Here is a 101197-nt window from a genome sequence, read left to right as displayed (position 1 = left end):
GTGAGGAGATGAGTGTCAGTCCTAAAAACTGAACTTGTAAAGACCAGAACAGCAAACTGCAACCTAGGAACCACAAAAACTATTTGGTAGTTGTTCATACAAGGTTTATCTTTGCTTAGGATATCTAAAAAAAAATCATATGTTAGCTCTTGTGAATGTATTAACTCCTTATACCAGGATAGTAGGACGAAGGGTAGCTTGAAATGTGGATATTTCAAAAATGCATTAAATTCTCCTGAAACCCAACCACAATCAGGACCTACAGTTCCATACCAGATTCTCACTGTGATATTTTTCTATATCCAAGGTTCCTCAACAGCATTTTCCTTCTCAGACTTATGTAGTTTGACTGGCAGCATAGTAGGACAAGGTAAAAGAGCTGCACCTCACGGGGTACCTAGAAAATACAACAAAAGCTGTGTGTGTCCAGTTAATGTTATCTGGAAGAATCATACCTACTTATGTGATGTCCAGACAAGATGAGGTAATTAGCACATTGGTGCTTTTACCCTGGAAACACTTTACCTGTACCATGTGCCAGAGCAGTCAAGAAGATAGATGCTTACTAGAGAAGTGAACCTGGTAGACACAGAAAACTTCATGTCACAAATACAACAAAGCTGTTGTCTCTCATTTCCATCTCAACCTGACTACAGCAGGATAACCATTTTTGGGGGGTGTATTGCCTGTCCAGGATTACGCCAAAGAGAATCTCTAGGGAAAGCTTGTCACATTCATCCCATAGATTTCCTCTTTATCTCCATGCAGCTGTTCCCATCCTGACCTACTAGCCCAATTTATTGTTAACTTTTTACTGAGGATGCTTCTGCAGCGATTCCAGATGTGGTTGAGCTGCAGCCTTCACTCCTTCCTCTCCAAGTGGACTGAGCGGAGAGCTCCAAGTCTCATTAATGGAGAAAATGGCATTGGTCTTTGACAAACCAAAAGACCTACATCTATTTTCTTTGAACAGTTTCCACTCAGAGTATTCCCAGAGACTTGCCATATTTAGTACAATCTCAAAAACGGGGAAGAACCAGTGTTAGAAAAAAGTAGGGATACCCCTGGTGCCTTCTACTGCTGTTAAACTGTTGCCTATCTCCAGTGCCATATTTTGTGCTCAGCATAGCTCAAGGTTTCACTTCGCAGCTCTTGAAGCTTCTCCAACTGTTTGTCATCCAAAATCTCCTTTCCTTTAGTCAGTCATCTCTTATGCCTTCCTTCCTGAGAAAGACTCGATACTTTGTTTTCTTGTTTGCTGTCTTTTACTAATCAATTTGCCTTATACAGCAGTGATTTACACGCAAAGGAACAACTCAAAACCACAAGGTTTCTGAAGCCCAAGACAGCCTAAGTTTTGAGGTAAATGGGAGGAAAAAGAGATTTTAGATTCAACACAGCTGAGAGGAATAATCTCCCTGCGTATTTCCAGCTCCATCAGAATCAAGGGAACCCGAGTTTGATTTCTCATCCAAAAGGATGCCAGCTATAGCCGAAGAGCTGTGCTTTGGAGTAGAGCAGGGAGGAGCTGAAGCAGCACTTGAGTACATAGATGCCTGGTCTGCTCAACAGCAGGAGAGCTCAGTGCTCCAATGGAAGACTGCTGTGCACCACTGGAGCACAGCACCTTCCCTCAACGAAGGAGGTTATCAGTGAAAAGCTGCCTGACCTGAGCCAAGCTGAATGATGCCTGGTACCTATTTTCTTCCCTCCTGGCTGCCAGACTGTTGAGCTGCTTGTTTGAACCTGGGATGGCAACTGATGGGAGAACTGCTTTCAAACTGTTTAATAACAGTGATGGTAACCTCTGACCTTGCTGAATAGCAGCGCTTTTGACCTTTCATTTGTTAAATAATACAACCACTTACTTCCCGATGCTTATCAGTGTTTAGTAATTGGGGTCAAGACAAAGCAAGGGAGAATACAGTTACCTGCCAGACTTTACTGAACCAGGAAGAATTTCCTTAAGCTAAAGATTTCCTTTTTGATAATCTTCAGTCAGGACAGGCCAAGACTGGAGACTGGGTGGCTTAGAAGGTCCATAACAAGCTAAAGAGCCTCTCAGCTACTAGCATCTGGTTTGAATCCAGTTGTGGTTGACAGGGCAGAAATTCATTATGGTCTCAGTTTGCCTCTCTGACATGTATGAAATGAGTTTGGCTTGCAGTTGTAGTGGTTACTGGCCAGCCAGCCAGCCATATAAAAAATATTAGTGTAACAAATGGTTCTAGAGACATTTGTGATTAAATGATTGAAAATGTCTGTTCCCATAGGGAAAATCAGGCTAAGGCATGGTGGTAGGCGACAGCATGGACAAAAAGTTTGTGGTCACTCCTGCATGCTCTGCATGATTCACGTTAAAGAGAGGTGGTTAACCTTCAGGAATGCAAGTTGCTTTTTCTGAGACCTAAGTAAAACAAATGGGTCGGATTGCATGCTGGTAGGTCATTAAACATCGCACTTGACAGACAAGCAGGTGACAACTGTTCCAGAAAGCAGTCCCAAGAGCTGTGCTTTCCTTAGATGTGAGCAGGAAATGAATGAAAAACAAATCCAAGAATTTACGATGTGACAATGGATTTAAATATTTGTGTCTATACATGTATTTATATAATGTGCATATAAAATTTTAAACTTTCTTAAGACATCAAACAAATTTTATTTGTCTAAGCTGCTGCATGATCTCATTATTTATTTACTGCAGTTTGTATTAAGCTGGTCTGCACGATTTGCATGGCAGGAGCTATTTCTTGAATGTCTGTCTGGGTGTGATTCAGCAAAAGAGGCCCCCACACAGCGATACGAGCACTGTCATCTATAAATGAGAGAATAAGCCATTGACTTACAGATGTACATGAGCTCAATAAGGAGGTCAGTAAAAATGATGCTATGTAGTGAGATGCAGATATATTTTCTGCTAATGTTCCCAAAAGTACTGAGGGTATGGTGGTATCCTAGCTAAGGTGCAATGCAACTAAAACATCCTCCAGTTTTCTGATGTACCTTTGTGTTCTGGCCTCTCGAAATGGAGGAACGACACACCACTAAAGCAATCCTGCCCACCCCTGCCTGCATTCTTAATGCGCTGCTTGTCAGGATCCCCAGGTTGTGAACACGGTTATGGTTACACGGGACTGGCACAGCCGGGACTGGCACCGTAGCCACGCCTGCCTTCTTGCCAAGACCAGGCCAGTCTCCTAGACCCCACTTTCTCTCCGGTCGCGGCCTGCTCACTAAGGTTTCCCAGTATCCGCCGCCATTTTGCACCCGCGCCCGCCACGCCGTTTCCATGGCAGCGGGGAGGCGGGCCCTGCAGTAGCTCAGGCTTCGTCTTTGATTGACGTTCACCGCCAGCGGAAGTCCCGCCCGAACGACGGTCGCCCGGCAACGGCGACGCGTTGGCAATGGAGGCGGCCGCGCTGCCCGCCGCGCTGCAGCTGGCGGCCAGCGGGGACACGGGGCTGAGCCTGGAGAAGCGGGCGGCGCTGGGGGCCTCTCTGCTGCTCCTGCAGCGCGACTACCGCTTCGAGAGGGTCTGGTTCTGGGGCTGCATCCAGGGCGTGCGCGGCACCTACTACATCGCGCAGGGGCTGGGCCCCGACCTCGCTGCGCCTCGCAGCCGCCTCTACAGGTGCTCTGCAGGTGCTCGGAGGGGAGCGCGGGGAACGGGGAGGTCTGCGAGGCCCCGGGAGGCGGGATGGCGGCGCGGGGGACGAGGAGGCTCGGAATAAGGGGGCTGGGGTTGGGGAGCCTGGCCGTGCTCCGAGGGCTGCGGTCCGTATCTCACGGGTCCGTGGCTGACAGCTTGAACTGCGCGGAGTGGAGCCTCCTGCCGCCGGCGACCGAGGAGATGGTGGAACAGGCCGAGCTGCTGAAGGGCCGCTTCCAGGGGGATCCGTCTTTTGAGTACGAGTATGCCGAGGTAAACACAGAAGATGACGAAAATTTCCTGGATGATGGTAAGGAGGTAAATACAGCAAAACGCTTCCCAGCTCTCTTTGCTGCAGTTGTACCCTTTGCACCAAACAGACTGCTCCTCATTTGTCATGAATGGCTGGTGGGTGACAGAAACGGCCTGATTCCACTCATTTGATAATTGGCATTTGTGTCCAGCTGACAAAATCTCCCACTGAGGGGCAGCTCTTTCCTCAGATCCTGTGTGCTTTCAGCTGGACACTGACTGCTACCCTAAAACTTAGGAAAATGAGGATCTGTGGGGCTCTGTAGCTCCTATTTGACATCTGTTTAGAGAGGCTGTTTCTGAGGCTTGTTCTTAGTTCTCAGAATGTTCCTTACAAGATACATACCCTCAACAATCTCCCTGTTCACATCAGGTGGAACATACAGTTTCCTGTCTTCTATCATTGCAACAGATTCTTGATTGAACTCTTCCTTCAGTTATTCCTTTAGATGAGTCTGAGAAATACTATTTCTCCTTTATGCTTTATGCTTTATTATGTGCAATTGGTACAGATCCTGAAAGCGTTATACAGGAACTGCAGGTACCCATTCATACTAAGTATAATAAATAAGCTACTCAAGTAGTTTATTTGAGAGGGAGGAATGGATGAATGAAGGGAGGGACAGTTAATTTTCTGGTGAGTCTAGACTGTTCCTAGCTAGCAAGATATCTTGTCATATCTTATGAAAATAATGTCTGATTGTGATCATCCTTGTGGTGCTGTTGGGCTCCAAGCTGAATCTGTTTTGGTTATATTGTCACATCAACTTTAATTTCAGAAACATCATCAAGGAAAGCCCTGCCTTTAAAATTTGCCTTTTTTTTTTTTTTTTTTTTAAAGCTCACAATCAAGGAGGAGAACCGCCTTGTAGCTACGATAGAACAGATAGACAGAGCAGTTGGTATCATCCCCCGACGTGCACTTATGAAGACTCCTCTTGGGTCTGTGCGTGAAAACAGAAGCTTTGGAGGTAAATTCTCATTGTCTGTATCAGGATCAACTGTACTTTGATCATAAGGGCTGTAGAAGAAGATCAATTTCTCTCTGTATCTAGCTGATGTTTTGATTTCAGCTTTATTTTTTTCCTTGGGTAAGATGAATAGGGAAGAGACAGACCAATGCTACCCCTGCAATTGTGATTCATCCCTTAGAGCTGTGAAGAAAATCATTAATGTTCAGGTGTGCAGTTCAACTGGAAGATGGGAGTAGAATCTGAGTCAATAAACCTGTACTTCCATTTGTCCGTGTATAGTTTATGTGGGTGCTTAGCAATTATACCTGCGCTGAATTCTCCATCTGCATAATGGGATGTAACAGATAGGCACAGAGTTGGTCATGACTCAGAGCCCATTACTTATCTGAGACCACAATTAACATGGTTTGCAATGCACTAGGGAGTCAACTGGAGAAAGCCTATGACTGTCCTGTGCTGCAGACATTAGAGAAACATCATGACAGTCTGTGATGCAATGTACTTCAGCCCCGCACGCTGTATTAATGGTGAGGAATGGCTGTTTGCAGGTCTTTCCTTGATGGAGGCAAAAAAATTAAGTTCGTATTTCCATTTTACTGAGCCTGTTAACTTGAAGAATAAAACCCTGCTGGAAAAGGCTGACCTGGACCCATCCACTGACTTTCTGGACTCTCTGGAACATGATGTCCCACAAGGTAAAGACTTTTTATTTTTTTCATTGTATCAGGAGATACAATGAAAGGGAAGGTTGTCTGCATAGTCTGAGAAATACGATGGAGACGAGGTGTGAGTTACAGTACAGTTGGTATGCTTAGAGGAAGCTCCTGTAATCTGTAAAGGAACTTTATCTTTCCTAAATATTGTACTTAGTTCCTTTTTCAGGCAATTATAAACACCTGAAATAGTAAGAGTACCAGGGCTGTCACATCCTCACTAAAGGTCTTCTTGACCAGAACTTCCCTGCTCTTGGTTTAGCCCTATGTTACCTCCTGGCTTCAGTAAAGCCTGTGACAGAGGTATCTCTATGGGCAGAGATAGCTCCACCTCTGACAGGGAATTCACATGGTGTGAAGTATTTCACACCTCCTGTCCCACCCAATATTGCTCTTCTTTACTTAAGTGGGCTTTCATTAACACTAAGTTTATATCCTTGAGAGACTGGATTGAAAGTTTATTTTGATAAACTGTTAGAAATGCTGTACTAGGGAATAATCTGTCCTCTAGCAGGATTACAGAGTTTAGAAGGAAAAAGAAAGATGTGCATAGTTCACATCACATCTCTACTCTTCTGGACAGCTGTTAAATATAAATATGCTGAAAACCTCATTCAGACATTCCTCCGGTGGGATATTTCTCCAAAGAAATGTTACCAGTTTGGATTTCTGTTACTGTTTTGCTTCTGGAGCAATGAATAGGACCTAGTTTCTCATTCAGAGTGAGAGTAAGTCTTCATATATCCCATGTGGTCTGCAGTTACATTCTTTATTATTGTACTACATTTTTAAGTACAAGTAATTCTCCAGAACTGCTGAACGTCTGTAAACTGGGAGTGACTTGTTATTTGTTTCTAACTGCTTTTTGCTGATGTGATGCCTTTTTGGGTTGGGACAAGTACTTCTACATCCTCTGTCTAGAAAAAAGGTTTGAGTCACAGTCAGACATTGTTTGCTATTTTATTTCTATCCCAGAGCAGCAGAATAGGATAATAACTGTCCTGTGCCAGACTGAATTGGCTGTAAGGAGTGGCAATATATACATAATATACAATATATACATATATTTGTCCAATCTTTCCTTCTCCAAAAAAAGAATGGAGAATGAAACTAGTGAGCTCCAGCCTGAATTCTGAACATTTTTTGACTGTTCAGACTATAAACAGTGTTGAAATGAGAACTGTCCAACTTACTGGTAACGTCCTTGCTGAGTGTCATTTTTTGGAGGTGTGATCCTGAGATACTGTATGTTTTACATATATACTGGCTCACTGAGTTGCCCCTTTTAGACTCAAAAAAGAACACTGCAAGTGGAGTTAGCTATTAGATACTTACTAAGAAAATCTTAACTGCAGTTTCATATAGTAGTTCAGGCGCTGCTACTATTTACATTTTCCCCTCTTTTTTTTTCCTGGGATTTGTGATAGGGGAACTCCTTACTTTTGTGAGATTTGCAGGCACAAGGCCACTGCAGCAGTAGATGAATCTGTAGTGCTTTCTGTCCACTGGAAAATGGGCATTGAGGGTTAAGATCCAGAAGGCTAATTTGCATCAGAGAGCTGGGTTTAACTTCAGCTGTGATGAAGAATGGCAGCTTCTAAAGATCAGAGATCTCATACTGCAGTTTCCCATCTAGTTAAAAGGACAAGGCAACTGGCATGTCATGAAGACATGGAAAGGGTGGTTTCGTGGAAGTCTTTAAATCAAATCTGACTTGTAGCTTTATCTTCCCAGTAGCAGATGGAAAGTAAGGCTCAGCCATGTCATTGTCATGTTTGTCTTCTTGGTTTTACTCCTGAGGTTTGTATAAGCATGAACCTTTGCCCTCTTCCTGGGAGGCTGTCACTGTTAATGTGGTTCTCAGTCTCCTCAAAAAAGGTTACCTGTGAAAGACTACCTGAGCTCAAATTTAGCTGAGTGCTTCTTAATGGAAGAGTAGGAGATTCATCATGGTGCCTCTGCAGCTCTGGCTGTATTGTCCTGCTCTTTTTAGATTGAACCTGGGAATTGATGGGATGAGCTTGTCAGACTAAGGAAATAAAAACTGATTACAGGATCAGCAAAGCATATAGCTTCTCTAATTGCACTCTGTCATATGCAGATAGGAGCTCTGACGTTAACGAAAGATTAACCCACCTTTTTAACAACCGTTCAGGTTGCCTGAAGTATTGGTTGCTTGCAAAAATGTAATGGAAAAGAAAAAGAACATGGGACAGTCACAAGCTTTGCACTGATTTTTATCAGCACAGCTCTGCCAAGGTCTCTCATTCTTGGTTGCAATGCAAGCCTTTTGAACTTTGGTTCTTGGATCACTTTCTTCCAACTCTGCCAGTGCATATTAGTCCTGGCTTAGAGCAGACAATGCTTTTTCTATTTCTTGACATGTTGTTTGCAGCTCTGGCAAATCCCCACATTTTGACCTGAAGGTTTTTCCTGCCTTTTTTGGTGGGATTCATTTCTTGAACAGTTGTTATCAGAATCAAAGCAGGAGTTCCCAAATATATCGCATCCAGAATAGACTGTGACCTGAAACCAGAATTGTTTTTGCCCTCAGCGTATATATCTAAAAAGTAGACTAGTTGGTGAGTGACATCTTGGTGGTGTTCCCAACCTTTATTTGCTAGAATTCCAGTAGTCTCTTAAAACACCAAAAGAACAGGACTGAGGGATGAAAGGCTGATTTTCCCTGTCTAAAAGTAACAACTCTGTTGGAACAGTTTTCTTTATTAATTGGAGACTGAGCATCTGTGACAGATGTCAAGGAGGTAACTGTCATAAAATGTATGGCATGTCATTATTGGAGAGCAGAGGTGTCTTACAGAATGGAAAGTTGGAGGCAGAGAGAAGATTTTATATGACAGCTGAGAGGTGGGAAGAAAGGAAGTTAAACCCAGATTGAATAAAGGATGCAATGATAAAAGCAAAGAGTTTAGTGCAAGACTGCAACAACTGGAGTTTTATAACAAAACTGTCCGCCACCCTTATCTTTAATGGTAATATCGCTGGTGATTGCAGGTTCCAGATTCTGTCTGTCTATCTACGTGGTTATCAGTGTACTTTAAGAGTTCAGAATATGTTGCTGGTCCTCTCCTGATCATACTGTGAGTCTGTCTGGTTTTCATGGTATCCCAGCTCCCTCAGGCAAGTGACTGTGTGACTTAGTTTTTATTTTAAAAAAATAATTAAATAATTATATATATATATAAGTGGGGAAAAAAGTGGGAGAATGTGAACACTACTGTCTTAAAAGCAAATTCAGTCTGCTTCCCCCTTTAAGATTTCCTGTTCTCTAAGCAAAAATCATGAATTCGAGTGGCCTGACTCAGGATTTTTGAACATGGAGGGAATGTGATACTGATCTTCTGTCATCGCAGTATCAGATCATGCAATTCTTCATTCTGATCCAAATGGCCAGCTGGCCAAAATGTTGCATGCCGGGATCTGTAGGTTTTGCTAGCCATATGTCTGCATTAAAGATAAGCTTGTTTGCTCTAGTCTAAGCAGAGAATTTGCTTAAATTTATGCACAATTGGATGTAGCCTTTGAGCTGCTGGCAGATTGCCAGCATGGTCTTTTCTATTGCAGGGAGTTCAGCACCCTGGGCAATAGCATTTCAGGAACTAGACTTATGGCAGTTTTACATATGCTTGTAGCTAATATAATAGCAAAGCAAACAGCAATAATTTTTAGCATGCCTACAGCATTTTCACTTGACCTAATGTGTAGCAATGAAACAATAGTCAATTGTCACGCACTGGCATGGTGGGGAAAGTGAAAGAGGAAGGATGATTTTAATGTGATCATGGTACTAGCTCAGGTACTACCTCATACATTCTGTATGGAGGTAGGAAGAGGATGGGATAAAGCCATTGAATGGAAAGCTGGGGAGGAAGTAAAATAGGGGACAGAGAATTGAGTTCTCAGACACTTTCAAACTACTCTTCAGGAAAAAAAAATAAGTTGACTGTGAAGGTTTGTGACAGATTACCAACACAGAACAGTTTGAAATGGAAATAAGGAAGACCAACAGGGCACTGTTAAGCGCTGATGCAGAAGGGACCTATGTCAGAGGAGAGAAAAAGGGGAGAAAAAAAATGTAGATACAAAAACATAAGTTGAAATAGACTTTCTACGAGAAGAGTTTATTAGAAAGTCATGACTTCCAGTCAAGAAATAGCAACTTTTGGCAGAAGGCCTACCAGGTTCATTGGAAACTGGTGATGTAAAAAGAAGAATTAGAATTGAAAAACAGTATAAAAGGAAATGCAGAAAGTTGGGAACAATTAATGATTTATATAAGTGGAATTTATGATGAGTAGAAAATGACAGAGGAAACCAGAAGAATAACCTGGAGTAATCCATGGCTGTCGAGTTTGAAAACTGTAGGAAGGAATTTTTCAAGTATATTGAGAGGAAAGAAAGCACAATAACAGTACTGGTATCTTTCATTATATGGTGATGGTAAAATGGCTGATAAGAATGTGGAAGAGCAGAAATGCTCAACAGTTTTGTGTGTGTGTGTGTGTGTGAGTTTGTTTGTATTTAGATTGAAACAAAAATATGGACTTGTATCAAATGAAGACAATAAAATACCATTTCAGACACTTTTCTGACTATTTGCTAGGGGAGAAAATAATTAGCTAACCTTTACTGTGGGCCAAAAAAAGGAAAATGGCAGAGCCAAATGAGTTACTCCTGAATGTATTATCTCAGCATGCTTCTGGCATAATTACGATGCTAACCTTTAATTAATTCCAGCACTGCACACATGCTCCCTAAACTGCTTTTGATTTGTAGTTGTGATTCAGAAATCACTGAATGGGCGTGTTCCTGGCAGAGAACAGAAGGGGCTTCAGTTGGGACCAGTGTCAGTACTGATATTCTTCAGCGTATGGGCTGGAAATGTGGGACTGGTGGAGAGATGAGTAATGACAAAGGTGGGACAGTTACAATGACCTGGCAAACCTGGCTTACTACACTGAAGTATATTTTGATGTAGCTAACTACAAAATCATATATCCAGGAACAGGAAGTGCAAGTCAGACTTTGAGAATTGTATTTGAGAAGCTGTGGCTTTGAGGAGAAATCCAGGCACAACCTGCTAAACATGAGCTCCCAGTCTGATGTTGAGACCTAAAAGGCTAATATGATCTGCAGATGTATAAACAAGGGTGTAGCAAATAGGAACTGGGAGGTGACTTTACTTTTGCTAGATTACTGTGGGATCAGGACTGTATTATTGCACATTGCAAAACTGGAGAGGCTGCAGAAAAGAGCCACAGAATGATTCAAGGGCTGGTGAGAGACATAAACAATTCAATCTGTTTATCTCACAGAAAAGAACATGAGAATGACTGTGCTACACTGCATAAATACTCAAAGGATTTTAAGTATTGGGTACTGAATTCTATTTAGTACAGCAGAGAAAACCATAACAGGAACCAGCAGATGGAAATTATAGCCAAGAAAAAAAAATAATTGAAAGGAAAAATTTGGTAGAAATCTAACCAGTGAAATGGTTACCTGCTAGCAGCGTGTATCCTAGCTAAATGAAAATATAAGTTAGTGGCCCCAGATGTGATAACTGAGTTCAATTTGATGGCCAGTGGTACGTAAGTTTCCAAAACAGATGATTTCCTGGCATGCCTAGCTGTAAACATGATGACAGCTATGGAGAACCGTGTTTGGCTTTTTCAATGCCAGTGTCAGTGACACAAGTGTGACAGAGAGGTTCTTGAGACAGTGACTCTAAGCACGGGACTCTCAATACATCTGGCTTTGCTTCCTGAACTATGTGCACTTAAAGAATATTGAGGAGATTCCCCATTTATCACTGTCCATCATGGAGGGTGAACCGAGGAGCTGAGACTTCCTCAGATGTAGTTGCTGACTCCATTGCAGGAAGAGGTTTTATAGCACTGTTCTAAACAGGTGTATAATGGCAAAATGGATCATAGCAAGCCATATCTGCTCCGTGTTTCAAGATTCAGCTAGAGGAGGGGGAGAATTGCCTAGAAAAAATATTTAATTTCTTCACCCAAAAGTGTGCTGTTTTTGGAGTGTTCCTCGTAAAGCATTACAGACAAAGTGATTTGTGACTATTTCCTTGACTGAATACTTTGGGCACTAGCCTTTCTGTAAACTTCCTTAACAGTAGCCTGGGTTAGAACACTAACCTTCTGTCCTCTGAGCTTCATTAGCACACTCTTTATCGGTTTAGCAAAACTGATAGGGCATAATGGGCCCTTGAAGATAGAGAGGTTGTGTTTTTAAGTGAGGGAGAGTTTCTTTTGACCACTCTTAACGGCCATTTTGGTAGCTTCATTTTGGCTGTCCCAAAAAGCCCAGATGCTGGGCAAAAGAGGTCCAGGAGACATGAACCTGCTTTATCTCCATGCATTAACAGAGCTAATTAACTCCCTTTTGGACCGTCCCCCTCAGGCGATTAATCCCCTATCAGCCTCTGTCTCCAGCCATTCGAAGAGTTTGTGTCTGCAGAGGTATTTACAACCCCAGCTAGCCAGCAGAGAGCAAATCGGCCTGTTATCAGGGCTCTAAGACAAATGGCTGCCTATCTCCCCAGTGGCCTTGCAAAATCCAGCAAAGTGCTGCGCTGTGCTGGCCACCTACTTTCACCCAGCCTCCCTTCTCCGCTAACATTTCACAGATGTGACCTGAGCCCTCCCCTTTCATTGCTTAACAATAAGCAGCACCTCCCCAGCTCTGTGAAAGCCGAGAGCAAGAGCACTTTACTTCTTAGCCTGCCAAGAGCCACACGGGGACAAGGCTTTTCAAACTGTCTCACTGAAATCCAAAGGAACAGACCCATAGTGAATGAGAAGACTGTGCTGCACGTTAGCAAGCAAAAAATGAGGTAGCCAAAATGTAAACCAAAATACTAAGTGTGGCTCCCAGCTATCCTCGTACCCGTTTCGGAGATGCGATCCTTAGGCTCAGTGAATCTGTAAAACTGGGCGATGGTATTGCTTGGAGTTACCTGATATAAACGGTGTTGACAAACAAGCTTTATAACACAGTGGTACAGACGGAGTATAATAGATGAGTGTGGATCAGAACTGCTGGTGATTTTCAGATGTAGGAGTGGAACTGAATAGCTGGTTTAGTGAGTTATTAATTAAATCATGGTTTTTATTTTGTCCGGTACCTGTATTTCTCTGTTAAAGCTGAACTCAGCCATCCCTAGAAATAATTCTAGGGTAGCTGTAGATGTTATGCTCCAGCAGGGTGCACTATGGTGCCAGCATTGTCAGTGTTGAGCCGGAAAGGAAACCACGGGAAAGTAAAATGAGAAAGAAAAGCGCCAAGAAGAGGATCAGAATGAGGAGAGGGTAAAGCCTGAGCTTCCAGATTGTGTGTGGTGTAAAAACATACTGAACTGTGTATGAAGAAGAGATCCTGTCTCTTCCAAAAAAAAAAAGCATTCTGAGTATCGTCAGTGACCAGAGGTGTGCAGTGGACGTGTGTAAACACATAAGCATGTTTCTTGCTTCATCCAAAAGTAGACATTGATCATTTCTGCTAGTAATGTATGATCTGGGAAGCCTTCAGTGGTTACTAAAACCACTCCCACAGTGACCCAGGAAAGTTACCTGGGAGCAACACAAGACACTGTCCCTCCCTAAAGGTGGGGTGCTTACCAGCTCAGGAGTTCAGTATCAATCTGAAACCTCTCATGTGGCAGCACAGCAGGATTCCAGAGCCAGCTACTATTATATCTTTAGATTGGCTGTCAATGATCTGCTTTGATTTCTGGAAAGCAGTCTGTTTTCTTTTGGATTTATGTCTACTGGTAATAAAGCAGCACATTCACTACTTTTGGGTCTTAGGTCTATATCACCGCAGGGGTCTTGTTTAGTCAGAGACCTTGAGTGAGTTTATACTGGATCAGGGCTGACCATCAACTCTGCTGTGGTGAAGTCTTTCACTCTCCTGACTGCTGTGGTGAAATAATGAGGACAGAAGCACGGTCTTTATAGCAACTTTCCAGGGATTGCATTTTAAGTCTGTTCCTCGTCAGTAAAACAAAACATTGCCCACCCTGTTTCTATTTCAGTTCTTGGTTCCCTGGATGTGAAAAGGAGATGAACTTCTTACTGAACTGATGGAGAAAAAGGCTGCTAAAGCCTCTGAACCAGTAGCTGTATTTTGATCACTGCACCAGTCAGCCTTGAACTAAACCATTTTTTTCTAGATAATGATGAAAAATTACATGAAGGGGGAATCCTAGGATCGTCCATTTGTCACTGGATGTCAGAATGAGCCCTAAGCAGGTCAGCTTTTGCTAGGAGTGATCTATTTCTGAAGGGGCTCCACATAAGGAATGGCAGTTCCTACCTCTGCACTGACTGGCATTGGTGACAGCATTGCATATGGCTTTCCTCTTCTGTTTGCTGCTCCTTTGGCTGCAAGAACTTCTGCAGGAAGAGAGTCAATAGACATTGTCTGGCTTTGCTATAAACAAATATCACATGGATTAAAATTCTGCATGCTGAAGAGGTGTGTAGCTGTGTGTTGATGGAAAAGGATGAGGGACGGTTGATCTTTAGGTATATGTACAGCACTTGTAGCGTGCATGTGTTTCTAAGCTACTATAGGTACTAAAAGATGCTTGGCCATCTTTAGTGTTCAGAATTAGCTCTAATATTAACACAAATATCCTGTGCTGTGGACAGTCTTCTCAGAAACTCTTCAGGTAATTTGGGCCAGAATTCGTATCTAGCCTAGTGTGAAAACATCCACTGTTCATTATCTGTGCCATCTGTTCTTCATCCAGAATCCTTTTAACTAGACATGCTAACTTGATGATGAGGTAAGAAGTACAGCTTGGGGACTGACAGGGTTTGTAGCTTTGCCTCTCCTTCAGGACAGTGAATTGGATGTGCTCTACGCATTCAGTGGATTCTGAATCCCAGCATTTAGTGCTTTGTGTTCTCTCAGAATTCAGAGATCAATGTGAGGTTCTTTGCCCCTAATCCAGCCCCTGTTCATCATTATCACCTTCTCAAAGTGGCCAGTGCTTTGTTATCAGGAGAGGCAAGATCTTACAAGGTGGTCATAATCTCCTCTGAGAGTCAGACAGATATTCTCCTTTGGGTAAGAAAGTGACAGTGACCGAAAGCTCTAGGGGAAGATGGCTAGAACAAAGCTGTCCATTGCATCCTTTCATCAAACTGTTAATCTTTCTTTCAAAGACATCACATTTGTTTGGTGACAAAAGCCCCAAAGAAGCTGTATTGAGCCTGAAATCCTGTAGCAAGATTTAGAGGAAGCGTCTTTCATTCAGAGTGGGGAGGAGCAAAAGACTCCTTTTTCTTCCTTCTAACCAATGGGCTCACAGAAGTCCACGAAGGTGACGGATTAATGCAGGGGCTCCCCAGGTAGATGCTACGTGACTCCTGGCACGCTCCAAAAACGTTTCCACAGCGACCAGCTGAACAAGATATATGGTGTGTGACGGGATCCAGCGTAAACCTGTGCTGTGGAAGGAGAGTGCTTTGCTGCTCTGAGATATTTCTAAATTTACTCCCGAAGACTTGAGATACAGTTGATCTATATTTTAGTTGTCAGAATCCTAACAGAAGGGATTTGAATTAGTTTTTCCTGCTCCTTAGAAGTTTTGATTCTATTGAGTATATTGTCTTCCTGTTTCCTCTAGTGAACAGTTCATTCCAAATCTATTCTGGATGCTTTCTATGCTAAATCTACATCTTTTTCTAAACATTAAAATTGTAAGAAAAAAAAAAAAAAAGCTGGTAGCAGAAAAGGATTCTAGTTCTGTTCTAATTATCAAATGGATTTAGAACTAATGGACAAAATAACGGCACTAAAAGGGAGGCTGTAATTAGATGCGCAGTGCTTCTGTGTTAGCTTTTTCAGTGCTTCCCATCCTTTGCTTCTCATTTATGTGTGTATTGTCCCTTCTTTTCTATCAGTGTTGCTGGCTGTGCAGCCAGATTCCAGCTGGAAAAATAACTTTATTTTTTACTACACTATTTTGCAGCCAGATTGTTTCCCTGACCTGGTTCACTGAGCAGTAAATAAAATGCTTTTGCAGTCTTTATGACGGAAGGGGTTATGAAGGTGGAAATAAAGGTTTGAGGGCAGAGGCTGCTTCAGCTGAATTAAGCAGCACTGCTCTCAGATGTCTAGGTATGGCCTGAATTTCACCCTATATAAGGCACCTGAATATTGTGAGTCTGGGACAAAGCTGCAACCTCTGAATCCTCCTTGTCAGCAGGAAGAGGTACTTCGTGTGTAACCAAAAGGCTTAGGTCTATCTTAATCATTTGTGCTGCATCGGTGTTCCCAGTGGGGAAGGGTAATGAAGAGAAAAAGTCTCTGAAGTAAAATCATTTTCCTTTGAGGTTTGGGAATGGTCATATTTGTGTGTCAAAGATGTGGCAGCCATTAGGATGATGCAGCAGCCTCCTGGCAGCATTTGACTGTTTATAAGCTCCACTTTCCTGGCTCTGGTAGCTTTTTAAAATAGTTGTGAATGCGCAACCAGTCTGTGTTTCTATTTAATTATTATTAAATAGTTACATGGGGAACTGGAAATATTGACAGCAGTGTTAACATATGGGGTGCAGGTGGTGTGTCAAGCAAATGAAAGATTTAGTTTGCAGCCAGTAAGTGGCATGGAGTTTGTGCCCCACATAGTGCTTGTATGTGTCCTTATGTTGTTAGGCTGTGCATGAAATGTCTGTGCGGGGAAACTTGTTGAGAGCCAGAGGACAGTGGCCTTTCCTTACAGCTGCTCCGCTTTGCAATTAATCTTTGTTCCCTTCATACAGCAAATTAGAGGTAGGAAGCTCTTCCCAGCATAGGATTTTCAGTCAGAGGGAAATAGAAGCTAAATCCTGCAGTTGTAATATAACTTTGTCAGAGTTAAGTGCCTAGGGTCACACAACCAACCTGCAGCTGCTTTTGCAAAGGGAAATAGTTACGTTCCCCCTTCCTAAGTGTTATTATTTGTCCAGTAACTCAGTACTCAGTACTTCACTCTCACTCAAGATTGACTGTGGCAAGACACATTATAACCTGCTCTCGCAGCAGTGTATAGTGGGAAGTGTAGCCACAGCGTAGCTGCTTTTCCCTTGAGACATTTCCTTCTTTGAAGAATCGATAATATCAGTTTTACAACCCAGTGTGAGCTTTCACTATGCGGAATCCCTTGTCAGGCTGTCTAGCTTTTAGAGCTGTTTCTTCTCAAGCCTACTCTGAAATGAGGCACTGCTGAGTCACCTCCAAAGCAGCAATGTTATGAGAGGCCATACTGAAAGTGGACCAGTTACAGCAGGAAAGTTCTTCTGCAAACAGACCTCTTAAAAGGCTTTTATTTAAAAGCTGATGCCTCATGCACCCTCTTGCCTCTGAATTAAAAGATTCAGCCCGTAGCTGAGACAGACATGGGGGATGAGACAGGGATTTCTATTGGCGACTGCAAAGGAAGAAGAAGCTGAGAAGGAGGTTGACTTTTGAAATTCAGCCCTGGTGTCCTGGCAGCTGTTGAAGGGCCATAAAAAAGGCAGTGGTTTAACACTGGGTGAGCATCAGGATCTTCAAAGCGCTTTCTTGTTTGGGAAAGATGTAAGGAACTCCTCAGAATTCCTGCCTGTGTTTGGAGGGGTGGAGGCTGTAGCCTGCTCCGAAGGGGGAATAGGAAGCTCCAGATCTTCTTCCAGCAGATATTTTTCCCATGCTCTTTCCTCCCACACAGCAGCTCCCTCCCTTCCCTTCTGGAGCAGCAGCAGGCAATAGTTTCAGAACAGTGTTTGGCTGTCTTAGGTTTGCAGGGTGCAGCTTAAGAACTTGCTGTTTTGAAAAAATATATTTTGAAGAACAGAAACCTTACTAGAGCAGTGCTGCTGTGAAAAAATCTCTAGTGTGAGAGCAATGACCTTTTGGAGTTCCCCGTACCTCATCAGGCTTTGCATGATAAGTGAAGTTAACTCTGCTGCTTAGTTTAGGGCCAGTACAGGCTGCACCCTCACACCCAGATGCTATTTAAAGGCAGTATTTAACTCCAGGAAAGCCAGTTCTTACTTGCAATCTATTAGTTCTAGTTGTATTCCCCCCAATGCAAATAAAAACTCTCTCTATATTTTTTTTATTTTATTCCTGACAACTTCTATCTAGATGTGTTGGTATACCATAGAGATTGATGTTCTGAGCTTCCCGGTCTCACATTAGGAAACACTTTGCCTGAAACAGGAGTAATGATATGCCAGTGTTAGAAAGGATTTGAACGCTGCATCCCACTTCATTATATTAATACAGACCTACACCTACCTATGTAATGATTTTACTCATTAAATGGTAAGAACCACTGATTATAGCAGGGAAGCTTAAAAAAAGAAAGAAGATAAATGAAGCATATAATTTTCATAATTCCCCTGATTCTTTTTAATACCATACTACTGAATGTATTTCAAAAGTTTTCTCTTGAAGGAGAAAAAAGGAATATTCATTTTAAGCTATTATTTTATACTGTTCATTAGCTATTGATTAAGAGTTTTAGAGTGATTTATGACATCATTATTTAGAACTCCTACAAGAAAAGTAGTCCTGACAAAGCGTCATGTTCAAAGATTGATTATGAGATTGGAGCTGTGATGGAAGAGAATGCAATTGTCTTGGGTCTTTCATGGAGAACGACCACATCTCTTTTGAGTTCAAATATTATCTTTGTTTTCTAGACTATTTCTTTGAATGCAGCTAACATGGTGCGGTATGGAAAAAAATCAGTACTAAGATACTAGACTGCAATTCAACTAACATTTAGAGAAAAGGTTCAAAAAAAGAAGGCAGGTTCCAGAACTTGATTGTGATGTCTTCTTAGAAGGCAATGCCAGCTCTGTGTTTCAAACACAGTTTCTGAATGAGTTTTGTGCTCTGTAGAAGTCTAGTCTGGAAAAATATACTGAATAAATTACCTTTGATAGCTGCAATAGAGAAATCTCCCAGCGATCTGCTTAGTAAAAAGTGAGAGGTGGCATTGCTGCTGCTGTTTGGCTCTGCAGAATAAATATTAGCTCAATGACTGGTCATCATCGTGGCTGAAAACAGGATCTGAGTGCAGATGGCATTAGAGCTTCAAGGCATTTACTTCTCATTCTTTCAGTATGTAGTAGTCTAGCTAGTAGTCTAGTTGGGATTGCCCTCAAGTACGCTGCTTGCTTTGCTCAGATCCTCGTTTCACAGGAAGACTTGTGCACACTCACAGGGATCAGAGAAAAGCTGTGAAGTATAAAATATTCCCTAAAGGTCTTGTGTTTATGAAATGATGAATCTGAGTCCTTTGAGAGATTGCAGCTAGATAGAAAATGAAGCAGTTGTCCATCACAGTCTTCAGAGATCTAGCATAAAGGCGTATGAAGCTGTCGTCCATTACATCTATCAATTTCTGCCAGGTCTGAAGGTGTATAGGAAGTTCCTTTGATCAGCAGAATTAATTGCTGATTACTCCAGGGAGATTGATAAGCCTCTGTGACGCTAGATACACATTCTGAGGAGATCATGGATTCATGTGCTATATTTCCCCTGAGCATAGATAAGTGGATTTAATCAATCAGAACTTGATTTACTATATCTTCTCTGTGAACTTATCCAACAAAAAAGCCTGAATCCAAATGTGGGAACTGAGAGCATTGGCATCTTTGTCTTCCCTCTCACCTTCCCCACTTGTCATGCTCCAGGTATTTCTTTTTGTTCTTGACTACAAATAGTTCGGGGCAAAGCATTCACCTGTGTACATGAACATGTATACACATATACATAAGCTATCACATGTACTGAAGGTGCTGGATGCTTCCATTATATTGGGAGGCATCAGCAAACTAGATGATCCCCAGGGGCTTTCACCATTCAGCAAGGCAATATACAATACTATCCTGGACAGACTTGCTTCTTGGATGATTGGTTCAGAGTCAAAGACAATGGGAGTTCTCCATTCCATAGCCAGAGAAAGTCTTTCAACAGTTTACAGTCTTCCATCACGTAAAGCTGCAGCAAGAACCACCAGTATCTAGATGGAGGGCTGCAGATCTTTTCTGCAGGCTGAAGCTGCAAAAACCCTGCACTGAAAGAAAAGTCGGTTCAGTGTTCCATGGAGAGTTATTTGTCACAGTTACATTCAGACCTATTTGTTTTCCACTTATCCAACGCCTTCAAATATCGTCTAGCCTAGTGCTGGCAGCAAATGCTGAAAACTTTAGAAGAAAAGTTCAAGAAGTTGTTTGAAAGATTCTACTTTGACAGCAGATGGCTGTAGTACTTCAGTCATAGGCTTCAGTCACTGGATGATCTGCCTTGTCCTGGAAGTGTTCTTCATCTAGACCTCCACATGATTCAAGTAGTGAAGTTGCTTAGGTACCTGTGGATTTTGTAGAAGACTCAGTCAGTCATAGTGCGTGATCTCAATGGCTGAACCATAGTGTGTGCATTTATTCCAGCTATGACAAAGATCCATTCCAATTTGTTTCCCTATGACTGGCACTGGAGAGGCTGCATGGGAGACTTGGGAGTGTCTTGTATGAAACCACGCTAGATGGTTTTTGCTTTTATGCTAGATCTCTGAAGACTGTGATGGATAACTGCTTCATTTTCCTACCATCAAGTTGCAATCTCTCAAAGGACTCAGATTTGTCATTTCATAAATACAAGACCTTTAGGGAATATTTTATACTTCACAGCTTTTTTCTGATTCCTGATTCTATATCTAGTTTTATGCAATTTATAGAGACACTAATTCATGTTTTAAGTAGGAGCTGCACAATAATTCTTCCTGCAGTAACTTGCAGAAATGCCATACACCTGTACTGATCCTGCCCTGCATTAAATAGCGAGTGCTTTACTTTATGGCGATTCCAGTTGTTTGTCTGTAGCGTAAACAAGGAACTGAGTCAGAAGTAAACTCTTCAGTGCAAAAATCTCCTAAGTCTTTAAAGACTGTTAGTATCTTTTTTGTACTTCCACACAGTTAGTTTATCAGAAAGTTCATTGACTGTCACAGAAGGTGAAGGGGTACTTGTGGTTCATTTGATTCCATCTCTGCACGTAACTAAGACAGACTGGAAAGGATACCAGGTCAAAGACCACACAGGAATTATGTTGTGCATATATAACATATATACCATACCTGTGGAACTTTCTACTGAAAGACAGGAAAAAATCTTGTCCAAGAAACTTCCGAAAAGAACAGAAATATGAAGAGGACAGGTATCAGGTGCTTGGAACAATTCATGACACCTGGTGTTACAGGACTTTGAATTGTGTTATTCCTTTATCATTCTGCAGACATCATATATACATTTGCTTTCAACATCCCTGGTCATGTTCCTCCTCCTTCAAGAAATCAACTTTTGTTAGCTGTTAAGTGGGTAAGAGACTACACGTACTGTAAATGTGCAAAAGATTGAAGACATGCAAATGGAGTGCCCAGCTAGCTCCTGCTTTTTGACTGCCAGGCAAGCCAAACAGTATGTACTTTCTGCATCTGCTGGCAGACCACATACAGAGCTTCAGGAGTTGCAGTCAACCCCTGGATTCCTAGACCATATATCATGGAGACCTCTTGTAGGATCTTGTGATGTTTAAGCCCTTCAGCCCTCCATCAGATGCAATTGGCCAGGAGTTGGAAGTTACTGGGAGAGGGAGGATTGGCAGCTGGCAGCAATCATAGAAGTCCTTCTCCAAGCTAACCATGACAAGATAAGCGTGAGTCATAGTATAAACTGAAGACCCCAGAATTATCTACAAGAATGAGTATCTTCTAACTGACCCAAAACATTATGGGCTTTCTGCTTACTCTTGAATTGGCAATTTTTAGCTCACCATATAGGCTCAGCACTTGACTGTAGGCCAGTAGTATCCAGACAGCTCTGACTTTTATTTATTTATTTATTTATTTTTAAAATTTGGGTCTACTGCTTCTGCTTTTAAATGGGGATTCAGCAGAAATCTTCTTCCCTATACTGCAGCATCTAGGCATTTGGCACTGAAGATGTTATTTTCTTCTCCAGGAAGCTTCTTAACCCAGCACTGAATCTAAATTGGTGCTCTAGCCCCCTTCACTCTGGCATTGTTCCTAGACTGTTGTGTCAAACACAAAACAATATTCAGTGGCTCAGAGCTTCTTGCATCCGGGAGAAATTGCATTTTCACACTTTCCTCTGCAAAGCCAAGGCAAAATTATTGCCGAGACTAATTTCTTTGCCCCTACTACGTACATCCTTGTCAACGATGAAACCAAAAAAAAGTGAAGAGAATTAATGTTTTCTGTAAGTTTCTGATGTAGGAAGCATCCTGCTTTTAGCTTTCTTTTCTTCCTTTGTCAGTTCCTGCATTAGAGAAACGAGTCTTCCCTGAAGTGCCTTCTTCTTCCCACTACTAATGCTACCAGTCTGAAGAAATTTCATACCTGGGCAAATTCACAGGATTGTCATTTAGCTAGTAGCTGGACCAAACAGGTACCAGGGCTTGCTAAAGTAACTGCTGCCCAATAAGCAGCAGCCAAGCAGTAGCCTCTCCTAGAGATAAAATATACAAATCTGGAGCTCCAGGGGATCCTTCCTGTGATCCATGTGACACTACTGTTAGGGCTGTAGGACTGTGCTAGTGCAAAACCAGACACGTGGAAATAAATGCAGCCAGTAATGCAGAACTGCCAAAAGAAGAAAGGACATTGAGGTTTTTGGTCTGATTTTCCTTTTTGGGTGCTAGGAACTCCAATATATTGATGCAGCCTTGTGTACTGTTTAACAGTTGGGCAGAACCCACCGCAGTCCTTCTCCCTTGCCCCAGGAATTCAGTCTTTCTTATTTGCAGTGACACATTAGCTCATGCTCTCTTACAGGCTCCTGGACTGTCCAGCTTGAGAAGGGATGCACTGTCGTGGTGTTGAGAAGTCTGCTGTGGCTTGGACTGACATTCTACCATGTCCCAATGACTAAGCAATATGGCTACATCTACTGTGGCACTGGCGAGAAGAACTTAGATCTGCCTTTCATGCTGTGAAACACTTCTCTAGGATGGTCACTCAAGAATATTCAGAATTTATATTTGGTAGATTTTTGTTTATAGCTTATTCTACTAAACGCATTAAACCTCTGCACTGTAAGCTGGATTCTTTTGCGCCTTGATTCTTTTCCTAGGATTTCACAGTATGCAATCCTCAACTCCTGATTAAATTCCCTGTAATGTGCACTACAGATCCTTCCATGAAGGGCTAAGACTTAGGTCAGAAATCAAACCTTGGCCATCTGATTGTGTACAGAGACATGATGCTTTAAACAAAATCTCATCTGGAGAAACATAAATGAATGCCTGCTGTCACCCATGAATGCCAAACAAAAGCAGAGTTTTTGCTTTGTAGTCAGAGTAAAAAGCTGTTGCTTACTCTAAGGGACCATGAAGACAAGAGTGTGTTTTGTTTTTCAGGTGTTAGGCTTCACAAAAATTAGTGTGGTCTTTCCAGCTTATTTCACAAAACTTTAGAAAAAAAACTAACTGTAGGCATCATCAAGTTGTTTGCAAAACTTTCTCATTTAGGTTCATCTCAAGGCTTTATCCAGTGACATTTCTGTTAGCAGAACTCACTGAGCACAGCTACCTGGGCTAGAAAACATATCCACTTCCATTCACAGGAGAAGGAAAAATCTTTTCCTTTCTGAAGGACTGAAGGTTTCAAAGCTTCATAAAACAGAGATGGCCAGCCCAGAGATTTTAGAATGTCAGTTCTTTCCCAAAGTCAAAACATCTTAGCCAGCTCAAGGGGCTTAATTCAGGGCTTCCATTTCACAGAAGCAAAAAACAAACAAACAAACAAACCCATTATAAACTAATTTGATTTCCCAGGTAACATGGGTTTATCCCAATCCTTTGTTCCTGTCCATATCAGTAAGTATTAACTGATGATTCTGATGCAAGCAGTACATATAAAAGGCTGTGTTGATTTGTAGCTTTCAGATAAGTATCAAAGAAATGGAACCAATAATGACCCTAATAATTTAATAAGCCTTTCATATGAGGCCCTTAATTAGCACTTCTTAAGTGAAATGATCAGTGGAAGTTGCATACAGATTTTATACAAGGAGAGAAACCTTTTACTTACGGGGTGGAAAATTATGCACATCTGTCAGCCCAAAACTATCCTGAGAAGGACACTCATCACTGACATGGAAAATGTAGAAAATACATTTGCAGGGAGAAAAAGCAAGTCCAGTTGTCAAGAATATCAACATTCTGTATTTGCTTGATTCAGGAAGGATGCACAAGCTAGGAATACTGAAGTGGATGTGTAAGAAATACACATACCTGCCTGCCACTGCCATGTGTTTTCTGCTGCAAATTATGGATAGTACAGATTATAAACATATTTCACTTTGGTAGTCTTTAACATAATTTGTTACTGGTGAGGAAACACGGTGCTGCAGGAGATTTTCTCTTCCATCAGTGTCAGAGACTCAACAGCCCAAATGAGGCAAATCCAAATTGAAACACATTAAAGGGGAATTACCATTTATTTCTGGGAAAAGAAGGAAACCACCTTTCCAAACCCAGCAGTAGACTACAGTAACACAGAAGCCTTCCTGGCTTTGAGGTAAAATCTTTGCCTCCTGCTTTCTCCAAAATCATTCTGAACGTTGAATTCTGCTTTGCTGATTCCTGTGTTTTCCTTGAGGAACATCGCAGCTTATTCACCAGAGACAACACAGAGCACTAATGAGAGTTTTTGAATTTGGAAATGCCAGCAAACTCACAAACAAAAAAGCAGAACAGTGTAAAACAGTTGCGCTCATTGACTGTGCCAGTTCAGGAATCTAGTGGTTGTAATAAAGTGGCTTGTATACAAATTTGACATTATCTTTCAGAAGAAGGTTTCCAACTGGCATAGGAACTTTGCACCACTTAGGGCCCCTCTTCCAGATGGGCTTTGCAGATCTGACGGACCAGCGAGTCAGATACCTGTCAAAAGAATACAAACGTATTTCAAGTTGAGAACGATCATGGAAAAAGAGCTTTAGTCAAAGCAGAAGCTGACACTCATTTGCTTGCCTTTGCCTCTCCACCTGCCTCTTTATGAAAGCAGTAATGATGAGCAGAAGTCTCTCAGTTCAAAAGGGAACCACTGAACAGGTCTGTTTGTTTTGGAACTGCTGCACCTCTGCTGTACTGTAGCCACTGGCACCTGCCTGACTTCCAGTCATGTGAAACAAATCAGGTGTAATCTCCAGGCTGCTGGCAAGTTGTCCACCTGTAGCTAACTCAGAGTGCCAAATCCCTTCATTGCAACTAAGTTCAAGAGTGAGTCCATCCATTCTCTGAGGGAAGATGTCATTTCAAGAGCTTGCCTCAACAAAGTAAACTGATTACAAAGGCCAAGTTCAGTGTAAAATAGTCTCTAAAAAAGAACTAGTTTGCTTTCAGTGGATCAATGGGTATTTCTTTTCCACAGGATGGGATTCTGGCCCAGTCTTGCATCTTCATATGCTCGAATTTGCTTTAGCATTCTCTTTAGAATACTATTCCAGTTCGCTGCTGCAGGAAGTCAGAACCTGCAATGGAAGAGGTACTATAATTGAATTTTTTGCAACTGCAAATCTCTGTCCGGAGTAACGTCTGGCAAATATCCTCTGCTTTTTTACCATTTGAAGTTTTAGACTTGGCTTTGCAAACTGGCAGGGGATTTCAGATTCAGAATCGGTTACTGGAAATCTTACCCTGCGGCTGGGTGGCCTGGAGTTTTGTTAGGCTTTAAATCTTTTGCTACCAGTAGAGAGGGAACAGAGGTCCTTAGAGAAAGAAGAGTCTTTTCAGACAATAAAGATCCAAAGTAAAACCCCAGCATAATCTGCACAAACAATGCTTCAACAAATTAGAATTTGGAACAGTCTGATAAACTTCGTCCAGCGATGTTTGCATGCCTATGTTGAGTAATCCCATGGTCTTAATGTAACCTCAGTCAGTCATCCTCTCCCCAAACAGCTTTGTTACCTTTCATTTGCATCATGCAAATTTGAGATATTAAGAACTTTGGACAGAGACCACGTAATGCATTTATTTGAAGGCATGTGACCGATTCCCAGGAACTACAAAGAAAGCTTGCTATGCCAGACAGCTATAGACTATGTAACAGCAACACATTTTCCTTATACTTTTCTTCCCCAGCGATCCTGAACAATACAGATTGAAAAAATGGATCACATTTAGAGGTTCCTGCCACTGACATGAAGCCACTTTCAAACTTGAAAGCTTTTACTTTCAGGAGTTTATGATAGTTAGGATGGCAGGAGGGATTCAAAAGATAGTGTGGAACAAAGTTCAGTCCGTTTTTCTCATATAAATGCATTATATTAGCCTCTTTTGCATTTTAATGTTATGTTGCTGCATTAGCGGAATCCCTTACGTAACAATATGAGGACAGGAAGTCAGAGAGACTCCTATCTCTCATTCCAAACATAAGGGGAGTTCAGAGAGACCAAACACAGGTCCCTACTTGGGAAAGAGCCAAGCTTTTTTTGGAAGAAGGCATAGAGTTATTTGACAGGCACATGGGGCTGCACCTTCTCACAGTTCCCCGTGAAGGGAAGTCTGTAGCACAAGTTTTAGTATCTCAAGACTGCAGTTACAAAAAAGGAAGAAAAAAAAAATCTGAAATTGTTTTAATGCAACAATATGCCAAGCGCAGTTCTGGTCACGTGTCTGCACGTTTACAGGAAAGTGGTCCCGTGATAATAAATGTTCTCACTGAGAGAGAAGCAAATGTGTGAATGCAAGATACACATCAATGCTGTGTACAGGTTTAGACAGACAGTGGCTTTTTAAGAAATCCCTCTGTTTCTGTGTGGGGGCTGGAAGTGCACACCCCAATTCTGCATAGGAAGGAGGATTTAGTAATGGCCTGATTTTAAAGCTTTTGTTATTTCTCCTTTGAGCAGGTCTAATCCAGCCCTCTGCTCCAGGCTTTTAGCTTCCTTTGGGGACTGCAGGCTGGGGCTTTTCATTGTTAGCTGAAACAGACATTTGGACGCTTTCCCTTCCTGGAGCACATTTGCTTTTAGCACTTTTAATACTTGCTTTGTCCCAAACTCAAACTTGTCCTATTTTGTTTGCTGCTTTTTTTTTTTTTTAATTTTTATTTTTTTAAACCTTGATTCAGCAATAGCAAAAGCCTGATGCCTGACAGCACTCAGTCTACAAAGTTTCTTTTCCTCTTTTACTAACCCCAGTTCCTACTGTTTCACAGAATAGATTTCTTTTTTGTCCCCAAGAGTAAAAAGAATCCACAAAACTCCTATATGAGAGCTTCAAAGCCCAGCACATAGGACTTTCCTGTGAACTCTACTGTCCATGTAATCTAGTGTTTCAAGAAATCATGCACCCTTTTCTAGCCAAGTCACCCAACTTTCATTGTAGCGAGCCACCTGGTTTGTCTGGGGGAGCTTTTACAATAATCTACAGACATATACTGCCAGACGGTCTAAATTTTCTCAATCAGCTGAGGGTTGTCAGGACACAGTCTCTGTGTGGATGCCAGATGCAGCTGGTGTCCAGTCTCCTAACCCATTATCTCAGTATGCAGAGCTCTCATTCTGGACAAAGGAGGAAAGAAATGCAATCTCAGAGAGCAGCAACCAACCCCAGGACTCTGCTTGCCACCTTGAGTGTGGTGGGATCCCAAAGAACAACCAGAATCTCTAGACTCTAGATATACAAGTGACTAGTTTGGACAAAGCAAGATGGAAATCTTGGTCACATTCCTATGATTGGAAATGGCAAGACATAAAATGCATGGAAAAAGCTGTAATTAGTCAGCCACAGTCACTGCAGTCACCTAAAATATCTGTGGCACGTAGAAATCAGTTTCCATGAATTTTATTGCATGAGCAGGAGGGCCCCAAACCCTTCCCACCTAGAGGCTGCTGCTTAAGACCTTGAAATAAGCACAGAAATTCTATGTGCTGGGTAAGAAAAATTATCTACATGTGGGGCTACTGCAGCTCTGTGTGCAGCCCAAGTATGCTGGTGCGGTTCAAGGCTGAACTTCTGAACCCTCATTGAACTTTTTCAGTCTGTCTCTTGTTTGGATTAAGAGCAGAAGGCAATGGGCTACAGACTGTGCAGGAAACATTCTATCAAAGTGCTGGCAAGACTGCCTCCTCCCTGCCACATCCCTTCCCTTGACACTTCTTGGTTTTGCTCACCTGCAGCCACTCCAGCTCTTTACTCTTTTGAATTCACAAGCTATGCATACAGTTTCCATACAGATGAGAGAAACCACAAGCTGCTGGAATGAAACACTGATAGCAGTGAAATCAGATTCTGCTCTGAGGGATGAGAGGTGTCTGAGAACTTTATAATTCACGAGGAGTTCATATGGAACCTGCCTCTTCCCTGACAGATAGCAAATTCTCCAGTTCATGCGGAGGAAGGACTGACCTGGATATTAGCTGTGCCAATTTCTGTTCTTCCAGTAGGAAGTTGAAAATGTAATAGTAACTGAGAACTTAAAATCACATACTCCACATGTACAGCACGTCTTGCTGACAAGAGTACGGATGACTCAGGGAACATGTGACATCCTTCAGTCCTTTGGAAAAGGGAACAACTTCTCAGTATTGTACTTTAACCAACAATAGGGGCCTACCAGAAAAAAAGAGTGGTATATTCATGTTAAGAAAGCATCTAGATGATGGCCTGAACTTGGTGTCTGTTCTGGATAGTTAATTCACAATATCCATGCAGCAAACTTCATGCTGTAAACAAAACTGCTGAGTTGTTCAGGTTTCCACTCCTGGAAAGCAAGTGCAGAAGTGCAGCCTGCAGCTGTACTCGACAGCTTCCCCAAATGGTTTTGGTGTGTGGTGGCCTGCACATACGACCCTGGAATCTGCAAACAGCCTGTCACTCCACACAGTGTCAGTGTAATCCCTGAGAATGTCCTCAACCTCATGGGCTAGTGACAATATTTTGTTGCTGCAGCACTTTACATGCCAGGCTGGAGCATAAATGGACTCAAGAATAAGAAACTCTGATGGCCGTATTTCTAAAGAAGAGCCCACAGCAAATAAAGCAGTCAAGCAATAATATTCATGAGCTTTCATCATCAAAAACAAATTAGGCAGAATCTGAAAAGAATGAACTAAATCCAAGAAATGAAGAATGCCACAGTGGGTCTTACCTGGACAGTGTTCCAAATGCAGGGAGTAGAACAGGGAGCTGTGAAGTGCCCCCCAGTTAAATTCTGACCCCAAGCTGTTCCACACATCACCCACCACTATGATGGTCAGAGCGTGGCTCAAACTGGCATTCCACTTTCATGTTATACCTTCTTTTGCAGTTCCCCATCTTCTTCTCTATGTTACATTACATCCTGGATGATGGATGTGACCACCTACACTCTGTGCTAGAGCTGCACGACCAAGAACAAGCTGGGATCAGCAGATCACTGCTTCCAAAAGCATTCTGGCCTTACTCTTGCATCCCAGAAACAGGTTAAGAAATGGGGTCAACTGCCTGACAAATGACCCAGTACAAAACAGGTAAATTCTTACCAATATGCAGACAATTCTGGGGCATGTAAGAGAGAATGTCTGAAGTATGTACAATAGAGACAATAAAACCACTTCAGAAAATATAACAGTGATTCTGCTTGTAAGCTGGTGCACAGAAAAGCACCTTCCAGAGAAGGATCAATAGATCAACTGCAGGGCAGCATTCCTGATCCTTGTTAAAAGGGTGGTCAGGGTTTTCTAGAGGAGATAGAGAGCAGAAGAGTCTATTTCAACACTGCACACAGAGCAAACCCACTGATGGTGGAACGAAGAAGCCATTACTACAGGCTGAGCTGGAGAGTACATGGGCTGGTCAAACTAGTGCTAAGGGATGTACATTAGCTGTATTCTAGTCTTGGAAAAGCTTTAACAAGTAGCCCAAGATGCAGTCTGATACAACTGCATATTACATGATCACTCATTTTCTCCCCATTGGCATTCCCAGGGCTACAGTAGCAGTGCAAAATAAAGCAGTTACTTCTCATTTAAACAGAGATAAAGACAACTACAGCAGTCAATATGGGGATCTCAAGAAAAGCTCAATCTCAAAGATTTGGAAAATACATCACCTAATAAATACAGCACCTACTATGATAGGCTACCTGTGCTTGAAAACCCAACAGGCCTCAAATGCAGCGAAGAGACAGGCTCAGTTAGGTGGGCAGTCCTGGTATTATGGCAGACAGGATTACAGGATGACCTGATCAGGTTCTCATAGCACTGAACGCGGCAGCTTGCTTCACACACGTCCCAGCCCAATTCTGCCCCTGCTGGCTCACTTGCATTTGGAATCACCACATGTTGAGTCCGTCCCCACTTACTGTGGCCTCACAAAGACTTTAAGAATGGTTATATAGGCAAAGGGAATGTAAGCTTGGACAAGTCATTTACAAAGAAAACTTACAAGAATAACTCTGTCTTCATGCCTCAAGTACATACTGGTTAAAAATCTACAGCATGCACAGGTACCCTTCCAATCCTGCAGGGCCACCCTGCCTCTGTAGGGCAGGAGGAAGGAAGTAATTAACATCTCCTGCTTCAACCAGTGCCAGCTAGGGTTCTACAGAACAATGTGGAAAGTCCAAGAAGGGACAGGCATAGTTAAAACTCTCAGAGAGGCACACTGGATAAGATTTCCAAGGAGATAACAGATTTTCCCCTTTCAATAGACTGAGTAGTTGTAAAGGACCACAGATGCACTCCTGAAGTACCCCTACACTCTGTCCTGGCTCCAGGACTTATTTAGTTCCAGCTCCACCACTACCAAAGCTTCCAATCAAATTTCTTGATCCCTTGCATTGTCTCCATTCAGACCCCAAAGACTGCCTATATCACTGCTGTTCATCTCCTCAACAATAGCTTTGTTCTTTTCCTCAACCATCTGCAATCTGCTTGTTACATTCCCTTGCTGGAAAGAAAAAAATCATGTGGTGTAAGGTGGGACTAGCAATACAACAGTGAAGGTGTGTAAATTAATCACTAATTAAAATCTCTTAATTTTAGAGGTGGAGGCACCTGCTTCCATGTAGAACAGATCCTGAAGTATCTTTTGTTCTCGCTAAAATTCTAAAAAATTCAAGGCATTAGACCCAGAGTCCTGGTGCAAGATACAGGATTTATCATTTCCTGCCTCGACCTGCTACGCAGAGTTGCTATGTGAATGCTAACTAGATTATGTGCTCAACCCCTCAGCTGATGGATAGATGCAGCAACTAAAGAATCCCAAAGACTTTTAAGATACAGGGACAAAGACTCAAAGTATCTGATGAAAACAAGGCTGCACCAAATGTAGAATCCTCCAATTTGATTCTCCCCAATACTCAGTGCACAGCCTGCCAGCATCTCAGGGACATTTCCAAGGGCCTGCCTCAAATCTCCACTGCAGAGCATCAGACCTGAAATGCAGGAAGGAGTCTCTGACTGCCCCAAACCCTGAAGCCTAAGCTCTCCCAGCAACAGCCCCATGGCCTCTGGTAACCCCATGGCTTGCTAATGCAGGGTTCATAAACCGCTCTGACATCCCCATGGAAACAGAGTGTGAGGCCATAAACAGGGGATTAGCACCTCCTAACGCCGAGCAAAGCGCGGAAGGCGACAGCAGCCTTTCGGTTCGCCCCCAAAGGCCAGGGGCCATTCAGTCCTGGGAGGGGAAAGACAGCCTGTTACACAGGAAGGGCAGGCTAAGGACGAATCACAGCTTGCAGTCAGAAAGGGCAAATGGAGATGGAGCACAGTAAAACAAGCTTCTGTCAGGCCCTTGCTAGCTGCTCACCCCAACACATTGCTGGTACCCATCCTGAGCACCCTTTTGTCCCAAGTGCAGTTGGGGGCCGGACACTGAAAGGCTGAGACAGAAGCCGAGAGCCTTCTGGACACAAGAAGGCTCAGAGAGAGTCTTATCAGTGCTTATAAATACCTGAAAGGAAGGTATAAAGAAGGCAGCCAGGCTTGTCTCTGTGATGCCCAGCAAAAAGACAAGAGGCAATGTGCACAAATTGAAAGAAACGTCATCCATATTTAAGAAAGTACCTTCTTAACTGTGAGTGGTAGAACTCTGGAACAAGCTGCCCAGAGAAACTGTGAATGGTCTATCCTTGAGATATTTAAAATTTGGCTAGACATTCTTGGTTAATCAGCAGTAAGTGACCCTGCTTGAGCAAAATGTGAGGACTAAACAGTCTCCACAGTACCTGTCCAACCTCAACTGCTCTGTGATGCTGTGACTCCATTTCTGTGGCAGCCTTTCGTGTCTGCTCTACTGAATATTAATGAACAGGAGGCAAGTGCAGCTGAAGAAGGGAGGGCAGACTAATGTCTGGCATTCATCCTGTGGGGATAGACTGATTGAACAAGACGCAGTTTGTCCTTAAAAGTCTAATGAAAGTACTTCATGGTAGTAGATACGTATTCTTTATAAGACCTGTTGCGTAAGGCATGTTCTAGCCAGTTATAAGGAACTGCTTTTCCTCTTCTAACCTATTCCTGAAAAAGAGAGACATGGAAAGACAAGACTATTCACCTGTTCAACTTGGGTTTCCTGGGAACATGCCCTTCAGGAAGTAGAGGCCTGTGGTTTGGCAGCAAACCTGAGATAGAAAAAGAAAGGCGTGAGAATACTTTACAGTGCCTTTGTTGCATCTATAGCATCTACAAGTTACTTATACCTCGTATGCCAGGCAACTCAGATCCCTACTGCTGAAACACAACTAGAGCAGAAAAAGTATTTATTCTTTCTTTTGCCATTGCTGAACCTGCACTCTAGCCATAGATTAGTTAGGAGGTTCTGGTGTACACAATGAGAGGAAACACATGCCAAAGACTTGGGCTCACCAAAGAGGCTTTTTGAGAGGACATAAAGCACTGAAGTCCAATCAGATTCCACTTTCAGGATGAAAATTTGACTATAAAAATCTTCAGTCCATTTAACTTGGATAATACTCAGACTGTGTTAACCTGGGATCTGCTCCCAGTTAAAAATAAAGATCTTCCCAAGGCAGATAGGAGACAGGTACATTTATGGGTAGAAGATCAAGCTTAAAACATGCTAAAACATGTCACTTCAGAAACTGGCATTTAATCATTAGTTACTATAGACTGAGATATTTCCCACATCCTTCAGCACTGGTAGACTCATCTAGAGGAGTAAATGTCTTCTGCTAAGGCAGGAACCAAGACACAAAGAAAGCAGAGTAAGTAGTTTCTTTCTGGTCAGTCATCCTGCCCCAGTACTTGGTGCATGATGGGTTTGCTGACTAGACACTGAAATCTCAGCAGCATACTAACTGGGTGAGAGAGCCCTTTCATGGGGCTCCATACCCTGCACTAAGGATGTTGTCTGAAGGAGGAGGTGAGGTACCTGCACGGTGTGCCATCTGCACGCAGGCGGCAATCTTCTTGTGCTCCTCCAAACAGAGGCCTGTGATCCTTCGTGGCAGCATCCCTCCATCAGAACGGATAAATTGGCTCAACAGCAAGACATCCTGCAGAAGCAAGAAAAGGGCAAAACCAGTGTATTATAGCTCCTTTAATTGCCGTGATTCTTAGGTGTTGTGCTAATCCTCACGTTGTGTACAGAACTCAATACAAAGCAAACCAAAACAAAGCATACTTCCCACACATCTCAGATGAAGCTTGTCAACAAGTGGGTTTTGCTAGCCATCGCTTTGCCCGCCAGCTTAACTCAGTGAGGTCACTAACACGGTCTGAGTCTTCCCTTGACTTCACTACTGTAAACACATGATGTCAGCTGCCATCCCTACTGCTTCACTGTCACTTGCTCCAAGATTCTGGCTAAGATAATGTATCCTAGGTACTGAGGCACAGTTACACAAGACCTACAGATGGACAGTGTTTACACAACTTGAAACACCATTACAGCTGCTATTCTAAAGGTCACAGATACGTTAGATCACCTCTGGCCCTTTCCTTGTTCCCCTCAGAACAGGATTGTTCTCTGGTATCTATTCCTCAAACTTTTGTCCAGTTTCCCATGGTAGAACTTTTCTCATGTCTCTCTGGAGGGGTGGAGAACAGGGAAACAGTTCAAAATCTTGCACCAAGAAGCTTGTTGTAAGAAAAGAACATGTGCTGATAGGAAAGACCTAATAGAATAAATCACTGCTTTCAGTTCTTTGCCTGTGTATGCATGCATTAGTCAGAGATGTTAGAGCCACACTGCATAGAAGGAGCATTCAAAACATATTGAGGGTTTGGCTGAGATTCAAGGATCATTTAGATTAAACTGCTGTTGACCTTCTTAATTAAGACTCTAGAAATGTAAAGCACTTTTAATAAAAACAAAATTAAAGGAATCTCTAGAATCAGATATTATCACAGGTCTGAGATTACAAATTCCTAAGCACAGCAGCAACAGCTGTTGCATGAGTGTCCCATTAACTGCACACAGTAAACCAGTCCAGCTCTTGACTTCCACACGCACCACCACTGCTAGTGCACCCTCAGACCAACAGAGGCAGGTCCCCTTGACGTGCTGATGTCTGCATAAGTTGGCCCAAAGTGCTTCTGGGGCCTCTGTCCTTGTTTTTCTCCATCTGTTCACAGACTTGTTGCTAACTGAGAGTTTACTTCTCCGTTACTGTAAACATGTTCATAGTTGAGGTAGCTGGACCACGCAGAAGTGGCTCACAGGCTGGAAGGGACGTGACAACAGACACTTCAACATGCTGGGAATTCAAACCGGGTATATCAGCACTTGATACTCCTCTGCCTGTTTGAGGAAGACCTTCTTCCACTCCACATCTATTCTATTTTACAAAAAGCTCCCTGAAACATTCCTAGCTTCATTTACTGCCATTGCAAAGACATACAATCACAGGTGGAATAAAAATGGGCATTCAGAAACTAGAGCTATATTGGATTTATAAATCCATTCCTATTGCATGAGACCAGTTAAACTCTGAAGTGGGCTGCTAGAATTCAGTACAACTTTTTAGTAATAACCAATTCTGCAATATGAGATGCTGTTATACAAATGCTGCAATCAAAAATCCAGATGTTTATTCTTCCCCAATCCCATCTTCACTATCATGATCACGACAAACAATTTCCCTCTTCCCTAGCTCTCTTTCTACCAACTAACACGATCAGGCTGATTTTCAGATCCATCTCCTTCATTTTATAAATACAAAATTCCCACATCACCATCCACGGTGATGTTGTATCATAAGAACAAGAATAACATAGCTGAGCAACAAGCAGGAAGCTCTCAAGAGGCCATCTGTGGATAAAAGGGAAGAGAAGTGTCTTCGGTCCAGCTAGTACACTGCCTTGCCAATGAGAACAGTAACCAGGAGATCAGTTGGTGCCAGCTGCGTTGGTGGAAGTTGGGCAGGGGCCAGCCAAGCAGTCCAAGGGCACTGACTTTCAGCCACTCCTGAAACGCACTGGACTGGATCCAGGAAACCCTAAACAAGACTCCATTCCCCTTTTTCCATCTTCTTAAGCTAGCCAGTTCTCCAAATCACCAACACCTCAATGTGCCAATTAGCACAAACGTACCACATCCCTAAGTAAGAAAGGGCTGTTCAGCTCAAAGTGCCTAGGAAATGAAAAACTTCCTAGGCTTTTCTACTAGCCTGCATTACTCTGTGGGAAAGAGGGAAAAGGGAGATGATGGCAAGTTTAAGGCTGTTCCAGTCTTTGCTACAGTGAAAGCCTAAGGAGGCCACAGGCTCTAGTGAAGGGTGTGTGTGGTCCAAGTGCTTTCTCATATTACCACCACGCCTCATGGAGTCACAGGGCTGTTATCGAATATTTCCATGCAAAGGGGGGAGGCGAAAAGTAAAGGGAGATAGTGCTTTTTCTCCCACTGGAAAAAAAGTATCAGGAAAATCCATTCTTTGTTATTATCTCTGAGCAACAGTGTCACCAGCTGACCAGCTCTGTGTGGCAGTCATTTCTCAAGAGAAATCGCCTACGTTCTAACTGCCACAGCTTCAAATCACACTCATGCCATTTGGCTTAAAATGCTGCATACTCGACAGAAGGTTTGTCCGTTTCTGAAGATTCCCACAGTTAACAGACCAGGTGCCTGGTCTCCCATTGTAATCACACAGATGCATCTTACCGCTGGGAGAAAGCAGACAGGTACAGCCAACTTTATGGGGCAGCTGTGGAGGGAAGTGTGCAAGTACGTTGAAGAGTCAAAGAAAAAAAATATGTCTGGCAAGTTCTCATGGTGCCGTCATGTTCCGTGAAATTCACATTCTGTGCTAATGGACAGCCAAGCCTGTAACCACAGCTTTGCTTTAATCACTGGACAGCTCCCATGAGGCTGGACCCAGATTCCCACCCCTGTAATCTGCAACATTTGATGAAAACAACTTGAATTGAATTAATCTAGGGCTAACAGGCAAATTTTGCAGTTCAGTTTCCCCTAAATGCTGCTAAAGCAAGATGACATATTTACTGCCTAACTCAGACTAATGATGGTTGAAGTGGATAAGGAGAAAAAGCTGAAAAAAAAAAAAGAAACAAAAAAAAAAAAACCCAAGCAGCTTAGCCTTCACCTCTAAAAGATCTGGGTAAACTTGCTATCCATTCACAATAATGTGCTATATAGTGTTTTGTTTAGCAACTGAAATGCAGAGGCATCTCTGCATTGTACTATCTGCAGACAATCTGAAAAGCAACGTCCTTGACGAGTTATATGCAATTCATTAAAACTTTCACTTACCACAGTAAGATTTGTCTGCGTAGCCAAAATACTACTGGGTTGTACCAGCCAAGTCATTATTTCCAGTTACACAAGAATATACTTCTTCCTTTCACTCTTACTCCTGGGAGCTGTACACCATACTCTAAATATGTTGTAAGAAAACTGCTGATTTCAACCCAGTTGCCTGACAATGATCAAAATAATTTTATTTTTTAAAATCTCCAATGGCTACAAAAAATAAAAAATAAAATCAACTCTCAGTTTTTAGTGGATAAACATATCCACTGTGGGAATTTGTGCCTTGGGCCCCTTTATCCTGAGCCTCAGCAGAGACTAAGGACTGAACTGGCAATGACAACTGCAGCTCTCCACACCACAGCTGAGGCAAGTTGGAATCATGACCCGAGAGTGCTCACAATGCCTGTTTGGTTGATTAATAACTTAGGAGACATTGGTCCCCCAGTTCTCCGACAGCTAAAGTAACTCATTATGCCACTACTTTAGACTGTGCTAGTTGCCCATCACAAAAGAAAAGTCCTATGAGGTCATATTACTCAGCTCCCTCAGGGGCTAATTCAACACTTCCCTTTTCATAGTGCCTTATTCATTCCAATTACAAGCGTCCCAAGCAAAAAAGCTCACACTTTCCCTTCTGTGCAACTGACTGATCTCAGCTTATCAATCTCAAAAGAACCACTGTGATCCATCCATTCTAATCTCTTACCAAACACAGGTTATAGTTTATGCTTTATAAACTAGCCTGTGTCTTTAACAAAAATAGCTGTTCTCGATTTACTGTCTTTTAGGATAATTCAACCACCAGCGAGTAAATTGTGCCACCATTTAATTACCCACACAGTAATGTGTCTGCCCTTTATTGTTTGAGCACTTCAAGATTCTGCTAGTCATCACTGCTGTAGCACAGAAAAATAGCAGAGAGCTTTTGTGCAGAAAAGGGAGGTTTTATTCACCCTAACATTTAAAAGCCCATGCACTCTCAACTGGCATTCAAACATATAACACACTTATTCAAGCAGAAGAGGTGATCTACTCCAGAACTGAAACTTTCCTAGTTTACATCAGCCCCATGGAGGAATAGCTCTAAATACTGAGGCAGGAACATGCTACAACTTGGATATGCTAGTTCATGCTACTATCTTCAGCTTTTTGTCCAGATTCTCCTCTGCTCTGCAGCAGGAGTACTGGATATATATACTCAGAAACATAAACATTCAGAAACTATGCAACAGTCAGGATGGACACATATCTAGGATTTCTCGATTTTTGGGAACAGTCTCAATGATTCTAAATACTCTGGTGGCAGGATCTCTCCTCACATTTGGTTTTCTCTTCCCTCTATGCTGACCAGCAGAAACCAGGATCTAAGAACCAAACTGAACTTCAGTATGGAAGAAATGCATAATCTTCATTCACAGCAAAAACCCAGGTAACATTTCCAGGTAACATCTGACTAACAGCCTACTTCTAATCCTGGAACACAGTCTCTACACTACACTATTTAAAACCAATTTGGATCTTTGGATCTCAGTGGCTGTTATCTCTTTGTGCAACTGAGTCTACTGCCACCGACAGCAGTAGAAAATGTCTTCATACTAATTTCCAAGATTTAACCCTCTGCAAGAGCTCATTTCAATCCCGAGCATCAGTTCATAGTTTCTCTGGAGCTCCTAATGTGAGACTCATGGAATACTTGCTAGAAATCTGTAGAGCCAGCTGGCTAACAATACTGCTGACTCCTTATATTTACTTGCATGTAACACTAAATTACCCTTTGAAAACCACTTTCCAGTGTGACTGGTTTACTTCAAACACAGCTAAGTTCAGCAACCATGGAAAAGTGCATGGTCTTGCAAGAAATCCCTGCATTCAAACATGGCAACATAACACAAATTAGATCTGTTTTTCCAGTACTTTCCATACGCTAATGGTACCTACCATTTCTCCTTACTTATTCTCACCTGCAAATTCAGCATATTTTAGTTTATCCAAATTGCTCAGAAATCAGAATGTAAAACACTAAGCACACTGCCCCACCTTGGGGCTACCCGCAAGCCAGGCCTACTGCTCTGTACCTAATTCAATGCTTAAGTTATTTCAATTGCTTAAGTATGTATCTGGTTAGTTTTTTTTTTTTTTCCCAGCTGCCTTGCAGTAGTCATTTGCAAGACTGTCATTAGTACCCAGATATCCAAACAGTTTTTCATCTCTGCATGCACTAGGACTGCACGTGAGCAGCTCAATCATTGTGCAGCTAACAGGGCTTTCAGTTTCTCTCACATTAATGGTCTTACTTTCTCAAAAGTTTTTATTTTCCTCCAGATGTATTTGTATCTCTTTCACCTTAATCCTCCTGGCATTAACTTGTTCTGACTTCTCTGTTACCTAATCTTAGTAACAGGATGTTCTTGTCTGGTTTTCTTTTCTGATTCCAGCACTGGTATTTTAGGGTGGTGGGAACACTTAGTCCTTTTATGACCTCCATGTTTGAATGACCTCTGGTGAGGCTACATTTAGTGTCTTCTACCTCACACTCTCTATTCTGTGGTGCTTTTGCTTTAAAGAATTACAGAGTTTCCGCTCCATCTTCCACGTTTAGTGTTATTAATGCTCTCATTATCATTTCCTGCAAAAGACATCAATCAAAATCCGTTTTTTTCTGTTGCTAAGGGGAAAGTAAAGGAAATAAGCACGCGTACTCTACCTCATATCCATGAAGAACTTTGAGAGTTCTTAAGTTCTTTAAGTTACTGCCTTAGTGGACAGTGATCCAAAATGAAACCATGGTGCTCAAAATACACAATTGATTTAATCAAGTTTTTTGGCCTCTCTAGAGTTACAACAGGCTTGAATCTGATAGCTTAATATTGCATTCCAGTTCCATTCACCTAGAAGTGCAATGCTGAAGGAGAGCTAAGCAGATTAGAAATACATGCTCTGATCAATAGTAATGGGCACATGCATGATTCCAAACCTCCTACTTGATATGAGAAAATCCCCCCCCCTTTTTTTTTCTTCCAATGAACACGATCAGCCAAGGCAAGCAATTACTATGCAGGAAGTTATTCTTGTTACAATCAAGGGAAGCAGAGATGGAATTGCCTATTTTTACTACACCCAGCAAAAGGAGAAAGGGGGCAAGTTGTGCAATACACTACATCTGAGAGCAATATTTATCCGCCTGTGGGGAATACTATTTCATTAGACTTACCACATAATCGTACTTATGCTTCAGGTTCCAGCGACAGATAGGACACTGGCCAGAGGGGTTAGGAGGCGTTGGTGTTTCAGCATCCTCTATAATTTTCCCTTCAATCTAAGAAACAATTCAAAGAATGCAACGAATGAGCAAAGATTCCATAGCACCAACACCTAACTTCCTCTGTGACTTGAGGACTATCTTTCATCAAGTCTACCACGTGCTGACCAGTATTGCACAGATGTAAGGGAGACAGGATTTGCATTACACAACTCACTCGTATATATATATATACATATATATACATATATATACATATATACACATATATACACATATATACACATATATATACATATATATACATATACACACACACACACAAATCAAGCACTTTGGGAATGTAAAGACAATAGGGATAAAAGAAAAGGGGTACAGAAAACCACTTGGTAAATTCTTACATATATTTTATTCAAATCTAAACTAGTACTCAATGTGAAGTTCTCATTCTTGCTTGAATTCCATTTATTGTGGTATTCCTTTGAACCACTATGCCTTGCAATTGTAGCAATCTTTTAGCCAAAAGCCTTAAATATTTTTGCTGGGAATATGAGAGTATCAGAGAGTAGCAGATGCATGCTGTGGGCCAAAACAGGCATAGGCTTGCTGGAGTATAAACCACCAACAGGGAAAATTATGAGGAAAAATCAGACAGGACTGTTGGGAGATGTCTGTTGTGTGCTTTTTTCTTTCTTTTTAAAATTATTTTTAAAATTACACTAATATTTTTTTCTAGTTTAATTCCCTGAACAATTCCTTTGGGAAACTATTTTACAACCTTTTCCTCTGTCTGTGGTGACATCTAACACACAAATTTTCTTAAATTTCTTAAAAGTAACATTCAAAGAAATGTAGAAGGTGTGCGTAGGAGGAACTTGAGAAATTTGTCTTCTAAATGTAGATGTTAGGAATATGATGTCTATATAAAAGTGCACTTGTCTTTTTTTTTTTTTTTTTTTTGAGGGCTTATATGAATAGAAGCAAGAGCTATCAACTTGCAGCTGAATGGACAGAAAAGACAAAGTCAGTTTTTCTTCAATAAGTTCTGGAAGAAGAAAATTTCTGGTCAAGATTAAAACCACATATGGAACACCAACTGCTAGGGTCAAATAGTTCAAGTAACGCAAAGTTTAAAAAGAAATCACAACTATCTAATAAAAGCCTCCCATACTGTGGATGAACATATCTTTGCTTTTAGGGAAAAAAAAAAAAAAAAAAAAAGCTATTTTATTTTGAATTGTCAAGTTCTGGGTCTGAAAACCTGGTAAGAAAAAAACCATGACATTTTCTCTAAGTATGTGGGACACTGATATTCATCTGAAATGCCATGGTGTAAGATATTACACCAAGCATCCTTCTTGCCTAGTGATGGCAAATGGGTAGGTTATTTGTGGCTAAAGCATCTCCATACCTCAAAAAGAAGGAATACTCTCAATTTTTACTTAAAACTTCTTCTCCCACAGTTTTAACAGAAAGCTTTATATTAATATTTTTTTATATATAAAATTATATATATATATAAAATACAGGTATCTACTTTCCATTTTTGGTAAAATGATTTCTGGGGAAGCCAGCATGTCTGACTCCCTCAGAGTCTCATTGATTCTTGCCAGTTTGGCTTCAGACTGCACTTCGACTGTACTTTCATCTTAAAAGTGAATGAGAAAAATTATAATCAGAATGCTACGTCAGTTTTTCTTGACATCAATTTCAACACACAGGTTTGGGTAATTATTGAGGGTTATCATATCGTTAAACCACTGAGTTATTATTCTTCTGTTACAGAACTAAGAATGAGTACGAAGGCTTGACGTTCTCAGTATGCTGATGAATTCTGAATTCCTCTAGGGTTCATTCATCTGGCTTACGTACAACACTTCCTTCAATACTGATTAAAGATAAGAGTTCATAGGAAGATAAGCATGCAGATGGATTAAGAAAAACCTGATGTTGAGCTCATAGGAAAAATGGAGTGACCAGAGGATACGCTGAGAAATGCATCAGCCCTTCAGTTGATCAATTTACACTACTTGTTACAAGATTTTCTCATCTATAAGCATGGATGAATCATATGTTGATGCATTATTATTGATGCATATTATGCAGCAGAAGTATCCAGATCTTCCTCATGATGCACAAAGAGACAGGAAGTTGAGATTTATTTTTTTTCCTAGAAGACTCTGCTAGTGTAAAAAGTTATACATATAAAATATAAGTAACCTACTCCATTCAAGTTTCAAACATGACAGTGTCCACAAATCCAAAGATGATACAAAGGAAACTCAGACTTTTAAGTGTATAAACAGTCAGTTTTTGCCCATTTCACTAGGAAGGAAAGAAAAAGTCCCTTCAATCCTTATTTATATATAATTCCTGCTCTACTCTCCCAGTGATATTTCAACACTTCAAAGTATCTGTACTGTCTGTCTTCAAGACACATATAGTTATTAGCATACAGAATATGAGCAGAAGAATTAATTTTGCTCCCCATCCTTATTCATTTCAGTACTTTTTCTAAACATCAATAATTCTCTTGATAAATACAACAGATCAGATGGCATTAATCAAGCAAAATGCTAATTCGACTGCTTTGGCATTTTTCCTTCATATATTGTAGCTGAGAAAATGCTTTTTTTTTTTTTTTTTTTTTAAATCAAATACCTCAAAACCTGTTTATTTTCAGAAGCAATATTCTTTGATTATTTAGAGTCTTCCTTTTGACAACAGCTCTTCCACTGATTTTTTTTTCTCATTGGACGCATTACAAAAGGCAACCTTAACATCATGAGCAGCCGCTAAGGCACCTGCTGTGACTAACAAACACAATACACATCAAAGGCAAGCAGCACATGTGTCACATAGTTGGCACTGAACAGTTCTGGACTCAGGCAAACTTTTACCATGCCTGCTCGTGCTAACCATGGGGCTGAGATGATGTCAAGTGTCAGGGCTCCCAGTTTTATCGCGTATTATCACACAAGAGGTCTAGGTAGCTCTGACTGGAGCCCTCCATCACCTCACCAGCAGCAGGGTGACGACCCAGGCTTGCTGTGGCCAAACCAGCTTAACTACACTTGTAACACTCTCTTTCCTTTGTTTAGCCTTCACAGGCTGCAATGTCGTTTGGGGAGAAAGCCGACCCTCTCACCCTCCCCTTTTGGAACCGGCTCATTCCTTTCTGCAGAAAGAAGAATTAACAGCATGAGCTGCTAGTGGGAAAGAAGTAGGGACAGAGACTTACTATGGTCGTGTTGCCTTCAGTCACTTCCACGACTACGCAAAACAAAAATAAAGGAGAAAAAGACAAGAAAACAAAATGAGACTCGTTTCTCCTTAATAAAAACTAAAAAAGAAAAAGAAAAAAAGCAGTAGGTGGTGGGGTGGTGGTGAAACAGTAATGTTCCATCGCGGTGAGAGACCAGAGCAGCCCGGGGACCGGAGCGATACAGAACGATCCCGGAGCACTGCCCCGACCCCCAAGCAGCCCTTCGTCGACGGCCACTCCTGCACTCACCCTCCCGGAGGGTTCTGGCCGGTGGTGAAACCCAGCCGCTTCCCCAGAGCCCGGCGAATAGCCGCCTGAACGCCCCGCGCAGCAGGCCGGGTGCCGCCATTTTGTCGTCGCCCTCACTGCCGTCACTCCCGCTTCCGCCGGCGGGAAGGCGGGCTCTCGGGCGCCATGTTGAGGCGCGGCAGTTTCCCGCCCTTATCACCTGAGGGAAAAGAGCAGTGTGAAGAGAAGGGCTGCTGCCGTTTTGAGGTTCTCCTGAGTCTTCAGTTGATCTATAACCGATAGCAAAGTTCATTCAGTGAGTTTCTTCAAATGCTTGTTTGATGACAGTAAATGTGTGTTGATGCCATTTGCTTGTACCAGTGGTCTACAGTGCTCATGCAAAACACTGTGTACATTTTTTCTAAGTTTCTAGCTAAAATGTGATGTAAAATATAAATTGTGATCTAAATGTAGCATACAACAAAATGTGAAATGAACTGTGATCATCCTATCTCAGGAGTTCTTTCATCACCTTCCTTTTGTTTGTTACACTTGCTTCTTGTTACAATCCAGTTTGAAAGCAAATGTCTCTCAAAGGACTACATTTTCTGTTTTTGTTCTCCTCGATAAAATCGTGCAGGTTCTTCATGTGCTATCATCATCTCTTTAGTTTGTAGAATGGGTTACCAGATGAGAAAATTACTGGAAATCCCTTTCTGTGGCAGTTCTAAGTTTGCAACGCCTTGACTTTTCTGAAGTAATCAGAATGAAGGCAGGGCTTCTGACCAGACTCGCTGTGCTCAATGCCAAGCAATGAAAACAGGGTCATCCCAGAAGACAACTATTCCTCTCTTGCTGCATTACACTATATAATGTCCTCTAGAAGCAGAGTGATTTTCAGCTTGTCCAAAAGCTTAGAAGTAAGAGCCAAACAAAATAATTACTGCCATCCAGTCTGAGGATAATTTCCTTATGAGAAAAAGGAACATTGCTAAACACTGTAGAAATGTCACATTTTTAAGATTTTCTTTATATAGAGAATTTTATCCTAATGGAAGGGGTTTGGCTATAACAACCTGGCAGGATAATTTATTCAATGTCTTAAATTAAACCCAGTTTCCTCTATTTGTCTCATGTGAAGGGGAAGACTGTAAGGCTGACTGTTTCAATGGGATAGAAACTAACAGCTGGTAGCGCAGCGCTGGCTAACCATGGTAAAGATAAGGAAACAGGGCTGGGTGCTGTTAAAGAGCTTTACCATGTCATTTGATGTTCAGTGATGACATTTAAGCAGCACTGTGGGTTTTGGTCTAACAGGAGCAACCAACATGATGATAGTTCAAGTAACATTGAACTCCACTTGTTTCTCTTGCCTTCAGACAACTGCTGTCCCTTATAAGTAATTTAAGTGACACATCATTTAATGCAAAGAAGGAAAACAGTTGCTTTCATAAATAATTTGTTTTTTTTGTAGAGAAAACTATCTCTGCCTTCCGAGTATTTTCTAGAATCATTAGCAATGCAGACCCTTTTGTCCAAAGGAGACAAATAAAGTTGGTGCCAATTTGGGTTGAAGCCCATTGTCTCTTTCCAAGTTTGGAAATCTGACATATTTCTGATTTCTTACAGATAATTTCTGAATGTGTTTATTTCATCAAGCCCTCTATTTGGGGGTAAAATAAAAAATAATCCTGAGTACTGTGTCTGTATACAAAAGAAAATAAAATGACTTGCTTTCTGCAAGTAATTTCAGCCATGGTCTGTGTTTTGTCAGCATTGCAAAGGGCGGTTCAGTTTAGATAGAAGCACGCATTTCTAAGGAATGGAATGGGATGTCACCGACCATTAAAGAATGAATGCTTTTCCTTTTGAATTAAAATTAAACCTATGCTCACAAATGGGGGGGCTGGGCGGAAGTAAAGAAGTAGCATATTTTAGATGAGAAATGTATGTCCTAATTGATTATGGCCTCTAAAGATTTTATGGCTCTGTTCTCAAAGAAATGGTATTCCCTTATTTGAACTCCTTTAGGACTAGACATTGTAGGTGTTCTGTAAGACATCTTTTTTTTTTTTTTTTCTTCACACAAATTTGTGTTCTACTTTTTGTTATTGTTTGGAAAATGGAGTATGTTTTGCTTTTTTCTTATTTACTATAACACATTACTACTTTCTGCTTCCAGCAACAAAGCAACTTTTCTGGTCCTTCAGGCATTTTTTGTCCACTGGATGCTAATAGATGTATATCTGCTCCAGAGCTTTACTTTGCAAATATCTTATGAAGGCTGAGGCCGTTCCAGTGAAACAACATTAAAAGTCATAGAAATTGAGATGGAAAAAACTAGTAGGTCACGCAGTTCCCACACAGGCCCCCCAGACCAGTACAGGTTTGTTTCCAATGGTACATTTTTGGTGCTTTCCAGAAGGGGTCACTGCAGGTCAGCATTCACTTCGTCCAACGGCCTGTCTCCCTTCCCCCTTGAAAAATTGGGAAACATTCTCGATGCAAAATGTCTAGGATTTTTCTGATAGCATGTAGGTTGATGCTGAGTGATCAGAAGTGGAATAAATTTGTTCAAGTACAACAACTGATCATATAAGATTTTAAATGAGGAAATTTAGTGAGCTCTTCAAAATGGCTTGTTAGCCACACATGCTTATTAATTGCTACAAATCCTCAGAAGTGGAGCCACCCAGCTGTAAGGAGTAAGACATTCACCGGTTTGTCCTTTCAGGTAGTTAATACTTAGAAATATCGCATTTTATAGTTAGATAAAAATAGCTCAAATAATTCAAATGAAGCTACTGATTGAAAAAACAGAAGGAAACAAAACTAACGAAACTAACAAAAACAAACAAAAACCCAGAAAATCCAAGAACCTGCAAAAGTGCCTCCCCCAGGTGTGAGTAAAAGAAGGGAATAATGAACAGTCATGTTGCACCAAGACTTCAGTTCATCATTACTCAACTAGTCAGAGCCGCTGGGATACAAGGACCTCTCTGAAGATCGTCCAGTGTCAAAGCCTGTTAGAGATCAGAGGCTGCTGCAGGGTTCATCTCTTGCATGTGAATCAGGTGTCCTGGTTGAGAGTAGCCAAATCCTTGTCAGCCTGCAGAACCTATCCATTTCACAAATGAACAGCTAACCCCTATTTCTTGTGTCCATCTACTGGGAACTACCTTCTGAAACAGACTTGAGGAGGTAGGAGAGAATGATATTGGGACAGAAATTAATAATTTGAAGTCTGGAGGGGGATGAAAAGTTGGCTGGAAAGAAGGAAAAGCTGCAAAGAGAACAGGAGTATAGAGCGAAATGATGGTACTCTAGCAGGAAAATGAGCAACTCACTTGGAAATAACATGTTTATATTTTTAAGGTTTCCATCTTTTCCCAGTGGATATAGTTATTTTTCAAAGCAAAATAACCAAGTAATAATTTTATTATGTTTCCTTCCAATACTTCAGGCTTAGCATAAACAAAAAAATCCACTGGGAAAATGAATCTAACTCCTTCTGCCAATATCGTTTCAGTTCTGTTTCTTCCACTACCTGCCTCTCTCCTTAAATATTTTAGATGCTTCTATTCTCATACCCAGTATCTGTGGCATTACTGATACCAGTTGAAATATGTAGGTGAAGACATTGATTAGAGGGAAAAGCCTTTAGGTTCAATGAAATTCACTTCTGATACAGAAATGACAAGTTCTGAGATATTCAGTGTTTAAAAAATATCAGTGGCTTTTGACATTTTGGGAATGTTCCATATAGGCAAGTAAGTCAAAATGATGGAAAATAACTGAGCTGCTTGAGATTTGATCTCTGGAAATTAATATTTGGGTTGCATGGAAGAATCAGAAGAAAAACTTTAACAACACCATAGACATCAGACCGGCAACAGTCCAAAGCTTTAATTTTTCCAGATGTTGTGTGGGCTTTTCTTTTTCTTTTTTTTTTCTTCTCCCAAGCCAGGTGAAGGAGGGCCTTCAGAAAAACGCAATGAAAAATATTGAATTTGTTAAGGCAAGGTTGGCATAAAGACCAATATTGACTCCTCAGATACCTGAAATGCAAGCAATCCTAATTTGTGTTAAATAAAGACAGAAGGTTTATCAGGGCCCTAAAACAATGGTTGTGTCTTCAGGCATTTCCAGACAGAGCTATAACAAATACTCAGTTTGATTTCAACAACAGAGAAGTTTGTACATGGTGAGGATGGGCAGTAGAAGACCAGGAGTTCTCTGGTTCATTCATATGAGAACAACCCTGTAGTAATTTTTCACTGGGGAGTCTTGAAAGCCTGAACCAGCTGTCTGCATCCGTGTTTTGTGCTGTTGGTTGTAGCATGTGTAGCCTTGACTCAGTTTCTCCCTTGTTGCAGCCAAAGCCCAAGGTTTACCAGATAGGCCTTGGAACAGCGTAGGCAAAATGAGTGATGCCCAAACTTTCAGCAAACTGATGTGTTGCTTCACTGAGTGTTTACTGTGGACATACGTATACTCTGTGTTCCCAGCATGTGCTCCAGAGCATGGGAGGATCCTCAAGCACAGGTTCTGATCACTCGGGTTAAAATTTACATGAAGCTGCACTGGGCAGGCACTGCAGCCTGTTTCAGTCAGGAGTCAAACACCTAGGCTTTCTTTCTTTTTTTCTTTTTTTTTTTTTTGGTAAATATGAGTCAGGACTGAAATTGTTCGCAATAGAGAGTGCTAGCTGGATCTATACTTTGTGAGTAGAGGCTCTGCCAGAATGACAAACTTTGCAGTCCTCCTCTTGCTTTTCTTCCTGTTTTTAACTCCATGAGTTTGGAACGGGGGAAGCCCATGTTGTGCTCTGATCTTGGACCATGATGGGACGTGATGGAGAGATCTCCAGCAGGGTTTTCCTCTTATGGCTCCTCCAGCCAGATGGCTTCAATCTACTGACCAATTCTCTGTGCTTTGTGTGAGGTCTGCATGCAATTTAGATGGAGCCTGTTCTCAGCTAGTTTTGCCTTTTCTTTGCTCCCCCTCCCCCACATAACGTAACATTCCCAACTGACCCTTTTCGTGCTCCCCTTTTTCTCTAGCCATTAAGGGAAATTATGTTGGCACCATATAACAAATATATCAGCTGGATTTGCCTGAAAGCCCTTTGCTTCTGGAGGCTTTCAGTCATCAAACTCCTCTGGCTATTTCTGAGAAGAGTGCTCATTTAGGCAACTATGCTGTTGATGTGGTTCTCAGACTGGTATTTGTGATGCTGCTCTTTTCCAGCTGGTAAAAAATTTAGAATGTGGCACCACTTGTCCACACCTATGATTGCTGCTGCTCTGAGTCCTGACAGATTTGTCTTATCAAGATAACTCAGTTGTCTGAATCTTTGCACTCTGCAAACCTAGAGAGAACATATATATGTGTATATAAATATATATTTGTGTTTTCAGATACTGTTCAGCGTGACAAATCTCAGATATGACAAATAAAAGCAGAGACTGCCCTTCACACTGCATTTTATGACTTACACTAAAAAGACAGTGAATAGCAGACAATAGCAGATAGTCTTTCACGAAGATAGAAAACAACAGAAGAATGATAATGACAAGACAGGAGGACATCTCGTTTGTTTTGTTTACACCATCAGCAAGTTTGCTTCCCAGATTGGTTTGTTGGAAAAAAAGATCAGATGGGCTGAAGTGGAGTTTTAGGTGATGACTGTTGATCTATTAAAAACAGTTTTACTTCATCCCTAATTCTGCTCTGCATTTTGTTGTATTTTTAGTGACCCTTGCTTGAGTATCCAGGGTAATTTGTTGCTTTTGTTAATCAATGGCTTGGAAGAGGGTTGAAAGCTGATGGAAAATAATAGCTGTCCTTTCTGCCAGTCAGGTGAAAACACAGTATGCTCCCTGCATTTATGAGTTCTTAAAATGAATCACAGTCAGCTGGAAACTTAAGTGTTTAGAGACAACAAGAAGGGAAATTCCTCTGTGGAAAGAAGGGAATGGAGGTATTTCTGTGACACTGTTCACTTTACCTGGTACTTGGGACCATAGGGACTCATATGGGCCTCTGTTATGTTGCTCAGCTTAAAGAGCTATTCCACTGATCTGCATTTCTGAAGTTATCACCAGGCAGCATTTCTCTTTGTACTGCATTTCTATTTTATTTATCGGTTCTTTCAGAGAATGACATTCAGTGTGTGCTTGTATGAATGTTAATGACAAACAATTCCCTTTTTCATAGCTTAGTTATGGAAGAAGACTCCCCTCCTGACCCTGAAAATACTTATTTCTGGTATCCTGCAGACCTAGAATATAAACAATAAGGACTCTGCCTTCTTTCCCCCAAAAAACATCAAAACAAAATGAAACTGTTAATTCTAATGTCACTGACCGAATCAGAGAAGAATATAAGCTTGGCATACAACAAGAAAGCTGAGACAATGCTTGGTAGAGATGAAAGTGAGATACTGATGGCCAGAGTTTAATTGGGTTTTCATAAAACATGCTGTTCTTCACAATTTGGCTAGCATCTGATAACGTCTTTTTATGAGTCTGGCAAGACAGTGAAGCTTCAAACCATTGGTTTGCAATTGGAAAAATGAAGCTGAGAGATATTCAGAAGAGCACTAGGCCTCTTTGTCTCTAATACAGAGAAGAAGCAATTCAGCAGTGAGGGAATGAGTGCCTCTTGCAGCCATACAAGTGCAGTTTAGCAGTAAATCAGCTCAGCTGCAGTCCTCACCACATGATATTCTTTAGTTGCCACTGGGGAGAATTCTGCTCATCTCCAGACAAGAGTTTGCCTTGAGTTAATATTTATTTCCGTTTTTACAGATGTGCTGACCTGTGATGGATGGGGTGTGTTAACCTTCTTCTTTTTCACACCTGGTCCACACCTGTTTGGGATCTCATTCCCTGCCCTACTGGGCAGCAGCTCTTGAACTTTGCTGGATCCTGAATCACAAGCCAACTGAGGGTGGTGAACAACTTTTAAACACTCGTCCAGAGGGCTTTTTGTTTTTAAAGTCAGAGAGGTTGATAGGTTTTGTTTTGTCTTGGGTGAACATTCATTCTCATGACAAAAACATTTCACAATAAGCTGTTCCCATTTGACAGCTCTTTGGCAGTACATGTGTGAAAAAAGTTTTTTTGTAGTCTCACTCCTAGTGGGCAAGAGTATTGCTGTCTCAAAAAGACATTGGACTTTCATTGCTCTCAATGATGGTTTACTCAAAGAAGTTATGGACTAAATACTTCTCAGAATCTAAACTCGCTAGGGAACATAAAAGTTGATCCCCTAGTGCACTGAAGAAACTTGTTCTTGTCATGCTTTTTCAGTTCTTTTTGGGTTGGAAGGGGACTTTGTTCTCCAGGGCTGTGGATTCAAGAGCATGAAATTCAATACAAAAATTTTGAGACAAAAAACAAATGGCATTGTTTAGAATCCTGTTATAGCATGTTTTTTTCATTTGCACTGCAGGGGATTTAAATAGTAGCATGTGAGCACTGGCCAAATTTAGTTTGGTCAAGAAAAAGAAAGACTGTGAGGAAGTTTAGAGAGACCCAGCTACGCTTACTGAAAAAGCATCTCAATGGCAAACAAAGTTCCTTGTAGAATGCTAAAAGTTAATGCATGCTTGGGAGAAAACTCATTTGCTTAGCCATCTTGAAGTGCTCTAATTGAATTCTTTCTCTTAAGGAAAAGAGTTAAGCATCACTGCTGACAGCTCAGTAAAAGCTCCAGAGTTTTACAAGGATGACATGGATGTAGTGGAGAGTCCAGCAAAGGACCATGAAGATGATGAAGGATCCGAAACTTCTCTCTTAAGAGGAAGAAGTGAGTCAAATGGGACTGTTCAGCCTGCTGTTCGGAAAAAAAAGGGCTCAGGGGGGAATTTCATCAATGTATCAAAATTGAAATGTATAGAAATATAAAACCCTGAAGGGGGAGTGTAAACAGAACGGAGCCAGTCTGTTTTCAGTGGTCCCCACTGCCACAAGACAGTGGCAGATGAGCACAAGAGGCAATGAGCACAAACTGAAACACAGGAGGCTCCTTCTGAACATTAGGAAGTGCTTTTTTTTGCTAACAGAATAAAGGAGCAATAATACAGGTTGCCCAGAGAGGCTGTGGAGTCCTCCTCTTTAGAGATGTTCAGAAGCTGTCTGGACATAGCCCTAGTTAAATTGCTGTAGGTGGCCCTTCTTGAGCAGGGAGGTTGGACTAGATAGCCTCCAGAGGTTCCTTTCAACCCCAACCATCCTGTGATTACATGTGCTTACCAATTTTATTGAGAATGACAGAGCTGAGGTGTGATGTGTAGTCTAGTATAGCATTGTGGCATTTTGAATTATTAGTCAAGGATCAAATTCACGTGGTGGGCAAAATGTTTGGTTCCGGGACTGGAAGAGTAGAAGAGCTACAGGTCAGCATGAGGAGCATCTGAAGAGTTTGTTATGGTGGAACCGGGAACAATAGAGAAAAGAGGGGACTTGCCAGTCGGAAATGAAAGATGTTGCAGAGCTCAGTATTTGGAATAACTGGTTGGTTCTAAGGTGTATTTTTCTTCCTTGGATGCCACTATGTATCAATCTTTCCTGTATTCCTGCAATTTCCCTTTAAGAATCTGAATCCTCCTGAGCAGTAGGTGATCTTGACTATAATGGGGAGGAATAAGCTTGGGAAAGTTTTGTTAAAAGAGAGCAGGTTATAAAAACAACCCTCTCTGCACGGCTCGAACCTGTCAGCATGACGCTGCCGACGACACGGCTGGAGGGGAATGTGGCAGGCTCCTCAGCCCTGAAGCAGAGCAGCCTACACAGCCTGTAAGTGTTACGGCCCCAGTGTGGGCTTGGGGGAGGTGTGCCTGCCTTGCCAGGTGGGCCATGCATGGCAGTCAGATGCTTAAGTAGCCATAAGCATTTAATCAAAGCGGTTGCTTTGAATCTCCATTTTGCCAAGGGCTTGAGAAAGGCGGGGAAAGTGCATGTGATTCTGAAAGTGCTGCTGGGCTCATCTCCAAAGTGCAGTATGGTTCTGAGTGTCCTCTTTTGGACTATATTATTGGCCCTTTGAGAAAGAAATAGCTCTTTGTAAGGATAGTTCTGTATACAAGTGGCTGCAGCATGGGGTTGTGCTGATCGCCAGTTCTGGAAAACCAGAGAGAGGCCTAGGGGATGAGGAAGTTTGTGTCACTGAGGCCAGTGATACCAGTCTGCCTAGGATCTCTTGATGTTCTGTTCAGAGTCAGTAACCTTAGAGCAGAGATTTTGCTTCGAACATTCTCCTCCTGACAAACTGACCATGTTGATTCATGTTGGCTTTCACTGGGGACAGACTCTTTAGTGGAGTTGGTTGTGGTGGGACAAGAGGGAATGATTTCAAACTAAAAGGGGATTTATTTAGATTGGACATAAGGAATTCTTTTACATTAAAGGTGGTGAGGCACTGGCACAGGTTGCCCAGAGATGCAGTGGATGTCCTGTCCTTGGAGACATCCAGAGTCAGACTGCATGGGTCTCTGATCTATCTGTAGATGTCCTTGTTCATTACTGAGGAGTGCATATGAGTCCCCTCCAACTCAAACAATTCCATGATTCTATGATCTTCAGAGATACTGCAGAAAACAAATCCCTGTCCTTGTTCTCAGAACTGTGCATTTGTAGGAGTGCCATATAATAGCATGACATGCTAATGTATGTAGTTCTGTGTTATGGCATATTCAGCTATGTCTGCAGCCATGCAGTAACATAGGTGAGCATACAGTACTAACTCTGCATCTATCAAGGCAGTTCACCCTTTCTTCCAGGATTATTTTGCTTTCTGTTTCCTGGATTGATAAATCTTGATGATGGCATAAATTTTCTTGGGATTCTTTGAGACTGTCCTGTTTCAAATGCAACATCTTATCCATGTTCTTAGATGAGTAGCTGGAAATGCAGGACACCTATATTCAGTTTTGTGCTTTGTCACAGATTAGTTGTATGACCTTGGTAAGCCATAAACTTTTTTTCCAACATGTTTTTCTTTTGCTGATCAAATTATACATTTTTAGAAGCAAAAGTCAAAGTCCAACATAATAGCAAAAATAAGCTTTTGCATTCTGGCCACTCATGAAGTATGGAGCACCTGCATACGATGTATGTGGCTCTTCTTGAGAAATAGTAGTGTAGAGTAGTTACCAAATAATCAAAAGTATTGCTACATTGGCACAGCCACCTAGTGGAAATATGGTCTGTACGTCTAGAGGTGTCTTTTGCTGGACTGGGTACTGTTTATTGTCTCCTCTCTTCCCTGCATAGGTCTCTTCCCTTTATTTAGGCAGTGACAAAAAAGAAGACAGTATAGGGTTGCACCAGTTTAAATGCATCTACATGAGGCTTTTTGCTGGCATGGGTACATCAGCAGCCCTCTAGCCCTTGGCTGGACGAGCTCTGCAATGTGTGACAAACCTTAGTCTTTGAGTGCCTCAGGGACGTGACCAGTTATGGGGTGTAATTGTGCCTTTCTTCCCTGTTGGTCTGTATGAACACGTTAAAATGAAACATTGCACAAGCAAGAGCAGAAAGGACCAGTGACAAAATCTAACAGATACACCAGCATTCAACCAAGATTTCCTAAGATGTTCACCCTACCATTCAGTCAAGATTTCATAACATGTTCAGCCTCTGTGTATGACTTGAAATGTGCGTTTAATAAATGGAAATGAAAATGTCCATGGGATGGAGAGTTCAACACTCCTCAAATTCTAAATATCCTTTGCTGGCTACTAAACATACCTATATTTATCTACAAGGAAAGAAAATGTAAAACATCTGAGTTACAGAGAGTAACAAAAATTGATTCACCTTGTGCAGTAAGTAACTGCTGCTATTCTGTGAGGGTAGTTTGGGGACCAGTTTTCATTTTCAGTTTCCTGAATTGATATATCTGTCTGCCCACTTACCTGCCTACCTCTACTGGGCATGCACAAGGTGAAATACAGACACTGAATGAGATTTTGAGCTAGATTCTTACTGGCACGTGAGCTCTGGCCTGGCACAGGCAGCTGGTGGAGATCATCAGAAAGCCATGTGTTTTTGTAATGTGGGACAGTCATAGTGTGAGTTAGAAGAAGCTAAGGTTAATTTTTTCTCGTGCTACTGGTGGATAAATTTGATGGACTCTTAATCTGATGAAAAATCAGATAATAAAATAGAATTCTGCTGAAAGCACTGCAACTGTTGAGACGTGTTTCCCACTATGAAAATCTCCAGTGTTCCTTTGCACCAACAAATGCCCAGATGGCATGCACTGAGTTTTGCAAAATGGCAGGGATGGAAAAAAGGCAGATGCGTGGTGTCTTGTCTCAGTGTCTCTTGCCATTTCCGCTAGCCCAGGAATTTTTCCATACCATCTCACTCCCTGTCTTCTTATAAATGGCAGAGAGAAACTGGACTGTAACTCACAATTCACGTAGTTGTTGTTTTTGTAGTATACTCTGTGACATAAACAGCTCTGTAAAGGGCATTTTACCCTTCAACACAAAGATTTCAGTCTATACCCCAGTACAGCTCTGCCTCTGTCTTCTAATGGGAGGCCACAGCACAGGGAAACGCATCCTGGGAAGGCAGAACAACGGGGCGGGAATTAGTCAGATACAGAGGCGAGTGACTCGATACTAATGGCCAGATAGGCTCTGACAGCCTCACACCAACGGGCCACTCTTCTCTACAGGGAGTTTACGAGGCCTTGGCTTGTGTGGCCACCTCCACTTACGAATGAAAATCAAAACCAGATTGGTGTACCCCTCCCAACAGCAGCTGCCTGTTTTTTTGCATAAATTGTGCTCCCTGCCCCTCTCCAGGGGAGCTCCATAAAATAAATGGATTCATTACATGCGGATTTCCTTTTCCTTCTTCTCTAGAGAAACAAAGAGCCTATTAGATACAATATGGAAATACACATATACATGCACAACTGTGCAGACAACATGAAAATGTGCACGTGCACATGCAGTGCATAAGCTCCCTCACTCTCCCATCTCTCTCCCATCTCAGTGCCATAAAATACTTGCAGAAAGCCCCTTCTTCTTTATGTGCACAGCTCTGCCAAACACACAGGCGTGCATTCATTCGTGTATTTCTGTAGCTGAAATTCTGAACTAGTAAGGACAGGAAAGCACAGGCAAGTTGCCTCCTCCCCAAATGTGCAGGGTTATGTATCTCAGCCAAAGCCTCCCATAGTGGCCAGCAGTGTTTTCACCAAGGAGCAGAAGGGGCCCGTGTTTCTCAGAGCTAGGCTTGCAACAGGGTAACCAGAGAGCTGGGGGGTGCCAGCTTGATCCCTTCAACTGCAGTAAAAGAGAGTGCTTTGTGTCTGAGAAAAGGCAGAAGGACAAAGGTAGCGAAACAGCTGGGAGGCCTTCATTCCTCTCATCTCCAGGTGGCAGCAATACTGGCATAGGAAAGAGCTGGAAAGCACGCCTTCCCTGGAATCACAGAATCACATAACTGTAGGGGTTGGAAGGGACCTCAGCTCTGCCTGTATGCTGCACCACATGCAAATCTCACACACCTGTGCAGCAGGCCGAGGGACAGGCTGGAAACCCCTTGCCAAGCAGGTTACACAGTTAGGAGGTAGCTACTTTCACTTTCCAGATGCTGCCCTAAGATACTGGCTCCAGGACAAGACTGTGTAGTACGTGGGTATGTTCACACTGCACACTAAAGCCAAGTCAGAGCCGAGGTCTGAGACTGACTTACTTCCCCTGCAAACTGTTAATGCCTTCACTCTCAGGTCCAAATCCCTCTGACTTCAGCTGGGAATTTTCTGGGGCTCTGAAAGCCCAGCCTCGACAGTGTGCTGTGCTATACAAATAGGAGGCAAATTACCGGAGATCGAGGAAACTGGGCATAATCTTTGCCAGGTTGTCTCCTGGTAACCCTCCACCCATCTGATTTAGGAGTCAAGAACAAAACAGAGGAGGAAAAGGGGAGTTGCTGACTCTCCCTGGCACCAGGAGATGTTCTGCCTTGGGAAAAGGGAGGAGAAAGGCAGTAGGGCTGGGAGTTAAGGCTCAGGGAGGGGGGAAACCATGCTCCACAGTGACATTTGCTGGGCTGATGTCCAGGCTATGCTGAGGACGTGCCATTGGTGTCTAAGCTGGAGCCAGCCCTAGCCAGATCTCCAGTTTGTGAGGGAAGGAACTGAACAACAAAGTCCTGTTTTCATTATCACTGTGGAGTCCATTTTAGCCCTCAAGAAGGAAGTAGTGGTGAAAAGCTGGGAGGGCATAGGAGAGCAAGCTGTCAAGGGGCACCTGTTCAAATCTGAGGAGCGTGGAAAGCGATGTTGCCAGCAGTTCAGATGCATGACACAGGACACAAATCTCTCAAATCATAAATGATGGTGGTGTTTTCATTCGACCTGGAATATTGGGCTTTGGGGTTACATTTAGGCTCCATTACTAGCTTTTTCTGTCTGCTTTGGAGTGTAGCAACTTTCCCTTGTAAGTTGCATGTTTTTGTATAAAGTGAGTCCTTCAGCCAGAGCTTTAGGAACAACAGTGACTTGAGTAAGATGTCTGAGGAAGTCCAGTCCAGAAAGCTGGCAGCATGGGGGGAGGCAGACCCCACAAGTGAGGGATTCTGAAGAATTGCTGAGCAGAAATCTTGCAACTGAGAGAAGCTAGCAAGAACTGAGATGTGAGGGAGCTCAAAGCATTTCATATTGCCTCAAATTCAGTATTTTAAGCCCCAAAGTTCCAGACATCTTAAGCTGGAGCATGAAAATCTGTGATAACTTTAAAACTGGAAGCTTTTATGCTGCATTTTTCTCCTTGCTTCTTGATTTCTGAGTCTTAAGGTTGCCTTTGAATCATATTTAGTTTTCCCCACAACGAAGAGGACTATGTGGAAAACGTGTTTTCACCTAATCATCTGTCATCAGGATCTGGAGCTTTAAGGAAAAACAGCAACAGCATAATGAGATCCACAACCTGTCACAAGCACTGTGCTACTTCAGCTGGCTTTGCTTCACTGGGGTCTGCAAGAACTTTGTATATACAAGTATGGAGATTGCAATCTTGACACTGGAAACTGGAGCCATGGAACAGCCAAACTGGATGAGCCTCAAAATCCATTTATTCCAGGAACCTGTCTCTGATGTGCTGTTGTTCTGATGCTGTCTTTGATGCATTTGCCAAATGCTTCAAGGGAAGGTGCAAGATCTTTGCAGTAGGCAGATGTAACAGTCTTTTCCACACTTGAGATCACTTTCTGGTTCTTAACCATTAGAGATGGGATTGAGACCAGCAATACGAAATTTAACTTATTTTCCAAAAGTGCTGTTAGCTGTTGTTACTATGTTTTTTATTTTTCTCCTCATCCACATCTTGGCCTCCCAGCTTCTTCTGTTAAGGGTGGCTTAGTCCAATTGCATGTGATGTGAAGGAAATTATTTACTTTGATGAAGTTTGAAGTGGTTTCTTCTTCATCTTGTGGAATATCAGTTTATCCTTTTGTGTTCAAGGGCAACAGCAACACTCAGCTGTCTTTCCCTCTGCAGGTATTTCACATGCTTGCATTATGATGTCTTCTGCTTGCAAGAATGTGCGATGCTGGGGATTTGTACCAGTGAAACTCCTTGCTTGAGGCTCCCACGTACTTTATGTGCTTTATTGTACAGATGCTGCTTCCCTCCAGTGTTTTTCCCTCCCCACATGTAAGCAACTGTGTTACCTGATAGCGGAGGCACTCAGCTGGGACTGAGACAGCCTCTGGTCTGTTCCTTGCTGTGAACTTTTGCAGCAGCATCTGCTTCTCTTTAGACTATAAATGGTGTGCACATTTGTGCCTGAAAACCACAATTTCAACTGAAACCTCTACATTCTGTTGTAAAGCATACAGTGATTTGTAGTAACTCACAGTGAAATACACTCTCATCTCAATGGCCGCTCTCATTCTCTGCTGTTCACAGGGTCGGATGTGCTCTGTGAATTGGGTGCTCTGGTGCCCTGGTGCCTGGGCTTGGTGGTGGGCTTGGCCCCTCAGCACAGCAAGGCCGAGAGCTTCGAAAGGACTCAGACCTCCAATTCTTCATGGGAAAGCAGAGAGCGCACCCGTTCTCTCTAGAAACAATCCTGTCTCTGTCTCCCTCCTTTGCTCCTTATCTCCGATGACATTTGTATGCAAATAGCATCAAAGGATCAGAGATGCGAGATAGACCGCCTGAATATTCAGGCGGTGCACTTCAGAGCAACCCATCACCAGCTCACAAGAGAGTGAGAGGGAGGGATGGATGCAGGGGATCAAGCCCTGACCCTTCTCTGACAGTCACCCCTCTTTCTTACACTTGAAGGCACTTGCTGCCGTTTGTTGAACCAATAGCTCCAACTGAATGGAAAATCCAGCTGGAGATTTGCCTGTGATATCTGACACTCGTAATTCATGGTATGTTGGCCAGTTCTGCAAAGTGGAGCGAGAGCACAAACAGCCCCTCATGGCTTGCCAGCCACGTGTGGGGTTCAGTAGTCACAGCGTGTGTGGGCTCCTCAGAGACGAGAAACCTCTCCAAGCAGTGATGTGACCGTGATGAGGGCAAAGGGTGGGAGTAGGGAGGAGGGAGGCTGCCTGCTTTGGATCCCAGGACAGGGCAGGTGAGGTTTGGTACCTTGTGGATTTGCTCAGGCCCAGGAGCTGGCGGGGAATTGGAGATGAGGTGCTGAGCAGCTTACAAGGGAGCCACTATGCTGGAGGGAAGGCGGCAGGAAGATTTTGTCTGTACTTGCGTGAGGCTTTTTCAGCTTCCTTCTCACCACAATCTGCCTGTGGGGACAGGGACTGCAGCTGCCACCGCAGAGTTCAGCCAGGGGTTCCTCTCAGAGGACAGCTTGTGGCTTTGATCAACCATAGCCATGTGCCTCTTTCCCTGCCTGCTCCCTGGGCACAGAATCTGGCTGTGCAGACGTGGGGATGGACACCAGCCCTTCTGCACTTACAGCCCTGCCAAAGTAAGGGCTCGCTGTCATGGCAAGGAGAAGGATGCTGCCTGGCTCAGCTGCCACTGTCCTGAGGTGGATGTTCAGTGTCAGCATGTTGATTCTGCTGCCGAGAGCACTCACAAGACCCTGCATAGGAAGAAATGAGCCAAAACCACCTTGGAAGAGTGGTGTCCTGGCTTTCAGGGAAGGCCAGTCAGGTTGTCAGGGGCGGGACAAGCACACGTTACCAAGGCAGCAGGAGGAGAGCATCTGCCAGCCCCTGTTTTCTGTGCCTGGCTCACTGGTGGAAGCAGAAAGCTCCTCAGTGTGTCTGCCATTTCCTGGCAAATTACCTGTGTCCAGTCGTTCCTTCCTCAGCAGCTGGGGCATATGGCAACAAAATCTATCTGCACTTCAGGAAGTGCTATCTTCAAGTTCCTCAGTTCCCTGAAGGAGAGTGTAGTAGTGACATGTGGGTAACACTCAGGCTGCTTACAGTCTGTGGAGACCATCGTAAAATCATAGGATGGCTTGGATTGGAAGGGACCACAAGGATCATCAAGATCCAACCCTCCTGCCACAGGCAGGGCTGCCAACCCCCATATCTAATACTAGACCAGGATACCCAGGGTCTGGGCAGCGTGTTGACCTTGCCTGCTTAACATGTGTACCATGCCATGGCTTTGCAGATCTCATGAGAGCACACATGGGAAATCATTTCTTGATTGCCTTCTTTGGGCTACTGTGCCCATCAGCTGAGGTGTTTTCCAGATGATTGCAGGCCTGATGCCTTAGACCTTGGAGCCCTTATGGCTGGGGCCACTGGACCTGTCTACGTGTAGGCACAAAGCCACAGCTGGCTTGGTTTGAAGGCAGGACTTTTTCCCCAAGTGGTAGTAGCCTGAAGGTAGAGTGAGATCTGGCAGCCTTTGCAGCCTGTTGAAAACCAGCCTTACAAAATATGAGCGAGGGAGCAAAATACAACAACATAAGAGGAGGAGGAAACCACCAATTAGGAGCAGCCCCTGAGGGGTTGCTTTCTCAGGAGCCAGGAGGCACACTGCCAGCAGGGCTTTTGGAGTGGGATGGGGCAGGCTAGGAAGGCAGGGCCAGGGGCAGCTTCTTTACCCAGAGCTGTTCTGTAGCTGGAAGGTCCTGCAGTGCCGGAGCTGTTGCCTCTGAACAGAGCAGTAAGAGGTGCTGGCAAAGTGGAAAGAGCAGGAGTGCTGTGAAGGTGTACCCTTCCTTAGCCTGCAGCAACAAACTAGCAGCTGGGAATTGCTTCCTTCAGAAAGCAGCTGGGAGTAGCTTGCAAAGCTTTTCTGGTTGCCAGGTTTCCCACAGGATGGCAGAAGTGTGAGTTTGAATGAGCTACCCCCTGCAAAACAAATTCACAGCTGGTGCCCAGCTCCAAAGGTGGCTTCTTATGTGTGAGGAGACAGCCCCATCAGCATGGTCTGTAGAAAATAAGGGCAGAAGGCCTGTCCTCCATTGTTGGTACTTCCTTACGACAGTCTAGGGAAACTCAGGGGTTATGCAGTTCCTGGCCTGTAGGGCTGTTGTTGCTGGCTGGGAGTCAGTGTTACTCTGCATTAGTAGTGGTGCAGTGTGGTTTGTAGAGGGCCTGTGCTCCTGATATGGAGTGCTGAGGGCTGAACAGCCAGGATGTGGCTTGTGGACCGTGTACTTCCTGCTGAAGAGGAGTGGGTGTGCAATGTAGCTTTTGTTTCATTCTGTCTTATTTTGCAGTCTTCCTGGAGATGCCCTTTTTTTAGGGCCATGCTTAGGCAATGGGTCCTTTGGAGAGGAAGAAGCAAAATACTTGCTTGTGCCTACTCAGTGACACATCTTGGGTGCTATTTATAGGGACTCTTCAGGAGAACATTGTTAATGTGTGGAGAAATCTGGGTTTGCAGTGCAGATTGGCTGAAGTAGACCTGATCCTGTATGTCCACTAAATGGGCAGGTGATGCCTTCATTCACCCTTCATTCACCCTTCTTCCCTTGTTTTGTCACCAGCAATGGTGCTGCCCTTCATGGAACAGAACGCTTGTTGCTCAGGCTGAGAAATGGTTGTGCAAACAGCAGTGAAGGTGCTGGCAGCTGGATGGGGAGACTGGTGTTAGTCACCAGTTTTGGCTGGATGAAGATGGTGGAAACCCATGGCCAAGACCTTCCTTAGAAGGAAGGGGCAAGATCCCTCTCATCTGATAGCTGCCTGCATTTAGATGGTTCTAAATTACTCATACTAGTGCTTCCAGCAGCCCAAAGCACCTGAAATTAGCTTCTCTTTTGGGTTGCCAATGGGAACTTGGGTGATTTAGGTCCCACTGTTTTCTCAGCAATGAGGAGACTCATTGACTGCTTAACTGATCTTCTGCAGGGTGCCATTACAAGGGTAGTCAACTCCAATCACAAGAGATGTTGGATAGGCTCACAATGTCCTTGTAATGGCACTCTGCAGGAGCTCAGTTCTTTGCTTCAGCTCTTTAACAACTGGATTTATCATAGAATCACCAAGGTTGGAAAAGACCTCTAAGGTCATCTTGTCCAACTGTCGACCTTCCACCAATAGTTCCCCATTAAACCGTTTCTCAGTACAAAATCTAAATGTTTCTTGAACATCTCCAGGGATGGTGACTTCACTGCTTCCCTAGGCAGCCCATTCCAGCACCTGACCACTCTTACAGAGAAGAAATTTTTCCTAACATCCAACCTGAACCCTCCCTGGCACAACTTGAGGCCATTCCCTCTATATAAGTTCCAGCTGTCCTCAGTCTCATGAGTGAAAGAGCACCTGAGATGCGCCAGGCAATGAGAGCCACAATGAGCACAGTGGCTGCCCAGAAGACTGTGGGTAATGTGGCACAGAGGATTTTGAAGATGCTTTAAGTGAGAATTGTTTAAATGTTTGTTTAGCTTGTAGCAGGGACCATGTCTCTGGCATTCTGGACATTTTCCTCATCCTTCATGTTGCTGTATAGAGTTGCTCTCTCTCTGTCCAAGAGACATGTAGTGTAAGTGATTCAGTATGTTTTAGGCAAGGGATTTGAGCACAGGTCTCATTCTGTCAGAGGAACCGTGGCAGTGTAATGAATGAGGCTCTCTAATCCATTTGATGCAGATCTTGAATCTGGGTCTCCCCCCATCCCTTGAGTTTGATCTGTATGATCTGTTAGCATTGGAAAATTTCCACAGAAAGGTTCATTTCCAGTAAGTTGATTTTTTTCATTATGGGGGAAAAAAATCTTACTGAGAAATACTGGATTAGATCTAGCAGAAGCATGTCAGCCTCCTTTCCAGAACACTGCCTGGACTAGAAATCATCTTGCACCAGCTGCATCTCAGATAGAAACCATACCAGAAAGTTATCATTTTGCCTACTAGTATATGCAAGTGAAAAGCCATATAGGAGTCTTAGTTTGATACAGTAAGTAACGGAAATCAGACTGTGCAATATTTTCTGCCTGACTATCCATAGCTAATAGTAAAAATATGATGAAAAGGGAAAGAAGAAATGAATAGATGCTAAAAAGATATCTTCGGAGTCATTGAAGCGCGAGGCAGAAAATTCTGTGACTGAAGAGTTGGCACTTTCCCTTGCTGAACCCAATGGCACATGGTAGTTCCAGGAGAAATTCTTTTATGTTTCTGGAAGGATGCTTCTTGTGACACACAGTCTGTTTTATAGATGCTGGGGCTGCAACTGCTAGGATGTAATTATATTAATTAACAATAGCAAACTTTATTTCTTCTCTTCCAATCCTTTTTAGAGCGGCATTCTGCTGTTGTGCTTATGTAGCTGTTCCTCTTCCTCTTCCTCTCCCCTTCCCCTCTCCCTCTCTCTTGCCATGTGCCTGTATGTCCCACTTGCCCACTGCCTGGGTACATTTGGAGAAGCACAGATGCGTCTCCAGTCGAAAATACTGCTGTGGTTCATTGAAAGTGTTTCAGCATCAGACAAAACCTTATATTTAATAGCCAATTCAACAAAAAGGCAGTCCTCTAGGTGGAGGTCACATTTAATCTCTCTTTGCCTTTAGCAGAAACAGCTAAAGGATTTCCAGTTGGTTGCCCAATTAGCCTGGGCGTCTTGCGACAGATCTGCTGAAATTGCGTGCAAAGCAGCAGTCACGGTTGTTGCACCGGTGAGCTAAAGAGAGCACTTGAGGCTTTTAAGCAGCTATGACAAAGTCCTGAGAAACAACTAACAGATGTGGAAACCATGCAGACCATCCCTGGCCTGCTGGCTGTTGAGGGCCTCATCCCAACCACCTCTGCCAAACTTGGCTGTAGAAATGATGTCAGCGAGTCACTCTACGGGGTTCTGGAGAGCAGTGCAATGCACCCAGTGAAGTCAGTGATGACATTTCTAGTCCTGGGGAGTTACGTGATCATGGATCACCTCCACTCCTATTCTTTTGGACATGAATCTGGCAGCAGGACCCTTGAAGTCATGACTTTGTGCTCCCTCAAGTACAACTCATTATATCTAGGAACAGAGCCAAGGGGGATCGAAGGAGATTTCAACTGGTGTGAATCCCAGCTGCATGTCTGCTTAGCAACACAGATTTTCATAAATATGTTTTCCATGGCTCTGCTCTCTCAGAGAAGCCCCCATGCACTGTCAGTGGGATGAAGTTGTAGGCAAAGGTGTGCGTGTGCAAGCCAGCATGCGTTCTTGTGTCTTCAAGGGCTGCAGTAACAAATTTTTGTTGTTATTGTCGCATGCAGAGCCCCGTCTGGGAGCTAAGACCTCCTGCTGGACCACTGACCCACTGTGCCTGAGGTGTTGAAATGCTGAAGCTATCAGCCACAGGTCTCTGCTTGTTGCCTCCCAAGAGCTGCTCCTCGCAGCTGAGCAGTGGGAGCTGCAGTTGCAGTGGGCACTGTAAGCAGGGTGGGCAATGAGTATCTTCTCATTTCCTAAGAAGTCACCCAGTGCCTGATGCCCTCTATCTGCATCTGCTGAGGAGCTGTGCTGCCACATGTAGATGCTAAATGGTGAAGACCTGAGAGCAAATAGAGCTTTGAGGGCAAAAACACTCTACCCACACGTTAGAGGTAACGTTATCGTAGATTCAGTTTGAATCAAAGGTTTTTCCTGCATCTATCTGAGATGTACCTGACCTCAGATCCACCTAGAATTGAGCTAGACGTGAGCTGAGGATCTTGTGTCCTTTCTTTTAAGGGGTAATGTATATGAATGAAGCCAGACTTGTTTTTTGCTTTGTCCCAGACACCTCCACAGCCCCTACTGTATCAATGGGTGGAATAGGACCTCTTCCAAAGAGTGAAGCAAAGAACAGGAGCAGGACTCCAGGGCTTCCCTAGATCTGGAAGAGGAATTGAACTAATGTATAAAAGCAAGCCCCAGGGACAGGACTCGTGGAATCTTGTCCTAACAGTGATAGTGGGGTGAGTTTGGGTGGCCAGAAGTTCATAGGAGAAACTGGGATTCATAGGCTTTAGCCCTACCCATAACAGAGAGTTATCTGGACTTTCTGATTGTGGAGGCACAGAACGTGGGTCTGGACTTAGCAGTGTTATGGTCAAACCACCCAGAATCTTTGTTTGACTTCGATTCTGATCTGATTTCATTCAGCTTTTGTCTGAGGCCAGATCTGAGCCCACTCCTTTCCCTTTGAAATCGTTTTCCGCTGTTGGCATAAATGGGAAAAAAATGACTTCATTTTACATCCCTGAGTAAACAGATCCCACTCCATCCCCAGAAACTGAAAGCTGAGGATTCATGTTCCTCAGAACCACAGCAGATGAATCAGAGCTGGACTTTCCTTGTTTCTGAGGCTGACGAGGGAAAGAGTTGCAACAGGACAGCAGACAAAAGGAAGCAGAGTCAGAAGCTGGAGCCTGTGTGCTCGACAGGAGTGCAGCTGAGGAGGAGGGAGACCTCCAGCTCTGTGCCTCCAGATAGCTCAGCTGTTGAATCAGCTGGGTCTGGGGCTTCGTGAAACAGCAAGGGGGCAAGGGTGAGCAAAAGCTGAGAGCGTGCGTGTGTGAGAAAAAACGTTTCACCTCTGGTGCGTGGCCAAAGGAGCGGCTATGTTACTGTGGCCCCTGGAGACACACTTGTAAGAACGCATGCTGGCTTGCACACGCACACCCTTGTTCACAGCCACATCCCACTGACAGTGCATGGGGGCTTCTTCAAGAGGCCAGGCATGGTTTGTGCTGGTCCCTGCTAATGACCAACATCTGGCAAGATGGCTGGAGTGGAAAGCCAGCTGGGGCCAGTGAGCCCTTTCTTTTGTTAGGAGTGAAGGGGAGGGTTGGATCAGACAGGCTGGAGAAAGCAGCCTGCAAACACTCCTGATTCCTCTGCAGAGAGCAGTAGTTGAGCTGCTCTCTGCTTTTATGTTTGTGCTATAAAGAGTTGCTGAAAGACAATAGCACAAAGCCTCCAAACCAGAGGTCCCTGGCTGTACCATACCAAAATATTCAAGCAAGTTTTGCCAGCCCAGCTTGGCTTTGCCTAGAGGCCTTAGTGTATATGTGGGAGCACAGATATCCTTGACAGATGTTGTTAGGGAGGACTGCTAGGATGGTGAGGGGATTTCTGAAAATGCATGTGGGCTGTTTACGGATTTGGGCACCACACCCTGTCTCACCCCTGGAGGTTATCTGCGGAGAGTGAGAAGCTCGACCTCATGAAGGATGGAATATCCTGGTCCTCTGTGTTGGAGCTCCAGGCAGCAGGAAGCCTCCCACATGTCTCAGCCTGCCTGAGCCCAGGCTGCATCTGCCCTGAGAGAGCTCTCAGCAAACATGCCAAAGGCTTTCTGGGCATCAGAGTAGTGATATTATCCAGCCTCTCTGTTATCATAACCTTCTTCTTGGGAGTACAGGTTGGAGAGCTGTCAAAGAGGGAGAAAGAGATAAAGATTGAGGGTATGGAAGGGTAGAGAAAAGAGAAAGGGTCTTATACAAATTAAGTAGAGATTTTTATTAATGTTGTTTCTGCAGTGCTGAGCCTTGGGAATTTGATATCCTTCCCACTCTCTTATCGTCTCACCATCATTCACCTGTACTGTAAGGCGTGGGGCAGTTTGGGCTGCAGGGAACATAAGAGTTCCTCTCCCCAGCTCTGCATTCAAACCAAAGCTGTCTTCCACCTGGGTTCAGTGGGGCTGAGCTTCCTGCTCTGCCCTGGCTTCCAGGTTGAGTGTGGGGCCACAGAGGAAGGCTGAGGTTACAATGTGGCCATGTACCTAATTATTCTCCCGGATCTGCGTATACATGGCATACCATCACCAGACACTGTCCACACATCCCACTTGCTCACCACTGACTCAGAAGAGACTGGAAGAAACAGTCCCACTCTGATGCTGTGATGAAGATGTAAATGCTCCCAAGTAAAACTAAGAGTAGCATATGTGAGTAACCAATTGGGACATACGGTGTGTGACACTGCTGGGCTGATGGTTGGCATGTTTACTGGATTACTACGTCAAGTTGAGCAGGGAATGATTCGGGGAAGACATTCATGACATCTTTGAGGTTGTTTTGAGATGATATTCATTAGTTCTGGGGAGGCTGGCTTGACCTCTCTCCTCCTCCTTTCAAGCTCATCAGACAAGCATTGGGCAATCAAAGTCATAAATCCCAGGTACTGAGAAAATGGGGCAATTCTTGTTAAATAGCAAGACATTTCTACTAAGAAGAAAGGAATTCATCCTGCTGCGTGTTCAGTGGGGAGCACTCTTTGAAGTGTCATGGTCTGGGGGACCATGACAAGGCTGTGAGTGAGCTGGTGGTGACCAGAGATCAGGCAAAGCCTTGCCACCATTCCCCCTCCTCACCTTTATTCCTGTGGGGTCTGTAGTATGTATGTAGTAGTAGTGTATGGGCACTAAGCCCTGCTGAGAAGGGACCCTCACAAGGGCCCTGCCCTTAGAGGACCATCCACGTCCCACCTGAAAGGTGTGTTATGTGTCCTTTCTTCAAGGGCCCACCCTTGAAGGAGTCGATGGTGGCTTGACTGTGGGATCAGCAGATCTTTGCACCTTTATATCTCACTCCTTTTGCACCCACATGCTTTGCTTGAGGGCCAGACAGCAAGGGAGAGTTTCTGATCTCCTGATGTGTCAGACAGGGAGCACTGGAGAGGAAGTACCTCAACCTGGTGAATAAATGGATCCCAGCCATGTTCCTGTAAGCTGTAGTGTAAAGCTGTGTTTTTAGATGGAGTAGCGAGTGGCCTACAGGATGTAACTAGGATCTTATACCGTGACCAGGGCTGCTATGCTGATATCCTCTCTCCCTGACCTTTAATGGACAAAGGAGTGGAGGAAGGACCTTGGTGAAGGGAATGGGTAGGGAGCTATGGAGACATCTTCACCCAGGTTGTGCACCTTCTTCCTGACCACTGAGCCCCATTTCATTGTTTGCATTTCTCTGCTGCCAAATGCAGGTCCCAGTATGCTAAGTGTTTGGGCTGCAAGGAGCTCCAAGAAGCTTCAAGGTGTATGAGAACCTGAATGTTAAGTCCAGAGCAGGCCTCCATCTGGGGGACACTGCAAGTCAGACCCATAGGGGAATTTGACATTTAAGCTGTTATTGAAGCTAATTCTCTTACTTCTGAGCTCTGTGGTATCTTGTCAGCTCAGGTCTGTTGCTGTAGAACACATGCTTCGGTGAAGTGGCAGACAGAAGCACTGAAGCCTACAGAGACCAACTGAATCTTAGAAGCGCATGATTTCAGTCTGTGAGACTACAGCAAAAGACATGTTCCCAGGTTAGCTCCTGACCCTCCTGTTCTGCTGAGCAGTGGGCTGCTGGGAGATATGTGGGACAGAAGCCTCCAGGAAGAGCAAGCTCCTGAGTTGGACTCGAAGAGCTGATGGTGGGACCTAGAGATTGACCTGACTGGATTGTTTTGGCCTTAAGAGATTCAGGTCCTTCCAAACACTCAGACCTACAGTGACAAGTGAAACAACAGGGGCCTGGGAGAAGAAAAAATGGTGTAAGGAGATACGGATGGTTCAGTTGGGGTTGGGATGAACCAGTGCCAGCATTTCTTCCCACCAGGTTACTACTTAGCAAAAGCGATGGCTAAAACATGAGCCTCCCACCGTGGCCTCTCAGACTTGGCCAGGGGATGTGCCAGGAGCATTTATAGCCTGAAAGCCCTGGCAGCAACGGCTGTCTGCATCATGGATGGATGTTCAGGTGCGTGACTGAGTAGGGCTGAATCTGGCTCCCAAGCGTAAAAGTTGGTTTAATGCCCTCTCCACAGGTTATTAGCTTGCTGCAGGGTCAAGCTGGCATGTCGGGCTGGGGGAGCCTTGCTGAGAGCACTCATGTGAGCAGGAGCTTGAGTTTAACTCTGCAGGTGACAAGAGCATGCTGAAGAGCTGAAACGAGATGTCTGGCGAGACAGCCCCATTCCTGACCCCAAAAGTGGCTGTGGCTTTCTGCCTGCCCAAACGGATCTGTGTCTGCACCAATGAGGAGGGCAGAGCACGGGGGTTGTGGTGATCCTATTCCTTCAAAGGAGAGGGTGAGACCAGCAGGGGCTTCCCCTGCATCCCATTGTGATGCAGACAGGCTCCCCAGCTGCAGCCTGGGCTGGATGCCATGCTGGTGAGGATGCTCTGAGTCACAGGGTGTCTGCACGCTGCACAGCCCGGCCCCGCACGGCAAGCCGTGCGCCTGCAAGCCCTCATCACAGACTGCACGTAAACGGCCCCTCCGGCTGTCTGTCCTTGCGTCATGGGGGTCAGGTTCCGGTGCTGGGATTTCTTTGTGCAGGGCACAGGAGTTTGCATGCAGAGAAACTTCCCTGCAGCTGGAAATAATCTCCGAGACATGCTAAGATGAGCCAGAATGAGTGACGGAGGTGCACTGAGCCCCTGCTTCTCTCACTGGTGGTCACCTTGATCTTCCCCATCTCCAACCTTGGCTGCTGGTAGCGCTGCTAACACAGCTATGGGCTTGGGAGCACCCAACGGTAACCACAGCAGGGGGCTGGTAGAGCAGCCATTCTTCTAGGAATGTCCCTGAGCAGGTGGGGAGTCCCGGGGGTGTTTTGCTGCCTTTTGCAGGGTTGGTGCCTGTAGCGAGCACGTGGACAGATGTCCTGGGGGTGCTGCTCCCTGCATACGGTGTATCTTATCTGCAGCACCCAACAATCATGGCGGCTGCCTGGGCTGCAGGTAAGACATTGGAGAAACGTGGAACTGTATGCATTTGGCCCTCTAGGTGAGCACAGGGAGGGTGCTCACCTCCCAAACCCGCCTCTCACTCAAAGCGGGTGGGAGGGACAAGTACTTTGGCAATGGCTACGTGTGGATGCCAAACAAGCAGCCAGCATAAAGGCAAATATTTTGGCTACCCCAACACATCTGTTTAGAAGCAGCTCAACCCCAATTTTAAACAAAATGGGGAAGAAAAGACTTTAATTGAAGACATGCAAGCTCTTGGCTGGGGCCCAGCATTGGCAGCCCTGCTGGGAGATTGTGTGTCACACAGATGAGGCTATAGCACAGGCCCTGATGCAAGCACTCTGTGCTGCTTTTGAGCTGATCGGATGTGCCCTGTAGAAGCAGAAGGAGGCTCTGCACAGATACAATGCTGTAATTCAGTATATACACTTCCATCATCACTCCTCCTTATCAACCCACCTGCCTTTTGGCAAAGCAGCATCCTTTTGCTTGGGATGTAGAGCTCCATCTCAGTGGTTGGTAGCTCCTGTCCTGTTCTTTCTTCATTTTTCAAGGGAAGGATTCAGCCCCAGGGATCCTGAAATGGATCAGCTGTTTTCCCAGCAGCCCTGGCTCTGTGTGTGGGACTGAGATTATCAGATTGGGAGCAGCTGATCCCAATGCGTTGACAAACCCATTAAGAATCAGTGACAGCTTAGACACTGCTTTCTTGGTAGACTCTTTTGTCTGGCTTCAAACCTTGTCAAATCTCTCCTATACCCAGAGGCAAAGCTGCAGAAATAGCTTCAGGTGACAAATGTGTGTAAATAATAGAAACAGGAGGTTCCCTGAGCTTTCCATCTGTTTCCTGGTGAGCTCTGCAGTCCTTCCTGAGCTCAGCGGTATTGCAAATGTTTAAGTTAAACTCAGGGTAAGGGATGCCTAAGCTATGGTCGTGATAGGGTTTGTGTCTCCTCTGTCCCTTAGGGGAGGAACTGGGAGCCCAGCAACCCCCAGGACCTCCTGTGCTGTTGCACCCAGCAGGGGGTAGATCTTCCAGGGATGGGTCCTGGCTTCCCAGTGGGGTCCCCTTGGGGTATCACTAGGGCTGCCCTGGTGTTAGCCAGGGGAGTATTCCCACAGATACCCTACCCATGCTGGGGCTGGCTGTGCTCTAGCAGGAAGAGAGGCGATGGTTAACTGCTGCGCCCTCGTTGTTTTTGCATGGCCTCCTCTGCTGTACGCTGCCGGTGTCCAGGATGTAATATGCGTTAATGCTGGCTTCCCAGGCGGAGATGATGGGGGCAGGGAGTGTCTCGGAGGAAACCCTCAGCTCATGTCAATCAGTGTAACTTTTTATTTTACAGATCACGCTGCACAGCGCTTCCAAGTATGAACAAATCTAAATGAAGACAGCTGGCAGAGGCTCTCGTCATCTAACTCCTTCCAGATGTGTACTTAAATGCTGCAGTTCTTGACTGGTGACACCTCTGATGTAATCCTTGGGGACATGGCAGTGATGGGGTAGGCGAGGGGCGTGCCAGAAACCTGGTGGTGTGCTGGCATCATCTCCTCTGAAGCTGAGACCTGGAGTCCCTGCTTAGGGGAGACCTCATCATCCCTCTTGGGGTCAGCAAGTCTCAGTGGGTTGTGCAGGGGCCCGCAGAGCACCTGGGCATCTTTCTTTGCATACAGCTACTTAATGTACAGTAGTGTCCTGTGGATATAGCTGCTTCGTGGCCTTGAATCCAGACAACCACACTTAGGATGGTTGTGCTGGAGTGAATTAGTGATGTTTTCTGATAATGAGTTGAGGTTGAAGTGTTTATGCTGCTTCCAGCCTGGGAGCCTATTCAGGTCTCCCTGCATGGTGCCTCTCTGCACTGCAGGGATGTCTGAAATCAGTCTGGGTGGGAAGATTCGTAAATCCTGCTGCCCTCCCACTGCGGTATTTACTCCTCGCGTCCCCACTTCATGTTGCTGCTTGGCCTGGGTTGTGCTGGAGCCACGCATGGTTTCCAGTGGGTTTAGTTCTCACACTTCTGTGGGAAGGCTGTATCAGCTTTGCAAACTGGGTTCTGGGGGCTGCTTGGTGGCTAACCAAGAATGGGTCAGGAATCAGGGTGACCAAGTTGGGGTGATTCCTCCAGCCTCAGGTGAGAGAACGTATCTTCTCAGAGCATTGCCTTCTTCATGATGTCTTTCTAAAAATGCAGCAGCCTGGGTCCAGGCTTGTTTCTTAGATGGAAGAGTTATTTTGAGTCTTTCTGTGGCCCCTTTTCTCTCCCCCTCCCTCTCCACACCTTTGTAATTAACCTCTGAACTCCAGTTAATCCCAGGATTAGTATGTCATAGGCTGTCGGATGGAGCTCTTGCCACCTCTGGTGCTGCCTCAGCATCCCTGGCAAACTTTCAGGGGGGTCTGGAAAGCCCTCTGGGGAGGGAAGAAGCTCCTAATGGATGCGGGTGGCCAGAGCTGGCAGATGGTGAGGGCTAATCCAGTCTCACCTGCGTCTAATGGTGATCTTCCAAAGAGCCCATGCCTGCCTGAGGGAAGAATCTTGCACTCGGAGATGAGGGTTATGCTTCAGGCCCACCTTCTTCAGGGCAGAGAGAGCTGCATGCGGGAGGGGAAATCTGCTGGGTGAGCATTAGCTGGTAGTTTTTGGTGTAGCTTCTCCTCCAGGACCAGCAAGATGAAGCTGGTTATATGCATGGGGCACCTGAGCTGGCATGCTCTGCCCTCGCACTGGCTGTGCTCACAGTGAGATGTGTGGGGGTCTGGTCATTGTGGGAACAATTCATGCTCATGAGCCCCTCCAGAGGTCCACCTGGAGAACCTCACTAGAAGATACCTTTGGCTCCCAAACGTTGATCTGGCCCTGCCTCTGGCTTGCACAGGTGATTGGTGAGCATGTTGGGCTCAGTGTGAGGGACAGTGTGCATTAACCAGCTGCAGGACACTGTCTCCAGTGTCATCTTGTCAAGCAGGTCCCAGCCAAACCCAGTACACTGATGGTGGCCCAGCTGCAGCCATGGCTCTGCCCTGAGACGTTTTGAGCCCCAGAAGCCGCAGCTGAATGTACTGCCCCTACACTGGGTCATGCTGAACTCTCTCCTGCATGGAGAGCTTTGCTAGGGGTGATGTGCTCTAAGTGTAATGAAAACTGAGCATTGCACTTTGCTCCAGCGGGAGGCCCTTGTGGGTCTTGGTCACACTCTGGCTTCTCAGCTGGAGGATGGGCTAGAGAGGTGTTGGAGGTGTCACCCTTCCCAGTGGTGTTGCTGAAGGGGACGTGGGGAAAGGAGAGCTCAGGAAATAGCATTACAAGGTGCATGTTCCTCGGGGGATGTCACACCTGATTCCTGTGATATCTAGGGGAGCCCCAGGCTGCACCCTGAGCCTTGGATTGTGCTTTGTTTGTAAACAAAGTGAAAGAAAGTGTGGATGGAAGGCTGGGAGGGTCCCACTGCTGCCTTGCAGGGAGCGGGCACTGGGCAAGCCTCAGGCAGGCGCTGGGGAATCCCCAGCTGCAGGAAGGAAAACTGCTGGGAAGCGGCACTGGCAGCTTCTGTGAAATGCTTTCATTCATCGCTAGCCAGGCTGGAACCAGTGCTGGCAGAAGGCGGTGAGGGGATGTGTTTCATTCCCAGCAGTGCTGGTGGGGGCTGGTTTTGATCAGAAGTGATCTGGCACTGGACCTCAGCAGAGCCGATGGCTGCGGCCCGTAGTGCTGTGCAGCCGGGAGAGGCTGGCGGGTGTTTGCATTTGAAGGGGCCTCGTGGTTGAACGGCTTCCAAAGCAGCTTCCTTGCCTCCTTTTTATCGCCGCTATTATTTTTTAATAAACTTCCCCCGTTAGCTTCTAACGGCATTGTGGCTGAGGGACCTGGGGATTCATTTCCTCTCGCTGGCCGCTGGCTCAGCTCACTGGCCAACTCAGTGCTGCCACAAGGGCTTGGCCCTGTGCACGGGGACTGAGGCACTTTGGCATGTTGTGAAGAGCAGCCTTGCACCATGGGTTGAACAAAATCAGGGGAACAGCAGGAGCACAGCTCTCCTCGTGCATTGTGCAGGGCTGGGGAGCGTTTCATTCTCTCTTTCACTGCACTGGATCTGCTGAGAGGCTTTCCTCCAGTCTTCGAGTAGATCACCTATGTTGTTAGTAACAATAATCAAAGCACCAGTATTAATATTAATGCTCACTATTTGCTGCCGTTTGTGGAACTGAACATAAAGGAAGCCATGCCTTCACAAAGAGGTGACACGGCAGATGACACCAGCTCATCTCTTTCTGCCAACTTCTGCATTTTTTTTTTTCCCCTTTTCCCCCCAGAAAGCTCTCCTTACCCTGCTGCTAGCATTGAGGCTGCAGGGGGCAGTGCTGTGGGTCTGCAGGGAAGTGACCAGGTCTGGGGGAGCCCAGCAGGGTTGCACTTGAGTCCTGGGCTGGCAAAATGTGTGACAGAGATGCTTGGCCTGAGGAGCCACCTCCAGCACAGCTGAGAACAATTCTGTCGCTGCCAGAGGACACAGTGCATTCAAGGTTCATTCATTGGAAGCCCACACTGATACAGGGAGAGGGCAGCAGTGCCAGGGAAGGCAGATGTGGAGGGCATGAGCAGGAAAGGTGATGGGGGTCCCACCAAGGTACCAGCTTCAGCTGGCAGAGGGGATCCCAGCCCAGGGTAAGGAATGGACATAGAAATGGCATATGTTCTATCTCTGCTGGCTCTCAGTCCTCACTAACTTTTCTGGTGCTGAAAGGCTTCTTGATGTTCCTGCTTGCTGTGAGGAGGAAGGTGCTAACAAATTCTGATGCACCTTATTCCCTTCTTCCTCTGCCTTCCCCACAGGGGCTCTTTGCCCTTGCTTTAGCACCTCAGATTCTTGTCCAGTGTTGTCCCTGGCTGGCTTTGAAGAGAAGCCTCATGCTAGCACACATTGCTTTGCTTGCCTTCCTGTGCTCAGGCACTTCTCTCCCCAGTTGACATGCTGAAGATAACATATCTCCCCTCCCCTTGCCTTGCTCCCCTTTCACTGTATGTATTTCTCTCTCTGTTCATCCCCATGACTGAAACTTGGCAGGGAATTCAGAGACAAGCTTAGTATTCAAAATGACCGCCCCAAGGACAGCCCAGAATTGGATGGGGTAAGGATGTACTCTATGCTGATTTCCACAATTTCCTTGTCAGCTGTGAATGAGCTTCCTTCTCTCCTTGCTACAGCCACAGGGTTCCCTGGGCTGGAAGCTGCCCATTGAAGGTGCTTGGCATGAGTAGGGGCTTTAACTTTTCTCACTGCTCCATCTTTCCCTGTGCTGGTGCTACCTTCCTCATCAGAGCCTCATGATTAGCTCTGAGCCTCAAAATGAAGAGGAAAGGAGGTAAAAAAGGGAGTCACTTGAAAAGAAGTGAACTCAAGCAAGGGAGCACTGTGGCCTTGCCAGTAGCTTGAGGTGGGGGGAAAAAGGGTCAGTGTGGTCCTGGAATGAATGGGGTAGGGAAACGCGGATAAACTTTACTCTGTCACATCTTTCAGACTTTGGTGAAGGGGGCACAGGCTGACATGCCAAGGGGCCAAACTCCAGGCAGATAACAGGGATTGTTGTGCAACCCTGGAACCCAGCCGAACTAAAGTGCAGGATGTATGTCACACCTTTAATAACCAACAGGCAGTGTTTGCCAGATGCTCCATCAAATGCCCCACGTGGTGCTGTTTAGCCACTTAGTGCCAAGATCCAAAGTGTCTTTGACTGGGGCCAAAGACAGCAGTGAGGAGCTGGACCCATGTGGTCAGGAGAAACCCTGTGCAGTCTGCTATGATCAGATGGTCAGTGATCAGATCTGGCACAACAAGAGAACGGTTTGTGGTAGCTCCCTTGACCATGACTTCAGCTTCTATTGCTCCACCTTGGTGTGCCCTGGTGGCATTTTTATAGCATGAAGCCATGTCATCTGGTTGTACCACAGCTCTGGGCAAGATTGGGCTTTGATTTATGTAGTTTTGTTCCTGCAGCTCCCCAGAGAGATGTCTTTTAGGCAACATCACAGCTTCCCCACGGGGCAGTGCAGATGCGAAGCATCATTAAGTCTAGAGCAGATATAAGGGAAAGACACAACTGTTCCTAGCTGACACTGCCTAATCTTGGGCTTGGTGGGACTGAGGTGATGTGAGCAATCTGCTCAGAGTGGGCCTTTGTGAATCTCTGTTCAGATGAGGCAGATCTGAGGAATGACAAGGACAGGTAGTCTTTATTAGCCATCCTTCCCCTTTCTTTTCCAAATATTTGGACGATGGCCAGACCATCTGAGGTTTGCTTGCTACTACTCAGAGTTGTAGAAGTGCCTCCTGGGTTCTGTTAGGAAATCTTTGGTGTCTCCCATGAGGGATCTTAGGCAGCCTCAACTCCCTCATTGACTTCAGGCATCCACCAGCATGCTTTAAGGGAAGCCAGACTGGAGAGTTAGCTGTGATGGCCCCTGGAAGCCACCATCTCTCAAGCGGAAAGGAGCTTTATGAGCATTACTGGAAGCTGCTGTGGCTTAGTTACCAGAAATAAACCACTTCAATTTGTGGCCAATTGCTCGCAGACCACTGCATTTCCCACTCTGGTAGCTGGGCCACCTTCCTATCGCCTTTGCTTCTTAAGGAGATGTTCTGTAAACATCACCCACTGCTCTTGGTGCTGAGAGTACGTGGCAGTGGGGCAGGAAGACAAAGGTGGGTGCCTTGCTCAAGGTTCCTGTTAGCAGGAAGGGCCTTTTTTTTTTCTTTTTTTTTGGGGGGGGAGGAAGTTGGGGGGAGAAGTGCCTTTTCTGGGAACTTCTGTGTTGCCAAAGAACTAGCAAGAATAGCTCCTAATTCACAGGCAATTGCAGGGCTGGGGGCAGGAGGTAGCTGGAATGAGAGGGCTCTGCCCACAGCCTGGGAGCAGAGGATGTGTCCCTGCAGAGGTACAGATGCCTCAAACTGAGGCTTTGCATGCATGGGGGTGGCCGGATAAGTGGCCTTTGGGCAAATGCTTCCATGCCATTCTCCTGCTTGTCTTTAAGCTGCACATTTGACTCACGAGCTGTGTTAGCCTTCTTCCCACCAGGAAGCATGAGGCTGATGCCTACACAGCCATCAGCAACTTTCTTTTCCCATCACCCCAGGTGAATGAGTAGTTAACCCTGGCTCCCAGGGGGAAACTGATGAGGAGGGATTTGCTTTCTGTGTGCAGAGGGTGGAAGAACAGTGAGCAGCCTCTGAGGCTGAGACTAGGGACACGTCAAAAGCATGCTCTCCCTGCTGCACTGTGAATGAACTGGGGTCTGTGTACCAAACTGGCCAGCTTGGTGAAGATCCCAACCCCAAAAAGCACATCCTGCTGCCAGGTAGCACCTAGTTTTCTTCCCCAGAGTCAGGAGGAAGGAATGTGTATGGCTCTGCATACTGAAACAGTCGGTGTGGTGATATTCAGTCATCCTTGATGCTGATGGCTTGTCAGAGGTTGGGAACCAGCACAGATCCTTCCCCAGGGATGCAAGTGGTCCTGGTTTGGACACCCCATGTGATGACTCTGGGTTGGGGCAGCACCTGGCTCTGGAGTGAGTTCAGTTGAGGCCAAAGGGTATTTCTATGTCAAACTTTTGTCTTATACCTGACATAACACCTGATAACTCAGCATGCCTGTGCCATACCCTATCACATCATCCTGTGGAGCTGGAATGACAGTCCTCAGCCAGGGGTCTGCCAGAACACATCACTGGCACAGGGCCTATTCCTTCTCGTGATCCCTCTTTCCCAAAGCCCTCTGAAGCCCGTGGGGAGAAGGTCCATATACTCTTACAGCTGACAGCCAGCTCCTTGCCGTCCCCCAGCCTCTTCCCTACACCATGGCCAGCAGTGGCTGTGCTGCATGGCTAGAGGACTAGTTTTCTACATCACTTGGCAGGTACAGGCCTTGCTGTGTGCTTGTCATCACCATAGACATTGGGCTGTGGGACAGAGGCTGACTCCTTGTTAGAAAAGTGGACAGGGTGTAGACCCAAAGGGCTATGTACAACAAAGAGGGAATTGGCCATCCTTGAACCAGCAGAAGGTGGCAGATAGTTTATCTTCATCCGAGAAGATCTCTGGACAAACCCCATTCTCTCACTCAACTGATAGAGGACAGAGGAACTTGTTCAAAGGTTTCTATCCACTCGTCCACACAAAAACACGCCTTTCTCTCTGTTATTTCCATCCTGCTGCTGAGCTGTGAAGTTCCCAAGAGTCCAAGAGTGGAGAAAAACACTCAGGCTCAGCTTCTGGCTGGGTTGTGCGGTGCGTGTGTCAGCGCTTCGGGTGCAATCAGTTTTCCTTTGGTCAATGAGTTTCTTCCGTTGTTTGGGTGGGCCTTGCACAAGCTTTTGAGGGAGAGCAAAGGCTTTTTTAGAAAGTGGAATATATGACTGTGAAACCACAGGAGTGATGGAGGGTCTCAGCTGTGGGTAGAGGAGCCAAAACAGCTCCTGGCTGTCAGGATATTAGTCACTATCACTATCACTTTCCTGGTGATCAGCTCCCTGCTACCCACCTTTTGTCAGCAGCCTACTGCTCCATGAATCATGTGGTGAGGTTTTGGGAAGACCACGCTTTCCTCTCTATCTGAACAATTCCTAGGGCCTGACTACTACTGTGACATAAAAAAAATGTTGGTAAAGTAACCACAACACACTCATTTTGGAAACAGAAGAATTCAAATGGACAGTTTCCCTTTATACTTAGGAGTAAAGCCACAGGTCCTGAAAAAGCTCCAGCTGGTATGAGGCTGAGCACGTGTAAGAATCTGAGAATGTCTGAGATATGATATTAGGAAAAACTATCCAACTAATGCTGGAGCAAGCAACCTAAGGATGGAGTTCCTTCCTGTGATGTTTTTGGAGAGAAATAGACTTGCATCACCCAGATAGAGCTGATGATGCCCGAGTAGATTGTCTTTCATGTTTATATGTCTATAAACTCATCCTACTTCCCATCCTGGAATACAAATCAATGTTTAATGTCTCTGTTTTTAGATTGAAAGCTCTCTGATGGGCTCAGCTGATCCCACTGTGAGCACTGCACTCCTCCATGGCCATTCTCTGCCAGCGGTCTGCTGTCCCCATGACTGAAATGGCTCCTGGGGAAGTGTCTCAGAGCAGAGGATGGAGTAGAGGACTACAGTAAATGTGGCCCAAACTGTAACGTAAGAGCAAGCACTGCTGCCATGGTACTGGTGAGACCCTGCAGGAATACCTGCAAGGGCAGCTCAGTGCCTTATCAGCTCCAGGAGTGGCTGCTCTGGCAGTGGCAAAGCAGCAAACCCTGCCACACCTGGGTGTGATAGAGGAGGAGACTGCACCGAGCTCACCTGCATGTGCCACCAGTTGTGGGGAGTTTATCCACTGCTATACAACCATTAAGGTTGGAAAAGATCTCTAAGATCATCCTGTCCAACCACCAATTCATCTTCACCATGCCCACTGACCGTGTCCCTCAGTACCACATCCACATGGCTCTTGAACGTCTCCAGGGATGGTGACTGTCCCACCTCCCTGGGCAGCCTGTGCCACTGCATCACCGCTCTTTCTGAGAAGAAATCCTTCCTAATATCCAACCTGAACCTCCCCTGGCACAACTTGAGGCTGTTATCTCTCGTCCTATCAAAGTTACTTAGGAGAAGAGGCCGACCCCCACCTCCCCACAATCTCTTTTCATGGAGTTGTAGAGAGTGATTAGGTCTCCCCTGAGCCTCCTCTTCTCCAGACTGAACAATCCCATCTCCTTAATCAATCCCCATAAGACTTGTGATCCAGACCCTTCATGGCTTTGTTGCCTTTCTCTGGATGCTCTCCGGGGTCCCTTTCTTGTAGTGAGAGGCCCAGAACTGAACACAGTGCTTAAGGCGTGCCTCACCAGAGCTGAGTACAGAGGGATGATCACCTCCCTGCTCCTGCTGTAGCATTATTTTTGATAAAAGCCAGGGTGCCTTTGACCTTCTTGGCCACCTGGGCACACTGCTGGCTTGTGTTCAGCCAAGCACTGACCAACACCCTGAGGTTCTTTTCCTTCTTCTGGAGGCCTTCAGTCAGAAAATCTGCTCTGGTACCCTGGATAGACAGGATCTCATCTTGCTTCCAAGAAGGAAGATTACCCTGTTAATGTTATTTTAGTTTATTTAAGACAGGTCTGCTCTTAGAGTTTCTTCCTAGGACTCCTGCAGTGATACCAGGAGGTGATGGAAACATCTGCCACACTCCTTCTCTTCCTGGCACCCCATTGCTACCCCTTGCACAGTACCACTGTGCTGTCCCATGCAATTTGGGAAGCTACCCCCGTCCTGCAGCCTGCTTCCAGACGGGGCGGAAAACCCTCGGCCCCCCTGGCCCCCGGCTGCACAACGGAGGGGCTGTGTGACCTGCCGGCTCCCGACGTGGTTGCTATAGGAAAGGGAAGAGGCTGGAGGGAATGTGTGGGACCTATTCACACCCCTAGCCCCGATTCACAGTGCCCCTGAGGTAATGTTTGCCTGGCTCGCCGTGGCCTTGCCTGATAAAGGGGCCTCCGTAAAGCAAGGAGGGGGGAAGAGTTGGCCGAGGGTGGGAGAAATATTTGCCTTGAATGCCAGCAATGCGTGGAAATGGGAGGTGATGGAGGAATAAGAAAGGACCCTTTGACTAAGGGTGAGGTGGGGGTCCGGCTGTGCACAGGGGGTGTCAGGGCAAACACAGCAGCTGGGCAGTGGTGTGCGACAGACGTGGGCATCGGGCTGCCAGAGGCCTGTAGCCAACTGCAGCTCCATTTTGGGTGCTAAAAGGCAGGAGGGTTTGTACGCCTGACTGATGCTTGTCTGTCTGTTTTTCTGCCTACCTGTCCTGTCCCGAGTGAGCTCATTATTCAGATTATTGTTATTATAGTTGTATTTCTGCTTTTGTATAGTTGGAGTGCCACTTGGCCTGATAGAACACAGGATGGATTTTGTTCTGGAAAAACCCTTCAAGCTGCATGTGAATTCTAGGAAACAAAAGCAAAATTCCCATTGCCTAAAAGCCAGCAAAACAAAACTCCCTTGCCAAAATATCCTCACACAGAACAGCACTGGGTGAAGAGAAATTTTGGCACAGGGCGTGCACTGGCAACTTCTTAAATTTTTATAGCTGATCTTAACAAATGTCCTTTTTGTACCCTGTTCTCCATGACAGCCATGTTCTCCATGGGCTGATCAAAGCAAAGGGGCGAGCACACTGCTTCTGCTGGGATGCTTTGCAAGATGCATACAACTCATGAATCAAGAAGCCATTTCCAACAGCAGCAACTAGGCCACGAACTATTCTCCCTGCTGTGATGGAGGAGTGAGGAGGGTGGTGGGAACATCTGGCCTCCGAGTTCCAGAGAAATAAAACCAAGCCCAGGGAGGAGATGTGGGGAATTTGAGGGAAGGGCCAGTGCAGATGGGCCACATTTGATCAATGATGGCCAAAGCTCAGTGTTACCGGAGCTGGAGTAACATGGATAGCAAGGAACCAGTCCAGCTGGTCCTCCCTCCGCAGGACCATGTTTTGGACGAGCTGCAGCTGTTTGGCCAGGAGGCACAGTGTCGGTGGGCAAAGCTGGGTGGATAGCTCTTCCCAGTGTGGGTCAAAAGAAAACAGAAATGGAAGTGGGATTGGAGGAGAAAAAAAAAGTAACTAATGTTATAATGGCATTTTCTCGTGGGAAGGGAATATAGTCTACAGCCCTGGTAAAAAAGAAACAGAGGGGGCTGGGGCACTGCTATTGAGAATGGCTGGGAGCCTGGGAAAGCGCTTCTATAATGAGAAAGGGAAAAGATGAGGGTGATTTAGGATAAGAAATGTTGTCGTTGGCTTCAACTAGAAGGAGAGCAGGTCTGCTCCTCCTCTGACTTTTTGTGTGGCACCTATCATCCTAGGACACTAACAGCTTGCAAAGAGACCAGACTCCAAGGAAGCTGGGAATATGGTTTATAAACACCTCTGCTTACACTGAGAATAGGAAACCCCAGCAGTGGGTTTCTTACCCTTCCTCTATTACAGCCAATAGTCCCTCACTCAGAAAAAAAAGGAAAGCATAGAAATAAAGCCCTTTTTGTGTGTTATGGGGAAAAAAAAAAAAAAGAAACGCCAAACTGCTGATGACTTTGGGAGAAATGGTGTTCAGAGAGGTGGCTTTGGACCTTGAAGGATAGCAATGGGGGTGAGGAATGTTGGTTTTTTTTTTTTTGCTTTGCTTTGGGGTTTAAGAACAGTTTTGCAGTCTCGCCGCCCCCTGCAGCAGCCTTTCCAAAGATGGCAGCCTGCCCACTGGGGAACGATGCACTGGGGATGTGCAGGGGAGCAAGGAGGGAATTGGGCCTTACTGTAAGCTCTGTCTTTTATTTCAACAGCTTGATTGATTGGTGTTCTGCCATTGGGTCAGCTGCTGTTAATCCTGTATTTATATTTACCCGATACATCTCTCATTCCATTTTCTGGAATTCCCCTGCTCTGATGGCCGCATCGCAGAACATTTAGCTTTCATTTATGTGCAGAAGAAACTAAACTCATTTGAATTTTGCTGCTTCTTAAGCTCAAAGTTTCCCCTGCCCCTTTTTTTTCCCAACATTTTTAACAGGGATCAAAGGATGTTTTTACTCTTGCATGAAGCTGTTTCTTTAAAGCCTGTGTTACAAGTGATCTGGTGAGGCTGTGCACTGATGCTGAGCCCTCTGAGAGCTCCTGTGGCTAGCACGGATTAAAGGAACTAGGTCAAATTTCTAAACTATAGCATACATCTTTCTGCTGTTCCAGCTGGACTATCTATAAAAGCTGGAAAAGAAAATCAGAGTCCTGGAAAGAGGTTTTGCTGGATGTGCACTTCCCAGAACTCCCCCGAAAAGCAATCCAACTGTGCAGGCTGCAGCGGAGGATCTTCAAAAGGTTTTTCCTAAATCAACCCAGCCGGCTGAAATCCACCGGGAAAACTTTTGAGAATATTGCTTGCAAGATGGATGGATAATGCAAAAAGCACGAAAACAATACGGAAGAAAAGACATTTTTCTACATGGTGCCACTCCCAGCATTATTTTATGTGAACCAAAGCATAAATAAACGTGTTTCTCCTTCAGCCTTAAGTGCAGGTAGAAGGACATCACTGCAAAACAGTGTTCCCTGGCATAGGACAGAAAACTGCTCTCATGCATACAGCAGCGCTGCAGAATGGCTTGGAGTAAGCAAGGAGAAGAGGCTCCCCACCCATTCAATCTCCTTCAGGGGAAGAAAGAGGCAGAGCACGGCATGCTGCCGTCCTTGGTGGGAAATGTGAGTGCCATTTCCATCCACCGGGCAGAGGGACTGCGCTATTGAACTTTTTTCATCTGTAGCTTCTATGAAACACTGCTGGCCAGCCTGGAACTTGGCCAAAACAACATCCTGGTTCCTCAGCAAGTGCTGTGGGATCAGACCACATGTGACGAGGACCCCAGCTCCGTGTTGCATTGGGAAGAGATGGCCGTCGTGACCCCTGCTGTGCCCTGGGAAAGTCATTTGGCTGTGGCTCACAGGAAGGAGAAGGTTTGCTTTCTCCAGATCCAGGATTTCCTCTTAGGCCTTCTTTATGTGCTGCATCACATCTTACCCCACTCTCACATGCTGGGGCCAACAATCACCCAGGCTACTAGCCCTCCTGTGCTGACCCTGGGGCTGCACTCTGGCTGCCTGGTCTGGAGGGGGCCCCTACTTCTGACCCAAAGGTGCCCATAGGACCAGGCAGCCTGGGCATGGGACAAGCAGGCTTCCCAGCGTGGGAAATTTCTAAAGAAGCAGTCTGTAAACCACATTTTCATCTAACTGGTCTAAATATATTTCAGTTTCAAAACACACACTTAAAAATAACTTACAGAAATATTTATACGGACACTGAAAGGAACTTTCCAGCTTTAGGGATTCAGCAAAGCCCACAACTGCCTTCCTGTGCAGTCACTCCTAGCCTGTTGTTGAGCCTCTTGTTTTGAAAGCGTTGGAGTCTCTTTCTCCTCCAGTTATCTCGCCTCACTCCACCCTGACACATGAACTCACAGGGCTTTGCATTCAGCAACGTCAGGACTGATATCGCACGGCAGCTTTTCCCACAGCTGCAATCATAACTCCTTCAACAGCACAATTTTTCTTGCAGGCTAAAAGGGAAAAGTTTGGCTTGTGTAGGAGAATTCAGCCCCAGGGATGGGGCATTACACATCTTTAGGAGCTCCCTTTCTCATTTCTTCACTCCATGCCGATTCATTCATCTGGCTGTCTCAGCTCCTGTGGGGCTTAGGGCAGATCTCAGCCCTTGGAAGATGTATGTCAGCATTGTATTGTGGGGCAAAAGATCAGAGCTTGAATCTTTTGGGTGCCGTGGCAATAAAAAAAGCAATGGTAAAGGTAAATGTGTAGCTTTCTGTTGTGATTTTCACCATCATCAGTTCCTTTTTATGACTGGTTTTTGCTGGGACAATGTCAGCTATCAGAGGGTCAGGAGGTGTACCAGCCACTTCCTCTCTTCTACACAGGCAGTCCCCTTTGATAAAGAAAGGCTGGGCTCTTGCTAAAGCATCACGGTACGATTGAGTACACCAGCCAATACACTATGTTATATGGGAGAGAAGCAGTCTGACATGTCGAGACAAAGGTTGGCTGATAAGGATGCATTGTGTCATGTGCCAGTGTGCCTCAGCTTTTCCAAAGATATCTCTGTAACCCAGGAATGCCTTCTAGGAGGCTGGAAATGTCTGTATTTCATGTCACTAGATTTTATTCTTAAATCATGACACAGTGTTTGTTCAGTACATATTGCAGCAGTGGTGAGAATCTTTCCCTTGTTTAGCAGGAACAAACAGCCCAGAAGAAGGTGTGCTCACTGGGATGAAGGCTATTTGGATTACAAAAAAGGTCAAATGAGTGCAAACCCCATTGAAGCTGTATAAGCCACTCTGTCTGGCTCAGTGCTGCAGGAGGGACTGTGCTGGAGACACGAAACTGCTGGAGAAGCTCTGTTTGCAAGATGCATTTGTGCTGCTGGAGAGGCAGTAGCTTGCACAGGAAAGACACAAACACTCCATCAAAACTAGTTCTGTGATGCCTTTTATGGGAGCAATTTGTGACACTTTAATATATCACTACCAATGAGTCTGTGGTTTTGATTTTCCAAGTAAGATTCAGAACCCAACTGGCTTGCTAATGATTTTGTCTCTCTCTCTACCCCTGTATTTCTTTATGGACGAAGAGCGCTATGTGGGTGAGAGTGTCTTAGTGTTTTTCATCAAACTTCAATCTATCATTTCATACAAGCTGTGGTAACAGACTCTAGGCCACCAATTAAATGCAACTAGCTCCAAAATGTCACACAACATCTATTTAAAACAGGCCAAACTCCAGGCTTGGATTAAGACCCGGGCATTCATAAAAACACAGGATTAAACTGAAAGCTCCAATTTCCTTTAAAAAAGAAACTTTTCTGCTCTCTCACTGCACAGAAAAGATCAAATCCCAGAGCTAAACAGAAGTGATACGGCAGCTTCTTCTGAAGGCTCCAAAGTTGGAGGGTGCAGCACAGTGCTTCATCTGGCAGCTGTGATGTCCATTTGCTCTGCCTCCTGCACTGAGATTTTCCATGCCTTTGATTTTGCTACTCCTGTTGTTTGTGAGTTGATGTGTTACAAAGGCACACAGATTTTTGTTTCAGAAGAATGTTTTTTTTTAAACTCAAAGGATGTTCTTTTTTAAACCAAATCTATTTCTGTGAATGAGATCTTTCTGTGCTCATGCACCGAGATCATAGCAGATAACTTGGTACTTGGAGCGTAGTGGTACCAAAAGCCTTGGGTGCCCTAACTTTTCCCTGTAAATACTACTGGAAATAAATAAGTGGAACAGCTGCATTACATTTACATCTAGAATGAGACTGAAGCCTGTACCAGGGACAGAGAACCTTGGAATCTGCAGTATGGGAGCTGCTGGGAGCTCTGCAGCAAGGGAACCAGCTTCCCACTATGCTCTGGCGAGATCTGGCCAACCAGCACACCAATTTCAGACCAAGCCAGTAGAGGTCACAGTAGGTCCAACGAATTCCCCACGCCCTCCTCCCAGCCAAGCCTACCCTCACATCTCAAACAATTCACCTCTGACTGTTATTAAACCCTCTTCCAACTCAACAACCTAAGCAGTCCTATGCAGACAGTCTTTTCTGGAGGGAAAAATCAGATGCTGGTAAGTTGAGCAGTGGACTGTCTGTGCCTACTTTCCCCACTCTGTGCTCCCACTACAGCTAGAGTGTGGTACCTTGGAGGTGAAATCTGTCATGTGGGTGTGGACATTTTTTCTTCATATCATTCCACAGAGGGAAAACACCAGACCTGCCAGATTGTCAGGGTCCCTTATCTTCGCAGACCTCTCACCTTCATCCAACCTGTGCCAAGTTCATGCCAGCCTAGATGACATTCGCACTGCTGAAAGTCCCCAAGGTGATTGGGTCTATATAGGACAGAAGATCATACCTTCCCATGCTGCATCGTCTGCAGGGCAGCAAATGCTCTAGGACAATCACTTGAACATCTTCATCTTCTAATGAATGAACATCATCATCTTATAATGGATCCTTGATGTCCTAGGCTCCCCTGGGGTCTTTCACAAGAGTTGGGACGTGCTCAAGGAGGAACAGGCACTGCAGAGGGAAGCAGGCTTACAGTCAGCTAGTCTATTTCCCTGCACAGCTACAGCTCTGTGAGGAAACTTCAGGCGCCACAAATACAAGACCAAATTTGAAGTTCTTTGTACGGGGATTCTGGGAATTACCTTCCTTTCCTTCCCTTTCCTTTCCTTTCCTTTCCTTTCCTTTCCTTTCCTTTCCTTTCCTTTCCTTTCCTTTCCTTTCCTTTCCTTTCCTTCCTTTCCCTTCCTTCCCTTCCCTTCTCCTTCCCTTCCCTTCCCTTCCCTTCCCTTCCCTTCCCTTCCCTTCCCTTCCCTTCCCTTCCCTTCCCTTCCCTTCCCTTCCCTTCCCTTCCCTTCCCTTCCCTTCCCTTCCCTTCCCTTCCCTTCCCTTCCCTTCCCTTCCCTTCCCTTCCCTTCCCTTCCCTTCCCTTCCTTCCCTTCCCTTCCCTTCCCTTCCCTTCCCTTCCCTTCCCTTCCCTTCCCTTCCCTTCCCTTCCCTTCCCTTCCCTTCCCTTCCCTTCCCTTCCCTTTGTAAGAATGGTACCTGGGGCAGGAAAGAAACCTAGAAAACTATGCCAGACCCAAAGCTCTGCATGGAGATCAAAGTTTGCATACAATCAAGCAGTGGCTGACTGGAGTCTTCCATGGGTGACAGGATGTCCTGCCAGGGTGCCTTCCTTGATAGAACTTCCTTGGCATTTCACCTTGGTGGCTTTGGAATCCACCATGACTATGACATTACTACCAGTAGTACCTGCATGCCCAGACTGCTGTCAAAAGCATGAGAAGACCATGGCTTGGTGAGCTGGGAGAATGAAGCCTGGCTGCTGCTTCCTGAAGATCTCAGCCACTGGAGGGGGACAGAGCACCTTGCTGCACAGGTAGGTCCCCCCACCCCTCCCAGAGGAGACCCTCCCATGCCGCAGGGCTTCCACCCAGTTCAGCGTGGTGGATGGGCCACTGCTTGCACTGCCGCACCCTGGAGTGGGTCATCACAGGATTGCGCTGCCAGCAGAGGAGGGGAGCCATTTGGCAAGAAGGGAACATTTCACAAAATAGCAATGAGTCCACTGGCAGCTCAACACCACTGAATGTGACACCATAGGTGTCCTTGGCACATCTGAGGAGAGGAGCGCACAGGAGTCTGGTGGGGGCCAGGGGATCTCTGGAGATGGGCCTGTGCATTCAGACACTGCCCCCAAAGGCCTTTGTGTTTCAGACGTGCTCCCGGTGTTCTCCATCTGCTTTGGACAGGCTGTTCCCATCTCCATCTTTTCCACAGGCCTAGGGCTTGAACTAATCAAGGATGATGATGCTGGTACAGCGCTCTGGCCCATGCCTGTCTGTGGATGCTTTCTGTAGATTATGGGGGCATAGGTGTGGTGGGGAGGAGGAGGGATGGGGGAGGGGCTGCTCCAGCTGAGCTCGGTGCTGTGCTGGGCTGGCCAGGACCAAGAGGTGCCTTGTGGGGACACCAACAATGGGACAGGCACTAGGATCTGAAATAAAACAGTTTTAAAGGCTTATCTGTCAGAATGGTGCTAGCATGAGGTGACATCTCCCCACCCCAAGGGATGTGTGGCAGGGACCTCTTTGAGAAGATGTGGTCTCTGCTCTGGGTGGCCAAATGAGTGGCTCATGCTTTGCTCTCTGTTGTGTCACAACGATGGCCGGTGGCCACCCTGCCACACTAGTGGCAGCCTCCCTTGGAAATTTCTGGTAAGGATGTTGTGGGCTGGGAGAGGTGGCTTCCACGCCAGGGTACCTAACTAGCTTCCTGTGGCCAACAAGACCTGATCGATGAATGAAGCCTGGCTTTGGCACACAGGCTGTGTTGTGCAATCTTGCATGATGCAACTGAACTTTACATAACCTGATGCAACACCTATGGCTGAAGTTTAAAGCAGCAGGATGGTTGCTGCTATGGTGAACATACCTTCCCTTGCACACACACGTGAGCTCAGCTGGTGGGAGTGGGCAGCAACATTGCTCCAGCCAGCTCCATTTTTGCTCTTGGTTTGAAATCACTACAAACAAACAAGCAAACAAACAAGCAATTGCAGCCTGTAAGGAAAAAGTAGCCTGTGACAAGATATATAGGAGCCAGGCACATTGCAAAGGGTAGCTATGGAAATACCCTCCCTGCAACTCAATCTCTTTGTTCCCTCCTACAGTTAATCCTGTCCAAAGCCCCTTTCCTTGCTCCTGTCCCTGAAACCTGCTGGAGTTGGGGTGCCTCAGTTCCCATTTGCAGCCCTTCACTCTCCAATGCTCCTGCATATCTTCCTCCACCAGGCTAAATCATGATTTTTAGCTCAGTGCTGTGTTTAGCTGCCTTCTGGCTTACTGAGTCGATACTTATATGGGTGCCTTTGGGAAGGTGGCAGTACCCCTCTCATGGGACAGGACACCGATGCTCTTTAATACAGTATAATGCAAGATATCACACTAGATCTGCCCATGGCCTGACTTCCACTGTTGTTCGTACTGAACTTCAGGCCAAAGTAATTCTTCATCTTTTCTCTGGGACTTATCATATTTAAGTTAAAAGAAAACAGGGTAGTTGCTGGCCTGCTGCATTCTGTACAAGCGGTGAGAGTTTGCAGCTGTTGAGAGAGGTCTGGCACATGTGTAGTGCCCGAGCAAGACAGGGGCAGTGGGGGCATGCTGAGGGGGGAAGATGAGTCCAAGAAACCAGCTGGTCGCAGGAACTGTGTCAGGGGGTCTTGCCATGACTGCTACTGCCATAGCACCATGCCAGTCCAGAGCAGCATGCATTGTTTTGGGAAGCATTCCTGGCCTAGGACGTAGATCTTGTGCAGGCAAGAGAAAGCAGTGGAGCCCAGATGGAGCTAGCTTGTCTTTTTATTCAAGGTTCAGCCTGGCATGATCCCAGGAATCACCTGGCTTTCCCTTCCCCTTCAGGGGAAGCTAATCCTGGGTATTGCTGATGCTGCCAAGTTTGCATGGAAAATGCCACCAGCAGGAGCCAAGCAGCAGCTGCTGAAACAGAACTGGGAGGGGATGGTGATACAAGCCGGTATCCCCCTCCTGACGTGACTCCTACCTGTGAGTCACAACAGTCTCAGTACCTTTCCAGCTGCACTGTGTGCCCGCAACTGTCACTTCGGTGCCTGACCCTGGCAAGGCAAAACCTCTTCCTTTTCAGCTTTCTGAGCTAGGCCCTTATGATGTAATACCGCAGGTGAATTTCCACAGCTCTGCCAGAACACACAGTGGGGCCAGGAAATGAGAAATACACCTTTCACCGGATCTCACCTCTGGGTGCCTGGATCGTCCCTCGGTCTCCCTTCCCCAGGGTACTCCTTTCTCTGCTTCCTATGCTGCCCTTCCAGAAGTGCCAGGTCACGCACTTCTAATGGATCCTGCACTTTGGTCACAACAACCCCATGCATCACTACAGACTTGGGGCAGAGTGGCTGCCTGAACATGAGCCAGGAGTGTACGCAGGTGGCAAAGAAGGCCAATGGTATCCTGGCTTGTGTTGGAAAGAGTAGCCAGCAGGAGCAGGGAGGTGATCATCCCTCTGTACTCAGCTCTGGTGAAGCCACACCTTAAATGCTGTGCTTTGGGCCCTGCAATATAAGAAAGACATTGAGGTCCTGGAGGCAACAAAGCTGTGAGGGGTCTGGAGCGCAAGTCTTACAAAGAGTGATCGAGGGAGCTGGGATTGTTCATTCTGGAGAAGAGGAGGCTCAGGGGAGACCTTATCGTTCTCTACAACTGCCTGAAAGGAGTGATGTATGGGTCAACCTCTTCTCCTCTCCCATGTAACTAGTGATAGGGCAAGAGGTGATAGCCTCAAGTTTCACTAGAGGAGGTTCAGATTGGATATTAGGAAGAATTTCTTCTCAGAAAGAGCAGTGATGCAGTGGCACAGCTGCAGGTGGTGCAGCCACCGTCCCTGGAGGTATTCAAGAACCGTGTGGATGTGGTACTGAGGGACACGGTCAGTGGGCATGGTGAGGATGGGTTGGCGGTTGGACCAGATGATCTTAGAGGTCTTTTCCAGCCTTACTGATCTATGATTCTCTGACAAGAATCAGCTGATGCAGAGGCCACCCACTGCTGCAGTCAGGTCACAGATACCCTGGAAGAATCAAACCAGCTCTTTACATCCCTGAGCTGGACAGCCTCTGGGAAGCAAATAAATGGTTAAGGAGGCAGGCTGAGGTGCCAAAGGAGGAAGCAAGGCTTGCTCTGCACTCATGGCCAAGCCGTAGTGGGAGAAGCTGCTGTGTGTACACAGCACGCGCTCATCCATGACCATGTGGCTCTTCATGTTATGTCTAAGACAGAAAGAAAAACAAGAAATGGTGACCATTATAATCTAGGAATACTATGAATGCTGAAAAGCTGAAGAGGAAACCACAGACTAATGGCTGCTGCTATACCAGCTGGTGGAACACTTGCTGAGATGGTGGAAGTGTTCCCAATCTCTCTCTCCATAATGGCACTGGAGACAGAGATGCATCTGAGCTCCCAAAAAATGCAATTAAAAAGAAAAAAAAGAGGAAAACAAAACAATTTCTAAATCTTTGTTTAGAAGGTGAAAGGAAATTACGAGTGCATTGCAAATTTGGAGAGCATTTAAATGCTCTGTCAGGGGAGCGGTTAGTGTGTGGTATGCAAAATGAAGCAATCAAAAAACGGTTATTAACTGAGGCTGATTTACCCTTAAAATGTGCTCTAGGAAGTGCTGTGTCAAAGGATACAGCTACTTCAGAAAATGGGGAGTTGCAACAACACACAGCCTGAAAGAAAAGGTTTATTGTTCCCTCTTTGGGGGACAGTCACCCCTTTGAGGTGAAAGTCTATTGGAACATTATCAGAACTGAAACATTTAGGAAAAAGTTTTGCTTGGGAGAAAAGGGCGATTTCAACTCTACCGTACTCTGAGACCTCATCTGTGCAACAGGCTGTGGAGGGGAGGGCTGCAGCGTGGGCAGGGCCAGGGATGCTCCCCTGGGTCTGTGAGGGAGGCTGTGGTGCCGGCAAGGAGGAAAGAGGGAGTATTTTACACTGTGGTTATTCCCCACTAACAAAGCCTAGGTCTGATGGAGCAAAACCAGAGCCAGAAGGAGGTGCTGGATCATGACAAGAAGCTGAATTCCAGTTATAGACGTCCCTGTTCATTGCAGGAGAGTTGCACTAGATGACCTTTAAGGGTCCCTTCCAACTCAAATGATTTTACGATTCTCTGAAGCACACTGTATATCATGCATGTGGGGTTTTATGTCAGTACAACAGTGCAGGGAGAGCTTCCCCATTCCTATCCTGGTGGAAGGCCATGGGCCAGCTACTGCAAAGCATGTTTAACATTCAGATTTATGTGTACAGTGTTTGGGTTAGAGGAGGTAACAAGGAGAGTTGTCTGCAGAGGTGCTGGTGGGTCTGTCATGAGCAGTATTGGAGAAAATGAGGGAAAAGTGAATGGTCCAAAGTCGGCTATGTGCTGTGGGACTCACAGATGATTTTCATAAATCACCATTAATGCTCTGACCACAAGATATGTCACAATTATCTTCCTTTCAGAGGATAGGCAGTTATTACCAAGGGGTCTTGCCCAATACATCAACACTATTACAGTCCCTAAATAGACCAGTGCACAAAGGACAAAAGCAATGTTGATCCATGTGATGTACCAAGGCTCCAGATGAAGCAAAGAACTTTGCATTATCAGAAAGCGAAACGCTCCCTGTAAAATTAGCTTGTAGCACTTCCCCATGACTGTAAAACTTTGAAGCTGGGAGCCAGCCCTTGGGGCAGTGCGCTGAACAGCCCTGTGCTTGGGGCTAGCTGGCAGCTGTGCAGCACTGTGCTCACACCAGAGATCCAAGCATCACTCTGGGAGGTCAGTGATTGAGCCACAGCTTGTCTTGGGAGGAAACAGCTTGCTCTGTCTGCAAATTGTCAAATGCTAGCTTTGGTTTTAGCAGGAGCAGCCTGGCTGTGGAGCAGGTACCATGGTATCATGGTAAGTGTGCATGGTGGCTGGCACTATGAGCACCTGGTGAGTGACAAGAACCCTGATGCAATGTGAAACTATGGCCAGCCTGGCCTGCCTGAGGCATCTGATGACATACTGAGGAGAAGGGCTTAGCACACAGCCTCTTCCAGCCTCCTTGGCTGGGGAGAGTGCATTGAAATACATGGCCAGGTTGCCCAACGTGTGGCAGCTTCTGTAATAAATCTCAGGTCTGTTGTACTCCAAGAATTACATGATGGCCTCTGGGAATAATAACTATAAAAGCCCTGGCTAGAAATTTGGTTTAGTGGCCAGACACTGATACACAAATAGGAGGAATGACAAAACAATGTCAAGGGTATTAATAAAGCTAGTTGGGAAATTTTCCATCCAAATAATTCTCTGATGGAAAATGCCCTTTTCACTAACTCAGCACTTTCTGTAAGAAAACTGCAGATTTCCATGAGGAAAATCAAACTGAAAGATCCTTGGCTCTTTTTTTTTGCGAGGAAAAAACAAAAACTATGAGAGTACTTGTAAGCAAGCAACAAGCAGAGGGTGCCTGCTATCCATGCAGCTCCCAGGCACCCTGCCTGCCCCTCAGGTCCCAAAATCCGAAATGCAGCCACACAGTCAGAGGCACCGGAGCTGAGAGCTGCCCCAGGAGCTCACCTGTAGCCATCCCAGTGTGCCTCTGACAGGCGGGCAGCCAGAGGCCAGTGGCTTTCCTTTTGGTTCTCATCAAGCCTGATTTTTGTAGAGCTCTAATGAAAACAGTGGCTTTTGATTTTTCAGCCCGATGTTCTGCTTGAAAAGAAACTCAGTTGCTATTGTTTTCTTTCTCGCTAGAAGGGATTCGTATTTCCCAGCCAGCTCCGGGTATCAGCGAACACTGCACTTGTTAATATTCTCCTTTGTGCTCTCAGGAATGGCCAGCTGCTCTAGGAAAGCAAACGTAGACAGAACTGGGCCATTTATGGGACATATGTTTTTGATTGCAGGAAGTGCCCCTTGTAAATGGCCTGAAGTGCTGCGTATGAATGCTACTAATTTAACGCAGGCTGGGAAAGTGTTAAGATTAGTATTTTCATGGACAGGAATTCCTACATGCATTGTAAGTGATGAAGGATCACTTTTTTGATGTCCAAAAAGTGGTGTGCTTTTATCTAACAAAACAGTGTCAACCCTGTCACATAAGCTCCTCGCTGTCCTGCTGTAAGAGGAGCAGGGGGAGGATTAGTTCAAACACCCGATTCAGTGATCCAAACCAGAAGTTTGGATAAAGTTAAAAAAATCTGTGAATTTTCCTCTGGCCTGGCAAGGACATGTTAATACAGATCTCCGCTACAGTCATCGCTAGTGCTGGAACACAGATTTTTCTTGCTTGGGCTTGCTACCACCTGATTTCCAGGGGGGCGTTTGAAAGCGATAGGATCTAATGGCCCCACATAGTCATGCATGACTCCACTGCCTTGGGATTGGAAAAAAACATTTGTGCAAGAGGTAAGCATGAAGGCTTGGGGAAGTGCTGAGCAAATTATATGACAGCCTGCTCCTTTGTCTTATCGGATGGAAATGACAGTGGGAGCTTTTTTATTGATTAGAATAATAATGAATGAATTGGGCCCTCTTATCAGAAATAATAACAATCCTTCGCCTTTCTGGAGAGGCTTGTGATCATGAACTGTGAGGTAGGTCAGCTAGCAGCTATTCAGTTACCAAAAAATGGGGACAGGCAGCATCTTGAGAAGACTAAAAGCCTTTCAAATGTGCCTGGAAGCTATTTAGAAATTAGTTTAAAGCTTCTACATTTTTAGGAACGTTGCTTGGGATCTCCTTGTGCTTCAATTTCCTGGTCAGTAAAATTGCAGTGCCTTTATTGCAAGGGCATGAAGTTTATCTTGTCATGAAGGACACTGGAGTTCTCCAGCATTCCTAATTGAGGTACTGTGTATGGTGATGAGTTTGCTTTGTGATTGCTCTATCACACTCACATCCCACTTCTCAGGAGTTCCTTTATTCTCTGGACCTCTGACCTTGGCAAAAAACTTCAAGATGAAATGATACTCACACATGGAAATGGTCTAAGGAGTTGATGGTGCTGCTTTGCCCATCTTGGTGGCAGGCTCAGCTTCTTCAGTGCCTCATCTTTGCACTCTGGAGGTACTCGTACTGCTTTGGCTCTATGAAGGGATCTTTAATTTATTTTGTTTCAAAACTCCCCAAACCTCTCTCTGTTGTCATCACTTGGGACTTGTCTCTTTCAGCAGTTGGCCATGGGGTGCTGATAATGAGCTCCAAAAAGAGTACCAAGGGAGACATTCTTCGGCCAACTTTCAGTTCTTCCTGTTATGTAGAGTTCACCGTCTTGATCCCCTTCTTTCTGTGCTGTGGGATGTCCCTTCTCTAGCAGGTCAATCAACTCTTCATCCACTTCTCCCATGCTGAGCTTTCAGATTTTGGAAGTTCCATAGCGGACCTAGTTCTGAATACATTAATCACATTTCTAGCAGATAAAGATCAGCAGACCCATCACAGGCAGGGCTGGGTGTAGATCCCTGGTTCAGGATCAGTTGGCATACAGTAATGTTCTCATCCCATTCTTCAAAACACACCAACCCCCCCATCAGTTTGTTAAGAGAGGTGACAAACTAACACCAGTCCTCTACAGCATACTCAGTTTTCTAGAAAAAAAGATGGTTTGTTTATGGGAAAATTTTATTTTCTGTGGGATGCACATCATTTTGTGGAGAAAGAACATTGCAAATATGTGCCTTGCTTTAGTTAGCAGAAAGTGATAAGACTTGGTGGGTCCTTCATGTGTGGGAGAACACTTATAGAGTGTTCTCTAGCTACAGGAAAAGAAACTGTCTTACTTTTTGTCTCTTCCCATTCGTTGGGATCTTGATCTTACGTGAGGGTAGCAGCTGATGCATAAAACCTTGGACAGCTGAATAATTCATTGGCAGGATTGCAGAATTTATGGAGGGGATCAGATGACAGGATAACGGGGTTCTGGACTGGAAGAATAAAGCTCTCAATATTAAGTTTTGGATGCTCCATTTGGTGGTATTGCCAAGAGCGACTGAAAAGTGATCTGATTTCAGTCTGTCGCAGTGCACTTATTAATCCCAGTTAATACACACAATTCTGCTAACTGAATCTCTGTCTCAGGTTGCCTATAAACCCACCAGCAAACTTTCTTCTCTTTCCAATTCTCTTAGAAAGAAGGTTGAAAATAAATTCAAAAAGATTTCTGGTTTGTTTGCATTTCTCTCTCTTATGTCCTTTTGCGCAGGATGCTGGCTATTACTGGAGACAAGATGTGGAGGGGTGTCATAGTGATGTTGGAAGGCACATAGAAATCCCTCCCAGGACTCCCTGACATGTTTAATATACGTGTTGTAGATGTAAGGAAATGCCAAATTTGGGGTCAGGAAGGTATTTTGATCCAAATTAGATTGGCAAGAAAAGTTTTTTTTAATCTCCTGTCACTTGTGGCATGTTTTTCAGGATCACCAGGAGATGTTCCTGCATCTGCAGAGGGGAATGATGAGATATTTCATGATATGGGCGATGGAGGAGATGGGGATGAAAGTGTTTGTGATCTCTATGGATCAGCCTCTAATTGTAGGGACTGCAACAGATGGCCTTTGTTGTCCTACCTGGTCCCATGGTCCTACTCAGTCCCATCGTCCTGTAAGTGACTTTGTACCTGACCTGAGGGATGTCTTGTCTTTGCTTTCAAAGTTTCCAGCACGGCATGCAGATTTGGTGTTCCTTCTTATGGTTCAGCGTAGAGCAGCACCCTATTTCTCTCTAGCAGCAATACTTCTGGGCTTTGCACCCCAGGTCTCCTCTAGTTTGAGCCACCTTCCCAGCCCTGGGGCTGTGGCATGTCACGGGAAGTGATTAGCTCCCACATCCTGGGAGGGGACTCAACAGCCGACGTGAGGCTAGCATGGAACAGGGCTTTCCGTCCAGGATGTGTTTCAGAAAACAGCGGTTATCTCTGTTGTGGCAGGCAGAGCTCCTCCCCGGCCTCACGCTAAGGCAGGTCATTGTGTGTGTGCCTATGAATCACCCCGAGCATCAAAACGTTGTGCCACGAGGGCAGCGGGTGCATGAGAGGAGGTTATAGTGAGGTGGGGGTTGGCTTCTTCTGCCAGGTAACAGCAATAGGATGAGAGAGAGTTGTGCCAAGGGAGGTTCACATGTGGTACTAGGAAAGAATTCTTCTCATAGGCTGCCCAGGGAGGTGGTGCAGTCACCGTCCCTGGAAGTGTTCAAGAACCGTGTGGATGTGGTGCTAAGGGACAAGGTCAGTGGGCATGGTGGGTGTGGGTTGATGGTTGGACAAGATGATCTGAGAGGTCTTTTCCAACCATAATGATTCTATGATTCTATGAGAGGAATGAGGAGAACTTTAGGGGCTGGATGGGAGAATGCAGGCATCAGGGTGCAGAGCTACATGGGGCATGCATGGGAGATTTTGGCAGCAGTCCTCACTGCAGGCTGGCATCATGCTGCAGCATCTGCCTGTGCATTTGAAGAATCATAGAATCACAGAATTGTAGAATGACTTGGAAGGGACTTCAAAGATCCCCTAGTTCCAACCCCACTGCCATGGGCAGGGTGGCCACTCACAAGGAATGGCACGTGCCTGGGGTGGATGCTGGCATAAATCAGAAACCCTGTCTAGGGGGTTCTAGATCATGCCCCTGCTTACTGCATGGTCAAGGCTCACTTGCTTTCTAATGCAACATAGATTAGAAGAAACCAGCAAAATTCCTTACTACTGCCAGCTCCCAGAAGGTTCGTGCAGCAGTTACTTCAAGGCTGTAGCTCTTGTGTTAGCTGTGCATATATCACTTGTGGGCTTCTCAACTCATGCCAGGCTGGTCCAAGCTAGGAACAAGGTAGAAGTTTTCCAGTGGTGGAGACTGTCCTTCACTAGAGCACTCCACTGTGTATGACTTATATCCTGATGTCTTTGAAGCCAAGTGCCCTTCTGGGAGATATGACTGGCTAATGAGTGAGATCAGTAAGTGAAGAACTGAGTTTCTGCATCACCTCTTGCTCTCAGAGCCTGAGTCTGTAAGGGTGAGGAGATATGGTGGTCTCTGAGGGATTCCTGTGCAATACCAACTCTGACAGCTGGGCAACAGCTGGTTGCATATGATTGCCAGTATTAATAAAGGAGGCTATGTGATGGATTCCCTTATGGAGAGGTCACTAAACAAACAGAGCTTGAGGAAACCCTGCCTTCTCCAGGAGCAAATGCAGCACAAAACCTTGTCTTGTTCTGACAGAACAGCAGCGGGTCCTTCTCACAGCTAATCCTGTGTGCAACAACTTCAGAAACTGATCTGCTGAGCGCAGTCCCTCTGTGCAGTCTGAGCAGCCTGCTAGCTGCAAGGGAAACATGGGTGCTAAGGAGCATGATCATCCCCTGGGGTCTCCAAAATTACTTTGTTATGCCTTTGGGGGGAATCTGCAACAGAATCGCAGAATCATGGAATTGTAGGGGCTGGAAAGGACCTCTAGAGATCATCGAGTCCAACGCCCCCTGCAAAGCAGGCCCCCAACAACAGGCTGTACAGATTGGTGCCCAGGCAGGTCTCCAGAGAAGGAGAGTCCACAACCTTTGCAGGCAGCCTGTTCCAGTGCTCTGTCACCCTTGCTGTGGAGAAATTCCTTTGCATATTGGTGCAGAACTTCCTATGATCCAGTTTATGGCCATTTTCCCTTGTCCTGTGCCCACAGACCAATGAAAAGAAGTTGGCCATATCCCTTTGACTCCTGGAACAGACTGCAGCAAGGCTTCTTCTCTTTATGTTTGTGTAGACAGAGATGTGTGGATGTGGGGATGTGAAAGTTTGCCCAGGCCTTTCCACTTGAGAAGTCCAAATGGGCTCAGATGGATTCTGTTATGTTTTAAAAGGGTAATGGGAAAGGGAATGTGTCACAGTATCCACAATTCTGCATCCATGGGCAGTGTAGCCCTCACACTGTCTCTCTCTGGTCCTCTCCATCCCCCTCCTCTTTGCTCTGGCTCTCTCTGACCCCTCTCACAATTTGGCTTGCCTGCTGTCCCTCCCCAGCAGGCCCTTTCCAGGGCTGTGGGGCCTGGAGCTAGAAACTGGAGCTAGAGGCCAGAGCTGGTCAGAAGGTTAAGGGGCCGATGGGAGCTGGTGGCTGTCCCCTCCCGCTGCTGGAGCGAGGGAGGGCAAGTCACTGACCTCCCAGCAGGAGTGACACAGGAAACCCGTAATTACATGCTTGTGACAGCCACGCTGGATCATCTTAATCACACTGCTGCCGTGTCAGAGATGCTGCCTCTTGGGATTAAGGAAAACAAACAAGCTGAAGCGGCACAGGCAGCGGCAGCTCTGTCCAGCAATTGCATCCCAGTGCGGCAGCCCTGCCTGATGGTGGGCCTGGCTGTGGGGAGGGCATGGCAGGGGCCCAAGGCTCAGGAAATAAGCTCATCCCAGTAGACGCTGATGGCTCCATAGCTTGCACTGGAGGGTTATAACACTCTTTTCTAAGCATCTCCCAGAGCACAGAGCAATAATGGCTGAGCCTTCCACCTCTTGGAACTTTCCCTGCTTTTTTCACCCTGTGTTTTACGTCAGTCAGTTGAAGCGCAGAACACATGCACACGGAACCATGCAGCAGCAGGCTTTGAATGCAGCATTGCTGCACCCATACCCTGGTGTTTCTCACTCTGCTGCCCTTATCCTTTACTATGGTGCAGAGCAACCAACGTCTTGCCTTACAGTCACCCCATCCAAATCAGCTGATGGCTTTTTTTTTCTTTTCCCCCAGTGATGTCTAAACATCTCCACTTCTGCAGTATGAACTTTACTTGAGCAGTTTCCCACCCTCGACTCCTTAATGAAGTGACTCCACCTCTGTTCCCATCCCCACCTATTGGAAAAAGACTGGATATCCCTCTCAAAGACAAACTTTACATCACACTGACCCATTCTGCAGAGAATGGAAGTTAGTAATGCTGAGCTCAAACCACTCTTCTGCTACTCTGAACTGAGCTAGAGTAATTTTTCTTCAAAACCTGTTTTCATGATTAAAAACTTGGACCAACTCTTTTGTCAGTTGGAAAAATAAAAAACAACCTCACCCCCCCAGCTTTCCTTTTCATTTTCCATCTTGAAAGCATGGTCCTTTCATTAAGATTTGCAGAGTTTCATGCACTCTCACCTTCACTCTCCTCCTCAGTGGGACATGACCCTTCCCTGAGTCCCCACGATGTTGTTCTTGCACCTTTCTCTCCTCCCTGAGAAAAGAGGAACTGCATCAGCTCCACCAGATGGGAGTGCTGTGGAAAAACTCAATGTATGTGCTAGGGAGAAGCAGCCTGATGGAAAACCAGACAGGCTTAGCCCCTGGGCAGCATGAGGCTTGTGGGGATGTCTGCTGCAGTTTGGAATAACTCAGCTTTCCCTCTCCCTGCACATGGACGTGTACCCAGGACTGCCCTAATGACAGAGTCTTGAAGTGAGGACACAGAGAAACCCAGCCCTCATCCTTGGAAGGGATCCTGTGTCATCTGCAGGACTCCTGCCATGGTCAGACACTGCATCCCTGCTATCTGATGCCTGTGAAATGGTGTTTGATGCCAGACTGGAACTTCCCTCCAGCAGTTGCCCAGGCCAGCATGAGAAAGAGAGTGTGTAGGACGGGCACGTTCCCCGTGTGTCCCTGTAGAGTGAGAGGAATGAGCATCAGACTGGGGGCTCCGGGCTACAGCCAGTCCCTAATCCAGCATACAGCTGAGAGGATCAAGAGATAGAAAAGTTACTCACTGCAAATCCTTTTGAAGTTAGTTCCAACTCTTTTGCTGGGAACTCGCTGGCCTGTGTGCCAGAGGGAAAACTAAGCCAGGGAGTTGCAAAGAGAGGGGATGCGTTCACCCATGGGCTATGGGTTTGAGAAAACCACTCCAAAGTCATCAAAAAACTAAGCTGCTGAGGAGGTGAAAGTGGCTAATTTGAGGATGCCCTTCTGCTGCCGCAGGAGGTTCCTGGCTATGGCTTGCTGGGATGGCCCAATTGGGATGGCCCTCCTTGCCCTGGGGGCATGGCTCCATCTCTGACGCTCTGCAGCCATGGGTCACAGGATGGCTTGCTGCTGGCTCTGCCCTTACACAAACAGGCTTTGCTTCCCTTGCTGTTTCTCTTAATGAATTCCTCCTCTCCCAGCTGTTGTTTTTGGACTCTGGCTGACTCTGTGGTTTTTCTTCCCTGGCACATGACACAACACTGCTTGCTAGCTGCGTCCTCCAGGTGATGGACACCTGTAGCTGGACTCCAATGGGTCGGGTCTGGCACGGAAGCCAAGGCAGAGGAATGCTCTAGTGCTCTACAAGGAGCATCTGGCACTCCCCAAACCAGAGGGACATGGGGTGCAGGATGATGGTGCTGGGCTGGCAGCAGGGCTGGAGACCCCTGAGCACCCCAGGACAGTGTTACAATACTACATATTGGACTACAGCTTGATACATCCTCACTAGATAAAGAGGAGCGGAACGGGGGGCCGCGGTTGCTCCTGACTCCTCATGTACAGCCCTGTTGTGAAGCAGTCACCACCCTGCACTGGCCCCGCGCTGCCAGCCTGAAGCATGTGACAAATTGGTAGAGTAAGTAAAAATAACAGTTAGAAAAAAAAGCATCCGTCTTTAACAGCTCTTCTCCTCCTCCCCCTCTTCCAACTGCTTACCCTTAAAATTCCTCTTGGGACACAACTCTAAGCTTTTCTCTGAAACCACCAAGGCTGGAAATTGCCTTTTGTTTTTAGACAAGCCCCTGAAAACTTTCTCCCCTCAGCAAAAGCAGGGATGTAAGAAAAACCCACGCTTATTGCAGAAACCACCCTAAAAACCTTGGGGCTGGCATCCCGAGGCACCTCCGCCCTACTCCCGCTCCCCTATCCCTGCTGCATGGGGTCTGTCCTTCCATCTCATCTCCATGCTCCTGATGCTGTGCTCCGAGACCATGATCCCACAGCATCTAGCCTCCCTGGCTCCTCTCCCCAGCCTGTATTCTTCATCCTCCCTCTTAATTTCCATGAAGTTTCTCTCTACAGCTCCCTGAAAGGAGGTTGTGGTAAGGCAGGGATTGGCCTCTTCTTCTCAGAAGAGGAACAGCAATAGGATGGGAGGGAATGGCCTCAAGTTACTCCAGGGGAGGTTCAGGTTGGATATTAGGAAACATTTATTCT

The 101197-nt window shown here is 45.2% G+C and overlaps 2 protein-coding genes across 26 annotated transcripts; one reads left to right on the top strand and one right to left on the bottom strand.

The window, feature by feature from the left end:
* The first annotated feature begins 3356 nt into the window (after positions 1-3356).
* RSPH9 (radial spoke head component 9) lies at positions 3357-83705 on the top strand. Of its 25 annotated transcripts, none has more exons than XR_014882085.1 (9): positions 3358-3631; positions 3805-3967; positions 4803-4932; positions 5484-5630; positions 37774-37848; positions 42780-43487; positions 50849-50986; positions 70642-70769; positions 81687-83705. XR_014882085.1 is itself a non-coding variant. In XM_010706897.4 (5 exons), the coding sequence occupies exons 1-5, from the start codon at positions 3405-3407 to the stop codon at positions 22683-22685; spliced, it is 828 nt and encodes a 275-aa protein (XP_010705199.1). In that variant the 5' UTR covers positions 3357-3404; the 3' UTR covers positions 22686-22794. The 25 variants fall into 25 exon arrangements, 2 of the variants coding, with proteins under 2 accessions (XP_010705199.1, XP_085075619.1); XR_014882086.1 differs by having other exon boundaries at positions 37774-37861; XR_014882068.1 differs by having other exon boundaries at positions 37771-37848.
* On the bottom strand, positions 24172-43325 carry MRPS18A (mitochondrial ribosomal protein S18A). Its single transcript, XM_031552182.2, has 6 exons — positions 43193-43325; positions 42920-42951; positions 39631-39735; positions 33081-33204; positions 32244-32310; positions 24172-24635 (listed from the first exon to the last, which is right to left on the bottom strand). Exons 1-6 carry the CDS (start codon positions 43290-43292, stop codon positions 24491-24493), a joined length of 573 nt encoding a protein of 190 aa, XP_031408042.2. The 5' UTR covers positions 43293-43325; the 3' UTR covers positions 24172-24490.
* Positions 83706-101197: the final 17492 nt, after the last annotated feature.

This window comes from Meleagris gallopavo, chromosome 2 (assembly GCF_905368555.1).
Source record: "Meleagris gallopavo chromosome 2, MGAL_WU_HG_1.1, whole genome shotgun sequence".
In the NCBI taxonomy this organism is placed as follows: domain Eukaryota; kingdom Metazoa; phylum Chordata; class Aves; order Galliformes; family Phasianidae; genus Meleagris; species Meleagris gallopavo.
This window is presented reverse-complemented; position numbering and strand designations above follow the sequence as displayed.

What these genes read in the sequence shown, in the direction of transcription:
- MRPS18A (XM_031552182.2), bottom strand. Translation starts at nt 43,292, where the DNA reads ATGGCGGCACCCGGCCTGCTGCGCGGGGCGTTCAGGCGGCTATTCGCC. An exon ending in CTGAAGGCAACACGACCATA is followed by an intron (nt 39,736 to 42,919) that starts GTAAGTCTCTGT and finishes ATTGTTTCTTAG; the next exon opens with ATTGAAGGGAAAATTATAGA. An exon ending in AGCATAAGTACGATTATGTG is followed by an intron (nt 33,205 to 39,630) that starts GTAAGTCTAATG and finishes TTGCTTCTGCAG; the next exon opens with GATGTCTTGCTGTTGAGCCA.
- RSPH9 (XM_010706897.4), top strand. Translation starts at nt 3,405, where the DNA reads ATGGAGGCGGCCGCGCTGCCCGCCGCGCTGCAGCTGGCGGCCAGCGGG. An exon ending in TGAAAACAGAAGCTTTGGAG is followed by an intron (nt 4,933 to 5,483) that starts GTAAATTCTCAT and finishes GGCTGTTTGCAG; the next exon opens with GTCTTTCCTTGATGGAGGCA. An exon ending in GGAACATGATGTCCCACAAG is followed by an intron (nt 5,631 to 22,524) that starts GTAAAGACTTTT and finishes GCTCTCTTACAG; the next exon opens with GCTCCTGGACTGTCCAGCTT.